Raw genomic sequence first — 144,179 nt, forward strand, 5'->3', positions numbered from 1 at the left:
GGGGGTGCTGATTGACTTGTTTCCCTCCATATCAAACTTCTTGAGCATCTCCTTGATATATTTTGCTTGATTGATGAAGATGCCTCCTTCAGATTGTTTGATTTGAAGCCCGAGGAAGTAGTTCAGCTCTCCCATCATGCTCATCTCAAACTCACTCTGCATCAAATCAGCAAATTCCTCGCAGAGGCGATTGTTAGTAGCACCGAAAATGATGTCATCAACATAAATCTGTACTAATAACATATCCTTATTTTTCTTTTTCAGAAATAATGTTGTATCTACATTTCCCCTAGAGAATTCATGTTCTAATAGGAATTTACTAAGTCTCTCATACCATGCTCTAGGTGCTTGTTTTAGTCCATAAAGTGCTTTGTTCAGTTTATACACATGATTAGGGTATTGATGATTTTCAAAACCAGGAGGTTGTTCTACATACACCTCCTCATTAATAAACCCATTTAGAAAAGCACTCTTTACATCCATTTGATATAGTTTGAAGTCCTTAGAGCATGCATATGCTAATAGAAGTCTAATTGCCTCAAGTCTAGCTACGGGAGCAAAGGTTTCATCAAAATCTATGCCTTCTTCTTGATTATAACCCTTTGCTACTAGTCTAGCCTTATTCCTTATAACAATTCCATTTTCATCTAGCTTATTTTTATATATCCATTTAGTACCTATAATTGGATATTCAGAAGGTCTCTCCACTAGATCCCAAATCTTGTTTCTAGTAAATTGATTTAGTTCTTCTTGCATTGCATTTATCCAATTTACATCATTTTCGGCTTCTTCTATATGTTTGGGCTCAAAGTGTGAAACAAAAGCTAGATGATTATTCAAATTCCTAAAGGATGCTCTAGTCCTAACCGGTTGTGATGGATCATCTAGAATTAGTTCCTTAGGATGCCCGTGAGCATACCTCCAAGCTTTAGCTAGCCCATGATCCACTATAGGCTCTTGGTTTGACGATTCTCCTTCAATCAACTTTTGATTATCATCTTGTAATCCCATCTCATCTATCTTTTCTTCAAGTATTTCAATATCATCATCAAAATTAACCTTCTTACTAGATGAGATGTCACTAGAGTCATCAAAAACAACATGTATAGATTCTTCTATAACTAGGGTTCTTTTATTAAAGATTCTATAGGCTTTACTAGTTGTAGAATAACCTAGGAATATTCCTTCATCAGATTTAGGATCAAATTTCCCTAGATTATCTTTCCCATTATTATGTACAAAACACCTACATCCAAAAACATGAAAATAGTTAACTTTTGGTTTTCTGTTTTTCCACAGTTCATAAGGTGTTTTCTTTATAATGGGTCTTAATAAAACTCTATTTAATATATGGCAAGAAGTATTAATGGCTTCTCCCCAAAAGTACTTAGGGAGGTTACTTTCACATAACATCGTTCTAGCCATTTCCTCTAGAGTTCTATTCTTCCTTTCCACAACTCCATTTTGTTGTGGTGTCCTAGGTGCAGAAAAATTATGGGTTATCCCCTTTTTACTACAAAATTCATCAAATAATTGATTTTCGAATTCGGTACCATGGTCACTTCTAATGGCTATGACTGAAGACTCTCTAGCATTTGTTACTTCCTTATGGAACTTTTTAAATATTGAAAATGCTTGGTCCTTATGTGCTAGAAACATGACCCATGTGTACCTAGAGTAATCATCTACTATGACTAGACCATATTTATTTCCACCTAGGCTTGTTGTTCTAGTTGGACCAAATAGGTCCATGTGTAATAATTCTAGAGGCCTAGAGGTAGAGACACATTTTATGGATTTAAAAGAGTTCCTAGATTGTTTGCCAAATTGACATGCTTCACATATTTTGTTCTTTTCAAATTTTAATTTTGGCAAACCTATCACGGAGTCTCTTTTAACTAATTTAGTTATTGTGTCCATGCTTGCATGACCTAACTTACGGTGCCATAACCAACTAGCATCATTATCTTTAGTTTCATTTACAACTAGACATTGGTTATGTTTTGCAAGATCTTCTAGGTCTACAACATATACATTTCCACGTCTAATCCCTTTAAAAACTAAGCTATTATCATTAGGATTTGTTATAATACATAGTGATAGTTTAAACATAACATCATATCCTTTATCACATAATTGACTGATGCTTAACAAGTTATGCTTAAGACCATCAACATATCTAACATTATCTATAAAAGTAGAAGGGGTGATTTGAACTTTACCAATACCAATGATGTGACCTTGGTTGTTGTCTCCAAACGTCACAGCACCTTCCTTCTTAGCTTCAAGGGTGAAAAATTGGTCTTTATCACCCGTCATGTGCCTTGAGCAGCCACTATCCAAATACCAGCAATTTTTGTTGACCTTGGCTGCAAGACACTCCTACACAAGCAAATCATGTCATCTTAGGTACCCAAGTTTTCTTGGGTCCTTCATGGTTAGTCAAGTTGGTTCCTTTTGGAACCCATACCCTTTTAATTTTTCTTTTAGTTTTACTTTTCCTAAAATTACATACATTTGCTTTATGGCCTACTGTACCACAACAAAAGCAGGTTATTTTCTTAGTTTTTGTTTCCCCAGCTTAAATAAAGAAGTTACTAAGAAGTTTTTGCTTATTTCTTGGTTTATATCCTAAGCCGGCTTTATTAAACACTGCACGTTGACTATTTAGTATCATGTTTAATTTTTCAGAACTATAGGTAAATCTTTCAACTAAGGGTTTGTATTTGTTAAGTTTTTTAGTTAGTGTCTGATTTTCGGCTTTTAGATCATTAAGTTCTTTAGTAAGATCCTTATCTAAGGTTTGTTTATATTTTTTAAGTTCTGAAAATTCCTTAGTTAGTTTTTCATTTTCTTTAGTTAAGGTGTTGGTCTTTTGAGTTAAAAGTTGGTTGCTTGTTTTAAGCTCTATATTTTCTTTGGTGATTAAATCCTTATCCTTAACTAATTTATCGTATTTATGTAGGTATGATTGATTAGTTATTTTCAGTTCTTTATTCTTAAGATTTATAGCCTTATATTCTACCATTAATTCATTAAATGCATCATAAAGTTCATCAAAAGAAAAATCAGGATGCGTGTCGGAAGTTACCTCGTTTTCGTTGGCCATGAAACAGAAATTGGCCTTCTCTTCTTGTTCATCATCTGATGAGGAGGATGATGAGTCGGAGTCCGATAGGGTAGTGACAAGTGCCTTTTTCTTCTTGTACTTACTCCCCTTCTTCAGTAAGGGGCACTCCGCTCTTATGTGACCCGGCTTCTTGTACTCGTAACAACCAATCCCCTCATTTTCCCTTTCCTTACCTTTGTCTTTGCGGTAGGAATTTGAGGGGCCTCTCCTTTGATGATAGGACTTCTTGTGGTTGATGAATTTCTTGAACTTGCGCACAAGAAGAGCCTCACCACCATCTTCCTCATCTTCTTCTTCTTCACTGCTGCTGCTGCAAGACAAGTCCTTGTTAGAAGAAGTAGATTTAAGGGCTATTACCTTTTTCTTATGGGAGGACTCTTCCTCGTTGTGTTGTTTCATGGTGAGCTCGTGCGTCATGAGGGATCCAAGAAGCTCCTCAAGTGGTAGCTTGTTCAAGTCCTTGGCTTCTTGGATTGCTGTCACTTTAGCTTCCCACGACCTCGGTAGACACCGAAGGATTTTCCTGACAAGCTCACTGTTAGTATAGTTCTTGCCAAAGCTTTTTAGACCATTGACAATATCAGTAAACCTAGTGAACATGGATGTGATTGTTTCATTTGAATCCATTTTAAATAGTTCATATTTATGAACCAAGATGTTTATTTTGGATTCCTTGACTTGATTCGTGCCCTCATGGGTCACTTCAAGTCTGTCCCAAATTTCTTTTGCTGAATTACAAGTTGAAATCCTATTGAATTCATTACGGTCTAAGGCACAATAGAAGACATTCATTGCTTTAGAGTTTAATTGTGCCTTCCTCATGTCATGTTCATCCCAGTCCATTTCTAGTTTAGGTACCTTAACACCATCTACGTAAATGGATGGGATGTATGGCCCATTTACTACAATGGACCACATCTCATAGTCTTGGGCTTGGATGAATATTCTCATCCAAGCCTTCCAGTATGAGTAGTCAGATCCATTGAAGAAAGGGGGTCTTTGGGTGGACTGACCCTCAATGTGAGAAGATCCAAATGGGGTTGTCATTTTGATCTTTTAACTCTTGAGTGGAAGAGTTTTTGGCTCTGATACCACTTGTTGCCCAGATAGACAACCCAAGAGGGGGGGGTGAATTGGGATTTTAAAATAATTTGGCTAATTAAAACTTTGTGGATGATTAATTAAAAACTATAGCAAGTTATTTAATTAAAGCCTAGTGCTGTGAGTAATGTGCGGGGAAGAAGATGAGAGACAATGCACTACAAACACAAAGTTTTATAGTGGTTCGGAGCTAACCCTTGCTCCTACGTCCACTCCCCAAGTCTCACTTGGGAATTTCACTATAACCCCCTTGGATTACAGCCGGTTGTTTTGCAAGCTCACAACCAAACTTGTTGTTTTACGAGCTCACAACGAATTCGGTCGGTTTTCCCAGGCTCACCGACTAGAACCAACCCCGATTGTTTTCCCGGGCTCACAATCAAACCCTTACACACGTTAGTTTTAACTTGGCTCACCAACCAACCTTAAACTCCTTGATTCAATCCCCCGATTGAATCAAGTAAATACAAGAGATAGAAGAAAACAGAAAATAGCTTCTCAAAAAGCAGATTTAAAACAATATAATCGTAAAGGAGTTAGAAGCCCTCAAACGCTTTTAAGCTGGTGAAGAGGTATGGCTTCTGGAACTCCGGTCTCCTCTTGAAAGAGTGGTCGACTTGAATGCAGGAGGAGGAAGCTTTGATTGTTGGGAAGAAGTTGTTGGAGCAGTAAATGCAGATCTTCCCTTTTTCGTTTAAGAGCACTTGGAGAGCTTGAAAACTTGAATGCTTGGAGTGGAATGTCTGTTCTCTGCCTTGCTACAGTCCTCTGTGGCTATTTAAGCCAACCCCTACGGAAACTAGCCGTTACTCTGCTTTTTCTGGCCGTTCTGCACACTCTGCGCAGCCTGACAATATGACCGTTGGTGGGTTGGAGTCGACTCGCGCGATCAGGAGTCGACTCGGCTGTAGCGGGAGTCGACTCACGCTTTTCCGGAGTCGACTCGGCAACTGTTCCAAATTTGAATTAAAGTTGCCGTCTTGACTGGGAGTCGACTCGTCTTGACCTGGAGTCGACTCGCCAACTTCTGGAGCTGACCTGGCAATTTTGGAGTCGGCTCATCCACTAAAGTCCGTGGATCCAAGTTTGAATTTTGTCCACTCGAGTCGACTCGACTGTCCTGGGAGTCGACTCGAATCTCAGAGCCCGAACTCCCGATTCTCTGTCTTTTGGCTCATCCAGTCTTGGAGTCGACTCGAACTTCCTTGGAGTCGACTTGGCTCTCAGTTTCCGAAAGTTGGTCTTCTGCCTTTTGACGTGAAGCTTGTCTCGGAGTCGACTCGAGCTGTCTGTGAGTCGACTCGAATCTCAGAGGCAGTAACATGGTCTTCTGTCTGTTGATGGTCGCTCAGTCTCGGAGTCGACTCGCGTACTGCGGGAGTCGACTCGAATCTCAGAGTCCGAAAATCGTTCTCTGACTTTTTTCTTGTGTTCCTCTGAGAGTCGACTCTTACCTTCTTTGGAGTCGACCTGCCAACCATCGGAGTCGACTCGCGTTCCACTGGAGTCGACTCGAATCTCAGACCCGAAAACTGCTCTCTGACTTTTCTTTGTGTTTCTCTTGGAGTCGACTCTTACTACCCTGGAGTCGACTCGTTGAACATTGGAGTCGACTCGCGCACTTCGGGAGTCGACTCGTTGACAGTTTCTGAGTTGAAGCTTTCTGTCCTTCTGTCTGTTCTCAGTCGGAGTCGACTCGTACTGATCTGGAGTCGACTCGAGCTCGTGCCAGTGAACTTGATACGCTTGGAGTCGACTCGTGATACTCGGAAGTCGACTCGAGTCTCAGACTTTGGTTCAGCAGACTTCTTACCTTATCCAAAATACTATGAACCAAATCTAGAGACACTTGGACAGGATTTTCACTGAAACACTCAATTGAATTCATTAGTAATCACAAGATATACTCAAATGCTTTGAGCTCATCAAAATCAAATGGGGTTTTAATCAATCACTCCACATTAGTGATTAAGCATAATCCATTTTTCTTGCCTAAGTCATGAAGATCTACCATATAAATGTTTCCATGCCTATATCCTATAAGTACAATGCTATTATCTTTAGGATTTGTGATTATGCATACTGAGGCTTCAAATGTGACTTTAAGACCTTTATCACAAAATTGACTTATGCTAAATAACTTATGTTTTAGACATTAACTAATAAAATATTTTCTATAAAAGTGGATGGAGTAATATAAATTTTATCCTTTTCAATGATAAGTCCTTTTCTATTGTCTCTATAGGTTACCACTCCACCCTCCTTAGATTCCAAAGTGACAAATTGTTCTATGTTACCTGTCATGTGTCTTGAACAGCCGCTATCTAGATACCATCGTCTATCCCCTTATTAGCTGTAAGACACTTCTACAATCAAAATCAAGAATGTACTTTAGGTACCCAAACTATATTGGGTCCTTTAGGGTTAGTACTTGATGTTCCTTTTGGAACCCAAATTTTCTTGGATTTTAGCTTGCTCTTTCCACTCAATTTGTTATTGCTGAACTTTCTAAAATTACATTCATATGCTTTGTGTCCTATTTTATTGCAGTAATGACAACTTATATTTTCATTTTTCGCTTTCACAAATATGTTCTTTAAGTATTTTTGCTTCCTATTTGTTTTATATCCTAACCCTGCTTTATTATATACAACTTTTTGACTATCAAGAATCATATTTAATTTAGTTGAGCTAAGTGTAAACTTGTCCACTAAGGATTTGTATTTTTCTGCATCTTCTTTTAGCTTGAAATTTTCAGTAATTAGACTTTTAGTTTCATTAGTGAACTTCCTACTTAATATTTCATAGTCATTAGATAGTTTCAGCTTTTCTTTGATAAGAGATTGATTTTTATCTTTTAGAACTTTATTTTTATTGATTAGCTTCTTGTGTTCTTCCATAAGTTCTAAAAATGCATCATGTAATTCTTCTACTGTAAAATCACATTCAAGTTCAGAATCTACCTCATCGTCATTGGCCATGTAGCAGATTTGGGCTGTCTCTTGTTGATCTTCCTCTTCCGAACTTGACTCCTCACTTTCACTCCATTCAGCCATGAAGTTTTTTTTTTAAGCTTTCTTGCCATCCATTTCAATTCCGGGCAATCTATCTTGAAATGCCCGAGCTTGTTACACTAATAGCAAATTGGCATTTCTTTTTCTTTTTCATTGTTATTTTTCTTTTCCTTGCTCGAGCTACCTTTGAGGAAGGGCTTCCTTTTATGAAATTTCTTCTTCCCTCTCATAAATTTTCTGAATTTTCTTGCGAGCATAGCCATTCCTTCTTCATCATATTCTTCCTCATCATCGGACTCCTCTGATTCAATTTTCTATTTTGGAGTCGTAGACTTCAAGGCAATGGTCTTCTTTTTCTTGACCTCCTCTTCTGAGTTTTGCTTTATGGTCAACTCATGGGTCATGTGTGATCCTAGAAGTTCTTCCAATTCTAGTGTATTGAGATCCTTTGCTTCTTGAATTGCAGTTACCTTGGCCTTCCAAACTCTTGGTAGTGACCTAAAAATTTTTCACACTAATTCAGAGTTAGTATAAGACTTTCCTAAACTCTTTAGTCCATTTATGATTTCTGTGAATTAAGTGAACATTTCAGTTATGGACTCTGTGGACTCCATTTTAAACAATTCATATCTATGTACTAATATATTTATTTTTGACTCTTTAACCTGATTAGTTTCTTCATGTGTGACCTCTAGTTTATCCCAAATTTCTTTCGCGGAGATGCAGTAAAGTACATTAATTGCTTTAGCATTTAATTGTACTAGTCTTCTATCACTATCATTTCAATCCATTTCTGGTTTTGGAATGATTGTGCCCTCTATACTAATTGTGGGTGTGTGTGGTCCTCTAGTTATGATATTCCACAAGTCATAATCTAGAGCTTGAATGAATATCCTCATCCTAACTTTCTAATATATGTAATTAGTGCCATTAAATAGAGGAGGTCTATTTATGGATTGCCCCTCTCTCATAGAACATCCTACTTGGGTTGTCATGATCTTTGACTCTTGATCGTGAGATCAACAAATACTAAAAGAGCACCCTGCTCTGATACCACTTGTTGCCCAAGGTGACAAGCCAAAAGGGCGGACGAATTGGTTTTTCTAAATTTTTCAATTCCTTAATTAAATCAATTGATGAGTGAGTGGTTTAGTTAATATTAATTGAGTGCATGTAGTGAAGCTAGAACAATATACAATACAAACACACAAGAAGTATAGTGGTTCAGTGCTCTCCTAAGCACCTACGTCCACTTCCCAAGCGTCCTCATGGAAATTTACTATAATCCAGCAGATTACAGTTGGATTATTTTTTGGGCTCACAATCCAAAAATCTTTACACTTTGATTTTCCGGGATCACCAAAAATCTATGTTGGTTTTACGGGCTCACCAACAACCTACACCGTTGGTTTTACGGATTCACCAACAAACCTTACAAAGTAATTAAGAAGAAAGAATTTGAAACTTCTAGAAGAGCAAATATAACAATTTTACACTAAGAGTTATCGCTTTGAGGATGCTCTTCTCTTCTTTGCCAAGGTTACTTCACTTCACAATGGTTTGGTAGAGCTGTTGAATGCACACTCAGATTGCTCAACCACCTCCTTTTGAGACTTAAAATGAAGAACCTTGATGAAGGATGCTAGGGCTTGCTTTGACTTGAATGAACTGTTGATTTCTTGGCAAAAGATACCTTCCTCTGATGAATAGTGTCACTTTAAATACTTTTCCACCTCTATTGGTCACTCCCCATTAGTTGGATTTGAAAAACTAACCATTACTAGCCGTTAGGAGGTCAAAAAGCACTTCTGCAGAACTAGCCATTATGCCCTTGTCCGTGCTGGGATCGACCCAAACTTTTCTGGGGTCGACTCAACTTACTGTTCATTAGACTTGGGGTCGACCAAACTTCACTGGGGTCAACTCAAACTTCACTTGGGTCAACCTCTGCTACAGTGGGGTCGGCCTTCTTAGGAACCATAGAACCTTACATTTTCAGCTTTTTTCACTAGGGTCGACTCAACCTTTCTTGGGGTCGACCCATGCTACAGTGGGGTCGACTCAAGCTCCATTGGGGTCGACCCTCTCAGGGATTCCAGAGACATAGTTTTTGAGCACATATCCTTGGGGTTGGCTCATGTTCAGTTGGGGTCGGCTGAAGTGTTCCTAAGGTCGGCTCCATCTTGGGTCGGCTCAAGGAAACTTGGGGTCAGCCCTCTTAGTAAATTCCAGAAAGTTGTTTTCTTGAGGTTTGAAGCTGGGGTCGACTCAAGGTTCTTTGGGATCGGCTCCTCTCCTGGGGTCGACTCAAAGATACATGGGGTCGACTCCACTTACTGTTCATCTGTGCCATTTTTGCAGGGGTGTGCCAGATGGTTCCAAGGTGTGCCAGGGTCGACTCCACTTAAGCTGGAATCGACTCAATCCATACTTTACTGCATCTTAAGGTTAGACTAATTCATATAAATAATGAAACATATTTCAAGCAATTTTGAATGTATGCCACGATAGAGCTACATACCCTTAACAATGAAGATTACTATTTTGCCCTTAAGAGTATATTTCACTTGAAACTTTGCTGAATTAGAATTAAGAGTTCTCTATCACTTTTCTATTATAAATTTTATCTCGTTGTTAATCATTAGAAGATGTCTTGATCTCATTCTCTTAGTATATCATGAGTGTATCGAGGGTACCATATTCATTAGTGATGTATCATGTTAAATTGTTTTATTAATTTAATATTTTCTTAATGTTTGTGTTAATCATCGAAATAACACAATCATCCTCAGTATGGTTCTAACATTAGTCTTCACTTACTTCAATTTGAATCTAGAAGGAGAGATCAAGAAGGAATTACTGTACTCAGATGTCTACAATGACAAATCACTGAAGAGAATGGGATTTGTCAAAACTGAGGGCAAATGGATTCATAAAGGGAAAGAAATTCAGGATGAAAGTGGTCAAGACACTCCAACACCACTTAAAGTCAACCTCCACCAATTCAAAGACCATCAAATCCTCCACTAAAACTTGAGAAGTGGCAGTTAAAATTTATTGAAGATAACATCATTAAAGCACTGTTCAATTTTGGAGTCTGCTAGAATTTGGTTATTGATCTCACTGACTTGGTAAAAGAAATAAAAGCTGAACTGCAAGAATTGAGGCAACTGACAGCTAATCAACAGATGAGAATTACTGAAATTGAAAAACACTTGAAAGAACAAGAAAATTCTGTTCAAGGCTCTATACAAGAACTGAAAGAAGAACACACTCAGCTTACTGGCTTTATCTCTGCACTAAACAGCAAGATTGAGAAGCTGATGAAAGAGCAAAAAGAAGATCAGTCTGGATCTTCATCTTCAAAATCTTAAACCTAGACTGAACCTAGACTGAACATAGAATGAACCCCATGCTTTCAAAACATAACTTTGTACTAAGCTATGTTTCATATCTATTTGGCACACTTGTATACTGACTGATACCAATTGATACCAATTGTATCTTTTTTTCTTTATCAAGTGTACTTCATTTATCAATTGCAATGAATATTTATCTTTCTTGAAATATATTTGTTGCTCTGATACATAAAAAATATATTGAGTCTGATACCCTCTCTCCTTAACACAACTATAAATTAATCCTTGATGTTTAAGTTCTCAAAAAAAGGAAAACTGAAATTTTTTTCCTTCCTTTTGGTCATGACAAAAAGGGGGAGAAATGTGAAAAGAATTCTAATCTAAGAAATGAGAAATGTGAAAAGAATTCCAAACTAAGAAATGAGAAATGTGAAAAGAATTTAGAATTCCAATCTCTACACTAAAGATAATATATAGGAAGAGATTTAAATAGTAATATACAAATATGGAATGGTAATGATACAGCACTATCAAGAAAAATCTTAAGAAAAGAAGAAAAAAAAGAAGTCTACATAATTTAAATATTTGTAATTGATGGGGGGAGATTTTTCTTCTTAACTTGTTGAAATAATGCATAGATCTCTGAATGTCATATTTGCTCCGAACTTCATTACAAAATTCTTATAATTGCTCTGAAATTTATTGCAAAATTCGTTTAGACTCAATGGTTTTGTTATCATCAAAAAGGGGGAGATTGTCAACCCTAAAGGATGAATTTTGATGATTACAAAGCACTTAAGATAATGTTGTGTACTAATGATGGTGACTTAATTGTGAAGTTTTATAAGTCAAAAAAAAAATAGAAGAAATGAAGCACTGCAAAATTATAAGTTTTTCGCAAACACTTCATTGGATATGTTCTAAAAAGAAAATGATCTTAATTTAATCCATGGAGATCAAAGATGAAGTCTAACATTTTCTGCTTGGAAAACATGAGTCGACCCCTAAGCAAAAAGGACAAGTTTGAGTTGACTCTAGCATGATTTCTTCAAGTGGCATAGTCAATGAGTCGACCCCTGCAAAACATGAGTCGACCCTTACGTAGTTCAAATTAAATGGAGAGCTTTTACCACTTGAGATAAAGTTTGAAAAGTCGATCCTTGTTCCAAATGAGTCGACCCCCAAAAATGAAGAGTCGACCCTTGCATTTGAAGAGTCGACCCTAGTTCAGTCTCAGCGTCAAACAGAAAAATTATTGGATGAGTCGACCCTTGTGTTTAGAGAGGCGACTCCTGAAGAATATGAGTCGACCCTTGTGTTTAAAGAGGCGATTTCTGAAGAAGATGAGTGAACCCTTAAGGTTAAAGAGTCGACTCTTTGAAGTTATCACAGCAAGAGCCGTCTCAACATCTTGAAGTGCCGACCCAGGATAAACATGAGTTGACCCCTGTACTGCTGGGACCACAACAAGAAGCTTGCAACAACTTTTGTCTTCTTCTGTAACAAAAAAGATTTCCATCAGAACGGAAATAAAGTAATTCAAATTCCGCTGAAGAATTCGTCTATAAATTCAAGAAAACCTTAGAAGGGAAACAATAAGGAAAAGAGAGAAATATTCTGTCAAAGAAGAAAAGTTTTCATAAAAAAAAGGAGAAGAAAAAGCTAAACAGTTCATCATCCTCATCGGCATTCATCTGAAACTTTCTCCTATGAGGAAATCAGTCGAAGCTTCTCATCACATCAAGAAGAGCTGGTGTTTGAGTATTGGGACACTCTTCCACAACCAACCTCTTCATCGGCTTCAGCTTTCATTTTTATTGAAACATTCTATATACTCTGAAGCTTTAAGTTGTCTGCTTACAGCATTCATTTATTTGGATTAACTGTTGCTGTAATAGTTTCATTCATTTGAAACTTGTAAAGGCTTTTTGAAGCCTTGATTGGAAGTTGCTGAATCGAGAGTATTCAACAAGGTATAAAGTTTTTGGTTGGTTTGTCTAAAACCAACTGGGTTGTTTGTGAGTCTGAAAAAACAAACGGTGTAAAGTTTTTGGTTGGTTTGTCTGAAAACCAACGGGGTTGTTTGTGAGCCCAAAAAACAAACGGTTATAGGTTTTCGGTTGGTTGCTTGAAAAAACCAAGTAGATTTTTGATTGTGAGCCCGAAAAACAATCAGGCTGTAATCTGCTGGGTTATAGTGAAATCTCAAGCTAGGCTTGGGGAGTGGATGTAGGTGCTGGGAGTGCACTAAACCACTATAAATTCTGGTGTTTGTGTGTGTGTGATTTATTTCTCTTCTTTCACTGCATATTTCTAACTGCTTTCCTCATCTTATCCACTGCTTTATTTGTGCAACTCTAATTCCGCTGCTAAACTACAAGTTATTGGAAGATAACAGTAACTCATTTTCTTCATACTATTATTTTTTAAAAGACCCAATTCACCCCCCCTCTTGGGCTGCACCTCTAGGCAACAAGATTAATTTAAGTTTGTAAAAAGTTTTAAAAATCCTAATTCACCTCTTCTCTTGGGTTGTCATTTTGGGTAACAATAAGCCAAAGTCATTTCCATTTGTTGTTGTTATTACAAGACGACGTCACCTTGACAGCTGAAGGACTATATAAAATGATTACTAACTTAGATATTAGTAACTCTACAAACTAGATAGATCGGGTGAAGAGGTTGTTGATCGGAGAGTCATTCTCCCTCCAAGCAATGCTCCCCCTGGCTTGAGAGCAGCTTGAGGATGGTTGGATCCTCGTCAACTACATCATCCAAAAAGAGTTCAACCTCCATGTCGCATCACATTCCTTCAGCAAGGAGGTGACCTCAGCCAAGCAGTCCCCTGCGAGGACTCTACGATGCCACGCTCAAGACCGACTGAAGGTTCACACTCAAACACTATGTCAGCCTTCCTCTCTGGCTATATAGACTGATGGCAAGTGATCTGTAGCTCCCTCCCAAGTTCAAAAGCCTAGAACTCCACCTCTTCCACCCAGACTTAGGCTTCTCTTAGCTCAACCTCTATCTCCGCCACCTTCTAATGGGTGTTAGTAGCTTTTAGTCTAAAGATCTTCAGAAGCTCTAATCCCCTACAAGTGGTTGACTACGTCTATTTTTTTAATTTCTTGGTTGAAATATCATTGATAACAAATTGGTTTTTATCAACTTGGGATCAAAGAGGTGATCTTGTGTTCATCTCGTCATCTTCACGGAATTCCTCTTGACAACAACTTCACAACCATTAGGATGCATGATTAGATTCAATTGATCAACAAATAATGAGATGAAAGAGTTGCTTGTAAATCCCATCCGAAGTTGCGATAACAAGCATAATTATAAATAACAGTTGAATTGATCAAGCATTAGGATCGGTTAACTATACAAATTGTCATGATCATGATGATGGTGGCAGCTGTGTTAGAAATTATAATGATACAAGCAGTGACCATGATCATTATGCAATTGATTGTGCGTTGAAAAATATAAACCATAAGTTTATGGTGCACCTGAAATATCATGGAAGATGAAGATGAATGATCCAATCATAGTTGATTTGATAGAAACTAATATAGAGTGAAATTTAACAATCCCAAGTGCCTATTATTGATGATCAATAATCCATAAAATATGAAAGATGTGACCATATTAGTGATTGAAGATGTAATTCTAAAAGATTCAATGATTGAAGAAGTTATGGATATTAGTAAGAATCCAATTATTGAAGGGACAAAGCATATTGAGATGATAATTTTGATTGAATCTCAACAATATGAAAACCACTTATTAGTGATTATATAGATCTAATACTAATTGCCACAAATTAGTTATTTTGAAGTGGTGGTAGTAGCAATAATCACGATGAAGTGCCTCAAGTATCCAATAGTTCCATCTTTGGCCTAGCATACAAAAAGCTACAATGCCATAAGATAGAGGTAAATCATTTTTACAATTAAACCGGGAGGATAAGTTTGATCTGAAAGGTCAGTGAATGATACTGTTCTTAGGGTCAAAGTAAAATCTCACACCAACACTAATTCATATTCTAAACTTTATTTTAGTTTTCCTTTCTATGATTAGGCCATTTTCTTGTTAACCAAGTAGTCGTTCCCTATATATAAATATGTAGGCATTATAGGCCAGATTCAAGTAGTCAATTCAATAAATCTAGACTAAAAATTTCTTATGGATCTCCTTGAAGTGATCGAATATGGTGCGGACACCAGTGCCAGGTCAGCTGGTCACCACAGGATCCAGCCAACTCAGCGGATCCTAGCCGATTCAGCCAGCTTGATTTTATTTTGAATTGATTTTTTTATTTGGGTTTATTTTATATTGATTGAGTTTATTTGCATATTGTCATTTGGGTTTAGTTGCATATTGTCGTTTTAGGGTCTCTTCGGGATTGTTTTATTTATAGAGGTCTATTTGTTATTTTGTGACCCTATATATATGGGTCCACCCTCATGTTTAAGTTTTGGATAAATGATGAATTAAAATTAGCCTCCTTGTCTTCTTCTTCCCCCTCATCTTCTTCCCCCTTTCCTTTTCTTCCTACAATTGTCCTGCATCAGCTTTGGTATCAGAGCAGGCTGGCTTTGCCCCTATTACCAAGGCCACGATCTAGTTCTTTTCCCTTCTCTCTCTCTCAGTTTCCAACAAAAAAAAAGGAAAAAAGCCCCTTCCTCAGATCATCCCACCCGCAGCCATCCTCATCCCGCTCGCCTCCACCACGTTTGCGGCCACCACTTCCACCCTTCACCACCAGAAGCCGCCATCGGCCGCTGCCATGACTAGCCGCCGCCCCTCACTGCGGGCTATGAAGCCCCGCCCCGCAGCCACAGAGGATCCCACCGGCCACTGTGCCCTGTGACACGCCACCGGAAGCCACCGTCTATCAGGGCCGTGATCGTCGTCCGCCACAGCATCGGAGCTCCGCCCGCGACACCAGTCGCCTCCATCTCGCAACGCCGCCAGTTCGCCACCACAGACTGTCGCATCCCCACGGAAGCCGCTGCCCTTAAGTTCCCCATGTCTGACCGGCTTCCAGCCACCGCTGCAGGACACGGACCCGCAGTCGTGACTGCTGCCCTTCGTCCCCGAGCGCCGTTCACCACCGGAGACCGCCGAGCCCTCCCCGTGGCTGAAGCCGCGAAACCTAGAGCGCCCTCCCAAACCCGTCGGGAGGTTAAAGAAATGATTAACGGGTGAGTGATAAAACCCGTTAACCCGAATCCGATAGCCTGGATCCAAAAAAAAGAGAGAAAGAAAAGCTAAGCTACGCATGTGACTTGCACGTGATGAAACCTTAATGGGTTTTCGGAGTGGGTGATGCCCGATAACCCAGATCCTAACAGGTCTGAGTTAAAAAAAAATATAAAATAAAAAAAAGAAGAAAAAAAACCCTTATCTCTGTTCATCTTCTACCTTTGCTCGCCCGCCGTCGCCGCCGCCTGTGAAGTGCCGCTCCACTCTAGCCGCCGCAGCCGTCGCCCCTCCGGCCTCGCCGCCCCAGCCGCCATCGAGATCCATTGCCACTCCACCTCCCGTGCTGAATCGCCCTCGCCGCCTTGCCGTTTCTGCTTCTGCTCGCACACAATGCCGTCGTCGCCGCAACTCTGCCTTGCCGCCGCGACGTACCGCCTCCACGCCGCTTCGCCTTCGCCGACGCCCACCACCTTCCTCCGGCCGCATCTCACCCAAGGCACGCCCGCCATCCTCGCCCCGCCTAAGCACTGCCGCTCGCTTCCTTCCATGGCCGCCCGCCGGCCGCCGCATACCTCACCCTTCATCTCCCTCACCGCCGGCCGCCCCTCCCAAAATCCCTCTCCCACTTCACGCCATCACCTTCTTTTCCCCGCCCCTTCCATTTTCTGTCACGAGCCCTACTGTCTCAGACCTAATCCCTCCACGAGCCCAATCTCGTCTCAAGCCTGATCCCTCCACGGGCCCAAGCCCAATCAGCCGGCCCGTCGTCCACCAAGTTATTGAAGCTGCACTCAAGCCCGCTAGGTTGACTGGATCTGACCCTCACTTCAACAACTGGAGAGTCAATCAGCTGCAACCGCGCACCGATCGTCGCCCCATCTCAGGTCAGACTTCTTCCCTTACTACAAATTTTATTTGTTGGTCTAAATTTAGAATTAATTAACTCTTATGTGCTCTATTGATATTGTTTTTTGAAAATTCAATACATCCACTCCAAACAACACCAAAACCCTAGTAGTGGCCTATCTTTGTTATTAATTGTAGGGCTACCTAATCTTTGAGAGTTCTTTGAGGCTCTGTGCAGCCCTGCAACACACTGAAAACTAGTACTATTTGACTGCAACTACTTGCCTGAATTTATTACGTAATTCAAAGCCAGTTTCAATTGCTAGAGTTAGCTTCCGATTATATTGAGCATATACTTTGCAATTTCGAACTACTTTCATGCATTAGGTCTACTTAGGAACCTCTATAGTTGGTAGGATCATACATATCTTCATTCATTTTATGCATCTACGTAGTGGTCGTGTTGCATCTCATTTTGAGTCCCCATTAGACATGGATTCCAAAATTGAAGCTCTATTTAAAGCTATTCAAGACTATACTACCCATATTCATGACCTAACCACAATGTGCACCCAGGTTAATGCCTGACTTGATTCAATTGAGGCTTCGCTTCAGAGGGTTATTGAACCAAGGAAGCTAGTGCCTCCCATTTATTGGATCTTGAAGGGGACGAAACCCTAGAACATATCCTAGAACAATAAGGCTCTGTTCGGTAGGGCATTAGGATTAAAGCCCCCACTTTTGATAGTCGTCTTGATCCGAAAGTCTTCTCTGATTGGTTACATGAAATGGAGCACTTATTTGAGTGGTACAATTTGTCTGACAACAAGAAGGTCCGGTTTGCCAGAATAAAGCTCATTGGTCGAGCTAAGCTTTTCTTGTCTGACAACAAGAAGGTCTGATTTGCTAGAATGAAGCTCACTGAATAGCTGTTAGCTAGGAGATATCAATATGTAATAACTGATTGGGTAGAGAGAAAGAGAGACTCAAAAAAAAATACCTACTCGATATCTAAAATGATCTCCTTAATCGATGGAACGCTAAATCCACATTTGTAAGGCGTCCTGACACATGGAGCACTTCCACGGGCCCTACTTCCTCAGGGCCCAAACCTTCTATAGGGTCTACTACTCCTAGGCCCCCTCATACTGTCCATGTCCCAAGCCGAGACACTAACGACAAGGGAATTCTTGGTGAGTCTCCCAAACCACATTTCAAAATTCGGTGTTACAAATGCTAAGGTTTTGGTCACGTTGTCTCCCAATGTGCTAATAAATCTTTCGTTATTGCTCAGCAAGAGCTCAAAGGTGATGCAGATGACTTAGAGGAACAAATCTATGATTCAAACTTCGATGATATTCAGGACATTGAGGAAGAGTGTGATGACAAACTTGAAACCCTAGGATGCACCCACACTACGCCTAGCTCGCTTGCACAGTCAGATAGTGAGTCTGACCAGTCCACTATGAGTGTAGTTGGATATGCCCTCACACAACCCATCGAAACTGATGTTAGGATTTCTGAGCCTGCATATGCATTTGCACAACACATTCATAAGTTGCATCAGGAAATCCATAAAAGCATTAATGCATGTACTGTTCAATATATGATGCAAGCTGATTTTCATGCTAAAAAATTTCAAACTTGGGGTTACGTAATGATCTGTCTTAAGGAATTGCAGGCTTTTAGTATTGGACCATTCAGGATGTTGCATAAGGATGGCACTGACGCCTATACCATTGACTTTTCATTTGATTTTGGTCATAGCCTTACTCTTAATATTAAAAATTTGGTTGCAATCCCTGTTGACTCTTTTGCTGCACACTCTCCTGCGCTCGATGTTTATCCTATTATTGATTTCATGCCATCTCCGTTTTCTTTTCTCCTCCATCGAGCACAAAAAGAGTATATTGATTCTATTTTAGCCGAGCAAATAGTTTTTGACAGTGATGGAGGCATCCAGCATTTTCTGATTCGTTGGCGTGGACGACCAAAGTTTGGTTACACTTGGATCCAGCACGAGGAGAGACCGCCGATTGACCCGGACTTGTTGGAGTATTACCGGGGCTTTATCGAGCAGCTTTCGTCGAGGTCAATTTCTTTCCACTCGGGGAGAGTCAGTGCGGACACCAGTGTCAGGTCAGCCAGTCGCCACAGGATCCAGCCAACTCAGCGGGTCCCAGCCGATTCAGCCAGCCTGATTTTATTTTGGATTGATTTATTTTAGTTGTGTTTATTTTATGTTGATTGAGTTTATTTGCATATTGTCATTTGGGTTTAGTTGCATATTGTCGTTTAGGATCTTTTCGGGATTGTTTTATTTGTAGGGGTCTATTTATTATTTTGTGACCCTATATATATGGGTCCACCCTCATATTTAGGTTTTTGATGAATGATGAAAGAAAATTAGTCTCCTTGTCTTCTTCTTCTCTCTCCTCTTCTTCCCCCTTCTCTCTTCTTCCTGTAGTTGTCTTGCATCAGAATATCTTTTTATCTACCTAATTTCTCTATTTTTCTATTTTTCTTGAAGGATCATTAAATAGGAGTTAGGATTAATTTATTTTTTCATTTGGCCCCTATAATGTCAAAATTTATGTTGTATAAGTTGGTCATTTGAGTGCCTAGAAACAGGCTTAATTTCTTCCAACAATTTGTCCCGCTAACTTCTAAACTCCTTATAAAGAGGCAAAACTTCCCTCTCTCCGTCCTTACCATGAATCTTGAAATGGGTGATATTATTGTTGCGGAATACTACTCATTGGCCAGTTTTGGGGCATGTTTGGATATTCCTATAGAAGAACTTGGTCTGTTGGCCACCCAACCCTCATCTTCTAAAGGCCAGCTGAAATCTCAGCTTAAATGCTAGACGGAGCCTATTAGCCTGCAGGAAGGGGAAAAAGACTTATGAGATCATCTTTTTCTTTTCACAGAGGGTATTGAATTATATGGACCATGCTTAAATGGGATGACCAATCCATAAATTCAACAAGATATTCAGCCCAATCTTGCTGGATAACTCAAATGAGATCCTTAGTGTGGATCACCCAAGAACTTAGTGGCCTGGCCCAATCATCCATATAGAGTATGTGTTCCTAGTCTTCGGTGTTTCCAAATGAATGAAAGCTATTTTAATGGAATGCCTACATGCACTTGCCACCACGTTACTTACCAAGATTGTTCTAGGTAGAGCCGTAGTGGCCAGGACGTGGACCAAGAGATTAAGGCTGGAAGACATTGTCCTAAGTGAGACCTTAACACAACAAATTGGTATTACCTCTAAACCTGCAACATTAGAAATAAAATCAATCTCTCAAAGAAGCAAGCGAGTGAAACAAAAACAATTCAAAACCTCGAAGAACAACCAACAGATAAGCATTATATTATGTATGGAATTGTGTCGACAACGTCGAAAACAATGTTTACAACCCATTCTACCCTCTCTTTCCTATGGCTTTCTATCTTATTCTTTTATTTTCCCCGATTTATATTTTCTTTTGAGGATCAGTATTTTTGCCATTTTATATTGAAACCACCAGTTGGCAAAAAGTTAGCACTGATCGTATGCATATGGACCTCCGCCGGCTGAATTACCAAGATGACAACAACATCAAATATTGTCAAGGGCTAAGAGCTACAAATAAATGTCTCTGGCTTTCTTTCTATCAGCCTCTCCGGTTAACACAAGAGTATTAGAGCCCAAGCCTTTTTCAAGCAATATTCAAGGAGAGCTCTAATGGCTTTTAACCTCATGCTTGCATTTGTTGCCATCATCATCAGTGCTCTTCGAACAATTGCTGTGCCAGCAGAATATGTTGTTGGTGATGAAAAGGGTTGGGCTCCTGGAGTAAATTATATGGCCTGGGCCGAGGGCAAGGAATTCAGAGTTGGTGATACACTTGGTAAGCCAGATTATCTTCATGCTTTATTGAATATGTGATCAAAATGCAGCCGACTACTACATGTTATGGGCTTTGTCCATCTTTCTTCTCAAAAGGGAAAGACAAAAAAACTGCAGCCAAATATGATCATAAATTGCATTAATATCATTACTTGCAGTAAAGTGATATTAATATAAACCTCATAGATTTGATATACGAAGATAGATGGCTCCTACTTTTCTCCAAAATTACCGCAACAGTTTAATGAATCTCAGCGGTTTCTGAGTTTTGTTTAACGTATTCTACACTCTCATATTTCCCATATCACTCTTGTAGCGCTCTATCTCAGCCAATAATAGGAAATTGATCGCGTCATAGGAAATTTCATAGAATTCTTTTCTTGAAAAAAGATATTTGTGTACTTCATCAACATGAATGATCTTTAATAAGCGTAATGTGAAGTCCTCTATAGAAAAAAGTGTAAAGTGATAATGTGATAAACCATCAATAAGCTGCTGATATCCTGAACAAAATGGGCAAACTATACTGGAAACCGGGTTGTATCTCTTTCAGATATTCATCACATATTAACATCAGCTGGTATACTCATGACTTTTATGCAGTTTTTGAGTACAATCTGGGAGATCACAATGTCATTGAAGTTAGCAGGGAAGAATTCAAAGCATGCAATGTATCCAGAACACGTACTGCTCTAACATCTGGTCATGATGCGATCACCCTTACAGCTGGTGGAAAGAAATGGTATCTGTGTGGAAAGGAAAATCACTGTAATTTGGGGCAGAAGCTTGTTGTCACCATCCTTCCAAGCATCACTGTCCAACCAGCACAGAGCCCTAATCCTTCAACCCCTCCAGCATCTGGCTTGTCAAAAAAGATCTCAAGCAGGTACAAACTCCTGATGGTTGTGGTTGCTGCAATGATTATGCTCTGAACGAGATTATTCACCTCCATTTGCTGTTTGTCCTTTTTATTTAAAGAAAAAGGAGATGTTTCATTGTATCAAGTAAATGTTCATCTTCTTATCATCTTTTGAATTTGTGTTTGTTATATTTACATATGGAAGACAATGTTTTTTTTTTTTGATGGAATGGGAGGTACAACCTCATGTGAATAGGCTGGCGTAACATTGACTTGTGCTTCGAGATAAAGCAAGTCGCCCGTTATACCAACCTGCGTGGATAAGGCAAATTGTTACAGATGCCGTCTGAGTGCCATTCAGGTTACATCCAGAAATACAGGAGACTTAGCGTGCTAATCATCTAACCTATTTCATCCAAGTCTTTCAGAGTTATCTGAACCTGAGACTTCAGACTTAATCCTTTCTATGACTTCTGCTATTGGTTGCTTCAATTTGCCAGAGTATAAGGAAGTCCAGTTTTCCAACAGAAAGATGCTTTGCTTCAAGATTCTAGATTGAGCGTTTGCCTCAAAGCAAAATTTTCATCCATTTCGATCCAAGCCCATTACCGATACCACGCGGTCCCATGTAGGCTTCACTATTCGATCCTTTGGGTAGTTCTTCCCTCCACATCGTCCATAGTCTCTCCACAGAGTTTGGAACATGGGTTATGTTGCTAATCTGTTGCCATATTTGCTTGGAGTACTTGCATGGCAGCAAGAGATGATAGTGTGCATAGAGAGCAATGCAAGGGAATTTGAATGTTCCTTTTCCATAGGTTGGCTGCGGTAAGGATTTTATTTTGGTGTACGTGCCAATTGAAGATCTCCACTCGCTCTGGCAATGGGAGCTTCCAGTTAACATTCGCAAACGTAGATAAATGCCACCATTGCAAAAGAAATTGTAGGAGTTTCTGACTGAAAAGTTTTGATCAGCTGTGTAACAACCCAGGACCTCACCCAAAATGGCTAGCCGGAAGGTATTGTTTGGGTTCCTTGATCCTGTATAAGTACCCAAGATTTACCCAGCGAATAACACACGCCCGCACGGGTCCTCACATACTCCCCCCGTTCAAGCCCTGACGTCCTCGTCAGGCTAAGGGTTCAAATCCATTCAAATCTAATCACAAACACCACGATCGGTCCATGGTCAACTCCAATGGATCCGTGTTGCAGTGTCCCCTAGTCCACATAAGTTATGGGCCAGGTCCGCTCTGATACCATTTGTAACAACCCAGGACCTCACCCAAAATGGCTAGCCGGAAGGTATTGTTTGGGTTCCTTGATCCTGTATAAGTACCCAAGATTTATCCAGCGAATAACCGATGTGGGACTAAACACACGCCCGCACGGGTCCTCACATATAAAAATACCATTTGCAGTCTACATCTTCTCCTCCATTCAGAAATACAAACGACCCGTGCGGGCGTGTGTTTAGTCCCACATCGGTTATTCGCTGGGTAAATCTTGGGTACTTATACAGGATCAAGGAACCCAAACAATAACTTCCGGCTAGCCATTTTGGGTGAGGTCTTGGGTTGTTACAAATGGTATCAGAGCGGACCCGGCCCATAACCTATGTGGACTAGGGGACACTGTAGCACGGATCCATTGGGGCTGACCACGGGCCGATCGTGGTGTTTGTGATTAGATTTGAATGGATATGAACCCTTAGCCTAACGAGGACGTCAGGGCTTGAACGGGGGGAGTATGTGAGGACCCAGCGGGCGTGTGTTTAGTCCCACATCGGTTATTTGCTGGATAGATCTTGGGTACTTATACAGGATCAAGGAACCCAAATAATAACTTCCGGCTAGCCATTTTGGATGAGGTCTTGGGTTGTTACAAGCTGTCCATTTCCAAACCGGTGTGTCCGTTGAGGATGAAAGATTCACTATGCTGATTAGATCGAGCAGTTGCTGCAGAGATTCTTCCCCTCTTGAACTAAGAGGCGTGTGGAAAATTTGGCTCTTATTTGGAGGGTTAATCTTGAAAATTTGCACTGTTATGAATGGCTTTATTGTTAAAAAGAATATGTTTGGACAGAGACCTTTGACCGGTATTCGAGCAGGCCACGCATCTTGCCCATTTCCGACTTTGAGCCATGGACACTCGGGAAAAAAACGCTTCAAGCCTTCATTACACTTGTGAGAATAGGCCAAAATGGGCTGAAGTTGGCCGGAATAGGCCAAAATGGGCGGCTTAGCCCCAAAACTGGAACAGGGAAAGACCCATGTTCCATCTTCCAAGGAGCAGAGCTGCCGTGGAATCGTGGCCACTCCGCAACAGTTGAACTCTCCAACTCCGTGGGGAGTTAAAACGGCCGCCGGATGCCTCGTGGTGCTTATCCGCCCACGTTCTTTGCGCCCGATGCAACCATCTTTGGGCTTATCTGTTCGGAAGCCCTATAAAACTCTCCCCTCATCTCTCTGAGAGCACCGCAGCCGAGATCTCTCCCTCTCCTCCCTCGCCTTCCTCGTTATCCTCCTTTTTTTTGGTGACCGGTGTGCCCCCCGGCCGAGCGCTATCCGAATCCTTCTTCGCGAGCCTTGCCCAGTTTCGAGGCTCCTTCTATCTGTTTTGAGCTCGACCATCGTCGCCGCAACAAGCCGTCGGACCGAGCCACCCTCAACTGAGACCCCTCCTCTCCACCACCACCGGTAAGCTCCTTTCCCCTCTACTCTTTAACTTTTAGCTGAACCAAGTTGGTGCTCTTCTTCCTCTGTTCCAACGCCAAACCAAGACTATTCTCCGTCTCTTCCTTCTTGCCAGCCGCCGCAGCGGCTACTGGCGGCCCCTACGGTTGGATGGCTATCGACCTCCAGTTACCCAGGCCCGACCACCGCCGAGGCTTCTTTTCCCTCTTCCTTCTTCTTTTTTGTTCTTTCCTGTTCCTGAGTGCGTCGGGAAGAAGAGTGCCCATTGCGGGCCGCATTGGGCCAAGCTTGGGCCCAATTCAAATGTGGGCCCAGTTCAGCCACTTTGGTCTTCGTTGGGCCATGCTTTTTGTGGGCCAAACTTAAGCCCAGTTCTGCCACTTTGGTTCCTGTTGGGCCGTGCCCTTTGCGGCCAAACTTGGACTCAGTTCAGCTACTTTTGGCCCTATTGATCCGTGCCCATTGCGGGCCAAATTTGGGCCCAATTCAGCCACTTTAGGCCCTATTAGGTCATGCCTTTTGTGGGCGAAATTTGGGCCTGTTGGGCCGGCCCATTATGGGCCGAGATCGGGCCCTTTGGATCGTGCCAGTGAAGCCAAGTTCGGGCCTTATTGGGCCGTGTTAATTGCGGGCCGAGTTCGGGCCCTATTGGGCCATATCCAATGTGGGCCAAGTTCGGGCCCATTGGGTCGTGTCCATTGCAGGCCGAGTTCGGGCCCTATTGGGCTGTGTCCAATGTGGGCCAATGCGGGCCTATTGGGCTATGTCCATTGCGGTCCTAGTTCGAGCCCTATTGGGCTATGTCCAATGTGGGCAAATGCGGGCCTATTGGGTCGTGCCAATTATGGGCCAAGTTCGGGCCCTATTGGGCCTTGTCCATTAATGGATCGAGTTTGGGTTTTGTCCATTATGGGCCGAGTTTGGGCCTTATTAGGTTGTGTCCATTGTGGGCCATGCTCGGACCGTGTTCACCCTGTTGGGCCATGCCCATTGTGGGCCATGTTCGAAACTATTTATCCTGTTGGGTCGTGCCTATTGTAGGCCGGGTTTCCGGCCATAATCATCTTGGGTCTGTTCATCAATTACAAGGTCGTGTGTAATAGTATTTTTGGTATTTGAACACTTATTAGAGTAGTTAATTGTTTAGTTGTCTTAAGAATGAAAAAAAAGCTGAAGAAAAAGGGAGACTATTATTAAAAGGATGAAATAGTTAATATAATTATTATGTTTTGAGTAGATCTTCTAAGTTAAGGTAGTCTGGTCTCTTTGTTTCAGATAGTCTAATCGATTTACAAGATCATGAATGTTTGCAATATTTTTCTTATTAAAAGAATTAATTTCAACGTAAAATCATAGAGCTTATATCTTAGTGGAATTTTCTATAAATCTTTGAACCAGATTATTAGGATTTTTTTTGTTAAATATATATATATATATATTATAAATCAAGGTTATGAGTTAATCATAGATTTTGTGTCACCATAGGTGAAATACTAGTGGGGTTTCATGAGAGGCCTAAATGAGTTTAAAAGAACAGAATCTAGGTGGATGAATATGATCTTGAGTAAGTTAATATCAATTTGTATAATGGAATTGTCGAAGGAATCTAACATTGGCTTAGATCAAATTAGATCTAGAATTTGATTACTTGATCATACAATAGTTTAAATATGGTAATTATTTGGAGGGTTAATGTTGATCTAGTATGCTTGGAAAGTAAGGATAAAATTTTTGCTTTGATATTATTAAAAACAAAAAGAGAGAGAATGGTGATCTGGAATCATTAAGAAATTTTGGAGAATATTAATCAGAGTTGTGCAGCAAGAGTATGGAGGATTGAGTCATTTTAACTAGTTAAAAATATTGACTGTGTTTTGTAATATATTATTGATGGGGACATCAGCTAGGCCACCATTTTATTTGCATGTTTATTTTATTATTTTATTTCTGGGTTTATTTGCATTTTAGGGTTCATTTGTGTATTTTGGGTTTATTGGGAATTATTTTGTGTAAGGGGGTTTTATTTTAATTATTCTTATTTAGGCCCTATTTATAGGGGATTTTTATGTTGATTAGGGTTAATGAAGAATTAAGCATTTTCTTTCCCACGTTTTTCACTTCTTTCTTTCCTCTTCTCGTTCTTCCTCTCCTCTTCTGTTCCTTTTCTCTACTGTTTCCCTCCCTTCCTCTCCTCTTGTTCTTCCTCCCTATTCTCTGTTCACTATTTCAGAGACCAACTTATCACCACTGCAGCCATTCCACCTCCTGGTTCGTCATCAACTTGGTATCAGAGCGAAGGCTTTGCCCCTGTTGCCAAAGTCCGATCCAGATCATCAAAGCCTTCCTGTGAAGACCGTGTTGGGCACTTCCTTCTCCTCTTCTTCCGGCTACTTATTCCAAACCGAGAAACAACAGACAAAAAAAAAAAAAACCTTCTGTTGCCCCTTTCTTCTTTCACAGTTCTCGCACAGAAGGCCAAAAGGAGAACACCCCTGCGCCGGATCTTACCCGCTCGTCGTCGCACCTGAGCCTACCACCGCCATCAGTCGTCACCGCTGCCTCCACCACCTGCAGCCACCATCAGCCGGTGTATGGCCGAACGTCGCCGGATCCTTGGATTCTGGTTGGCGCACGAACTCTATGCGGTACCCCGGCCACGGACACCGGAGCATGTCGAAGGGCCACGAGTGGTTCCCGTCACCGGAAAGAAGAAGAACGTCACCGCCCTCCTTGCGGCCTTGTCCCTCGAATCTGACGATACAACCGCCGGCCACCACATCCTTGCAGAATTCATCCGCCCTCGTGTCGGTCGTCGCAAGCCCGCAGCCGCCGCTGCGTCCTCCGCCCCGCCCGCAGCCGCCGCCGTGCCCACCGCCGAGCAACCCGCAACGACCACCGAGCAACCCGGGTTATCCTCCTGCTTCGATCGGGAGGTTGAAGACGAGTGATAACGGGTAAGTTCTACACCCGTTATCCCTAATACCCGTTAGCCCGGATCAAAAGTCCAACAGTTTAAAAAAAAAAATCACGTGATCTACACGTGCTGGGCTTCACAGTTATCGGAGCGGGTTTCAACCGAAATCCGAACCCGATAACCCGAACTCGATAAGGTTCCAAAAAAAAAAAACACTTACCTCTATTTCTGCCGAAAGGAAACCCAAGGGGTTTTGCCGCCATCGCCGTCGCCACCGCCTCCGCCGCCGTCGCCAAGATCTGCCTCTGCCTGCACCGCTGCTGCTGTTGTCGCCCCGCTGCTGCTGTCGTCGCCCCGCCGTCGCTGCCGTGGCCGTCGTTGCTCCTCCGCCGTTGCGCCACCGCCACTCTGCCACTCGGTTCCCACCGCGCCACCCAAGCTCGAGCCTTTCTCGCCAACGAATACCACCGCCGCCGAGCATTCTACCCGAGCTCGCTGCCTGTGCCACTCCGTCGCCGCCGCCTCCATTCGAGCCGCTTCCTGCCGCCGCCGAGATCCGCGATCGCCCGAGACCATCTTCTCCCTCCCCACCGAGCCATGCCGCTACTCCAACGCCGACACATGCCACCGCAGCTCCGCCGCCTCCGTTTGCCGCTACACCAGACCGCCGCCTCCACTTTCTCCTTCCCCCTCCTTCTAACCCTCTCTTCTCTCGAACCGGTTCCCTCTTGTTTCACTTCCGCTTTTCTCTTAGGCTGACACTACCCGTGGACATTCAACAGACCCACAACCCTTCTTCAAGCCCACGGCCTGCATGCTTGTTTACTCTTTCCACTTTTGATCCCAGGCCCACACAGCAGGAGTCTGCCCCTTTCTTAACCCCAAACCCACAAGGCTGCCAGCCCTTTTTTCTCAACTGCGGGTCAGAGTCCAAGCAATCGGCTGCAGGTCCTATTACAGGCCGATCCAACATCTTCTGCAGCCCATTCTAGAAATCCAGAAGGCTCTTGTGCTGAAGATCCAGGTCTATAGCTCCAGCTAGTTCCGCCCGGTGCCAACTTCATGTCCGAGATTCTACAACGGACGCTTCCGGTTGACTGCATTCACCACAGGTAATAGGTTCTTCCTCCTTTGGGCTTGTTTATCTAATTGTGTTCTAGTTCTCTTGCATGACAGCTATAATTGAAAACTTACTTTTCTGTCATCTTTTGCAACCTTGAACATATATTCCCACATCCGTCCTATTCACTCTATAAATCTAGATATTAAATTAGCACACCCTAGCGATAGGATAGTTCTCAACATACATAGATCAGATTACTTTCGGACTTTGAACGACTGTAATACGTGTTTGCAACCTAATTTCTTATAGTGACCAATTTTCTACCTTAATTTTGAAATAACCAAAGTACAAATTAGTAATATTTAATTTTAAGTTATTTTGTGAAAATTTGCTGATTTTCGAATTCATAGTAGATTGCATTAGTAGGTTGTCTTGCATTGCATTTGGTAAGTTAGGGTTCATTAGTAGCATTGCATATCATATCACCAACTAGAGTAGTCCCTGCATGCCAACCTGTAGTGGTAGAGAGTACCTCCTCACTGACTCTCAGACCCCTTTACCCACCATGGACCCCAGAGTTCTACAAGATATTTTGAAACAATTAGCTGCATTACGAGCTGATCAAGACGAATTCAAATGAGAGATCCGTGCTCTAGTGCAACACCCTAGGACTCCTGAACCGTCAACCCCAATCGCAACTTATCCCGAGTTTGGTTTGACCACACCACCTGTAGCTTTTCCCCATCTCCCTAGGAACCAACTTCCTCTTGATCACCTGCGCGATCTTGACGAACGACTACTTCGTACCGTCCGAGTAGATGCTCCCACATTTGCTGGTCAATTAGAGCCGAATGTGTACCTTGATTGGAGAGCAGCCATGGATAACTATTTTGAGTGGTACAAAATGACTGATGATCAAAAAGTACGGTTTGCTAAAATAAAGCTTATTGGGCAAGCTCACTGGTACTAGCATAACGTAGAACATAGGCGTGAGACCCAGAGGCTTCCACGTATCACCATCTGGGAGGATATGAAAGAAAAACTGAATTAGAAGTATCTGCCATTCTCTTACCGAGAACGCCTTATGGATAGGTGGCAGAAATTAACTCAAGGAACTTCAACCGTTGCTGATTACATTGCACGATTTGAGGAGTTTCACATGAGGTGCGGTGTAATCGAAGAAGAGACTGTTACTCTTTCTAGGTTTTGGGCAGGACTCTGCGAGGAGATCCAGAAAGAATTAATCCTCCGAGAGATTACCACCCTTGGCCAAGCATACCAGTTGGCTCAAGATGTGGATAGTTTCTTACGAATCCCTATAGTGAGACATACCGACTTTCGATCCATACCCCCAGGAGCCCGACCTAATCAAAGCTATCTCCCGCAATCCAGACCACTCTCCAACCATCCTATCTAGCCCGGCTCTAGCCAAACACCGACTAGGCCGTTCCCGATGCCTATTCAAAGTACGTCAACTAATAAAGAAAAAGGCATATTAGGGTCCAACCCGCCCTCAAGAAGCCAAACCCAGTGTTTCAGGTGCCAAAAGTTTGGCCATATCGCGTCCCAATGTAATGCCAAGACCTATTTAATGACTGAACTGGAAGCAGGAACCCAGGAGACTGAATGTGTCGAAGAAGTCTATGAACCAAACATCGAGGATTTTGTAGAAGACTTTGGAGACGAACAGACCAGGTTAGAGTTTGTCCAGCCTGCATCCCAATATGAGCCCACTGATCGGAATGACCAAAACCCTAGGCTTCATGTGGTTAGATGTACTCTAGCCCAAACAAAGACCAAACAAGATTGGCGTAGAACCTCCCTATTTTACATGCTTATTAAGATCAATAGTAAAACATGCAAAATCTTATTTGATAGCGGGAGTTGCATCAACGCCATTGCATCTGGAGTTGTTTCTCGCCTTGGCCTGAAATCTACCCCTCATCCTAATCCATATAAAGTAGCCAGGGTAGATAAGACGTCTATTTCAGTATCAGAAAGATGCCTTGTCTCGATTCAATTCCTATCTTATAAAGACGAGATTTGGTGCGACTGCCTTCCGATGGACGTAGGTCAAGTCATTCTAGGAAGACCTTGGTTATACGATAGGAACGTCACACTTCATAGTCGGTCAAATTCGTATAGCTTTATGTTCCAGGATCGGAAAATTATACTGAATTCATTGCCTCCTAGAGAGCCCGGCCTTGAGAAGAAGGGTGCTACACCACGAAAAGATGAGTCACTTCACATCATTACTTCGAAAGAGGTAATAAAAGATATCGAAAGCCAATCACCTGTGTTCACCCTTGAGGATAGGGTTATCAATGTGGAGTCAAATTTCGAGCAACCGCCCGCAGTAGTTCCCCTGTTGGAGGAGTTTCACTCTATTTTCCCTAAGGATCTTTCAGATACACTTTCTCCGATGCGTGATGTCCAGCACGTAATTGACCTCATTCCTAGAGCATCCTTGCCAAATCTTTCCCATCATAGACTCAATCCAAACGAGCACACTGAACTGAAACATCAAGTTAACGAACTCCTCACTCAAGGGTATATTCGTGAGAGTCTGAGTCCATATGCTGTACCTGCACTCCTCACTCCTAAGAAAGATGGCTCTTGGAGGATATGCGTCGATAGCCATGCTATCAATAAAATCATGGTTAAGTACCGTTTTCCTATTCCTAAGCTGGACGACAACTATATGTCTGGTGCTATAGTATTTTTCAAGATTGACCTAAAGAGTGGGTATCACCAGATTCAGATTCGTCCTGGGGATGAATGAAAAACTGCCTTTAAAACTAAATGTGGAGTGATCGATTAAAACCCCGTTTGATTTTGATGAGCTCAAAGCATTGGAGTATATCTTGTGATTACTAATGAATTCAATTGAGTGTTTCAGTGAAAATCCTGTCCAAGTGTCTCTAGACTTGGTTCATAGCATTTTGGATAAGTTAAGAAGTCTGCATGAACCAATGTCTGAGATACGAGTCGACTCCCGAGTTTCACGAGTCGACTCCAAGCGTATCAAGGTCACTGGCACGAGCTCGAGTCGACTCCTGATCAGTACGAGTCGACTCCGACTGAAAACAGACAGAAGGACAGAAGAGCAGTTTTTCAGGTCTGAGATTCGAGTCGACTCCAGTGGAACGCGAGTCGACTCCCAGCGGTACACACAGAAAAAGTCAGAGAGCGTTTTATGGACTCTGAGATTCGAGTCGACTCCCGCAGTACGCGAGTCGACTCCGAGACTGTGCGACCATCGACAGACAGAAGACCATGTTACTGCCTCTGAGATTCGAGTCGACTCCCAGACAGCTCGAGTCGACTCCAAGACAAGCTTCACGTCAAAAGGCAGAAGACCAACTTTCGGAAACTGAGAGCCGAGTCGACTCCAAGGAAGTTCGAGTGGACTCCAAGACTGGATGAGCCAAAAGACAGAGAATCGGGAGTTCGGGCTCTGAGATTCGAGTCGACTCCCAAGACAGTCGAGTCGACTCGAGTGGACAAAATTTAAATTTGGATCTACGGACTACAGAGGATGAGCCGACTCCAAAATTGCCAGGTCAGCGCCAGAAGTTGGCGAGTCGACTCCGGGTCAAGACGAGTCGACTCCCAGTCAAGACGGCAACTTTAATTCAAACTGGGAACAGTTGCCGAGTCGACTCCGGAAAAGCTCGAGTCGACTCCTGCTACAGCCGAGTCGACTCCTGATCGCGCGAGTCGACTCCAACCCACCAACGGTCACATTGTCAGGCTGCGCAGAGTGTGCAGAACGGCCAGAAAAAGCAGAGTAACGGCTAGTTTCCGTGGGGGTTGGCTTAAATAGCCACAGAAGACTGTAGCAAGGTAGAGAACACACATTCCACTCCTAGCATTCAAGTCTTCAAGCTCTCTAAGTGCTCTTCAACGAGAAAAAGGGAAGATCTGCATTTACTGCTCCACCAACATCTTCCCAGCATTCAAAGCTTCCTCCTCCTGCTTTCAAGTCGATCACTCTTTCAAGAGGAGACCGGAGTTCCAGAAGCCACACCTCTTCACCATCTTAAAAGCGTTTGAGGGCTTCTAACTCCTTTACGATTATATTGTTTTAAATCTGCTTTTTGAGAAGCTATTTTCTGTTTTCTTCTATCTCGTGTATTTACTTGATTCAATCGGGGGATTGAATCAAGGGGATTAAGGTTGGTTGGTGAGCCGGTTTAAAACCAACGAGTGTAAGGGTTTGATTGTGAGCCCGAGAAAACAATCGGGGTTGGTTCTAGTCGGTGAGCCTGGAAAAACCGACCGAGTTCGTTGTGAGCTCGTAAAACAACAAGTTCGGTTGTGAGCTTGCAAAACAACCGGCTGTAATCCAAGGGGGTTATAGTGAAATTCCCAAGTGAGACTTGGGGAGTGGACGTAGGAGCAAGGGTTAGCTCCGAACCACTATAAAACCTTGTGTTTGTAGTGCATTGTCTCTCATCTTCTTTCCCACACATTACTCACAGCACTTAGCTTTAATTAAATAACTGGCTATAGTATTTAGTTAATCATCCACAAAGTTTTAATTAGCTAAGTTAATTTAAAAACCCAATTCACCCCCCCCCTCTTGGGTTGTCTATCTGGGCAACAAGTGGTATCAGAGCCAAAAACTCTTCCACTCAAGAGTTGAAAGATCAAAATGACAACCCCATTTGGATCTTCTCACATTGAGGGTCAGTCCACCCAAAGACCTCCTTTCTTCAATGGATCCGACTACTCATACTGGAAGGCTAGGATGAGAATATTCATCCAAGCCCAAGACTATGAGATGTGGACCATTGTAGTGAATGGCCCATACATCCCATCCACATATGTAGAGGGTGTTAAGGTACCCAAACTAGAAACGGATTGGGATGAACATGACATGAGGAAGGCACAACTAAACTCTAAAGCAATGAATGTGTTTTATTGTGCCTTAGACCGTAATGAATTCAATAGAGTTTCAACTTGTAATTCTGCAAAAGAAATTTGGGACAGACTTGAAGCGACCCATGAGGGCACGAATCAAGTCAAGGAATCCAAAATAAACATCTTGGTTCATAAATATGAACTATTTAAAATGGATTCAAATGAAACAATCACAAGCATGTTCACTAGGTTTACTGATATTGTCAATGGCCTAAAAAGCCTTGGCAAGAACTATACTAACAGTGAACTTGTCAGGAAAATCCTTCGGTGTCTACCAAGGTCGTGGGAAGCCAAGGTGACGGCGATCCAAGAAGCTAAAGACTTGAACAAGCTTCAACTTGAAGAGCTCCTTGGATCCCTGATGACGCATGAGCTTACCATGAAACAACACAACGAGGAAGAGTCCTCCCATAAGAAAAAGGTAATAGCTTTAAAATCTACTTCTTCTAACAAGGACCTGTCTTGCAGCAGTAGCAGTGAAGAGGAAGAAGATGAGGAAGATGGTGGTGAGGCACTTCTTGTGCGCAAGTTCAAGAAGTTTATCAACCACAAGAAGACGTATCATCAAAGGAGAGGTCCCTCAAATTCCTACCGCAGAGACAAAGGTAAGGAAAGGGAAAATGAGGGGATTGGGTGTTACGAGTGCAAGAAGCCGGGACACATAAGAGCAGAGTGCCCCTTACTGAAGAAGGGGAGTAAGTACAAGAAGAAGAAGGCACTTGTCACCACCCTATCGGACTCCGACGCATCATCTTCATCATCGGATGAAGAACAAGAAGAGAAGGCCAATTTCTATTTTATGGCCAACAAAAATGAGGTAATTTCCGATACGCATTTTGATTTTACATTTGATGAACTTTATGATGCGTTCAATGAATTAATGATTGAGTATAAGAATATAAATGTTAAAAACAGAGAACTAAAAGTAACTAACCAAAGTTATATTCATAAGCATGATTCATTAATTAAGGATAAAGATAATCTCACCAAAGAAAATCTAGAACTTAAGACAAGCAACCAACTCCTAATTAAGAAGACTAACACCTTAACGAAAGATATTGAGAAACTAACAAAGGAATTTTCAGATCTCAAAAATCATAAACAAGTCTTAAACAAGGATCTAACTAAAGAGCTAAATGATCTAAAAACCGAAAATCAGACATTAACTAAAGAACTAAATAAATACAAACCCTTAGTTGAAAAATTCACATATAGTTCTGAAAAGTTAAACATGATACTTAATAATCAACGAGCCGTATTTAATAAAGCGGGTTTAGGGTATAAACCAAGGAATAAGCAAAAACTTCTTAGTAACTTCTTTGTTAAAGCTGGGGAAACTAAAATTAAGAAAATAACTTGCTTTTGTTGTGGAATAGTAGGACATAAAGCAAATGCATGTAATTTTAGAAAAAGTAAAACTAAAAGAAAAAATAAAAGGGTATGGGTTCCAAAAGGAACCAACTTGACTAACCATGAAGGACCCAAGAAAACTTGGATACCTAAGATGACATGATTTGCTTGTGTAGGAGTGTCTTGCAGCCAAGGTCAACAAAAACTGCTGGTATTTGGATAGTGGCTGTTCAAGGCACATGACGGGTGATAAAGATCATTTTTCACCCTTGAAGCTAAGAAGGGAGGTGCTGTGACTTTTGGAGACAACAACCAAGGTCACATCATTGGTATTGGTAAAGTTCAAATCACCCCTTCTACCTTTATAGATAATGTTAGATATGTTGATGGTCTTAAGCATAACTTGTTAAGCATTAGTCAATTATGTGATAAAGGATATGATGTTATGTTTAAACCATCACTATGTATTATAACAAATCCTAATGATAATAGTTTAGTTTTTAAAGGGATGAGACGTGGAAATGTATATGTGGTAGATCTAGAAGACCTTACAAAACATAACCAATGTTTAGTTGTTAATGAAACTAAAGAAAATGATGCTAGTTGGTTATGGCACCGTAAGTTAGGTCATGCAAGCATGGACACAATAACTAAACTAGTTAAAAGAGACTCCGTGATAGGTTTGCCAAAATTAAAATTTGAAAAGAACAAAATATGTGAAGCATGTCAATTTGGCAAACAATCTAGAAACTCTTTTAAATCCATAAAATGTGTCTCTACTTCTAGGCCTCTAGAATTACTACACATGGACCTATTTGGTCCAACTAGAACAACAAGCCTAGGTGGAAATAAATATGGTCTAGTTATAGTAGATGATTACTCTAGGTACACATGGGTCATGTTTCTAGCGCATAAGGATCAAGCATTCTCTATGTTTAAGAAGTTCCATAAGGAAGTAACAAATGCTAGAGAGTCCTCAGTTATAGCTATTAGAAGTGACCATGGTACCGAATTCGAAAATCAATTATTTGATGAATTTTGTAGTAAAAAGGGGATAACCCATAATTTCTCAGCACCTAGGACACCACAACAAAATGGAGTTGTGGAAAGGAAAAATAGAACCCTAGAGGAAATGGCTAGAACGATGTTATGTGAAAGTAACCTCCCTAAGTACTTTTGGGGAGAAGCCATTAATACTTCTTGCCATGTATTAAATAGAGTTCTATTAAGACCCATCATAAAGAAAACACCATATGAACTGTGGAAAAACAGAAAACCAAAGGTTAACTATTTTCATGTTTTCGGATGTAGGTGTTTTGTACATAATAATGGGAAAGATAATCTAGGGAAATTTGATCCAAAATCTGATGAAGGAATATTCCTAGGTTATTCTACAACTAGTAAAGCCTATAGAATCTTTAATAAAAGAACCCTAGTTATAGAAGAATCTATACATGTTGTTTTTGATGACTCTAGTGACATCTCATCTAGTAAGAAGGTTAATTTTGATGATGATATTGAAATACTTGAAGAAAAGATAGATGAGATGGGATTACAAGATGATAATCAAAAGTTGATTGAAGGAGAATCATCAAACCAAGAGCCTATAGTGGATCATGGGCTAACTAAAGCTTGGAGGTATGCTCATGGGCATCCTAAGGAACTAATTCTAGATGATCCATCCCAACCCGTTAGGACCAGAGCATCCCTTAGAAATTTGAATAACCATCTAGCTTTTGTTTCACACTTTGAGCCCAAACGTATAGAAGAAGCCGAAAATGATGTAAATTGGATAAATGCAATGCAAGAAGAACTAAACCAATTTACTAGAAACAAAGTGTGGGATCTAGTAGAGAGACCTTCTGAATATCCAATTATAGGTACAAAATGGATATATAAAAATAAGCTAGATGAAAATGGAATTGTTATAAGGAATAAGGCTAGACTAGTAGCAAAGGGTTATAATCAAGAAGAAGGTATAGACTTTGATGAAACCTTTGCTCCCGTAGCTAGACTTGAGGCTATTAGACTATTATTAGCATATGCATGCTCTAAGGACTTCAAGCTATATCAAATGGATGTAAAAAGTGCTTTTCTAAATGGGTTTATTAATGAGGAGGTATATGTGGAACAACCTCCTGGTTTTGAAAATCATCAATACCCCAATCATGTGTATAAACTGAACAAAGCACTTTATGGACTAAAACAAGCACCTAGAGCATGGTATGAGAGACTTAGTAAATTTCTATTAGAACATGAATTCTCTAGGGGAAATGTAGATACAACATTATTTCTGAAAAAGAAAAATAAGGATATGTTATTAGTACAGATTTATGTTGATGATATCATTTTCGGTGCTACTAACAATCGCCTCTGCGAGGAATTTGCTGATTTGATGCAGAGTGAGTTTGAGATGAGCATGATGGGAGAGCTGAACTACTTCCTCGGGCTTCAAATCAAACAATCTGAAGGAGGCATCTTCATCAATCAAGCCAAATATATCAAGGAGATGCTCAAGAAGTTTGATATGGAGGGAAACAAGTCAATCAGCACCCCCATGAGCTCATCATGTAAGTTAGACCAAGATGAATCAGGTAAATCTGTAGATCAAAAACTTTATAGAGGTATGATAGGTTCTTTACTGTATCTTACTGCAAGTAGGCCTGATATTATGTTTAGTGTGTGCATGTGTGCTAGATATCAGGCTAATCCTAAAGAATCACACCTAGCTGCAGTTAAGAGAATCTTTAAATACTTAATAGGAGCTAAGAACATAGGGCTGTGGTACTCTAAAGAATCTAGCCTAAACTTAATAGGGTACACAGATTCAGACTTTGCTGGATGTAAGCTTGATAGAAAAAGTACCAGCGGGTCTTGTCAATTTCTAGGAGAAAACCTAATCTCATAGTTTAGCAAGAAACAAAACTCGGTTGCATTATCCACTGCAGAAGCTGAATATGTTGCAGCCGGGAGTTGTTGTGCTCAAATCTTGTGGATTAAACAACAATTAGAAGATTATGGCATTAAACAAGATAAAATCTCCATTAATTGTGATAATACAAGTGCCATAAACCTAACTAAAAATCCAATTCAACACTCAAGAACTAAACACATTGAGATAAGACATCACTTCATAAGAGATCATGTATTGAATGGTGATGTGACTCTCCAATTTGTTTGTACTGATAATCAATTAGCAGATATTTTCACAAAACCCCTAAGTGAAGAGAGGTTCAGTGTACTTAGGAGGGGATTAGGAGTGATTGACCCATCCTAGTGGGAGTTTCCACTAGATTAATTGATTTTGATGGTTAAAATGAGGTTAAAATAGAGTTTCTATTCAATGATCATCAAATCAGATCCCAACTAGGTGATTTTCCCTCATTTGGCACGGTTATAGCATGATTTTTAAGTGCGTGCCAAGGTTAGAAACGACTCGAGTAAGTTTCAGAGCCGGCTCCTAAGGGGGAGTCGACTCGCGCATTTGGGGGAGTCGACTCGCAAAGTTGGCAGCTGAGGGGGAGTCGACTCGCACATTGTCGGGAGTCGACTCGAAGTCTACAGGCGCATAAGGAGAGTCGACTCGCGCATTTTCTGGAGTCGACTCGAGGTCGAGTCGACTCGCGACTCAGGGGAGTCGACTCGCAGTCGGGATCCGACTTTTTAACCCTAGGTTTGTCGTTTCGCAAACACTTTTTCTCAAGCCGCCACTGTTCACAAAGCCCTAGAGCCGACTCCTAAGTCATCCTCGATCGTCTCCAAGCCCTTTTCCCGTCGATTCTTCGCCGGACATTGAGTTTCCGTCCGTTCCTAGGTCTTTTCAGGTCAGTCCCGAGCTTCCTCTATCGATCCTTCTTCGTTCTCTAGGTTTTCATCTCGTTTAGGTCAAGATGCCTCGCAAGGGAGTTGTTAGAAAGAGGTCCCGTCCCGTGGCCGGTCCCGAGCGGCGCTCCAAGGCGCGGCACGATCCCGCGAGGCAACCTCCTCCGGATCGTTCCCCGTCTAGGGTGGTTCATGTTAGGCCGTTGGCCAGGAAGGCCGTCACCTCCGGGAGGTATGTCACTTTCGACTATCTCTCCCGGGAAGGATTCACCATAGGCGATAGGCTTAGAGCCCAGGGTCTAGAGTACTTCCTCACCTTGGACCTTCCCACCTATCCTGGCCTAGTTCAAGAGTTCTACAGTACCGTCCATCGGGGAGATGGAGGTATTGAGGGCACGGTATTAGGTGTCCCATTGCGTGTCACAGAGGACCTCATTGCCCATATCCTCCACCTTCCATTAGTAGGGGTGGCTCCTGCACATCCTGAGGATAGATTTGAGGCCCTTACGATCGTCTTAGGGCATCCACCTCAGTCTCCCCTAGATGAGGTATCTGCTAGCTCACTTCCTATTGAAGTGAGAATCCTTTTGAGCATTTTGTCCAGGTCCATCTTCCCTAAGACAGGGAGATTTGATTTTGTGAATGAGAGGGACCTAGCTATTATGTCTTACATTCTTCAGGACACCCCGGTCAACTTCCCCAAGCTCATTTATAGGTATATGTGTGAGCCCCTGGATAGACCTAGGCTCTCCCTCCCATACGGAATGTTATTCACTCTTCTCTTTAGGCAGTACGAAATTTCCATTCCTGAGAAGGAACCCTCTCGTGCCTTGCGATGGACTGATCGCTTGGGTACGGAGACCATGCACAGGATGGGATTTCGGAAGAGAGAAGGGATCTGGGTTAGGAAGTCCACTCTCACCGCTCAGACCACCAGACCATCACCCAGTCCTGAGCCAGATTCTGACTACCCAGAGTCCCCAGACCATCCAGACCTTCCATCCACTCCTCCTGCTCCTACCACCTCTGCCGGACCTTCCTCCTCAGCTCCACCATCTATGGAGGTCCGTATTGATCCAGAGCAGCTCCGGGAGCTGCGGCAGGAGATCGTCCGAGATTTGAGGGACGAGCTGCTCCGGGAGCTCCGAGGTTCCGTGCCAGCTCCCACTCCTGCACCCACTCCATCCTCAGCATTGGTCCCATCCTTGACAGCCGTGACAGACATGACGGCTGAGGTGCGGCAGGAGATCTACAACATTAGGACCCTGGTGCAGGCCCAGTTCCACAGCATGAGCAAGGTCACGAGCACCACGAGGAGGATGCGGGATGACATCCGCCGTGACATGCACACCACCACCGAGGGGGCCGAGCGCTTGTCGAATGTGCTCATCGACAAGCTGGACGCACTTCAGACCTCGGTGACTGGGCTTCAGACGTCGGTGACTGAGCTCTCCACTACACATAGCAGAGCCACCACGTCTATTATCACGCAGCTGGGCCATGTTACAGAGGCAGTCGCCCTCCTCATGGAGCAGAGCCGATTGAGAGGAGGAGTCACATCCTCGAGAGGAGGAGCTACATCCTCCAGAGGAGGAGATGTATCCTCGAGAGGGGGAGCCACATCCTCCAGAGGAGGAGATGTATCCTCGAGAGGGGGAGCCACATCCTCGAGGAGGTCATAGATGATTTTGAGTTGTGTTTTGTCTTCTTTTGTATTGTTCTTGCTTTACCTATTGTATGCTCAAATGTATTCACCTTCATATCAATACAATGAGTAGACATCTTATCTTCATTTCTGTGCCATTTGATGATTGACTGTGCCATGTGTGCCATTGATTGTGTGTGATTACCTCCTTTTTGGTATGATGACAAAAAGGGGGAGAAATGTATAAGTATAAAATATGTAAAAGGGGAGAAATATTAAAAAAATATGTAAAAGAAATCAATGGAAATAAATAAAACGATAAACTCTTAAAAACACACATAAATTTGTTCTAAGTGGATTCGGTACCTCGAGGCTCATTATCTCTCTTTTGGGGCTCCTAATGGAGTAATCTCCAGAATCTATTTAAGGGATATTCGGAGATTAGCTGAATCCTACTCAAGAACAAATTGACAGATTTTTCCTCTAAAAACAAAAATTTTAGTTCAAAAATTTCAAAGCATTAAAAGGAAATTCAGAAAATCAAAACATAGTTGAATGCATATGTTGAGGGGGAGAATCTGAATTTTAATCAAGCTAAATCATTAATGTCATATAAGCCAAACAATTGATTGCAGAATATGAAGGCTTATATAATTCCAAATGAAAGGGGGAACTTTAACTCCGAAATTTAATGTTTCACTCCTTTCAAACTTGGATAAATCAAATTATCAGACATTTGAATTCATTTATGGAGTTTATTTCATTATTTACTGAGCAACTCATTTTACATATACTCAAAGTTTTGTCATCATCAAAAAGGGGGAGATTGTGGAGTGATCGATTAAAACCCCGTTTGATTTTGATGAGCTCAAAGCATTGGAGTATATCTTGTGATTACTAATGAATTCAATTGAGTGTTTCAGTGAAAATCCTGTCCAAGTGTCTCTAGACTTGGTTCATAGCATTTTGGATAAGTTAAGAAGTCTGCATGAACCAATGTCTGAGATACGAGTCGACTCCCGAGTTTCACGAGTCGACTCCAAGCGTATCAAGGTCACTGGCACGAGCTCGAGTCGACTCCTGATCAGTACGAGTCGACTCCGACTGAAAACAGACAGAAGGACAGAAGAGCAGTTTTTCAGGTCTGAGATTCGAGTCGACTCCAGTGGAACGCGAGTCGACTCCCAGCGGTACACACAGAAAAAGTCAGAGAGCGTTTTATGGACTCTGAGATTCGAGTCGACTCCCGCAGTACGCGAGTCGACTCCGAGACTGTGCGACCATCGACAGACAGAAGACCATGTTACTGCCTCTGAGATTCGAGTCGACTCCCAGACAGCTCGAGTCGACTCCAAGACAAGCTTCACGTCAAAAGGCAGAAGACCAACTTTCGGAAACTGAGAGCCGAGTCGACTCCAAGGAAGTTCGAGTCGACTCCAAGACTGGATGAGCCAAAAGACAGAGAATCGGGAGTTCGGGCTCTGAGATTCGAGTCGACTCCCAGGACAGTCGAGTCGACTCGAGTGGACAAAATTCAAATTTAGATCCACGGACTACAGAGGATGAGCCGACTCCAAAATTGCCAGGTCAGCGCCAGAAGTTGGCGAGTCGACTCCGGGTCAAGACGAGTCGACTCCCAGTCAAGACGGCAACTTTAATTCAAACTGGGAACAGTTGCCGAGTCGACTCCGGAAAAGCTCGAGTCGACTCCTGCTACAGCCGAGTCGACTCCTGATCGCGCGAGTCGACTCCAACCCACCAACGGTCACATTGTCAGGCTGCGCAGAGTGTGCAGAACGGCCAGAAAAAGCAGAGTAACGGCTAGTTTCCGTAGGGGTTGGCTTAAATAGCCACAGAAGACTGTAGCAAGGTAGAGAACACACATTCCACTCCTAGCATTCAAGTCTTCAAGCTCTCTAAGTGCTCTTCAACGAGAAAAAGGGAAGATCTGCATTTACTGCTCCACCAACATCTTTCCAGCATTCAAAGCTTCCTCCTCCTGCTTTCAAGTCGATCACTCTTTCAAGAGGAGACCGGAGTTCCAGAAGCCACACCTCTTCACCATCTTAAAAGCGTTTGAGGGCTTCTAACTCCTTTACGATTATATTGTTTTAAATCTGCTTTTTGAGAAGCTATTTTCTGTTTTCTTCTATCTCGTGTATTTACTTGATTCAATCGGGGGATTGAATCAAGGGGGTTAAGGTTGGTTGGTGAGCCGGTTTAAAACCAACGAGTGTAAGGGTTTGATTGTGAGCCCGGGAAAACAATCGGGGTTGGTTCTAGTCGGTGAGCCTGGAAAAACCGACCGAGTTCGTTGTGAGCTCGTAAAACAACAAGTTCGGTTGTGAGCTTGCAAAACAACCGGCTGTAATCCAAGGGGGTTATAGTGAAATTCCCAAGTGAGACTTGGGAAGTGGACGTAGGAGCAAGGGTTAGCTCCGAACCACTATAAAACCTTGTGTTTGTAGTGCATTGTCTCTCATCTTCTTTCCCACACATTACTCACAGCACTTAGCTTTAATTAAATAACTGGCTATAGTATTTAGTTAATCATCCACAAAGTTTTAATTAGCTAAGTTAATTTAAAAACCCAATTCACCCCTCCCTCTTGGGTTGTCTATCTGGGCAACACTAAAGATAGACTCTACGAATGGTTAGTAATGCCTTTCGGATTAACAAATGCCCTAAGTACTTTTATGAGGGTGATGACACAGATCTTTCGACCTTTCTTGAATAAATTTGTTGTTGTATATTTTGATGACATCCTCATCTATAGTCAAACTCAAGAGCTCCATCTCTCACACTTTTGGCAGGTTTGTGATGTCCTGCGAAGAGAAAGCTTCTTTGCAAATCCTAAGAAGTATGCTTTTCTGACTGATCACGTCACTTTCTTGAGGTTCATAGTATCTTCCAAGGGTGTCTCTGCGGATCTGAAAAAAGTACGCGCGATAGTCGATTGGCCTGAGCCTAAGTCCTTAGCAGAAGTACGTAATTTTCATGGCCTGGCTACTTTCTATCGTCGCTTTATTAGAAATTTTAGTTCAATAATGTCTCCCATTACAGATTGCATGAAGAAACGAGACTTTATCTGGACTAAGTCGGCATCCCAAGCATTTAGAGGAATTAAGAAAAGGATGACCGAAGCGCCTGTCTTGCGCCTCCCCGATTTTACTAAGGTATTCGAGGTCGCATGTGATGCCTCTGGCATTGGCATAGGTGGCGTATTAAGTCAAGAAGGTCACCCTATCGCATTCTTTAGCGAAAAAATTAAACGATGGCAGGTTGCATTATTTTACCTATGATAAGGAATTTTATGCGGTAGTACAAACTTTGCGACATTGGCGACACTATTTGCTACCGCAAGAATTTGTCCTATATTCAGACCATGAGGCGTTAAAGTATCTCAATTTTCAAAAGAAACTGAACCTTCGACACGGCCGATAGATCAAGTTTCTGCAAGCCTATACTTTTGTACTGAAACATAAAGCTGGAGTTGAGAACAGGGCTGCTGATGCGCTCAGTCGATGGATCTTCCTCCTATCCGTGATGAGCACTGAAGTAATTGGTTTTGAAAGGATCAGGGAGCAATATACCACCTGTCCCGATTTTAGTGATTTATATCTGACCCTGCGAGATGGAGTAGAGAGAGAACAAGATGATTTCTTTTTACACAATGATTATCTCTTTCTGAGGATGATCGTGTTATTTTGATGATTAACACAACCATTGAGGGAATATCTAATTAAATACTACAAGTTAACATGATACATCATTACTGAGTTCGTCACTCTCGGTACATTAGAAGAATAAGATCAAGATGTATTTCAATGATTAATAATGAGATAAAATTTGCGATAGAAAAGGGATAGTGAATTCTAAATTCTAATTCGGCAAAGTTTCAAGTGAAACGTACTATTAAGGGAAAAATAGTAATTTTCATTGTTAAGAGTATGTAGCACTACCATGGCATACATTCAAAATTGCTTGAAGTATATTTCATTGATTATATGGATGAATCTAACCTTAAGTTGCAGCAAAGTGTGGAATGAGTCGACCTCAAGATTGGTGTTGTCGATCCCGACACATCATGGAACCATCAGGTACACTTCTGCGAAAATAGCATGGATGAATAGTAGTGGAGTCGACCCCAAGCTTGCTTGAGTCGACCCCGTCTTCAAGCCTCAAGAAAACAAGTCTCTGAAATTTACTGAGAGGGCCGACCCCAACCTTCCTTGAGTCGATCCCAGATGGAGTCGACCCCGGGAATGCTTGAGTCGACCCCAATGGAGTCGACCCCAACTGAACATGAGTCGACCCCAAGGTTGTGCCGTTCAATACTGTCTCTTTGGAATCCCTGAGAGGGTCGACCCCAATGGAACTTGAGTCGACCCCACTGTATCTTGAGTCGACCCCAAAAAGTGTTGAGTCGACCCCAGTGAAAAATGGCTGAAATGTAAGGTTCTGTGTTTTCTGAGAGGGTCGACCCCAGTGAAGCAGGAGTCGACCCTAGTGAAAGTTGGGTCGACTCCAGTAAAAGTTGAGTCGACCCCAAGTCTGATGAACAGTGGTTTGAGTCGACCCCAGAAAAGTTTGGGTCGACCCCAGCACGGGAAGAAGCATAACAACTAGTTCTGCAGAAGTATTTTTTGTCCTTCCAACAGTAAGTAACGGCTAGTTTTTGAAATCTAACCAATGGGGGGTGTCCAATGGATGAGAAAAACTATTGAAAGTGACGCTATTTGTGGAGTGATTGATTAAAACCCCATTTGATTTTGATGAGCTCAAAGTATTTGAGTATATCTTGTGATTACTAATGAATTCAATTGAGTGTTTCAGTGAAAATCCTGTCCAAGTGTCTCTAGATTTTGGTTCATAGTATTTTGGATAAGTTAAGAAGTCTGCTGAACCAAAGTCTGAGACTCGAGTCGACTCCCGAGTATCACGAGTCGACTCCAAGCGTATCAAGTTCACTGGCACGAGCTCGAGTCGACTCCAGACTAGTACGAGTCGACTCCGACTGAGAACAGAAAGAAGAACAGAAAGCCTCATCTCAGAACCTGTCAACGAGTCGACTCCTGAAGTGCGCGAGTCGACTCCAATGTTCAACGAGTCGACTCCAGGGTAGTAAGAGTCGACTCCAAGAGGTACACAAAGAAAAGTCAGAGAGCAGTTTTTCGGGTCTGAGATTCGAGTCGACTCCAGTGGAACGCGAGTCGACTCCGATGGTTGGCAGGTCGACTCCAAAGAAAGCATGAGTCGACTCTCAGCGGAACACAAGGAAAAAGTCAGAGAGCATTTTTGGGACTCTGAGATTCGAGTCGACTCCCGCATTACGCGAGTCGACTCCAAGACACCGCGACCCCAAGACAGACAGAAAAACCAAGTTACTGCCTCTAAGATTCGAGTCGACTCCCAGACAGTTCGAGTCGACTCCAAGACTGGATGAGCCAAAAGACAGAGAATCGGGAGTTCGGGCTCTGAGATTCGAGTCGACTCCAAGGACAGTCGAGTCGACTCGAGTGGACAAAATTCAAAATTGGATCCACGGACTTCAGTGGATGAGCCGACTCCAAAATTGCCAGGTCAGCTCCAGAAGTTGGCGAGTCGACTCCAGGTCAAGACGAGTCGACTCCCAGTCGTGACGGCAACTTTAATTCAAATTTGGAACAGTTGCCGAGTCGACTCCGGAAAAGCTTGAGTCGACTCCCGCTACAGCCGAGTCGACTCCTGATCGCGCGAGTCGACTCCAACCCACCAACGGTTATATTGTCAGGCTGCGCAGAGTGTGCAGAACGGGCAGAAAAAGCAGTGTAACGGCTAGTTTCCATGGGGGTTGGCTTAAATAGCCACAGAAGACTGTAGCAAGGTAGAGAACAGTCATTCCACTCCAACTAATCAAGGATTCAAGCTCTGCAACGTGCTCTTCAACGAAAAAGGGAAGATCTGCATTTACTGCTCCACCTACATCTTCCCAGCAATTAAAGCCTTCTCCTCCAGCATTCAAGTCGACTACACATTCAAGAGGAGACCGGAGTTCAAGAAGCCTTACCTCTTCTCCAGCTTAAAAGCGTTTGAGGGCTTCTAAACTCCTCTTTGATTATATTGTTTTAAATCTGCTTTTGAGAAGCTTATTTTCTGTTTTCTTTCTGTAACTTGTATTTACTTGGTTCAATCGGGGGATTGAATCAAGGGGATTAAGGTTGGTTGGTGAGCCAAGTTAAAAACCAACGTGTGTAAGGGTTTGATTGTGAGCCCGAAAAAACAATCGGGGTTGGTTCTAGTCGGTGAGCCTGGGAAAATCGACCGAGTTCGTTGTGAGCTCGTAAAACAACAAGTTTGGTTGTGAGCTTGCAAAACAACCGGCTGTAATCCAAGGGGGTTATAGTGAATTCCCAAGAGAGACTTGGGGAGTGGACGTAGGAGCAAGGGGTAGCTCCGAACCACTATAAAACTCTGTGTTTGCATTGGATTGTCTCTCTTCTTCTTCCCCTCACATCACTCACAGCACTTAGCATTAATTAAATAACTTGCAATAGTTTTTAATTAATCAACCACATCGTTTTAATCATCTAAATTATTTTAAAACCCAATTCACCCCCCCTCTTGGGTTGTCTATCTGGGCAACAAGTGGTATCAGAGCCAAAAACTCTTCCACTCAAGAGTTAAAAGATCAAAATGACAACCCCATTTGGATCTTCTCACATTGAGGGTCAGTCCACCCAAAGACCCCCTTTCTTCAATGGATTCGACTACTCATACTGGAAGGCTAGGATGAGAATATTCATCCAAGCCCAAGACTATGAGATGTGGACCATTGTAGTGAATGGCCCATACATCCCATCCATATATGTAGATGGTGTCAAGGTACCCAAACTAGAAACGGATTGGGATGAACATGACATGAGGAAGGCACAATTAAACTCTAAAGCTATGAATGTGTTTTATTGTGCCTTAGACCGTAATGAATTCAATAGGGTTTCAACTTGTAATTCTGCAAAAGAAATTTGGGACAGACTTGAAGTGACCCATGAGGGCACGAATCAAGTCAAGGAATCCAAAATAAACATCTTGGTTCATAAATATGAACTATTTAAAATGGATTCAAATGAAATAATCACATGCATGTTCACTAGGTTTACTGATATTGTCAATGCCCTAAAAAGCCTTGGCAAGAACTATACTAATAGTGAGCTTGCCAGAAAAATCCTTCGGGGTCTACCAAGGTCGTGGGAAGCTAAAGTGACGGCAATCCAAGAAGCCAAGGACTTGAACAAGCTACCACTTGAGGAGCTTCTTGGATCCCTTATGACGCACGAGCTCACCATGAAACAACACAACGAGGAAGAGTCCTCCCATAAGAAAAAGGTAATAGCTTTAAAATCTACTTCATCTAACAAAGATTTATCTTGCAGTAGCAGTAGTGAAGAAGAAGAAGATGAGGAAGATGGTGGTGAGGCACTTCTTGTGCGCAAGTTCAAGAAATTTATCAACCACAAGAAGTCCTATCATCAAAGGAGAGGCCCCTCAAATTCCTACCGCAAGGACAAAGGTAAGGAAAGAGAAAATGAGGGGATTGGGTGCTATGAGTGCAAAAAGCCGGGACACATCAGAGCTGAGTGTCCCTTACTAAAGAAGGGCAGCAAGTACAAGAAGAAGAAGAAAGCCCTTGTCACCACCCTATCGGACTCCGACGCATCATCTTCATCATCGGATGAAGAACAAGAAGAGAAGGCCAATGTCTGCTTCATGGCCAACGAAAACGAGGTAACTTCCGATACGCATTTTGATTTTACATTTGATGAACTTTATGATGCGTTTAATGAATTAATGATTGAATATAAGAATATAAATGTTAAAAACAGAGAACTAAAAGTAACTAACCAAACTTACATTCATAAGCATGATTCATTAATTAAGGATAAAGATAATCTTACCAAAGAAAATCTAGAACTTAAGACAAGCAACCAACTCTTAATTAAGAAGACTAACAACTTAACGAAAGATAATGAAAAACTAACTAAGGAACTTTCAGAACTTAAAAACCATAAACAAATCTTAAACAAGGATCTCACAAAAGAACTAAATGATTTAAAAGCAGAAAATCAAATATTAACTAAAGAACTTGGAAAATACAAACCTTTAGTTGAAAAGTTTACGTATAGTTCTGAAAAGTTAAATATGATACTTAATAATCAACGAGCCGTATTTAATAAAGCGGGTTTAGGATATAAACCAAGAAATAAACAAAAACTTCTTAGTAACTTCTTTGTTAAAGCTGGAGAAACTAAAATTAAGAAAATAACTTGCTTTTGTTGTGGTACAGTAGGTCATAAAGCAAATGTGTTTAATTTTAGGAAAAGTAAAACTAAAAGAAAAATTAAAAAGGTATGGGTTCCAAAAGGAACCAACTTGACTAACCATGAAGGACCCAAGAAAACTTGGGTACCTAAGATGACATGATTTGCTTGTGTAGGAGTGTCTTGCAGCCAAAGTCAACAAAAACTGCTGGTATTTGGATAGTGGCTGCTCAAGGCACATGACGGGTGATAAAGATCAGTTTTTCACCCTTGAAGCTAAGAAGGGAGGTGCTGTGACGTTTGGAGACAACAACCAAGGTCACATCATTGGTATTGGTAAAGTTCAAATCACCCCTTCTACTTTTGTAGATAATGTTAGATATGTTGATGGTCTTAAGCATAACTTGTTAAGCATTAGTCAATTATGTGATAAAGGATATGATGTTATGTTTAAACCATCACTATGCATTATAACAAATCCTAATGATAATAGTTTAGTTTTTAAAGGAATTAGACGTGGAAATGTATATGTTGTAGACCTAGAAGATCTTGCAAAACATAACCAATGTCTAGTTGTAAATGAAACTAAAGATCATGATGCTAGTTAGTTATGGCACCGTAAGTTAGGTCATGCAAGCATGGACACAATAACTAAACTAGTTAAAAGAGACTCCGTGATAGGTTTGCCAAAATTAAAATTTGAAAAGAACAAAATATGTGAAGCATGTCAATTTGGCAAACAATCTAGGAACTCTTTTAAATCCATAAAATGTGTCTCTACTTCTAGGCCTCTAGAATTACTACACATGGACCTATTTGGTCCAACTAGAACAACAAGCCTAGGTGGAAATAAATATGGTCTAGTTATAGTAGATGATTACTCTAGGTACACATGGGTCATGTTTCTAGCGCATAAGGATCAAGCATTTTCTATGTTTAAGAAGTTCCATAAGGAAGTAACAAATGCTAGAGAGTCTTCAGTCATAGCCATTAGAAGTGACCATGGTACCGAATTCGAAAATCAATTATTTGACGAATTTTGTAGTAAAAAGGGGATAACCCATAATTTTTCTGCACCTAGGACACCACAACAAAATGGAGTTGTGGAAAGGAAGAATAGAACACTAGAGGAAATGGCTAGGACTATGTTATGTGAAAGTAACCTCCCTAAGTACTTTTGGGGAGAAGCCATTAATACCTCTTGTCACATATTAAATAGAGTTTTATTAAGACCCATTATAAAGAAAACACCTTATGAACTTTGGAAAAACAGAAAACCAAAAGTTAATTACTTTCATGTCTTTGGATGTAGGTGTTTTGTACATAATAATGGGAAAGATAATCTAGGAAAATTTGATCCTAAATCTGATGAAGGAATATTCTTAGGTTATTCTACAACTAGTAAAGCCTATAGAGTCTTTAATAAAAGAACCCTAGTTATAGAAGAATCTATACATGTTGTTTTTGATGACTCTAGTGACATCTCATCTAGTAAGAAGGTTAATTTTGATGATGATGTTGAAATACTTGAAGAAAAGATAGATGAGATGGGATTACAAGATGATAATCAAAAATTGATTGAAGAAGCATCATCAAGCCAAGAGCCTATTGTGGATCATGGGCTAACAAAAGCTTGGAGGTATGCTCACGGGCATCCTAAGGAACTCATTCTAGATGATCCATCTCAACCGGTTAGGACTAGAGCTTCACTTAGAAATTTGAATAACCATCTAGCTTTTGTTTCACACTTTGAGCCCAAACATATAGAAGAAGCCGAAAATGATGTAAATTGGATAAATGCAATGCAAGAAGAACTAAACCAATTTACTAGAAACAAAGTGTGGGATCTAGTAGAGAGGACTTCTGAATATCCAATTATAGGTACAAAATGGATATATAAAAATAAGCTAGATGAAAATGGAATTGTTATAAGGAATAAGGCTAGACTAGTGGCAAAGGGTTATAATCAAGAAGAAGGCATAGATTTTGATGAAACCTTTGCTCCCGTAGCTAGACTTGAGGCTATTAGACTATTATTAGCATATGCATGCTCTAAGGATTTCAAACTATTTCAAATGGATGTAAAAAATATATTTTTAAATGGGTATATTAATGAGGAAGTGTATGTAGAACAACCTCCTGGTTTTGAAAATCATCAATACCCTAATCATGTGTATAAACTGAACAAAGCACTTTATGGATTAAAACAAGCACCTAGAGCATGGTATGAGAGACTTAGTAAATTCCTATTAGAACATGAATTCTCTAAGGGAAATGTAGACACAACATTATTTCTGAAAAAGCAAAATAAGGAGATGCTATTAGTACAGATTTATGTTGATGATATCATTTTCGGTGCTACTAACAATCGCCTCTGCGAAGAGTTTGCTGATTTGATGCAGAGTGAGTTTGAGATGAGCATGATGGGAGAGCTGAACTCTTCCTAGGGCTTCAAATCAAACAATCTGAAGGAGGAATCTTCATCAATCAAGCAAAATATATCAAGGAGATGCTCAAGAAGTTTGATATGGAGGGAAACAAGTCAATCAGCACCCCCATGAGCTCATCATGCAAATTAGATCAAGATGAATCAGGTAAATCTGTAGATCAAAAACTTTATAGAGGTATGATAGGATCTTTACTGTATCTTACTGCAAGTAGACCTGATATTATGTTTAGTGTCTGCATGTGTGCTAGATATCAGGCTAATCCTAAAGAATCACACCTAGCTGCAGTTAAGAGAATTTTTAAATACTTAATAGGAACTAAGAACATAGGGCTATGGTACTCTAAAGAATCTAGCCTAAACTTAATAGGGTACACAGATTCAGACTTCGCTGGATGTAAGCTTGATAGAAAAAGTACCAGCGGGTCGTGTCAGTTTCTAGGAGAAAACCTAATCTCATGGTTTAGCAAGAAACAAAACTCGGTTGCATTATCCACTGCAGAAGCTGAATATGTGGCAGCCGGGAGTTGTTGTGCTCAAATCTTGTGGATTAAACAACAATTAGAAGATTATGGGATTAAACAAGATAAAATCTCCATTAATTGTGATAATACAAGTGCCATAAATCTAACTAAAAATCCAATTCAACATTCAAGAACTAAACATATTGAGATAAGACATCACTTCATAAGAGATCATGTATTGAATGGTGATGTGTCACTCCAATTTGTTTGTACTGATAATCAATTAGCAGATATTTTTACAAAACCCCTAAGTGAAGAGAGGTTTAGCGTGCTTAGGAGGGGATTAGGAGTGATTGATCCATCCTAGTGGGAGGTTCCACTAGATTAATTGATTTTGATGATTAGAATGCGGTTAAAATAGAGTTTCTATTCAATGATCATCAAATCAGATCCCAATTAGGTGATTTTCCCTCATTTGGCACGGTTATAGCATGACTTTTAGGTGCGTGCCAAGGTTAGAGACGACTCGAGTAAGTTTCAGAGCCGGCTCCTAAGGGGGAGTCGACTCGCGCATTTGCGGGAGTCGACTCGCACATTGTCGGGAGTCGACTCGAAGTCTACAGGCGCATAAGGACAGTCGACTCGCGCATATTCTGGAATCGACTCGAGGTCGAGTCGACTCGCGACTCAGGGAAGTCGACTCGCAGTCGGGATCCGACTTTTTAACCCTAGTGAAAGAGTAGATGCCCTACAAGCCAATCGCAATATGTATTGCGAAAGGTTTTTTCTTTTGATTTGTCCAAATCATGTACATGACATTTAAATATGAATAAAGGCGTTATGTTTTATCATATGCTGTTGATTATATTTATGATAAACTCCTTAATTAGGGCAATGGTTTTAAGACTATGATGAGATCATACTAGTGAGACTTAAAATCCTAAAATCCTAATCTTAAATATTCCCAGTCATTGGTACATTGAGTCGGGGATCAATGATTACTGAAAAGACTGGCATGTCTTATGTATGCTCGATGCAGAGGATGATTGATCTCACAATCATTTGTGTGGAGACACTAATACAAAGATGTGGGTGCTCATTAGAGGAATGAGTTCACTGAATTGACCTACAAAGAGAAATCTTATGAAGTCTTACTTACATGTCAAAAGATGATTCTCTTAGTGGGAGTTGTGCAACTGATCCTATAACCTGAGATCACCATGGTATCTTGTGCACATGAACCCATATTTTGGTTTACACTCATTCATGACAATAAGTTATGTACGAGGTCTTCTGGATATGGTGAATTGTGTACGAAGATTATGAGTAGGTCAACAAGGAATTAATCACTTCTAGTAAGAGAAGATAGCATCCTATTTATTCTAATCATATGATAATTCAGGAAACCTTTGATCAAAGTAGAATGAAAATTAGAAAGAGTTTCTAATGTTTCATTATTTGAATTATCATTAAAAGATTGAGAAAAATATGAATATGAAATTGAGTTTGACATATATTCATACTCATATGCATTTTTGGGATGCAGTTTGATTAAAGGATTGAATTGCATGGTAACTTGCCACTGAAGGGTATTTTTGGTATTTCCACCAAATTCCATATTTTTCGGGTAGACATGACACGTTGCTAGATGTCAATCTTGTTTTATAGGTTTGATCAAATTAAAGAGTTAATTCGATCACCAATTAGAAAGGATTCTAATTGTTAAGTTTGGGTTCGCGCAGTTTGGACTTAAATCGATTAGAAGAGTTCTAATCAAGTTGGGTCAACTCGCACTCACACCTATTGCTGGCTAAGTATGGAACCCAATGGGTCACACACAAGAAAACTTATCAAGGGTCTAATTGGATTAGATCATGTTTGCAAGATAAACATCCTAGCAGGTGTTGCAAATCTTAGCTCCTAATTCGAATTGGATTCGAATCTGATTCGAATTGGATTCGAATCTGATTCTTAATTGATCTAATTTCATTAGATCATATTCTAATATGGGTTAGCCAAGAGTTGGCACCTAATTGGCTTGGTTTGAGTCTAATTGGATTAGATTTAATAAATCATTCAATCTAGACCGTTAGATCTTGATCTACCGTTGGATGAAGACATAATGGAGAGTTGGTTTAATCCAATTGGATTGGGTTAGAGGATGGCTACCATAATTGACCATTGGATCTTAATCCCACCATTGGATGAAGACATAATGGGTCAAGTGAATGGCGCCTTGCATTGGAGCCCTTGGATCATCATCATGAAAGATCAAGAGGTGAGGCGTGATGGACATGTGATTAGCATGTGATGTTGACTTGGTCAAAATATGGCACCACATGAAAGGACATATCATTTGATACATCTCCTCACTTGATCTGCACCTCCTCTTATTTGATATGGCCCTTTAGATGATGCCCTTTCATGAGAGGATGTGTGGATGGGATGCATCCTTTGGAGATGCATCCCTACACCTATTATAAATAGGTTAGCACTCCATGGGTTTCATCATTCCAATTCCACCCCACTCCTCTTTTCTTTCTTTCTTACATTAGTTTCTTTCTTTCTAGCATTGCTTCTAGTGTGTCCTAAGCCAAGACAAGGTGGTCTTCTTTAGGACAAAAGGATTAGAAGTGATTTTAGAAGGCTAAAGGAAAATAGAAAGGAAGGAAAGCAAGCCATTAGAGTTCTTTAGAAGAATTCTGCATTAAGGATCAAAAGTCTTTGGAGCTAAAGTCTTGATCAAGTTTTCGTGTGGATCACCATTGGAGGGCGGACACTTGGACGCCTCGTGGAGATTGTACACTTTGGATTAGCGTTTGAGGTATTCTACTAATTCTGTATTTATTTTATATCATTTGATTGTAATCATTAAGGTGATCTAGGCTTAAAAGGGTTTCATGCATAGGGATTTTATTAAGAAATTTTTAAAATCCCTAGCTTCCGCTGCGCATTATAACATGCTAAAACCCTACAGTGGTATCAGAGCCATCCTTAATTGGTTCAATCAAATAATTATGTATGATGTATGATTATTAATTTACTATGAGATAGTAATGTCATATGCTTAGAGAAATGCAGAAATGTATGATTAATATATGATATGTTATGTAATAAAATATCATGATATGAAATTTTCCATATGAAAATATGTTGAAGCATGTTAATTAATTGCTTATGATTTATACATGCTATGAGATAGCCATGATGCATAATAGTTTATTTTAGACATGTTAAATGTATGTTACAATTAAAGAATGTGCTAGAGACTAGTAAGCCCTCAATAAAAATTATATTAAGTCATAGTGTTGAAAAACTTTGAGCTAACCCATTCTAGAACAATTAATCTAATTGGTGTCTAAGGAAAGCACTAAAGGTGGTTACTTAATTAGGACCTTACTCTCTGAGTAAGGGGAGCCTCCCACCTGCTTACCTGGCCAATTGTTTGATTGCCTATTATGGATAAGCTTAATATTGATATAACACTATTGATAGCCTTCCTTCATGCCTCGATATTATTATGTCAAGATCCATGCTAGTTTGTTGTGCTAATACAAGACTTGCAATGGGGACTGATGTTATACTGTCTTGGTGCATTAAGATGCTTATGGCATATTTTAATATATTGCCTTGTTGTGCAATCACAAGGGCAATATTATTCGAATATGACTATATGGAAATGAAGGGTTTGACTTAACTAAAATATTATTGTTTGTTGTGCTAACACAAGGCAATAAGTATTTTAAGAGGACAAGATAAAGTTGAGAATTGCATGAGATGCAATTGGAAAGAGTTTACTACCTTTGAACTCATAAGAGTTTGTTGTGTAAACACAAGGCTTTTTATGATGAATTAGGATCTCAACCCTACTAAGAAAAATTATATTTTCACGTTTATCATAGGGGAGGGCTATGATATTCGATAAAAATAGTAGGAGACAAATTAGATTAAAGTCCTTATCTAGTTGCAAACATGTCATCATGATTGGTCTGCTTATATTAGTTTTGTTCTTGCATATGTAGAATTATTAAATGGCTTCTTCACTTTCACTAAGAGGCATCTTAGATGCCAACAAGTTGACCGGACCAAACTATGTGGACTGGTTGAGGAATTTAAAGATAGTACTCACTCAGGAGAAAATTTCCTATATACTTGAAACCCCTGATCTTGGAGATCTAGGGGATGATGCTACAGAAGAGGAGGTTGCCACACATAAGATGTGGAAAAATGACAGTGTGACTGTCAAATGTATCATACTTGCCTCTATGAACAATGAATTACAGAGGCAACATGAAGGCATGGACACTCAATCCATACTTCTCAATTTAAAAGAGTTGTATGGAGAACAAAGCAGGACTGCTAGGTATGAGATATCTAAGTAGTTGTTTCGTGCTAGAATGAATGAAGGAACTCCAGTGCAAAACCATGTTCTTATGGTTATAGACTTGATCACCAGATTAAGTCAATTAGGTTTTGCTATGGATAGTGAGCTCAGTCAGGATTTGATCCTGCAATCACTGCCTGATTCATTCTCTCAGTTTGTTGTGAACTTTCACATGAACAAGCTGAACACCTCCCTGCCCGAGCTGTTAAATATGCTCAAAACAGCTGAAGGGCATATTAAGAAGGATAAATGTCCACTCCTTCTTATAAATAGCACCTCTATGAGGAAATCGGGAAATAAGGGTTCTAAGAAATGATTGAACCCCAAGAGTAGCATCAAAAAGAAAAAAGGAAAGAAAAACTCCGGATCAAGTACCTGTTTTCATTGCGGCAAAGCTGGCCACTGGAAAAGGAATTGCAAGAGTTTTCTTGCAAGTATGAAGACCGATGCAAGAGTTGCATCAAAAGGTATGTTTATGTTACATGCCAACTTGTCATTAAGTTCTTCAAATTCAAATTCATGGGTATTGGATACCGGCTGTGGTTTTCACATTTGCAAATCTTTGCATGGACTACAGAAAATTAAAATTTTGAAGAAAGGTGACTTCGAGCTGTATGGCGCTGGAGGAGAGTCCATCCAGGCTGAAGCTGTTGGAACCTACAACTTGGAATTGCCTTCGAGAAAGCTCCTACAATTAGAAGATTGTTATTATATGCCCAAAATTATTAGAAATGTAATTTCCATTCCTTTGTTGTTAAAGAAAGGTTTTGAAATTAATGGAAAGGGCAATGGTTGCTCTATTTATTTTTCTAATAAGCATCTTTGCAATGGCATTATGGAAAATGGTCTTCTAGTTTTATTACTTAATGACAATGTCTTTCATATTAATAAAAGCAATAAAAGAAAGAGAGAGGAAGTGAATAATACCCTCCTTTGGCATTGCCGACTTGGTCACATAAGCAAATCAAGAATTAACAAGTTATACAAAGAAGAGTTCTTTGATCCTTATGATTATGAATCATTAGGAACTTGTGAATCTTGTCTTATGGGAAAAATGACCAAGTCTCCATTCACTGGACATGGAGAAAGGGCAAGTGAGTTATTAGGACTTATACATACAGATGTATGTGGTCCTATGACAACTCCAGCTAGAGGTGGATACTCTTACTTCATCACATTCACTGATGATTTATCAAGGTTCGGATTTGTGTATCTTATGAAACATAAATACGAAGCCTTTGATAAGTTTAAAGAGTATCAAAGTATGGTTGAAAAACAAACCGGAAAGTGTATTAAAATCCTTCGATCTGATCGAGGAGGTGAATACCTTTCTAGTGAATTTTTAAATCATCTTAAAGAAAAGGGCATTCTCTCTGAATGGACACCTCCGTATACGCCACAACTAAATGGTGTAGCTGAATGGAGGAATCGTACTCTATTAGATATGGTAAGGTCCATGATGTGCTTTACAGATCTTCCTATTTCCTTCTGGGGTTATGCCTTAGAAAGTGCAACATATGTGCTAAACAGGATACCTTCAAAATCTGTATCTAGTACTCCATATGAGATATGGAGAGGTAGAAAGCCCAATCTTAAATATTTTAAAATATGGGGCTGCCAAGCATATGTCAAAAGAAATTTTGGACATAAGCTAAGTGCTAGATCAGATAAATGTACATTTATAGGTTATTCCAAAGAAAGTATTGGATATCTCTTCTATCACCCTACCGAACAAAAGGTATTTGTTAGTAGGCATGCCACTTTCTTAGAAAAAGAGTTTATCTTAGAAAAGGGCAGTGAAAGAAGAATTGAACTTAATGAAGTTCAAGACCTACAAATAGAAACACAAGAAATTCTTCAACCAGATGTACCCATTGATGAAGTACAACCACAACACACATCTCCTCTCCAAAGGTCAGATAGAGTGCGAAATGCACCTAAGAGGTATGGGTTTATCATTGAGAATGATGAAGCCCACATCATCGAAAATGATGATCCTCTGACCTATTCGGAAGCTATCATGAGTAATGACTCTAACAAATGGTTAGAAGCTATGAAATCCGAAATAGACTCTATGTATACCAACCAAGTATGGACTTTGGTTGATGCACCAGAAGGTGTTAACCCTATAGGTTGCAAATGGATCTATAAGAAGAAGATTGGAGCAGATGGCCAAGTAGAAACCTACAAGGCTAGATTGGTGGCAAAAGGTTTCAGGCAAAAGTAAGGAATTGACTATGATGAAACTTTTCACCAGTTGCCATGCTTAAATCTATTCGGATTTTGCTTGCAATAGCTGCATACTATGATTATGAAATTTGGCAGATGGATGTCAAAACTGCCTTCCTTAATGGTTATCTTGAGGAAGAGGTTTACATGACACAGCCAGAAGGATTTGTCTCAAGTGGGAGAGCAAATCAAGTATGCAAGCTTAAGAGATCCATTTATGGATTAAAGCAAGCATCGAGGAGTTGGAACATCCGTTTTGATACAACAGTCAAAGAGTTTGGTTTTATCAAAAATGTGGATGAACCATGTGTGTACAAGAAGACTAGTGGGAGTGCCGTTGTCTTCTTAATATTGTATGTAGATGACATACTAATCATTGGAAATGATATTCTAATGTTACAATCGGTCAAGACTTGGCTATCAAAAAGCTTTTCCATGAAAGACTTGGGAGAAGCATCCTATATACTTGGTATAAAGATCTATAGGGATAGATCTAAAAGGATGCTAGGCTTGTCCCAGTCTAAGTACATAGATCGTGTGCTAAAAAGATTCAGCATGGAAGGAAGTAAAAGAGGTTACTTACCTATGAGTCATGGCATACGTCTCTCTAAGAAGATGTCTCCTAAGACATCTGAAGAGAGGAATAGAATGAATTCTATTCCCTATGCTTCGGCAGTAGGATCAATTATGTATACTATGCTATGTACTAGGCCTGATGTTGCTTATGCCTTAGGCATAACAAGCAGATTCCAGGCTGATCCAGGAGAAAATCATTGGATAGCTGTGAAAAATATTCTTAAGTACTTAAGAAGGACTAAAGATATTTTTCTAGTTTATGGAGGATCTGAGTTGAAACTAGAAGGATTTTCTGATTCTAGTTTTCAATCAGATCCAGATGATAGCAAGTCCACTTCAGGGTATGTCTTTACCCTAAATGGTGGTGCAGTGAGCTGGAAGAGTTCCAAGCAGCAAACTGTAGCTGACTCAACTACTGAGGCAGAATACATCGCTGTAAGTGAAGCCGCTAAGGAAGCTGTCTGGATGAAGAAGTTCATCGCTGAGTTGGGAGTAGTTCCTGAGATTGCTGGACCAGTTTCAGTTTATTGTGACAACACTGGAGCTGTTGCTCAAGCAAAGGAACCAAGATCTCATCACAAATCCAAGCACATTCTAAGACGCTTCCACCTCGTTCGAGAGATCGTCGAGAGACAAGACATAGTCATTGAACGAGTAGACACAAAGAACAACTTAGCAGACCCGTTCACTAAAGCTCTACCACAACAGCAGTTCGATCGCCACCTCGATTGTATGGGGATAAAATATAAGAGCGATTGGCTTTAGTGCAAGTGGGAGATTGAAAGAGTAGATGCCCTACAAGCCAATCGCAATATGTATTGCGAAAGGTTTTTTCTTTTGATTTGTCCAAATCATGTACATGACATTTAAATATGAATAAAGGCGTTATGTTTTATCATATGCTGTTGATTATATTTATGATAAACTCCTTAGATTAGGGCAATGGTTTTAAGACTATGATGAGATCATACTAGTGAGACTTAAAATCCTAAAATCCTAATCTTAAATATTCCCAGTCATTGGTACATTGAGTCGGGAATCAATGATTACTGGAAAGACTGGCATGTCTTATGTATGCTCGATGCAGAGGATGATTGATCTCACAATCATTTGTGTGGAGACACTAATACAAAGATGTGGGTGCTCATTAGAGGAATGAGTTCACTGAATTGACCTACAAAGAGAAATCTTATGAAGTCTTACTTACATGTCAAAAGATGATTCTCTTAGTGGGAGTTGTGCAACTGATCCTATGACCTGAGATCACCATGGTATCTTGTGCACATGAACCCATATTTTGGTTTACACTCATTCATGACAATAAGTTATGTACGAGGTCTTCTGGATATGGTGAATTGTGTACGAAGATTATGAGTAGGTCAACAAGGAATTAATCACTTCTAGTAAGAGAAGATAGCATCCTATTTATTCTAATCATATGATAATTCAGGAAACCTTTGATCAAAGTAGAATGAAAATTAGAAAGAGTTTCTAATGTTTCATTATTTGAATTATCATTAAAAGATTGAGAAAAATATGAATATGAAATTGAGTTTGACATATATTCATACTCATATGCATTTTTGGGATGCAGTTTGATTAAAGGATTGAATTGCATGGTAACTTGCCACTGAAGGGTATTTTTGGTATTTCCACCAAATTCCATATTTTTCGGATAGACATGACACGTTGCTAGACGTCAATCTTGTTTTATAGGTTTGATCAAATTAAAGAGTTAATTCGATCACCAATTAGAAAGGATTCTAATTGTTAAGTTTGGGTTCGCGCAGTTTGGACTTAAATCGATTAGAAGAGTTCTAATCAAGTTGGGTCAACTCGCACTCACACCTATTGCTGGCTAAGTATGGAACCCAATGGGTCACACACAAGAAAACTTATCAAGGGTCTAATTGGATTAGATCATGTTTGCAAGATAAACATCCTAGCAGGTGTTGCAAATCTTAGCTCCTAATTCGAATTGGATTCGAATCTGATTCGAATTGGATTCGAATCTGATTCGAATTGGATTCGAATCTGATTCTTAATTGATCTAATTTCATTAGATCATATTCTAATATGGGTTAGCCAAGAGTTGCCACCTAATTGGCTTGGTTTGAGTCTAATTGGATTAGATTTAATAAATCATTCAATCTAGACCGTTAGATCTTGATCTACCGTTGGATGAAGACATAATGGAGAGTTGGTTTAATCCAATTGGATTGGGTTAGAGGATGGCTACCATAATTGACCATTGGATCTTAATCCCACCATTGGATGAAGACATAATGGGTCAAGTGAATGGCGCCTTGCATTGGAGCCCTTGGATCATCATCATGAAAGATCAAGAGGTGAGGCGTGACGGACATGTGATTAGCATGTGATGTTGACTTGGTCAAAATATGGCACCACATGAAAGGACATATCATTTGATACATCTCCTCACTTGATCTGCACCTCCTCTTATTTGATATGGCCCTTTAGATGATGCCCTTTCATGAGAGGATGTGTGGATGGGATGCATCCCTTGGAGATGCATCCCTACACCTATTATAAATAGGTTAGCACTCCATGGGTTTCATCATTCCAATTCCACCCCACTCCTCTTTTCTTTCTTTCTTACATTAGTTTCTTTCTTTCTAGCATTGCTTCTAGTGTGTCCTAAGCCAAGACAAGGTGGTCTTCTTTAGGACAAAAGGATTAGAAGTGATTTTAGAAGGCTAAAGGAAAATAGAAAGGAAGGAAAGCAAGCTATTAGAGTTCTTTAGAAGAATTCTGCATTAAGGATCAAAAGTCTTTGGAGCTAAAGTCTTGATCAAGTTTTCGTGTGGATCACCATTGGAGGGCGGACACTTGGACGCCTCGTGGAGATTGTACACTTTGGATTAGCGTTTGAGGTATTCTACTAATTCTGCATTTATTTTATATCATTTGATTGTAATCATTAAGGTGATCTAGGCTTAAAAGGGTTTCATGCATAGGGACTTTATTAAGAAATTTTTAAAATCCCTAGCTTCCGCTGCGCATTATAACATGCTAAAACCCTACACCTTGGTTTGTCGTTTCGCAAACACTTTTCTTTCAAGCCGCCACTGTTCAAAAAGCCCTAGAGCCGACTCCTAGGTCGTCCCCGATCGTCTCCAACCTCTGTTCGATCGATTTTTCACCGGTTCTTAGGGTTTTCGTCCGTTCCTAGGTCGTCTCCGGTCCGTCCCGAGTCTCCTCCGTCGACCTTTCTCGGTCCTTTAGGTGTTTCTTCCCGTTTAGGTCAAGATGCCTCGTAAGACCGTGGTTAGGAAGAGGTCCCGTCTCGAGGCCGGTCCCGAGCGGCGCTCCAAGGCGCGGCACGATCCCGCGAGGCAACCACCTCCGGCTCGTTCCCCGCCTAGGACGGTTCCCGCAAGGCCGTTGGCCGGGAAGGCCGTCACCACCGGGAGGTATGTCGACTTTGACTATCTCTCCCGGGAAGGGTTCACCATAGGTGATAGGCTTAGAGCCCAGGGCCTAGAGTACTTCCTCACTTTGGACCTTCCCACTTACCCTGGCCTTGTTCAAGAGTTTTATAGTACCGTCCATCGGGGAGATGGAGGTATCGAGGGCACAGTAGTAGGTGTCCCTGTGCGTGTCACGGAGGATCTCATTGCCCACATCCTCCACCTTCCATTAGTAGGGGTGGCTCCCGCACACCCTGAGGATAGAGTTGAGGCCCTTACGGTCGTCTTAGGGCATCCACCTCAGTCCCCCCTAGACGAGGTATCTGCTAGCTCACTTCCTATTGAAGTGAGAATCCTTTTGAGTATTCTGTCCAGGTCCATCTTCCCTAAGACAGGAAGATTTGATTTTGTAAATGAGAGGGACCTAGCTATTATGTCTTACATTCTTCAGGACACCCCGGTCAACTTCCCCAAACTCATCTATAGGTATATGTGTGAGCCCCTAGATAGACCTAGGCTCACCCTCCCATACGGCATGATTTTTACTCTTCTCTTTAGGGAGTACGAGATTCCCATTCCTGAGAGGGAACCCTCTCGTGCATTGCGATGGACAGATCGCTTGTGTACGGGGACCATGCACAGGTTGGGGTTTCGGAAGAGAGAAGGGATCTGGGTTAGGAAGTCGTCCCTCACCGCTCAGACCACCAAACCTTCACCTAGTCCTGAGCCCGATTCAGACTACCCAGACCTTCCAGACCATCCAGACCTCCCATCCACTCCTCCTGCTCCTACCACCTTCGCCGGACCTTCCTCCTCGGCACCACCCTCTATGGCGGTCCGGATTGATCCTGAGCAGCTCCGGGAGCTGCGACAGGAGATAGTCAGAGAGGTGAGGGATGAGCTGCTTCGGAAGCTCCGAGGTGTGGTGTCTGCTCCCACTCCTGCACCCGTATCTTCTCAGTTGGTCCCTTCCTTGACAGCCGTGACTGACATGACGGCTCATGTACGGGAAGAGATCTACAATGTCCGGAGTTTGGTCCAGGCCCAGTTCCACAGCATGAGTGAGGTCACGAGCTCCACTCGACAGATGCGAGAGGAGATAGGTCGTGACATGCACACCACCACCGAGGGGGCCGAGCGCTTGTCGAATGTACTCATCGACAAGCTGGACGCACTTCAGACATCGGTGACTGGGCTTCAGGCGTCGGTGACAGAGCTCTCCACTACACATAGCAGAGCCACCACGTCTATCATCACACAGCTTGGCCATGTCACAGATGCAGTCACCCTCCTCATGGAGCAGAGCCGATTGAGAGGAGGAGCACCATCCTCGAGAGGAGGAGCCACATCCTCGAGAGGAGGAGCCACATCCTCCAGAGGAGGAGATGCATCCTCGAAAGGGGGAGCTTCATCCTCGAGGAGGACATAGATGTGTTTGAGTTTTGTTTTGTATTGTTTTACTTTACTTATTGTATGCTCAAATCTACTTCAATTCATATCAATACAATGAGTAGACATCTTATCTTCAATTATGTGCCATTTGATGATTGGTTGTACCATTGATTGTGGTTGATTACCTCCTTTTTGGTATGATGACAAAAAGGGGGAGAAATATGTATAAAATGTGTAAAAGGGGAGAAATATGAAAAAAAAATATGTAAAAGAAATCAATGGAAATAAATAAAAAGATAAACTCTTAAAAACACACACAAATTTGTTCTAAGTGGATTCGGTACCTCGAGGCTCATTATCTCTCTTTTGGGGCTCCTAATGGAGTAATCTCCAGAATCTATTCAAGGGATATTCGGAGATTAGCTGAATCCTACTCAAGAACAAATTGACAGATTTTCCCTCTAAAAACAAAAAATTCAGTTCAAAAACTTCAAAGCATTAAAAGAAAATTCAGAGAATCAAAACATAGTTGAATGCATATGTTGAGGGGGAGAATCTGAATTTTAATCAAGCTAAATCATTAATGACATATAAGCCAAACAATTGATTGCATAATATGAAGGCTTATATAATTCCAAATGAAAGGGGGAGCTTTAACTCCGAAATTTGTTGTTTCACTCCTTTCAAACTTGGATAAATTAAATTATCAGACATTTGAATTCATTTATGGATTTTATTTCATTATTTATTGAGCAAGTCATTTTACATATACTCAAAGTTTTGTCATCATCAAAAAGGGGGAGATTGTGGAGTGATTGATTAAAACCCCATTTGATTTTGATGAGCTCAAAGCATTTGAGTATATCTTGTGATTACTAATGAATTCAATTGAGTGTTTGAGTGAAAATCCTGTCCAAGTGTCTCTAGATTTTGGTTCATAGTATTTTGGATAAGTTAAGAAGTCTGCTGAACCAAAGTCTGAGACTCGAGTCGACTCCCGAGTATCACGAGTCGACTCCAAGCGTATCAAGTTCACTGGCACGAGCTCGAGTCGACTCCAGACTAGTACGAGTCGACTCCGACTGAGAACAGAAAGAAGAACAGAAAGCCTCATCTCAGAACCTGTCAACGAGTCGACTCCTGAAGTGCGCGAGTCGACTCCAATGTTCAACGAGTCGACTCCAGGGTAGTAAGAGTCGACTCCAAGAGGTACACAAAGAAAAGTCAGAGAGCAGTTTTTCGGGTCTGAGATTCGAGTCGACTCCAGTGGAACGCGAGTCGACTCCGATGGTTGGCAAGTCGACTCCAAAGAAAGCATGAGTCGACTCTCAGCGGAACACAAGGAAAAAGTCAGAGAGCATTTTTGGGACTCTGAGATTCGAGTCGACTCCCGCATTACGCGAGTCGACTCCAAGACACCGCGACCCCAAGACAGACAGAAAAACCAAGTTACTGCCTCTGAGATTCGAGTCGACTCCCAGACAGTTCGAGTCGACTCCAAGACTGGATGAGCCAAAAGACAGAGAATCGGGAGTTCGGGCTCTGAGATTCGAGTCGACTCCAAGGACAGTCGAGTCGACTCGAGTGGACAAAATTCAAAATTGGATCCACGGACTTCAGTGGATGAGCCGACTCCAAAATTGCCAGGTCAGCTCCAGAAGTTGGCGAGTCGACTCCAGGTCAAGACGAGTCGACTCCCAGTCGTGACGGCAACTTTAATTCAAATTTGGAACAGTTGCCGAGTCGACTCCGGAAAAGCTTGTGTCGACTCTCGCTACAGCCGAGTCGACTCCTGATCGCGCGAGTCGACTCCAACCCACCAACGGTCATATTGTCAGGCTGCGCAGAGTGTGCAGAACGGGCAGAAAAAGCAGTGTAACGGCTAGTTTCCGTGGGGGTTGGCTTAAATAGCCACAGAAGACTGTAGCAAGGTAGAGAACAGTCATTCCACTCCAACTAATCAAGGATTCAAGCTCTGCAACGTGCTCTTCAACGAAAAAGGGAAGATCTGCATTTACTGCTCCACCTACATCTTCCCAGCAATTAAAGCCTTCTCCTCCAGCATTCAAGTCGACTACACATTCAAGAGGAGACCGGAGTTCAAGAAGCCTTACCTCTTCTCCAGCTTAAAAGCGTTTGAGGGCTTCTAAACTCCTCTTTGATTATATTGTTTTAAATCTGCTTTTGAGAAGCTTATTTTCTGTTTTCTTTCTGTAACTTGTATTTACTTGGTTCAATCGGGGGATTGAATCAAGGGGATTAAGGTTGGTTGGCGAGCCAAGTTAAAAACCAACGTGTGTAAGGGTTTGATTGTGAGCCCGGAAAAACAATCGGGGTTGGTTCTAGTCGGTGAGCCTGGGAAAACCGACCGAGTTCGTTGTGAGCTCGTAAAACAACAAGTTTGGTTGTGAGCTTGCAAAACAACCGGCTGTAATCCAAGGGGGTTATAGTGAATTCCCAAGAGAGACTTGGGGAGTGGACGTAGGAGCAAGGGGTAGCTCCGAACCACTATAAAACTCTGTGTTTGCATTGGATTGTCTCTCTTCTTCTTCTCCTCACATCACTCACAGCACTTAGCATTAATTAAATAACTTGCAATAGTTTTTAATTAATCAACCACATCGTTTTAATCATCTAAATTATTTTAAAACCCAATTCACCCCTCCTCTTGGGTTGTCTATCTGGGCAACACTATTCATCAGAGAAAACATCCTTTTGCAAAATATCAAAGCTTACACAAGAAAGACAAGAGCCCTAATTTTCTTCATCCAAGTGCTTCACTCAAAGAGTCAAAAGGAAGTGGTTGAGCAGATTCTAAGAGACGTTAAGAGCTCCATCAACCCTTGAAGAGTGAAGCAATCTTGACAAAGAAGAGAGAAGTCTCATCAAGCGATAACTATATTCTAAACTCTTCTTTGTAGCTTATAATCGTTATATTTGCTCATCTAGGAGTTTCAACTTTCTTCTTCTTTTTAATCACCTTGTAAAAGATTTGTTGGTGAGCCCATAAAACCAACGGTGTAGGTTTGTTGGCGAACCCGTAAAACCAATTGTGAAGGTTTTTTGGTGAGCCCGTAAAACCAACATAGGTTCTTGGTGATCTCGGAACACCAAAGTGTAAAGATTTTTGGATTGTGAGCTCGGAAAACAATCCAACTGTAATCCGCGGTATTATAGTGAATTTCTAAGGGGTCGCTTGGAGAGTGGACGTAGGTGCTTAGAAGAGCACCGAACCACTATACTTCTTGTGTGTTTGCATTGTGTATTATTTTAATTTCACTCACTCATCAATTGACTCAATTAAGATAGTAAAAATTTAGAGAAACCAATTCATCCCCTTCTCTTGGCTTGTCACCTTGGGCAACAAGTGGTATCAGAGCAAGATGCTCATATAGTTTGTTGATCTCACAATCAAGAGACAAAAATCATGACAACCCAAGTAGGATGTTCTATGAGCGAGGGGCAATCCATAAATAGACCTCCTATGTTTAATGGCACTAATTACACATACTGGAAAGATAGGATGAGGATATTCATTCAAGTTTTAGATTATGAATTGTGGAATATCATAATTAGAGAACCACATACACCCATAATTAGTATAGAGGGCACAATCATTCCCAAATCAGAAATGGTTTGGAATGAGAGTGATAGAAGACTAGCACAACTAAATGCTAAAGCAATTAATGTACTTTATTGTTTACTAGATGTAAGTGAATTTAATAGAATATCTACATGCATCTCCGCGAAAAAAATTTGGGATAAACTGGAGGTCACACATGAAGGAACTAATTAAGTCAAGGAGTCAAAAATAAATATATTAGTACATAACTATGAGTTGTTTAAAATGGAATCTACTGAGTCCATAACTGAAATGTTTACTCGATTCACGGAAATTATAAATGAGCTAAAGAGCTTAGAAAAGTCTTATACTAACTCTGAACTAGTGCAAAAAATTTTCAGATCTCTACCAAGAGTTTGGAAGGCCAGGGTAACAACAATTCAAGAAGCAAATGACCTCAATACACTGCAATTGGAAGAACTTCTAGGATCACTCATGACCCATGAGTTGACCATGAGGCAAAATTAAGAAGATGAGGTCATGAAAAGAAAGACCATTGCCTTGAAGTCTACCACTCCAAAACAGAAAACTGAATCAGAAGAATCTGATGATGAGGAGGAATATGATGAAGAAAAAATGGCTATGCTTGCAAGAAAATTCAGAAAGTTCATGAGAGGAAAGAAGAAATTTCATAAAAGGAAGCCCTTCCTCAAAGGTAGCTTAAGCAAGGAAAAGGGTAAGGACAAAGAAAAGGAAAAGAAAACACCAATTTGCTATGAGTGTAACAAGCCCGGACATTTCAAGATAGATTGTCCGGAATTGAAATGGATGGCAAGAAAACTTAAGAAGAGGAACTTCATGGCTGAATGGAGTGAAAGTGAGGAGTCAAGTTCGGAAGAGGAAGATCAATAAGAGACGGCCCAAATCTGCTACATAGCCAATGACGATGAGGTAGATTCTGAACTTGAATATGATTTTACAATAGAAGAGTTACATGATGCATTTTTAGAACTCATGGAAGAACACAAGAAATTAATCAACAAAAATAAAGTTCTAAAAGATGAAAATCAATCTCTTATAAAAAAAAAGCTAAAATTATCTAATGACTATGAAACATTAAGTAGGAGATTCACCAATGAAACCAAAAGTCAAATTGCTGAAAATGTCAAGTTAAAAGAAGATGCTGAAAAATACAAATCCTTAGTGGACAAGTTTACACTTAGCTCAACTAAATTAAATATGATTCTTGATAGTCAAAAAACTGTATATGATAAAGCTAGTTTAGGTTATAAAACAAATAGGAAACAAAAATACTTAAAGAACATATTTGTGAAAGCCAAAAATGAAAGTATAACTTGTCATTGCTGCAATAAATTAGGACATAAAGCATATGAATGTAATTATAGAAAGTCTAGCTACAACAAATTGAGTAATAATTATAAGCAAAAATCCAAGAAAATTTGGGTTCCAAAAGGAACATCAAGTACTAACCCTAAAGGACCCAACATAGTTTGGGTACCTAAAGTATATTCTTGATCTTAATTGCAGGGGTGTCTTGCAGCTAATAAGGTAGATAAACGATGGTATCTAGATAGCGGCTGCTCAAGACACATGACAGGTGACGTAGAACAATTTGTCATCTTGGAATCTAAGAAGGGTGGAGTGGTAACCTATGGAGACAATGGAAAATGATTTATCATTGGAAAGGATAAAATTTACATTACTCCATCCACCTTTATAGAAAATGTTTTATTAGTTAATGGTCTGAAACATAACCTACTTAGCATAAGTCAATTTTGTGATAAAGGTCTTAAAGTCACATTTGAAGCTTCAGTATACATAATCACAAATCCTAAAGATAATAGCATTGTACTTATAGGACAAAGGCTGAGAAATATTTACATGGTAGATCTTCATAAGTTAGGCAAGAAAAATGGATTATGTTTAATTACTAATGAAGAAAGAAAAAATGAAACAAGTTGGCTTTGGCATTGTAGACTAGGACATGCTAGTATGGACTTAATATCAAAACTAGTCAAGAAGGATTTGATAAAAGATGTGTCAAAATTGATCTTTGAAAAGGACAAAATCTATGGATCATGCTCATTAGGAAAGCAAACAAAATCATCCTTCAAATCAAAGAATATAGTATCAACCACTAGGCCTTTTGAACTCATACACATGGATCTATTTGGACCCACTAGAACCGCCAGTCTAGGAGGGAAGAAGTATGGACTAGTTATAGTAGATGATTTTTCAAGATATATATGGGTTTCATTTCTTGCACATAAGAATGAAGCATTTTCAGCATTCTTGAAATATTATAAAAATATCATAACTGAAAAGAAGCTTACCTTAATAGCAATTCGAAGTGATTATGGAATTGAATTTGAAAATCAACACTTTGAAGAATTTTGTAATGAAAATGGTATCTCACATCAATTTTCAGCACCTAGAACGCCTCAACAAAATGGGGTTGGTGAAAGAAAAAGTAGGACCTTGGCAGAAATGGCCACAATGTTGTGCGAGTCAAATCTTCCAAAGTACTTTTGGGCTGAAGCTATAAGTACTGCTTGCCATATTCTAAATCGGATTTTAATACGACCTATAACCAAGAAAACTCCTTACGAACTTTGAAAGAATAAGAAACCAACTGCTAAATATCTTAGAGTATTTTGATGTAGATGTTTCATTTTAAACAATGGCAAGAAGAATCTAAGTAAATTTGATGCTAAGTCAGATGAAGGTATCTTCTTAGGATACTCTACATCTAGTAGGGCATACAGAGTATTCAATAAAAGAACTCTTGTAGTTGAAGAGTCAATTAATATCATTTTTGATGAGTCTGATAGTGAGTCTCGTAGGAGAGAAAATACTCTTGATGATGATGCAGAAATTATTGACTTTGAAAAATTGAATCTTGATGATGTGCCAAATCAAGAAAAGAAAAATGATCGCGTGCCACCACAATCTCAAAACTTGCCAAAGGAATGGAGGTATGCACATGGATACCCTAAAGACTTAATCATTGGTGATCCATCTCAAGGGGTAAGAACTCGATCTCTCTTAGAAATTTAAATGACTATCTTGCTTTTGTTTCACAATTAGAACCTAAGACTTATGAAGAAGCTGAAAAAGACATAAATTGGATAAATGCTATGCAAGAAGAATTAAATCAATTCAAAAGAAGTAATGTATGGACATTAACTAAGAGACCAAAGCATAACCCTGTAATTGGAACAAAATGAATCTTTAGAAATAAATTAGATGAAAATGGGGTAGTCATAAGAAATAAAGCTAGACTTATAGCTAAGGGATACAATCGAAAAGAAGGAATAGATTTTGAGGAAACATTTGCTCCCGTGGTTAGATTAGAAGCTATTAGATTACTTCTAGCTTTTGCATGCTTCATAGATTTCAAATTGTATCAAATGGATGTAAAAAGTACCTTCTTAAACGGTTTTATAGAGGAAGAAGTATATATGGAGCAACCTCCTGGTTTTGAGAATCATGAATTGCCAAATCATGTGTTTAGATTACATAAGGCATTATATGGATTGAAACAAGCACCTAGGGCTTGGTATGATCGAGTAAGCAAATTTCTACTGAATAATAATTTCAGTAGAGGAAATGTAGATAAAATACTTTTTCTCAAAAGAAAAGACAAAAACCTGCTAGTAGTATAAATATATATAGATAACATAATCTTTGGTGCCACTAATAATAATCTTTGCAAAGAGTTTGCTAAAATAATGCAAGGAGAATTCGAGATGAGTATGATGGGAGAACTAAATTTCTTTCTTGGATTACAAATCAAGCAAACTAAGGAAGGTATCTTTATTCATCAAACTAAGTACACAAAGGAAATATTAAAGAAGTTTGGAAATAAAAATCACAAGGGAATAGGGACCCCAATGAATTCCACTAGTAAGCTAGATAAAGATGAAAAAGAAAAAAGTATAGATATAAAGCTTTATAGAGGATTAATTGGATCTTTGCTTTACCTTACTGCTAGTAGGCCAGACATAGTGTTTAGTGTGGGAATATGTGCTAGATACCAATCAGATCCTAAGGAGTCACATCTAAGTGATGTCAAAAGAATCCTTAGATATTTGAGAGCAACCACAAACATAGGTTTATGGTACTCTAGAGACTCCTATCTAGATTTACTTGCAGATTCTGATGCAGATTTTGCTGGTTGCAAATTAGATAGGAAGAGCACTAGTGGAACATGTCAATTTTTAGGAAAAAGCAGAATTCGGTAGCATTATCAACGGTTGAGGCCAAATATATAGCTGCCGGAAGTTGCTGTGCTCAAGTACTATGGCTCAAGCAATAACTAGAGGACTATGGAATTAAACTAGACAACATTCCTATAAAGTGTGATAACACTAGTGCCATTAACCTTACTAAAAATCCGGTTCAGCACTCTAAAGCCAAACACATTAAAATAAGATATCATTTCATTAGAGATCATGTGCAAAATGGAAACATATGTATTGAGCATGTATGTACTGAGAAACAATTAGCTGATATATTTACAAAACCTTTAAGTGAAGATAGATTTTGCATGCTTAGGAGGAAATTAGACATATGTGATCCTTTTGATTGAGGAGATATAAAAGGAACAAGTTGTCTCATGATACTCTCCTCCTATTTTAAAAAACCCATAAAACATTAGTCAAACTAGTCATCTATCGATTTCTTACTCATGTATCATTATCCCATAAAGAATTTGTAAGGATTGGAGGAAAGGAAGAATTTTTAAAAAGAAAGAAAGAGAGAGAAAATTTTCTGAACTGGGGCCGACCCGAGCCAGAATGGGGTCGACCCCACGTTGAGTTGACCCAAGAAAAATCTGGGGTCGACCCAACGGCGGGATCCTGTTTTTAAAGAAGGACTCGTGAGCTATTCTAGGGCATTGTTTCATCTTGTCCTCTTCCTAAAATCCTACTTCCCACTTTTCAATCTCTTCCAATCATCTCCAAACAGTGCTAGATTGCTTCTCTAAGCCGTTAGATCAAGACCTAAGGAAAGATTTGGTGAAAATGGAACCCAAGCGAGCCGTTGCTAAGAGATCCAGAAGAGTCTCACGCCCAACCATTGTAGATAGACATGCTAGAGATTCATCTACAGTTCCCCCACAAGGTGAGACACGTGTTGAGCCTCCTCCACCTCCTTCCCCTTCAGTTCAACTTGCTAAATATGCGGGGAGACCGGTAACCACGGAAAGAAGGATTCACTCCGAATTTTTGGATCAAGAAGGGTTCCGGTTGGGGGATTGGATCCGAAGGCAAGGATGGGAGTATCTTTGCTCCCTAGATTTGGTGACCTACCCGGGCTTGGTCATGAGTTCTATGCCTTCCTAAAAGTTGGAATGGGAGGGCTTGTGTCTGAGGTCCGAGGTGTACGGGTTAGGATTTCAGAAGAAAGTTTGAGTGAGTTGCTCCATCTCCCCTGCGAAGGTGCAACTCCAGAAAGGCCGGAAAGCAAGTTGAGAGCTCTACAATTGATCTTTGAGAATGATGATTTTGACTATTCCAAGAATGTGATAGCGAGCTCCCTATCAGCTGAGATGAGGTTGTTGCACAACTTCATAGGTCGGATTTTGTTTCCGAAAAGTGGAAGATTTGATCATATATCTGAGAGAGATTTGGTCACTATGGAGCACGTTATTCAGGGCATTCTCCTGAACCTCCCAGCTATGATGATCAGGCAGATGAGAGAGGCTATATGCAAGTCGAGAGTCTCCCTGCCCTATGGTATGATACTCACCCTGGTCTTCCGACAGCTTGACATATCAGTGGAGGGAGAGATCTTCGGGCATCTATTATTTACCGACACTTACACTGCACGGTCTCTAGTTCGCATGGGTTATAAGAAGGTAAACGGGCAGTAGGTGCATGGAGGAGCAGGGATACATGCACTAGAGGGTGATGCACCAGAGGTTGGAGACCCCATCCCTGAGACTGAGGTACCTGAGGATCATCCTACGGCACCTTTAGAGGCTGGCCCATCGTCATCCGTACCCACGGGTGCACAGAGGAGTTTTGGAGTAGGATGACTGAGCTTGTGTCAGCTCAGGTGAGGACTCTCTCTGTCGGATTGACGGGCAGGATGGACATTATGACTACTGAGATTAGCGATCTCAGAGAGCAGGTAGGAGCATTACGGAGAGAGAGAGAGGCTCATGGTCCATCTGTGCCCCGAGCAGCTGAGTCGGAGGTTTCGGCCAGAGTCATCCAGCTCAGCGAGGTCCATGCCAGACTCAGTCCCATCAGGCTCGACTCCCCTCGCCACTTATGCTAGGAGGATGAGGACTAAATCACAGCCCTTAGATACCCCCTAGGCTGATGGTAGCATTATGATTAGTGCCTAGGAATTATCTAGCTCTCATATGTATTTTGCTTTGTTCATGTACTTTGCACTTTGATTGAAGAACATTGTATTTTTGGCATTAATGTACAACAATGTTCCATTTTGATCAATAAAACTTGACTGTTTATTATTTACTGTGTCTACTTATCTATAGCCATGCACCTATTTGATGATAACAAAAAGGGGGAGAAGTAAGGAAAAAAAGAAGTTGCAATAAGTTGACAAATAAGGTTGAAAATTATAAATAGGAAATAATATACACTTAAGGGGGAGCGATATGTAACAATGAAAATGTTAAAGTCTAAACTTTTAATCAATTTCAGAATTTGGCACATACCTCTCACACCTCAATACATAACCTGAAACTCTTGCTTTATCTCAAATTTTTGAAGTTTCATCCTTAACCAAATATAAAAGAAAGGGGGAGAAAATCAAAAGTTCAAATTGGCAATATTTGGATGAAAAAGGGGGAGACTTCACTCTCAAATTTGAAAAGCTGAAATTCAGCAACTTGAGCTCTTCTAAAAACAAATTTTCTAATTTTAAGATAAATATCAATCTGCTCATACTCAAAATTTTGTAATCATCAAAAAGGGAGAGATTGAGGATGATAATGTTATTTTGATGATTAACACAACCATCGAGGGAATATCTAATTAAATACTACAAGTTAACATGATACATCATTACTGAGTTCGTCACTCTCGGTACATTAGAAGAATAAGATCAAGATGTATTTCAATGATTAATAATGAAATAAAATTTGCGATAGAAAAGAGATAGTGAATTCTAAATTCTAACTCGGCAAAGTTTCAAGTGAAACGTATTATTAAGGGGACAATAGTAATTTTCATTGTTAAGAGTATGTAGCACTACCATGGCATACATTCAAAATTGCTTGAAGTATATTCCATTGATTATATGGATGAATCTAACCTTAAGTTGTAGCAAAGTGTGGAATGAGTCGACCCTAAGATTGGTGGAGTCGACCCCGACACATCATGGAACCATCAGGCACACTTCTGCGAAAATGGCACGGATGAACAGTAGTAGAGTCGACCCCAAGCTTGCTTGAGTCGACCCCGTCTTCAAGCCTCAAGAAAACAAGTCTCTGAAATTTACTGAGAGGGCCGACCCCAACCTTCCTTGAGTCGACACCAGATGGAGTCGATCCTAGGAATGCTTGAATTGACCCCAATGGAGTCGACCCAACTGAACATGAATCGACCCCAAGGTTGTGCCGTTCAATACTGTCTCTCTGGAATCCCTGAGAGGGTTGACCCCAATGGAACTTGAGTCGACCCCACTGTACCTTGAGTCGACCCCAAAAAGTGTTGAGTCGACCCCTGTGAAAAACGGCTGAAATGTAAGGTTCTGTGTTTCCTAAGAGGGTCGACCCCAATGAAGCAGGAGTCGACCCCAGTGAAAGTTGAGTCGACCCAAAGTCTGATGAACAGTGGTTTGAGTCGACCCCAAGAAAGTTTGGGTCGACCCCAGTACGGGCAGAAGTATAACAGCTAGTTCTGCAGAAGTACTTTTTGTCCTTCCTGTTAGATGTATGCCCTAAAAGCCAATTTTGGCTGACACATTATTAATTCTGGGACATAATTTGTACTTGACTTTATTATTATTGAATAAATGAAAGGCATCTTGTTGCCCAAGTTGACAAGCCAAGAGGGGGGGGGGGGTGAATTGGTTTCTCTTAATTTTAACTATCTTACTTATGTTAATTGATGAGTTAGTGGAATTAAACAAATCACAATACAAACAACAAGAAGTATAGTGGTTCGGTGCTCTCCTAAGCACCTACGTCCACTCCCCAAGCGACCCTTTGGGAATTCACTATAATCCCGCGGATTACAGTTGGATTGTTTTCCGGGCTCACAATCCAAAAACCTTTACACTTTGGTTTTCCGGATTTACCAACGAACCTATGTTGGTTTTACGGGCTCACCAACGAACCTATGTTGGTTTTCCAGGCTCACCAACGAACCTTTACAATTGGTTTTACGGGTTCACCAATCAACCTATTCCGTTGGTTTTGCGGGCTAACCAACTAACCTTTACAAGGAGTTTAATAAACAAGGTAAGAAGATTTAAGCTCCTAGATGAGCAAATATAACAATATAATCTACAAAGAAGAGTTTAGAGAATAGTTATCGCTTGATGTGACTTCTCTCTTCTTTGTCAAGGATGCTTCACTCTTCAAGGGTGGATGGAGCTCTTAATGACTCTTGGAATCTGCTCAACTACTTTCTTTTGACTCTTGAATGAAGCACTTGGATGAAGAAGATTAGGGCACTTTGTCTTTCTTGTGTACTCTTTGATATTCTTGTAAAAGGATGTTCTCTCTGATGAATAGTGTCACTTTAAATAGTTTTCTTCATCCATTGGACAAGCCCCAATGGTTAGAATTCAAAAACTAGCCGTTACTCACTGTTGGAATGACAAAAAGTACTTCTGCAGAACTAGTCGTTATGCTTCTATCCGTGTTTGGGTCGGCTCAACTTGTCCTTGGGTCGACCCAACTTTCACTTGGGTCGACTCAACCTTTCCTTGGGTCGACCCTCTCAGAACCACAGAAACTTGCAATTCAGCCTTCCTTCATTTGGGTCGACTCAAGGTTCAGTTGGACGACTCAACTTCCACTTGGGTCGACCCTCTCAGGGTTTCCAGAGAACCTTTTCTGTCATGTATTCTGTCATTGTCTTTGGGTCGACCCTCTCAGTGTTTGGGTCGACTCAAGCTTGGGTCGACTCAACTTCCTCTTGGGTCGACCCTCTCAGTGTTTCCAGAGAACCATTTTTCTGAGTCTTTGAGAAGCTTGAAGTTTGGGTCGACTCATGCTTTCCTTGGGTCGACCCAACTTACTGTTCATCTGTGCCTTTTTGCAGAAGTGTGCCAAATGCTTTCTTGATGTGCCGGGGTCGACCCAATCATCCTTGGGGTCGACTCAATCCACACTTTGCTGCAACTCAAGGTTAGATTCATTCATATAAACAATGAAATGCATATTTATCTTGTTATACAAATATACTGAGAGTAACAGACTTATAAATGAAGTATCGAATTAACTTATAACATACTCTCGATTATTGCTTGTTAATCATCAAAATAGCACTATCATCCTCAATCTCCCTCTTTTTGATGATTACAAAATATAGAGTATGAGCCTATTGATACTTATCTTAAAATCAGTTTTAAAAGGGCTCAAATTGCTGAATTTCAGCTTTTCAAATATGAGAGTGAAGTCTCCCCCTATTTCATCCAAATGTTTCCAATTTGACTTTTTAAATTGCTCCCCCTTTCATTTATATTTCATTAAAGATGAAACTTCAAAAATTTGAGATAAAGCATAAGTTTCAGATTATGTATCGAGGTGTGAAAGGTATGTGCCAAATTCTGAAATTCTATGTGCCAAATTCTGAAATTTAATAGAAATTTTAGATTTGATCATTTTCATTGTTACAAATTGCTCCCCCTTAAATGTATATGCTTTCCTATTATAATTTTCAACTTATTTGACAACTTATTACTCTTTTCTTACACAACTTATTTCTCTTTCTCTACTTCTCCCTCTTTTTGTTATCATCAAATAGGTGCATGGGAACAGACACAATAAATAACAAACATTTAAACTTCATTGATCAAAATAGGAACATTTTAGTACAATAATGCCAAAAACAAAAGCAAATACAATGTTCCTCAATCAAAGTTCAAAATACATGATCAACACAAAATACATATGAGAACTAGATACCTATCCTAGGCTCTAAACAGAAATACTAATATCAGCCTAGGGAGTATCTAATGGCTGGGATCTAGTCCTCATCCTCCTGGTATAAGTGGTGAGGGGAGGTCGAGCCTGGTAAGACTGAGTCTGTCGTGGAGCACGATGAGCTGGATGACTCTGTGCCGAGATCTCTGACTCAGCAGCCTGTGGCACAGATGGTCCATGAGTCTCTCTCTCTCTCCGTAGAGCTCCTATCTGCTCCCTCAGATCACTGATCTTAGCAGACATGATATCTAATCTGCTCGTCAGCCCATCAGTGATAGTCCTCGCCTGAGCTGACATAAGCTCAGTCATCCTACTCCAGAACTCATCTGTGTCTCCCGCAGGAACAGATGACGATGGTCCAGCCTCTGAAGGTGCAGTAGGATGATCCATATGCTCCTCATCCTCAGGGATAGGGTCTCCAATATCTGGTGCATCACCCTCTGGTGTATCACCTTGAATCCCTGCTCCAGTATGAACCCACTGCTCATTCACTTTCTCATAGCCCATGCGAATAAGTGATCGTGCAGTGTATGTATCAGTAAAAAGTAGATGCCTGGATACCTCCCCTTCGACAAATATGTCGTGCTGTCGGAAGATCAAGGTGAGTATCATACCATAAGGCAGGGATACTCTGGAGTTACAGATCACCTTCCTCATCTGCCTCAGTATTATGGCCGGGAGATTCAGGGGAATACCCTGAATAATATGCTCCATCACTGCTAGATCTCGCTCTGTAATGAGATCAAATCTTCCGCTCTTCGGAAATAGAATCCTATTTATGATGCTGAGCAACAACCTCATTTCTGCAGAAAGAGAGCTCGCTATTACCTTCTCCGAAAAGTCGAAGTCTTCATTCTCAAGTATCAATTGCAGGGCTCTCATCTTGTTTTCTGGCTTTTCTGGAGTTGCTCCTTCGCAAGGAAGATGAAGCAACTCACTCAAACTCTCCTCGGAAACTCGAACCCTAACTCCTCGAACTTCCGAAGTGAGCCCTCCCATCCTAGTTTTGAGGAAGGCATAGAACTCCCGAACTAGTCCGGGGTAGATCACCACATCTAGGGAGCAAAGATACTCCCAACCTTGCCTTCGGATCCATTCCCCCAAACGGAACCCTTCTTGATCAAAGAACTCGGAATGGATCCTTCTCCCCGTTGTAACCGGTCTCCCTGCAAACTTTGCAAGTTGTACTGAGGGGGAAGGAGGAGGAGGTGGCTCTGCACGTGCCTCACGTTGTGGAGACATTGTAGATGGCTCCGTAGCTTCTCTTTCCTCACGTTGGATCCGTGAGACTCTCCCGGATCTCTTGGCTACGGCTCTTTTGGGTCCCATTTCTCCAAGATCTTAAAGTAATCTAGCATTTGGAGTTGATTGGAGGAGTTTGGAGAGTGGGGAATAGAGTTTTCAGAAGAGGACAAGGGCAAACAGTGCCCTAAAAAAGCTCACGGGTCCCTTTTTTAACAGTGGGGTCCCGATGTTGGGTCGACTCAAGAATTTTCTTGGGTCGACTCAACGTTGGGTCGACCCTATTCTGGGGGGTCGACTCAACGTTGGGTCGACCCTATTCTGGGTTGGGTCAACCCAAGTTCAGAATTTTTTTTCTTTCTCTTCCTTTTTGCTTCTAAAAATTTTCCTTGCTTCCAATCCTTACAAATTCTATCCGGGACAATGATACATGAGTAAGGAATCTATATATGACAATTTTGACTCATGTTTCATGGGTTTTTAGAAATGGGAGGAATGTATCATGAGACTGCTTGCTCCCTTTTATATCTCTTCAATAGAAAGGATCACATATGCCTAATTCCCTCCTTAGCGTGCAGAATCTATCTTCACTCAAGGGTTTTGTGAATATGTCGGCTAATTATTTTTCAGTGCATATATGCTCAATACATATGTTTCCATTTTGCACATGATCCCTAATAAAATGATATCTTATTTCTATGTGTTTGGCTTTAGAATGCTGAACCGGATTTTTAGTAAGGTTGATGGCACTAGTATTATCACACTTAATAGGAATATTATCTAGCTTAACTCCATAGTCCTCTAATTGTTGCTTAAGCCATAGTACTTGAGCACAACAACTGCCAGCATCTATATATTCAGCTTCAGCTGTTGACAATGCCACTGAATTCTGCTTTTTGCTAAACCATGATACTAAGTTGTTTCCTAAGAATTGACATGTTCCACTAGTGCTCTTCCTATCTAATTTGCATCCAGCAAAATCAGCATCTGAGTATGCAAGCAAATCTAGACAGGAGTCTCTTGAGTACCATAATCCTATGTTCGTAGTTCCTCTTAAATATCTAAGGATTCTTTTAACAGCACTTAAATGTGACTCCTTAGGATCTGATTGGTATCTAGCATATATTCCTACACTAAATACGATGTCTGGTCTACTAGCAGTAAGGTAGAGCAAGGATCCAATTAGTCCTCTATAAAGCTTAATATCAATACTCTTTCCTTTCTCATCTTTGTCTAGCTTGCTAGTAGGATTCATTGGAGTGCCTACTCCCTTATGATTTTCATCCCCAAACTTCTTTAGTATTTCCTTTGTATACTTAGTTTGATGAATGAAAATACCTTCTTTAGTTTGTTTGATTTGTAATCCTAGAAAGAAACTTAGTTCTCCCATCAAACTCATTTCGAATTCTCCATGCATTAAATCAGCAAATTCTTTGCAAAGTATCATTTATGGCACCAAAGATTATGTCATCTACATATATTTGTACCACTAATAGATTTTCGTCCTTTCTTTTGAGAAACAGTGTTTTATCTACATTTCCTCTACTAAAGTCATTATTAAGCAGAAATTTGCTTAATCGATCATACCAAGCCCTAGGTGCTTGCTTCAATCCATATAATGCCTTATGTAATCTAAACACATGATTTGGCAATTCATGATTCTCAAAACCAGGAGGTTGCTCTACATATACTTCTTCCTCTATAAAACCATTTAAGAACGCACTTTTTACATCCATTTGATACAATTTGAAATCCATGAAACATGTAAATGCTAGAAGTAATCTAATAGCCTCTAATCTAGCTACAGGAGCAAATGTTTCATCAAAATCTATCCCTTCTTCTTGATTGTATCCCTTAGCTACAAGTCTAGCTTTATTTCTTGTAACTAACCCATTTTCATCTAATTTATTTCTAAAGATCCATTTTGTTCCAATTACAGAGTTATGCTTTGATCTTTCAGTTAATGTCCATACATTACTTCTTTTGAATTAATTTAATTCTTCTTACATGGCATTTATCCAATTAGTATCTTTTTCAGCTTCTTCATAAGTCTTAGGTTCTAATTGTGAAACAAAAACAAGATAATCATTTAAATTTCTAAGAGAGGATCGAGTTCTTACCCCTTGAGATGGATCACCAATGATTAAGTCTTTAGGGTGTCCAGATGCATACCTCCATTCCTTTGGCAAGTTTTGAGATTGTGGTGGCATGCAATCATCTCCCTTATCTTGAATTGGCACGTCATCAATATTCAACTTTTCAAAGTTAATAATTCCAGTATCATCATCAAGAATATTTTCTTTCCTAGCAGACTCACTATCAGACTCATCAAATATGATATTAACTGACTCTTCGACTACAAGGGTTCTTTTATTGAATACTCTGTATGCCCTGCTAGATGTGGAGTATCCTAAGAAGATACCTTCATCTGACTTGGCATCAAATTTACTTAGATACTTCTTGCCATTGTTTAAAATGAAACATCTACATCCAAATACTCTAAGATATTTAGCAGTTAGTTTCTTATTTTTCCAAAGTTCATAAGGAGTTTTCTTGGTTATTGATCGTATTAAAATCCGATTTAGAATATGGCAAGCAGTGCTTATAGCTTCAGCCCAAAAGTACTTTGAAAGATTTGACTCGCACAATATTGTGCGTGCCATTTCTGCCAATGTGCTGTTTTTTCTTTCAACAACTCCATTTTGTTGAGGCGTTCTAGGTGCTGAAAATTGATGTGAAATACCATTTTTATTACAAAATTCTTCAAAGTGTTGATTTTCAAATTCAGTGCCATGATCACTTCGAATTGCTACTAAGGTGAGCTTCTTTTCATTTATGATATTATTATAAAGTTTCAAGAATTCTAAAAATGCTTCATTCTTATGTGCCAAAAATGAAACCCATGTATATCTTGAAAAATCATCTACAATAACTAGTCCATACTTCTTCCCTCCTAGACTCGCAGTTTTAGTGGGTCCAAATAGATCCATGTGTATGAGTTCAAAAGGCCTCGTTGTTGATACTATATTCTTTGATTTGAAGGATGATTTAGTTTGTTTTCCTAATGAGCATGGTCCACAAATTTTGTCCTTTTCAAAAATCAATTTTGGCACATCTTTTATTAATTTCTTATTGACTAGTTTTGATATTAATTCCATACTAGCATGTCCTAGTCTACGATGCCAAAGCCAACTTGTTTTATTTTTCTTTTCTTCATTAGTAATTAAGCATAATCCATTTTTCTTGCCTAAATCATGAAGATCTACCATGTAAATATTTCTTTGCCTTTGTCCTACAAGTACAATACTATTATCTTTAGGATTTGTGATTATACATACTGATGCTTCAAATGTGACTTTAAATTCTTTATCACAAAATTGACTTATGCTAAGTAGGTTATGTTTCAAACCCTTAACTAATAAGACATTTTCTATGAAAATAGATGGAGTAATAAAAATTTTACCCTTTCCAATGATATACCCTTTACCATTGTCTCCATAGGTTACTACTCCACCCTTCTTAGATTCCAAGGTGACAAATTGGTCTACGTTACCGGTCATGTGTCTTGAACAGCCGCTATCTAGATACCATCATTTTTCCTCTTTATTAGCTGCAAGACACCCCTGCAATAAAGATCAAGAAAGAGCTTTAGGTACCCAAACTATGTTGGGTCTTTTAGGGTTAGTACTTGATGTTCCTTTTGGAACCCAAACTTCCTTGAATTTGATCTTATGATTATTACTCAATTTGTTTTGACTGGACTTTCTATAATTACATTCATATGCTTTATGTCCTAATTTATTGCAGCAATGATAAGTAATATTTTCATTTTTAGCTTTTACAAAAATGTTCTTTAAATATTTTTGTTTTCTATTTGTTTTATATCCTAATCCAGCCTTATCATATACAGCTTTTTGACTATCAAGAATCATATTTAATTTGGTAGAACTAAGTGTAAACTTATCTACTAAGGATTTATATTTTTCAGCATCTTCTTTTAACTTGATATTTTCAGCAATTAGATTCTTAGTTTTATTTGTAAGTTTCCTACTTAATGTTTCATAGTTATGAGATAGTTTTAACTTATCTTTGACAAGAGACTGATTTTCTTCTATTAGAACTTTATTTTTATTGATTAGTTTTCTATGTTCTTCCATGAGTTCTAAGAATGCATCATGTAATTCATCAACAGTAAAATCACATTCAAGTTCAGAATCTACCTCATCGTCATTGGCCATATGACACATTTGGGCCGTCTCTTGATGATCTTCCTCTTCTGAACTTGACTCCTCACTTTCACTCCATCCAACCATGAAGTTCTTCTTTTTCAGTTTTCTTGCCATCCATTTCAATTCTGAGCAATCTATCTTATAATGCCCGGGTTTGTTACACTCATAATAAATAGGAGTTTCTTTTTCCTTTTCTTTGTCCTTACCCTTTTCTTTACTTGAGCTACCTTTGAAGAAGGATTTCTTTTTATAAAATCTATTCTTACCTCTCATAAACTTTCTGAATTTTCTTCCAAGCATAGCCATTCCTTCTTTATCAAATTCATCATCATCATCTGAATCTTCCGACTCAGTTTGTTGTTTAGGGGTGGTAGACTTTAGGGCAATGGGCTTTCTTCTCTTGACCTCATCTTCTGAATTTTGCCTCATGGTCAACTCATGGGTCATGAGTGATCCTAGAAGTTCTTCTAATTGCAGTGTGTTGAGGTCCTTAGCTTCCTGAATTGCAGTTACCTTGGCCTTCCAAACTCTTGGTAAAGACCTGAGAATTTTTCGCACCAATTCAGAGTTAGTATAAGACTTTTCTAAACTCTTAAGCCCATTTATAATTTCAGTAAAACGAGTAAACATATCAGTTATGGACTCAGTGGATTTCATTTTAAACAATTCATACTTGTGTACTAATATGTTTATTTTTGACTCCTTAACTTGATTAGTCCCTTCATGAGTGACCTCAAGTTTGTCCCAAATTTCTTTTGTAGAGATGCAAGTAGATATTCTATTAAATTCACTTACATCTAATGAACAGTAAAGTACATTAATTGCTTTTGCATTTAACTGTGCTAATCTTCTATCACTTTCATTCCAATCCATTTCTGGTTTGGATATGATAGTGCCCTCTATATTAAGTGTGGGTGTGTGAGGTCCTCTAGTAATAATGTACCATAATTCATAGTCTAAAGCTTGAATGAATATTCTCATCCTAACTTTTCAGTATGTGTAGTTTGTGCCATTAAATAGAGGAGGTCTATTTGTGGATTGCCCCTCACTCATAGAACATCCCACTTGGGTTGTCATGATCTTTAACTCTTAATTGTGAGATCAATAAGTACTATTGGAGCATCTTGCTCTGATACCACTTGTTGCCCAAGGTGACAAGCCAAGAGGGGGGGGTGAATTGGTTTTTCTTAACTTTAACTATCTTACTTATGTTAATTGATGAGTTAGTGGAATTAAACAAATCATAATACAAACAACAAGAAGTATAGTGGTTCGGTGCTCTCCTAAGCACCTACGTCCACTCCCCAAGCGACCCCTTGGAAATTCACTATAATCCCGCGGATTACAGTTGGATTGTTTCCGGGCTCACAATCCAAAAATCTTTACACTTTGGTTTTCCGGGTTCACCAAAAACCTATGTTGGTTTTACGGGCTCACCAACGAACCTATGTTGGTTTTTCGGGCTCACCAACGAACCTTTACAATTGGTTTTACGGGTTCACCAATCAACCTATTCCGTTGGTTTTGCGGGCTAACCAACTAACCTTTACAAGGAGTTTAATAAACAAGGTAAGAAGATTTAAGCTCCTAGATGAGCAAATATAACAATATAATCTATAAAGAAGAGTTTAGAGAATAGGTATCGCTTGATGTGACTTCTCTCTTCTTTGTCAAGGATGCTTCACTCTTCAAGGGTGGATGGAGCTCTTAATGACTCTTGGAATCTGCTCAACCACTTTCTTTTGACTCTTGAATGAAGCACTTGGATGAAGAAGATTAGGGCACTTTGTCTTTCTTGTGTACTCTTTGATATTCTTGCAAAAGAATGTTCTCTCTGATGAATAGTGCCACTTTAAATAGTTTCCTTCATCCATTGGACAAGCCCCAATGGTTAGAATTCAAAAACTAGCCGTTACTCACTGTTGGAAGGACAAAAAGTACTTCTGCAGAACTAGCTATTATGCTTCTGCCCATGTTTGGGTCGGCTCAACCTATCCTTGGGTCGACCCAACTTTCACTTGGGTCGACTCAACCTTTCCTTGGGTCGACCCTCTCAGAACCACAGAAACTTGCAATTCAGCCTTCCTTCACTTGGGTCCACTCAACATTTCTTTGGGTCGACTCAAGGTTCAGTTGGGTCGACTCAACTTCCACTTGGGTCGACCCTCTCAGGATTTCCAGAGAACCTTTTCTGTCATGTATTCTGTCATTGTCTTTGGGTCGACCCTCTCAGTGTTTGGGTCGACTCAAGCTTGGGTCGACTCAACTTCCTCTTGGGTCGACCCTCTCAGTGTTTCCAGAGAACCATTTTCCTGAGTCTTTGAGAAGCTTGAAGTTTGGGTCGACTCATGCTTTCCTTGGGTCGACCCAACTTACTGTTCATCTGTGCCATTTTTGCAGAAGTGTGCCAAATGCTTTCTTGATGTGCCGGGGTCGATCCAATCATCCTTGGGGTCGACTCAATCCACACTTTGCTGCAACTCAAGGTTAGATTCATTCATATAAACAATGAAATGCATATTTATCTTGTTATACAAATATACTGAGAGTAACAGACTTATAAATGAAGTATCAAATTAACTTATAACATACTCTCGATTATTGCTTGTTAATCATCAAAATAACACTATCATCCTCCCATCTTTTTCATTCATATTGTTATTGTGTCTATGAATCGTCCGAGAAATTAATAAGATGATGATGCATATTCTCAAGAGTTATGAATTTGAGCCATGTATCATAGGTAATTAATTTCTAAACGCTCCTGATCGATGGATCATCACGAGGACGGTGATTGATCCGATGAGATCAGTGCACACATTACTTTCCCTATGGATGGACGAGACTCGAGTCCACGGTATGGAGACACTGAAGTAATAGTGCAGGTGCTTGTTAGAGAACAAGGGTACTGAGCGTGATCAAGACAAGAAGTCACTTGGATGTCTATCCACTCGTCAGTGACTTGCTTGATGTTGTAGTAGTGTGACTGGTCCTTTGACCTGCGGTGCTTCGGCCACTCACAGTAAGGTTATTGTAGTTTGACTGCACACATGCATGGTCTCTAGCCATATGGTTCCATGCAGTGTAGATTGGCTGCAGTAGGTTTACTGTAGGAGTAGGGTATGCACCTATAAGGAATCTATCGACCTTGATAGATAAGGAGAGATCCTATGTGATTTATAAGACTGAGTTCGTAAGACCTCGGCCTGGGCAGTATGCACAGTGGAGAAAGAGTTTTTCACTCTCGAACTTAAATCGAATAAATCTTCACATACGACAGACGATGGGGTTTGACGAGTTGTCCATGACCTCCATCCTGTAGGGATCCACGATAGTAGGACTGTATCACATAATAACTGCACCTAGAGGTTCATCATTCCATTCTGCTGGATAGCCACTACATGCTGCTAGGTGTCACTGGTGGATGGTGAGACTCACAGGGATTATCTTGATGATCGATAAACCCTAATGAGTAGAGTTGGAATCGTTCCAACCCATTGAAAGGAGTTTTCAATGATATTGAGATAGAGATCACAATATATCTCACTACCAGTCAGAATAGAACCTATGGGGTCACACACACTAGAAGTATTGACCGATCTGATGGTTGAAATGTGATTATGAATCACGAGTAATCAATTCGATTGATAATCAGTTGAAGAAGGAACAATGGAATTAATTAAATGGACTTAAACACAAATCCTATTTTGAGTCCTAATTGGATTAGGACTTGGAATGCTATTTGGAGTAGGACTGGGATTCCTACTTGGAGTAGGATTCCTACAATCCTAATTAGATTAAGAGTTTTGAATTAAATTTGAATTCCTACTTAGAGTAGGATTTCCAGAGTCCTAATCGGATTAGGACTTCGGATTCAAATTAGAGTCCTAATTGGATTAGAACTAAAATTAAATAAGTCCTAATTGGATTAGAGTTTCTTAAGTCCTAATTAATTATTAATCTAATGAATCAACATGACTCCTAATTGGGTTAGGATTGAAGAGATCAATTGAGTCATGATTCATTCAAGTTCTAATTGGATTAGGACTAGCATAGATTGAACCCGATTGATTCATGATTTGGTTAAACCCTAATTGGATTAGGGCTAAACCAAATAGGGGCATCCTAATCCTCCTTAGAGGAGGATTAGGGCAAGACAAGAGGAGGGCCATACGCGCCCTCCTCCTTCTCTTCTTTGGTGTGGCAACACAAGAGGGGCCGGCGCCCCTCTTGGAAAGTGATCAAGGGCTCCTAATTTGTAGGAGCCCTTCATGCTTTAAAAAGGGGTGTGGGCGGCACCCTAGGGCTTGGATTGAAGCCCTCTCCCCTCCAAGCCGTGGCCTCCCTCTCCTCTTCCTTGGTTCAGCCGCAAGCAAGGAAAAAGAAAAGAAAGGTGTTGGCGGCATCCCTCTTCTCCCTCTCTTGGTTTCCAACGCAACCAAGGAAAAGGGCTGCAAGCAAGCATTGGATCTTCATCCATCTTCATCCTTCTTCTTCCTCTTCCCAAGCACAATCAAGAGTTGATTAAAAAGGAAAGAAATCAGCCATCAAAAGGAGTCTCTGCAAGGGAGCTAGCACCCCGGGGAGACAAGAAAACTTTGATCGGATCTCTACTTCGTGTGGATACCCGTAGAGGCCGGACGCGTGAACGGCTTCAAGCGAGCCTTCTTCCAAAACCACGAACTTCAGTTTGCGGTGATCATCTACCCGCACAAGGTGAAGATTTGATCTTCCTAATGTTTTTTAGTAGTTTTTAATCCTTATGTAACTACGAACGATTTTTGAACAACGTTCATGCGATGAACGGTTGATCCCGCGCATACCTCTTCCGCTGCATCTGATTTTTTTGAAATTTTTCTGCGGCATGGGCAGGTTCTAATAGTGGTATCAGAGCCTAGGTATCGTAGATTAAGGTAAGGATTAATTATCTAAAGGCATCTTAGATCTGAAATTTAAAAGGTTATGCATGCTGAAAATTTTCTGCATGCAGATTTTTCAAGGGTGCTGATTTTTGCATGCTGATTTTTATGTGATAGAATGATGATTCTAATTGCATTGTTAATGAGATTATAAGGTTTATAATCATGATTAGCATGATCATCAACCTATGTCATAACATAATCAATTAAGTTTCAGATCTGAAAAGTGTAATTGTTGCATGTGGTGATGATCATAGGATTCAAACCCTTTTGGTATCAAATGTAATGACCTGCGATATGATCTGTAATGTCATGTAATTTTTCAGATGCTTGCATGCATCTTATTTGATGTTTTGAGGGGCCTGCATGCCTTCTAAAAGGGATGTAATATATATTTTTATTTTATATATATCTGGTTGTATTTCTGTGATGTGATATACGTCAATGATCAAGTCGAAGAAAGTACATGAGATGAACGGCGATCTGAGCGGTTGATGGCGATAGGATCAAGAGTTGATCAAGGATCGAATCAAGGAGGCTTGGAACCAATTCAAGAGTTGAAGATCAGTTGATCGATTGACATGCATGTGCTTATAATATGACCTAATTCGAATCCATGATCATCACCTATTTAAAGTTTAGCTTTACTTAATGCTGCGATTATAATTACCTGCAATGTGCCGTTTGCATGTGATGTGAATGAGAACGGGGTAGATAGGTTTTGTGGAGTGATTGATTAAAACCCCATTTGATTTTGATGAGCTCAAAGCATTTGAGTATATCTTGTGATTACTAATGAATTCAATTGAGTGTTTCAGTGAAAATTCTGTCCAAGTGTTTCTAGACTTGGTTCATAGTATTTTGGATAAGTTAAGAAGTCTGCATGAACCAATGTCTGAGACTCGAGTCGACTCCCGAGTATCACGAGTCGACTCCAAGCGTATCAAGTTCACTAGCACGAGCTCGAGTCGACTCCAGATCAGTATGAGTCGACTCCGACTGAGAACAGACAGAAGGACAGAAAGCTTCAACTCAGAAACTGTCAACGAGTCGACTCCCGAAGTGCGCGAGTCGACTCCAATGTTCAACGAGTCGACTCCAGGGTAGTAAGAGTCGACTCCAAGAGAAACACAAAGAAAAGTCAGAGAGCAGTTTTCGGGTCTGAGATTCGAGTCGACTCCAGTGGAACGCGAGTCGACTCCGATGGTTGGCAGATCGACTCCAAAGAAGGTAAGAGTCGACTCTCAGAGGAACACAAAGAAAAAGTCAGAGAATGATTTTCGGACTCTGAGATTCGAGTCGACTCCCGCAGTACGCGAGTCGACTCCGAGACTGAGCGACCATCAACAGACAGAAGACCATGTTACTGCCTCTGAGATTCGAGTCGACTCACAGACAGCTCGAGTCGACTCCGAGACAAGCTTCACGTCAAAAGGCAGAAGACCAACTTTCGGAAACTGAGAGCCGAGTCGACTCCAAGGAAGTTCGAGTCGACTCCAAGACTGGATGAGCCAAAAGACAGAGAATCGGGAGTTCGGGCTCTGAGATTCGAGTCGACTCCCAGGACAGTCAAGTCGACTCGAGTGGACAAAATTCAAATTTGGATCCACGGACTTCAGTGGATGAGCCGACTCCAAAATTGCCACGTCAGCTCCAGAAGTTGGCGAGTCAACTCCAGGTCAAGACGAGTCGACTCCCAGTCAAGACGGCAACTTTAATTCAAATTTGGAACAGTTGCCGAGTCGACTCCGGAAAAGCGTGAGTCGACTCCTGCTACAGCCGAGTCGACTCCTGATCGCGCGAGTCGACTCCAACCCACCAACGGTCATATTGTCAGGCTGCGCAGAGTGTGCAGAACGGCCAGAAAAAGCAGAGTAACGGCTAGTTTCCGTGGGGGTTGGCTTAAATAGCCACAGAGGACTGTAGCAAGGCAGAGAATAGACATTCCACTCCAAGCATTCAAGTTTTCAAGCTCTCCAAGTGCTCTTAAACGAAAAAGGAGAGATCTGCATTTACTGCTCCAACAACTTCTTCCCAACAATCAAAGCTTCCTCCTCCTGCATTCAAGTTGACCACTCTTTCAAGAGGAGACCGGAGTTCCAGAAGCCATACCTCTTCACCAGCTTAAAAGCGTTTGAGGGCTTCTAACTCCTTTACGATTATATTGTTTTAAATCTGCTTTTTGAGAAGCTATTTTCTGTTTTCTTCTATCTCTTGTATTTACTTGATTCAATCAGGGGATTGAATCAAGGGGTTTAAGGTTAGTTGGTGAGCCAAGTTAAAACCAACGTGTGTAAGGGTTTGATTGTGAGCCCGGGAAAACAATCGGGGTTTGGTTCTAGTCGGTGTGCCTGGGAAAACCGACCGAGTTCGTTGTGAGCTCGTAAAACAACAAGTTTGGTTGTGAGCTTGCAAAACAACCGGCTGTAATCCAAGGGGGTTATAGTGAAATTCCCAAGTGACACTTGGGGAGTGGACGTAGGAGCAAGGGTTAGCTCCGAACCACTATAAAACTTTGTGTTTGTAGTGCATTGTCTCTCATCTTCTTCCCCGGACACTACTCACAGCACTTAGCTTTAATTAAACAACTTGCTATAGTTTTAAATTAATCATCCACAAAGTTTTAAATATTCAAGTTAATTTAAAAACCCAATTCACCCCCCCCTCTTGGGTTGTCTATCTGGGCAACAAGTGGTATCAGAGCCAAAACTCTTCCACTCAAGAGTTAAAAGATCAAAATGACAACCCCATTTGGATCTTCTCACATTGAGGGTCAGTCCACCCAAAGACCCCCTTTCTTCAATGGATCTGACTACTCATACTGGAAGGCTAGGATGAGAATATTCATCCAAGCCCAAGACTATGAGATGTGGTCCATTGTAGTAAATGGGCCCTACATCCCATCCATATACGTAGATGGTGTTAAGGTACCTAAACTAGAAATGGACTGAGATGAACATGACATGAGGAAGGCACAATTAAACTCTAAAGCAATAAATATCTTCTATTGTGCCTTAGACCGTAATGAATTCAATAGGGTCTCTACTTGCAATTCTGCAAAAGAGATTTGGGACAGACTTGAAGTGACCCATGAGGGCACGAATCAAGTGAAAGAGTCCAAAATAAATATTTTGGTTCATAAATATGAACTATTTAAAATGGACTCTAACGAAACAATTACATGCATGTTCACTAGGTTTACTGATATTGTCAATGGCCTAAAAAGCCTTGGCAAGAACTATACTAACAGTGAACTTGTCAGGAAAATTCTTCGGTGTCTACCAAGGTCGTGGGAAGCTAAAGTGACGGCAATCCAAGAAGCTAAAGACTTGAACAAGCTTCCACTTGAAGAGCTCCTTGGATCCCTTATGACGCATGAGCTTACCATGAAACAACACAACGAGGACTCTCTTACCATGAAACAACACAACGAGGAAGAGTCCTCCCATAAGAAAAAGGTAATAGCTTTAAAATCTACTTCTTCTAACAAGGACTTGTCTTGTAGCAGCAGCAGTGAAGAAGAAGAAGATGAGGAAGATGGTGGTGAGGCTCTTCTTGTGCGCAAGTTCAAGAAATTCATCAACCACAAGAAGTCCTATCATCAAAGGAGAGGCCCCTCAAATTCCTACCGCAAGGACAAAGGTAAGGAAAGGGAAAGTGAGGGGATCGGGTGCTATGAGTGCAAAAAGCCGGGACACATCCGAGCTGAGTGTCCCTTACTAAAGAAGAGCAGCAAGTACAAGAAGAAGAAGAAAGCCCTTGTCACCACCCTATCGGACTCCGACGCATCATCCTCATCATCGGATGAAGAACAAGAAGAGAAGGCCAATTTTTGTTTCATGGCCAACGAAAATGAGGTAACTTCTGATACGCACTATGATTTTTCATTTGATGAACTTTATGATGCGTTTAACGAACTAATGATTGAATATAAGGATGTTAATGTTAAAAACAGGGAACTAAAAGTAACTAACCAAACTTATATCCGTAAGTATGATTCTTTAATTAAGGATAAAGATGCTATTACCAAAGAAAATCTAGAACTTAAGACAAGCAACCAATTCTTAATTAAGAAAACTAATACCTTAACTAAAGATAATGAAAAACTAACTAAGGAACTTTCAGAACTCAAAAACCATAAACAAGTCTTAAACAAGGATCTAACAAAAGAACTAAATGATCTAAAAGCCGAAAATCAAACATTAACTAAAGAACTTAACAAATACAAACCCTTAGTTGAAAAATTCACATATAGTTCTGAAAAGTTAAACGTGATACTTAACAGTCAACGAGCCGTATTTAATAAAGCGGGTTTAGGGTATAAACCGAAAAATAAACAAAAACTTCTTAGTAACTTCTTTGTCAAAGCTGGAAAAAATAAAACTAAGAAAATAATCTGTTTTTGTTGTGGAAATATAGGACATAAGGCAAATGCATGTGACTATAGGAAAAGGAAAACTAAAAAAAAGATTAAAAGGGTATGGGTTCCAAAAGGAACCAACTTGACTAACCATGAAGGACCCAAGAAAACTTGGGTACCTAAGATGACATGATTTGCTTGTGTAGGAGTGTCTTGCAGCCAAGGTCAACAAAACTTGCTGGTATTTGGATAGTGGCTGCTCAAGGCACATGACGGGTGATAAAGACCAATTTTTCACCCTTGAAATTAAGAAGGGAGGTGCTGTGACGTTTGGAGACAACAACCAAGGTCACATCATTGGTATTGGTAAAGTTCAAATCAACCCTTCTACTTTTATAGATAATGTCAGATATGTTGATGGTCTTAAGCATAACTTGTTAAGCATCAGTCAATTATGTGATAAAGGATATGATGTTATGTTTAAACCATCACTATGTATTATAACAAATCCTAATGATAATAGCTTAGTTTTTAAAGGGATTAGACGTGGAAATGTATATGTTGTAGACCTAGAAGATCTTGCAAAACATAACCAATGTCTAGTTGTAAATGAAACTAAAGATAATGATGCTAGTTGGTTATGGCACCGTAAGTTAGGTCATGCAAGCATGGACACAATAACTAAATTAGTTAAAAGAGACTCCGTGATAGGTTTGCCAAAATTAAAATTTGAAAAGAACAAAATATGTGAAGCATGTCAATTTGGCAAACAATCTAGGAACTCCTTTAAATCCATAAAATGTGTCTCTACCTCTAGGTCTCTGGAATTATTACACATGGACCTATTTGGTCCAACTAGAACAACAAGTCTAGGTGGAAATAAATATGGTCTTGTTATAGTAGATGATTACTCTAGGTACACATGGGTCATGTTCCTAGCACATAAGGATCAAGCATTTTCTATGTTTAAAAAATTCCATAAGGAAGTAACAAATGCTAGAGAGTCTTCAGTCATAGCCATTAGAAGTGACCATGGTACCGAATTCGAAAATCAATTATTTGACGAATTTTGCAGTAAAAAGGGGATAACCCATAATTTTTCTGCACCTAGGACACCACAACAAAATGGAGTTGTGGAAAGGAAGAATAGAACTCTAGAGAAAATGGCTAGAACGATGTTATGTGAAAGTAACCTCCCTAAGTACTTTTGGGGAGAAGCCATTAATACTTCTTGCCATATATTAAATAGAGTTTTATTAAGACCCATTATAAAGAAAACACCTTATGAACTGTGGAAAAACAGAAAACCAAAAGTTAACTATTTTCATGTTTCTGGATGTAGGTGTTTTGTACATAATAATGGGAAAGATAATCTAGGGAAATTTGATCATAAATCTGATGAAGGAATATTCCTAGGTTATTCTACAACTAGTAAAGCCTATAGAATCTTTAATAAAAGAACCCTAGTTATTGAAGAATCTATACATATTGTTTTTGATGACTCTAGTGACATCTCATCTAGTAAGAAGGTTAATTTTGATGATGATATTGAAATACTTGAAGAAAAGATAGATGAGATGGGATTACAAGATGATAATCAAAAGTTGATTGAAGGAGAATCGTCAAACCAAGAGCCTATAGTGGATCATGGGCTAGCTAAAGCTTGGAGGTATGCTCACGGGTATCTTAAGGAACTAATTCTAGATGATCCATCACAACCGGTTAGGACTAGAGCATCCCTTAGGAATTTGAATAATCATCTAGCTTTTGTTTCACACTTTGAGCCCAAACATATAGAAGAAGCCAAAAATGATGTAAATTGGATAAATGCAATGCAAGAAGAACTAAATCAATTTACTAGAAACAAGGTTTGGGATCTAGTGGAGAGACCTTCTGAATATCCAATTATAGGTACTAAATGGATATATAAAAATAAGCTAGATGAAAATGGAATTGTTATAAGGAATAAGGCTAGACTAGTAGCAAAGGGTTATAATCAAGAAGAAGGCATAGATTTTGATGAAACCTTTGCTCCCGTAGCTAGACTTGAGGCAATTAGACTTCTATTAGCATATGCATGCTCTAAGGACTTCAAACTATATCAAATGGATGTAAAGAGTGCTTTTCTGAATGGGTTTATTAATGAGGAGGTGTATGTAGAACAACCTCCTGGTTTTGAAAATCATCAATACCCTAATCATGTGTATAAACTGAACAAAGCACTTTATGGACTAAAACAAGCACCTAGAGCATGGTATGAGAGACTTAGTAAATTCCTATTAGAACATGAATTCTCTAGGGGAAATGTAGATACAACATTATTTCTGAAAAAGAAAAATAAGGATATGTTATTAGTACAGATTTATGTTGATGATATCATTTTCGGTGCTACTAACAATCACCTCTGCGAGGAATTTGCTGATTTGATGCAGAGTGAGTTTGAGATGAGCATGATGGGAGAGCTGAACTACTTCCTCGGGCTTCAAATCAAACAATCTGAAGGAGGCATCTTCATCAATCAAGCAAAATATATCAAGGAGATGCTCAAGAAGTTTGATATGGAGGGAAACAAGTCAATCAGCACCCCCATGAGCTCATCATGCAAGTTAGACCAAGATGAATCAGGTAAATCTGTAGATCAAAAACTTTATAGAGGTATGATAGGTTCTTTACTGTATCTTACTGCAAGTAGGCCTGATATTATGTTTAGTGTGTGCATATGTGCTAGATATCAGGCTAATCCTAAAGAATCACACCTAGCTGCAGTTAAGAGAATCTTTAAATACTTAATTGGAACTAAGAACATAGGGCTGTGGTACTCTAAAGAATCTAGCCTAAACTTAATAGGGTACACAGATTCAGACTTCGCTGGATGTAAGCTGGATAGAAAAAGTACCAGCGGGTCCTGTCAATTTCTAGGAGAAAACCTAATCTCATGGCTTAGCAAGAAACAAAACTCGGTTGCATTATCCACTGCAGAAGCTGAATATGTTGCAGCCGGGAGTTGTTGTGCTCAAATCTTATGGATTAAACAACAATTAGAAGATTATGGCATTAAATAAGATAAAATCCCCATTAATTGTGATAACACAAGTGCCATAAATCTCACTAAAAATCCAATTCAACACTCAAGAACTAAACACATTGAGATAAGACATCACTTCATAAGAGATCATGTATTGAATGGTGATGTGTCACTCCAATTTGTGTGTACTGATAATCAATTAGCAGACATTTTTACAAAACCCCTAAGTGAAGAGAGGTTTAGTGTGCTTAGAAGGGGATTAGGAGTGATTGATCTTTCCTAGTGGGAGTTTTTTTACTAGATTAATTGATTTTGATGATTAGAATGAGGTTAAAATAGAGTTTCTATACAGTGATCATCAAATCAGTCCTTAATTAGCTGATTTTCCCTCATTTTGCACGATTATGGCATGGTTTTAAAAACCTAATTTCTATATATTTATGCAAGAATGATAAACACACAAGGTATATAAAATCTAAAAAGCCCAATGACTAGTCGGAAGTAATACAAATTTAAGTTCTTTTCATTAAGTCTCTCTTAGGGAGTTGTAAGCTAATTAATACTTCGGAATTTCACTACACACTGGCCGAAACTTCTAAGGTCTAGGCTCGACATTATGTTGATAGTATAGTAGCAACCTTGGACCCTGATGAATCATACTTATCTAATCAAAAAAAAATCATCAATAATAATGGATTTAGTCAGGAACATCGAAAAGGGCAACCTATTGTCAAAGGTCAAGTGGGCTTGTGATGAGAACTCCGAGCATAAGTCCGTAGGGGAGTCTTGATGCCTGACACCTCGTGCCAACTGGTGTGAAAGTTGTCGACTGATTGCTGTTGGGAACCCGCCCATGCCGCTGATATTTCAAAATTTTTTCAGATGGCAGCGGAATCGGCATGCACGGGTTCGACGTTCATCGCATGAACGTTGTTTCGAGACCTTTCGTAATTAGGTAAGAATTAAAACTTTTAAAACTATTAGGAAGATCAAATCTTCACCTTGCGCGGGTAGATGATCACTGCAAATCTGAATTCGTGGTTTTGGAAGAGGGTTCGCTTGAAGCCGTTCAAACGTCCGGCCTCTACGGGTATCCACACGAAGCAGGATCCGATCCAAGCTCTCTATCTCACCGGGGTGCTAGCTCCCTTGCAAAGATAGCTTTGATGGCTGATGTCTTCTCTCTCAATCAACTCTTGATTATGCTTGGAAGGAGGAAGAAGAAGGATGAAGACTAGGAAGAAGAAGAATCCCTGCAGCCTTCTTCTCTTTTCATGCGTTGGAGCCAAGGAAGAAGACCAAGAGGAGGGAGACGCCTCCTCTTCTTTTCCCTTTGCTGATGGCGGCTGAACCAAGAGGAGGAGAGGGGCTTCCACGGCTTGAAGAGGAGGAAAAGAGATACTCTAGGGCGCCGGCCCTAGTCCTCCTTTAATAAGGATGAAGGGCTCCTACAAGTTAGGATCCCTTGACAACTTTCCAAGAGGGGGCGCCGGCCCCCTCTCTCTTCATGTCGCACCTAATCAAGTGGAGAGGGGCTGATGCCCCTCTTACTTGGTTAGCCTAATCCTCTTCCAAAGAGGATTAGGTCCCTCTTTCATGGTTTAATCCTAATCTAATTAGGATTGGCCAAATTGGGTTCAATCTATGCTAGTCCTAATCCAATTAGGACTTGAATGAACTATGACTCAATTGAACTCTTCAATCCTAATCTAATTAGGAGTCATGTTGATTCATTAGATTAATAATTAATTTAGACTTAAGGAATCCTAATCCAATTAGGATGTATTTAATTTTAGTCCTAATCCAATTAGGACTCTATTTGAATCCGAAGTCCTAATCCAATTAGGATTTCTAGGAATCCTACTCCAAGTAGGAATCCAATTTTAATTCAAAATTCCTAATCTCATTAGGATTGTAGGAATCCTATTCCAAGTAGGAATCCCAGTCCTACTCCAACTAGGATTCCCAGTCCTAATCCAATTAGGACTCTAGGAATCCTACCCGAAGTAGGACTCTTGTTTCAAGTCCAATTAATTAATTTCATTTGTTCCTTTCTTCAACTTCTTATCAATCAAATTGATTACTTGTGATTCCTAATCACGATTTCAACCATCGGATCGGTCAATACTTCTAGTGTGTGTGACCCCATAGGTTCTATTCTGACTGGTAGTGAGATATATTGTGATCTCTATCTCAATATCATTGAAAACTCCTTTCAATGGGTTGGAACGATTCCAACTCAACTCATTAGGGTTTATCGATCATCGAGATAATCCCTGTGAGTCCCACCATCCACCAGTGACACCCAGCAGCATGTAGTGGCTACCCAGCAGAATGGAATGATGAACCTCTAGGTGCAGTTAACATGTGATACAGTCCTACTATCGTGGATCCCTACAGGACGGAGGTCATGGACAACTTGTCAAACCCCATCGTCTGTCATATGTCAAGATTTATTCGACTTGAGTTCGATAGTGGAAAACTCTTTTTCCACTTTATATTACTGCCCTGGCCAAGGTCTTAGAACTCAGTCTAATAAATCACATAGGATCACTCCTCTTCTATCAAGGTCGATAGATTCCTTATAGGTGCATACCCTACTCCTACAGTGAACCTACTGCAGCCAATCTACACTGCATGGACCCATATGGCTAGAGACCATGTATGTGTGCAGTCAAACTACAATAACCTCACTGTGAGTAGCCGAAGCACCGCAGGTCAAAGGACCAGTCACACTACTGCAACATCAAGCAAGTCACTGACGAGTGGATAGACATCCAAGTGACTTCTTGTCTTGGTCACGCTCAGTACCCTTGTTCTCTAACAAGCACCTGCACTATCACTTCAGTGTCCCTACACTGTGGACTCAAGTCTCGTCCATCCAGAAGGAAAGTGATCTGTGCACTGATCGGATCGATCACCGTCCTCGTGATGATTCATTGATCAGGAGCATTTAGAAATTAATCACCAATGATACATGGCTCAAATTCTCAACTCTTGAGAATATGTATCATCATCTTATTAATTCCTTGGACGATTCATAGACACATAAACAATATGAATGAGAAGATGCCTTTTATTTATTCAATAATAAATAGTCAAGTACAAAATTATGTCCCTAGAATCAACAATGTGTCAGCCAAATTGGCTTCTAGGGCATACATCTAACAATCTCCCACTTGCACTAAAGCCAATTGGTCATATATCTTAGGCCCATCTTCTCAAGGTGGGCTTCAGTCTTTTGCTGACTCAGCTGCTTAGTGAACGGGTCTGCCACGTTATCCGCGGAGTCTACTCTCTGCACCTCTACATCATAGTCGCGTATGAAATGGAAGCGCCGCTCTATGTGCTTGGACTTCTGATGAGACCATGGCTCCATAGCTAGTGCTATGGTGCCAATGTTATCGCAGTAAAGTGTTATGGCATCTTATGACATTACACCTAACTCTGCAATTAACTTTTAATCAGAAGGTTTCTACTGCACCCTTAGATACGGCTTAACATTCAGCTTCTAAGGTAGAATCTATAATGATCGGTTATTTGGAACTCTTCCAATTTACTGAATCACAATTGCACATATTCTGATGTAGACTTTCTATCATCAATATGTGTGCATCCTTCTACCTTCAACTCTGATCTTCTCCCAAAGATCAAGAACATGTCCTTAGTTCTTCTCAAGTACTTAAGACTGTTCTTCACAGCTATCCAGTGCTTCTTGCCTGGATCCGACTGATATCTGCTTGTGACACTCACAGCAAGAGCTATATCAGGTCGTGTACACAGCATGGCATACATGAGGCTTCCTATTGCCGATGCATAGGGAATCTTGCTCATGCGTTGAATCTCTTCAGATGTGTTGGGGCACATCTTCTTGGAGAGATGAATTCCATGCCTTAGGGGTAAGAGACCCCTCTTGGAGTTTTCCATGCTGAACCTTTTCAGCACCTCCTCTATGTACATATTCTGTGAAAGGCCAAGCATCCTTTTAGATCTATCTCTATAGATCTTTATTCCCAAAATTTAGGATGCTTCCCTAAGGTATTTCATGGAGAATTCTTTTGACAACCAGACCTTGACCGAGGTTAGCATGGGAATATCATTCCCAATCAGGAGAATGTCATCTACATACAATACGAGAAAAACGACAGCACTCCCACTAACCTTTTTGTAAACACACGATTCCTCTTCGTTTTTGATGAAATCAAACGTTTTGATTGTATCATCGAAACGAGTGTTCCAACTCCGAGATGCTTGCTTTAGTCCATAGATGGACCTTTGCAGCTTGCAGACCTTGTGATCTCCATCACTGGAAGTGAAACCCAAAGGCTGTTCCATATAGATATCTTCATCAAGATATCCATTCAGGAAAGCAATTTTCACATCCATCTGCCAGATTTCATAATCATGAAATGCTGCAATGGCAAGCAGTGTTCGGATGGATTTCAGCATGGCTACAGGTGAAAAGGTCTCCTGATAGTCAATGCCTTCGCGTTGACTATACCCTTTCGCCACCAGCCTTGCCTTAAAGGTCTCTACCTTTCCATCCGAACCTATTTTCCTTTTGTAGATCCATGTACATCCAATAGGTACAATACCTTCTGGTGGATCTACTAAGGTCCAGACTTGGTTGGAATGCATGGAGTCTAACTCTGACTTCATGGCTTCCAGCCATTTTTCGGAATCGATATCAGATATCGCCTCGTTGTAGGTTTTGGGATCCTGTATGTGATCCCTATCTCCCACTAGGAACATTTCCTCGGTATCCTCTTCTAGTATACCTAAGTATCTATCGGGAGGATGGGAGACCCTACTAGATCTACGAGGTGGTTGAGGGACATCGTGTACTGGCTCTTTATGAATGGGTTCTATAGGATCCATGACTCGTTGCTTTTCAGAGACTTTCTCTTCAAGCTCAATTTTCCTCCCACTGTCTCTATCAAGGATAAACTGATTTTCCAAGAAGATGGCATGACGGCTCACAAACACATTGTGATCCTCTGAGATGTAGAAATTGTATCCTAATGACTTTTTAGGATATCCTATAAAACGAGCACTTATGGTCCTAGCCTCTAACTTGTCCGCCTGTAGTCTCTTGACATGGGCCGGACATCCCCAAATCTTGAGATGACCCAGACTTGGTTTCTTACCATGCCATATCTCATACGGTGTGGTAGGAACGGATTTAGAGGGAACTCTATTCAATAAATAAATCGCTGTGAGTAAGGCATCTCCCCAAAGGAACATAGGTAAATCAGTGAAGCTCATCATGGACCTGACCATATCCAATAGGGTCCGATTCCTCCTCTCTGACACCCCGTTGAGTTGAGGTGTACCCGGAGGTGTCCATTATGAGACTATGCCGTTTTCTTTGAGATAGTCCCGGAATTCCCCACTAGGGTATTCTCCTCCTCGATCTGATCGAAGAGCCTTAAGAGGTTTTCCAGTTTGTTTTTCTACTTCATTCTTGAACTCTTTGAACTTTTCAAAAGATTCAGACTTGTGTCTCATAAGATACACATACCCATACCGTGAATAATCATCGGTAAAGGTAATGAAGTAAGAATGACGTCCCCTGGCTAGCACATCGAATGGGCCACATACATCTGTATGTATTAGGGTAAGTATTTCAGTGGTCCTCTCCCCATGTCCTACAAAGGGCAGTCTAGCCATTTTTTCTTGAAGACAGGACTCGCAAACTGGATATGACTCGGAAGTCAATGAGCCGAGAAGCCCATCTTTATCCATTTTGTTCATCCTATCCTCTCCAATATGGCCAAGTCTGAGGTGCCACAAATATCTTTGGTTTATCTCATCTCTGGATCTTTTGGATCCTTTGGCACTCACATCTTGCTCGGTAACATTCACAGATACATCCATATGTAAATGATAGAGACTGTCAATCATGAAACCACGTGCGACTATTTTATTTCTCAAATAAATAGAACAGCAGTCTTTGTCAAATGTAAAAACATGACCTTCCTGTGCTAGACATGAAACAGAAATCAAATTTCTGCTAGCAACAGGTACATAATAGCAGTCTCTAAGTATTAAACTAAATTCAGACGGTAGTCGCAGATGGTAGGTGCCCACAGCCACAGCAGCAACTTTTGCCCCGTTGCCAATCCGAAGGGTTACCGCACCTTCCGCCAGCCTTCTACTTTCCTTTAGACCCTGCATGGTAGTGCACAAATGAGCACTAGAACCAGAATCTATACCCAACTAGAAGTAGAAGAAACCGTTAGATTAGTTTCAATTATGAGCAAGTCTATACCTTCTGAAGGTGTGTCACCTTTCTTGTTCTTCAGGCTCTCGAGGTATGAAGGACAGTTTCTCTTCCAGTGGCCTTCGACATTGCAGTGGAAACATTTTCCTTTGTCGTTAGCCTTTTTCTTTTGAACTTCCTTCTTTGGCTTCTTGTCTTTCTTCTGCTTCTTAGCAGGCTTCTTTTTCTTCCAAGTAGACTTTCTCTTGAAACCAGAAGTCAACTCAGCAGCAAGCACATTGCCCCTTGAACCTTTCAAGGCTCCCTCAGCAGTTACCAACATGTTGATTAGTTCAGTCTTAGTGCATTCAATCTTATTCATGTGGTAGTTTACTATAAACTGACCAAATGAATCAGGAAGTGACTGTAGGATCAAATCCACTTGTAATTCCTTGTGCATGTCCATACTGAGCTTCTCAAGCTCCTCTAGGTCCTTGATCATGGTCAGACCGTGATCATGGACAGACTGCCCCTCGCGCATCTTCGCTTTGAAGAGCCTCTTGGACACTTCAAAACGAGCTGTGCGACTCTGCTCACCATACAACTCTTGCAGGTGTGCCAGTATGTCCCTAGCAGTCTTTATATTTTCATGCTGGCATTGGAGTTCATTAGACATGGATGCCATCATATAGCATTTTACTCTAATGTCATCATCCAACCACTTTTTATGCATTTCACGCTGAACATCAGTAGGACGTGCTGGTAGTGTGGGGATATCTGAATCGAGTATGTAGCCTATCTTCTCACAGTCCAAAACTATTTTGAGATTTCTAAGCCAGTCTTTGTAATTGGTTCCGGTCAGTCGGTTGGTCTCAAGAATACGGGTCAAAGGGTTTGAAGCTGACATTGTATCTGCAGAGAGTAAAGATTCTAGTTAGACTTTTGTACTTGATCCTAATCTGTTCTAAGGTCTTTTAGAACAAATGTAACTCCCACTATTTTCTCGAATTCCTCACACTCCCCTGGTAGGAAAACGGAAATCCCACACGACTAGGGTTTCTAGTGGGTACTGCGGTCCCAGCGATTTACATGCCACCTCACCTAACAGTTATTGGTGACACATAGATGGATGAGTGTACAACTTTTGTACAATACTTCTCAAGCATGTTGCAGTGTAACTTGGTCTCTAAGCCATGAAGACCTCACCTAACAGTTATTGGTCCCATTTCTTAGTTAAGTCAGGCCCACCGTATAACCGTAGGAAAAAAGTCGTCATTGGGTCCTCACCTAACAGTTATTGGTGCCCAACCCCACCTTTACCCTACAACATCTCATGTCTATAGAGAGGTCCAGCCCCCCGATGCAACTTGACCACTGTGTCCAGCCGAGACAAATCAACATCAGAAAGGCCTTAGCAGCTCTACTACAGTGGAAGACCTATTGACTTAATATTGGTTAATCAGGTCTTAGTGTTTGCAACTTGAGCCCTTCATAAGAGGTAATCGAACAATTGGCCAGGTAAGCAGGTGGGAGGCTTTCCTTACTCAGAGAGTAAGGTCCTAATTAAGTAACCACCTTTCATGCTTTCCTAGACACCAATTAGATCAATTAATCTAATATGACTTGCTCATGTCGGTTCACTCTCGACTTGATTGAGGAGGTTTTGATTTAGGTCTCAATTGGGTTTGCTACATCATATGTAAACCTATCTACCCGACTCGCATTCACATCACATGCAAACGGCTCATCACAGGCTGTTATAATCGCAGCATCAAATTAAAGCTAAACTTTAACTAGGTGATGATCCTGGATTCTAATTAGGTCGTATTACAAGCACATGCACATCAATCGATCAAGTGGTCTTCAACTCTTGAATTGGTTCCAAGCCTCCTTGATTCGATCCTTGATCAACTCTTGATCCCATCGCCATCAACCGCTTAGATCACCTTTCATCTCATGCCTTTGCTTCAACTTGACCGTTGATGTACATCACATCACAGAAATACAACCAGATGTAAAATAAAAATAAAAATAAATTACATCTCCTTTTAGGAGGCACGCAGGCCTCTCAAAACATCAAATAAGATGCATGCAAGCATCTGAAAAATTACATGACATCGCAGATCACATCGCAGGTCATTACATTTGATACCAAAAGGGTTTGAATCCTATGATCATCACCGTATGGAACAATTATAATTTTTAGATCTGAAAACTAACTGATTATATCATGACATAGGTCGCTGATCATGCTAATCATGATTCTAAACTTTGTAATCCCATTAACAATGCAATTAGAATCATCTTTTTATCACATAAAAATCAGCATGTAAAAAATCAGCACCCCTGAAAAATCTGCATGCAGAATTTTTCAGCATGCATGATCATTCAATTTTCAGATCTAATAAGCCTTTAGATATTTAATTCTTACCTTAATCTACGAAGCCTAGGCTCTGATACCACTGTTGGGAACCCGCCCATGCCGCTGATATTTCAAAAATTTTTCAGATGGCAGCGGAATCGGCATGCATGGGTTCGACGTTCATCGCATGAACGTTGTTTCGAGACCTTTCGTAATTAGGTAAGAATTAAAACTTTTAAAACTATTAGGAAGATCAAATCTTCACCTTGCGCGGGTAGATGATCACCGCAAATCTGAATTCGTGGTTTTGGAAGAGGGTTCGCTTGAAGCCGTTCAAACGTCCGGCCTCTACGGGTATCCACACGAAGCAGGATCCGATCCAAGCTCTCTATCTCACCGGGGTGCTAGCTCCCTTGCAAAGATAGCTTTGATGGCTGATGTCCTCCCTCTCAATCAACTCTTGATTATGCTTGAGAGGAGGAAGAAGAAGGATGAAGAAGAGGAAGAAGATCAAATCCCTTCGCAGCTTCTTCTCTTCACACGCGTTGGAGCCAAGGAAGAAGACCAAGAGGAGGGAGACGCCTCCTCTTCTTTTCCCTTGCTGATGGCGGCTGAACCAAGGAGAGATGGAGAGGGGGCTGGCCACGTGATGAAGAGGAGAAAGGGTACTCTAGGGCGCCGGCCCTAGTCCTCCTTTAATAAGGATGAAGGGCTCCTACAAGTTAGGAGCCCTTGACAACTTTCCAAGAGGGGGCGCCGGCCCCCTCTCTCTTCATGTCGCACCTAATCAAGTGGAGAGGGGCTGATGCCCCTCTTACTTGGTTAGCCTTAGTCCTCTTCCAAAGAGGATTAGGTCCCTCTTTCATGGTTTAATCCTAATCTAATTAGGATTGGCCAAATTGGGTTCAATCTATGCTAGTCCTAATCCAATTAGGACTTGAATGAACTATGACTCAATTGAACTCTTCAATCCTAATCTAATTAGGAGTCATGTTGATTCATTAGATTAATAATTAATTTAGACTTAAGGAATCCTAATCCAATTAGGATGTATTTAATTTTAGTCCTAATCCAATTAGGACTCTATTTGAATCCGAAGTCCTAATCCAATTAGGATTTCTAGGAATCCTACTCCAAGTAGGAATCCAATTTTAATTCAAAATTTCTAATCTCATTAGGATTGTAGGAATCCTATTCCAAGTAGGAATCCCAGTCCTACTCCAACTAGGATTCCCAGTCCTAATCCAATTAGGACTCTAGGAATCCTACCCGAAGTAGGACTCTTGTTTCAAGTCCAATTAATTAATTTCCTTTGTTCCTTTCTTCAACTTCTTATCAATCAAATTGATTACTTGTGATTCCTAATCACGATTTCAACCATCGGATCGGTCAATACTTCTAGTGTGTGTGATCCCATAGGTTCTATTCTGACTGGTAGTGAGATATATTGTGATCTCTATCTCAATATCATTGAAAACTCCTTTCAATGGGTTGGAACGATTCCAACTCAACTCATTAGGGTTTATCGATCATCGAGATAATCCCTGTGAGTCCCACCATCCACCAGTGACACCTAGCAGCATGTAGTGGCTACCCAACAGAATGGAATGATGAACCTCTAGGTGCAGTTAACATATGATACAGTCCTACTATCGTGGATCCCTACAGGACGGAGGTCATGGACAACTCGTCAAACCCCATCGTCTGTCATATGTCAAGATTTATTCGATTTGAGTTCGATAGTGGAAAACTCTTTTTCCACTTTATATTACTGCCCTGGCCAAGGTCTTAGAACTCAGTCTAATAAATCACATAGGATCACTCCTCTTCTATCAAGGTCGATAGATTCCTTATAGGTGCATACCCTACTCCTACAGTGAACCTACTGCAGCCAATCTACACTGCATGGACCCATATGGCTAGAGACCATGTATGTGTGCAGTCAAACTACAATAACCTCACTGTGAGTAGCCGAAGCACCGCAGGTCAAAGGACCAGTCACACTACTGCAACATCAAGCAAGTCACTGACGAGTGGATAGACATCCAAGTGACTTCTTGTCTTGGTCACGCTCAGTACCCTTGTTCTCTAACAAGCACCTGCACTATCACTTCAGTGTCCCTACACTGTGGACTCAAGTCTCGTCCATCCAGAAGGAAAGTGATCTGTGCACTGATCGGATCGATCACCGTCCTCGTGATGATTCATTGATCAGGAGCATTTAGAAATTAATCACCAATGATACATGGCTCAAATTCTCAACTCTTGAGAATATGTATCATCATCTTATTAATTCCTTGGACGATTCATAGACACATAAACAATATGAATGAAAAGATGCCTTTTATTTATTCAATAATAAATAGTCAAGTACAAAATTATGTCCCTAGAATCAACAATGTGTCAGCCAAATTGGCTTCTAGGGCATACATCTAACAATTGCTCGTTACATGGAGAAATCACCACAAGAGTAAAAGTGCATAATTTATATGTCTTTATTATAAAAAAAAACTCTGTATTGACCTTGAAAAAGACAATAGTGTGAAAGCCGTCGTTGTAAAAATTCGAGTAAACTGGAATATTACAGATAAAGCCCGTGAGGTACTAAAGTAAACATCCACAACTCTCGAAATCCTGCAGATAAGATGATTTTGAATCAGTGAGCAGGTTCTTTCGACTAATCCTTGGAAACTACTGGTATTAGCAATATTTTGGAGATCCAAATTCTTAGCTTGTGAACGGTCCAGATTTCACCGAGCACTCCAGTATAAATGAGTCTTACAACTTTCTAAACGGAAACTTAATGACTTTAACTTAGATTGCATACTAACCTAGAATTTGGGCTGACTTAGTAAATAAAACCGTGTGTGTTTTATCATTTATGCATCTTAAATTAGATTTTAATAAAAAAAAGAGTTTTTGAAATTATTTACTAGTATGCATTTGGAATTCAATTTTCACTTCATAGATCAATTGGGTTCTAGTGCCCACTAAAGAATTAAGAGTAATTTTTCGAATTGGAGGTAGAGGCTACCAATTTGTATAAAATAGTGGGAGTACCTTTAGAGTAAAGTCCAAGTCTAATGTGTTTAGTCAATTCATATACTAATAGCCAAAAAAATTTTATACAGAAATGGCCACTAATTTGTCACTTCGCTCATTATTGGATAATGACAAGTTGATTGGTCCCAACTTCAATAATTAGTATAGGAAACTGAAAATTGTACTAGAGCATGAATGGATCCTTTATGTGATAACAGATCGGGCACCGCCCGCTGCTAATGCACGGGGTACAGTCAGAGACACTTATCAAAAGTGGCTCAGTGATCATATCACTGTCCATTGCATTATGCTTGCTGCAATGAATGATGAGTTTAGTAGGCATTTTGAGAATGCGCAGCCGGAAGACATCATTCTGTTAGATGTATGCCCTAGATGTTAGATGTATGCCCTATAAGCCAATTTGGCTGACACATTGTTGATTCTAGGGACATAATTTTATACTTGACTATTTATTATTAAATAAATAAAAGGCATCTTTTCATTCATATTGTTTATGTGTCTATGAATCATCCAAGAAATTAATAAGATGATGATACATATTCTCAAGAGTTGAGAATTTAAGCCATGTATCATTGGTGATTAATTTCTAAATGCTCCTGATCAATGGATCATCACGAGGACGGTGATTGATCCGATCAGTGCACAGATCACTTTCCTTCTGGATGGACGAGACTTGAGTCCACAGTGTAGGGACACTGAAGTGATAGTGCAGGTGCTTGTTAGAGAACAAGGGTACTGAGCGTGACCAAGACAAGAAGTCACTTGGATGTCTATCCACTCGTCAGTGACTTGCTTGATGTTGCAGTAGTGTGACTGGTCCTTTGACCTGCGGTGCTTCGGCTACTCACAGTGAGGTTATTGTAGTTTGACTGCACACATACATGGTCTCTAGCCATATGGGTCCATGCAGTGTAGATTGGCTGCAGTAAGTTCACTGTAGGAGTAGGGTATGCACCTATAAGGAATCTATCGACCTTGATAGAAGAGGAGTGATCCTATGTGATTTGTTAGACTGAGTTCTAAGACCTTGGCCAGGGCAGTAATATAAAGTGGAAAAAGAGTTTTCCACTATCGAACTCGAGTCGAATAAATCTTGACATATGACAGACGATGGGGTTTGACGAGTTGTCCATGACCTCCGTCCTGCAGGGATCCACGATAGTAGGACTGTATCACATGTTAACTGCACCTAGAGGTTCATCATTCCATTCTGCTGGGTAGCCACTACATGCTGCTAGGTGTCACTGGTGGATGGTGGGACTCATAGGGATTATCTTGATGATCGATAAACCCTAATGAGTTGAGTTGGAATCGTTCCAACCCATTGAAAGGAGTTTTCAATGATATAGTGATAGGGATCACAATATATCTCACTACCAGTCAGAATAGAACCTATGGGGTCACACACACTAGAAGTATTGACCGATCCGATGGTTGAAATCGTGATTAGGAATCACAAGAAATCAATTTGATTGATAAAAGTTGAAGAAGGAACAAAGGGAATTAATTAATTAGACTTAAATACAAATCCTACTTCGGATAGGATTTCTAGAGTCCTAATTGGATTAGGGCTGGGAATCCTAGTTGGAGTAGGACTGGAATTCCTACTTGGAATAGGATTCCTACAATCCTAATGAGATTAGGAATTTTGAATTAAAATAGGATTCCTACTTGGAGTAGGATTCCTAGAAATCCTAATTGGATTAGGACTTCGGATTCAAATAGAGTCCTAATTGGATTAGGACTAAAATTAAATACATCCTAATTAGATTAGGATTCCTTAAGTCTAAATTAATTATTAATCTAATGAATCAACATGACTCCTAATTGGATTAGGATTGAAGAGTTCAATTGAGTCATGGTTCATTCAAGTCCTAATTGGATTAGGACTAGCATAGATTAAACCCAATTTGGCCAATCCTAATTAGATTAGGATTAAACCATGAAAGAGGGACCTAATCCTCTTTGGAAGAGGATTAGGCTAACCAAGTAAGAGGGGCATCAGCCCCTCTCCACTTGATTAGGTGCGACAAGAAGAGAGAGGGGGCCGGCGCCCCCTCTTGGAAAGTTGTCAAGGCTCCTAACTTGTAGGAGCCCTTCATCCTTATTAAAGGAGGACTAGGGCCGGCGCCCTAGATGACCCTTTCTCCTCTTCATCACGTGGCCACCCCCTCTCCATCTCTCCTTGGTTCAGCCGCCATCAGCAAGGGGAAAAGAAGAGGAGGCGTCTCCCTCCTCTTGGTCTTCTTCCTTGGCTTCAGCGCGTGTGAAGAGAAGAAAGCTGCGAAGGGATTTGATCTTCTTCCTCTTCTTCATCCTTCTTCTTCCTCCTCTCAAGTGCAATCAAGAGTTGATTGAAAGAGAGGACATCAGCCATCAAAGCTATCTCTGCAAGGGAGCTAGCACCCCGGTGAGATAGAGAGCTTGGATCGGATCCTGCTTCGTGTGGATACCCGTAGAGGCCGGACGTTTGAACGGCTTCAAGCGAACCCTCTTCCAAAACCACGAATTCAGATTTGCGGTGATCATCTACCCGCGCAAGGTGAAGATTTGATCTTCCTAATAATTTTAAAAGTTTTAATTCCTACCTAATTACGAAAGGTCTCGAAACAACGTTCATGCGATGAACGTCGAACCCGTGCATGCCGATTCCGCTGCCATCTGAAAAATTTTTGAAATATCAGCGGCATGGGCGGGTTCCCAACAGTGGTATCAGAGCCTAGGCTTCGTAGATTAAGATAAGAATTAAATATCTAAAGGCATATTAGATCTGAAAATTGAATGATCATGTATGCTGAAAAATTCTGCATGCAGATTTTTCAGGGGTGCTGATTTTTTTGCATGCTGATTTTTATGTGATAAAAAGATGATTCTAAATGCATTGTTAATGGGATTACAAAGTTTAGAATCATGATTAGCATGATCAGCGACCTATGTCATGATATAATCAGTTAGTTTTCCGATCTGAAAATTATAATTGTTGCATACGGTGATGATTATAGGATTCAAACCCTTTTGGTATCAAATGTAATGACCTGCGATGTGATCTGCGATGTCATGTAATTTTTTAGATGCTTGCATGCATCTTATTTGATGTTTTGAGAGGCCTGCGTGCCTCCTAAAAGGAGATGTAAATTATTTTTATTTTTATTTTACATCTGGTTGTATTTCTGTGATGTGATGTACATCAACGATCAAGCTGAAGCAAAGGCATGAGATGAAAGGTGATCTAAGCGGTTGATGGCGATGGGATCAAGAGTTGATCAAGGATCGAATCAAGGAGGCTTGGAACAAATTCAAGAGTTGAAGACCACTTGATCGATTGATGTGCATGTGCTTGTAATATGACCTAATTAGAATCCATGATCATCACCTAGTTAAAGTTTAGCTTTATTAGATGCTGCGATTATAACTGCCTGTGATGTGCCGTTTACATGTGATGTGAATGCGAGTCGGGTAGATAGGTTTACATGTGATGTAGCAAACCCAAATTGAGACCTAAATCAAAACCTCCTCAATCAAGTCGAGAGTGAACCGACATGAGCAAGTTATATTAGATTAATTGATCTAATTGGTGTCTAGGAAAGCATGAAAGGTGGTTACTTAATTAGGACCTTACTCTCTGAGTAAGGAGAGCCTCCCACCTGCTTACCTGGCCAATTGTTCGATTACCTCTTATGAAGGGCTCAAGTTGCAAACACTAAGACCTGATTAACCAATATTAAGTCAATAGGTCTTCCACTGTAGTAGAGCTGCTAAGGCCTTTCTGATGTTGATTTGTCTCGGCTGGACACAGTGGTCAAGTTGCATCGGGGGGCTGGACCTCTCTATAGACATGAGATGTTGTAGGGTAAAGGTGGGGTTGGGCACCAATAACTGTTAGGTGAGGACCCAATGACGACTTTATTCCTACGGTTATACGGTGGGTCTGACTTAACTAAGAAATGGGACCAATAACTGTTAGGTGAGGTCTTCATGGCTTAGAGACCAAGTTACACTGCAACATGCTTGAGAAGCATTGTACAAGAGTTGTACACTCATCCATCTATGTGTCACCAATAACTGTTAGGTGAGGTGGCATGTAAATCGGTGGGACCGCAGTACCCACTAGAAACCCTAGTCGTGTGGGATTTCCGTTTTCCTACCAGGGGAGTGTGAGGAATTCGAAAAAATAGTGGGAGTCACATTTGTTCTAAAAGACCTTAGGACAGATTAGGATCAAGTACAAAAGTCTAACTAGAATCTTTACTCTCTGCAGATACAATGTCGGCTTCAAACCCTTTGACCCGTATTCTTGAGACCAACCGACTGACCGGAACCAATTATAAGGACTGGCTTAGAAATCTCAAAATAGTTTTGGACTGTGAGAAGATAGGCTACATACTCGATTCAGATATCCCCACATTACCAACATGTCCTACTGATGTTCAGCGTGAGTTGCATAAAAAGTGGTTGGATGATGACATTAGAGTAAAATGCTATATGATGGCATCCATGTCTAATGAACTCCAATGCCAGCATGAAAGTATGAAGACTGCTAGGGAAATACTGGCACACCTGCAAGAGTTGTATGGTGAGCAGAGTCGCACAGCTCGTTTTGAAGTGTCCAAGAGGCTTTTCAAAGCGAAGATGCGCGAAGGGCAGTCTGTCCATGATCACGGTCTGACCATGATCAAGGACCTAGAGGAGCTTGAGAAGCTCGGTATGGACATGCACAAGGAATTGCAAGTGGATTTGATCTTACAGTCACTTCCTGATTCATTTGGTCAGTTTATAGTAAACTACCACATGAATAAGATTGAATGCACTAAGACTGAACTAATCAACATGTTGGTAACTGCTGAGGGAGCCTTGAAAGGTTCAAGGGGCAATGTCCTTGCTGCTGAGTTGACTTCTGGTTCCAAGAGAAAGTCTACTTGGAAGAAAAAGAAGCCTGCAAAGAAGCAGAAGAAAGACAAAAAGCCAAAGAAGGAAGTTCAAAAGAAAAAGGCTAACGACAAAGGAAAATGTTTCCACTGCAATGTCGAAGGCCACTGGAAGAGAAACTGTCCTTCATACCTCGAGAGCCTAAAGAACAAGAAAGGTGACACACCTTCGGAAGGTATAGACTTGCTCATAATTGAAACTAATCTAACGGTTTCTTCTACTTCTAGTTGGGTTATAGATTCTGGTTCTAGTGCTCATTTGTGCACTACCATGCAGGGTCTAAAGGAAAGTAGAAGGCTGGCGGAAGGTGCGGTAACCCTTCGGATTGGCAACGGGGCAAAAGTTGCTGCTGTGGCTGTAGGCACCTACCATCTGCGACTACCGTCTGGATTTAGTTTAATACTTAGAGACTGCTATTATGTACCTGTTGCTAGCAGAAATTTGATTTCTGTTTCATGTCTAGCACAGGAAGGTCATGTTTTTACATTTGACAAAGACTGCTGTTCTATTTATTTAAGAAATAAAATAGTCGCACGTGGTTTCATGATTGACAGTCTCTATTATTTACATATGGATGTATCTGTGAATGTTACCGAGCAAGAAGTGAGTGCCAAAGGATCCAAAAGATCCAGAGATGAGATAAACCAAAGATATTTGTGGCACCTCAGGCTTGGCCATATTGGAGAGGACAGAATGAACAAAATAGATAAAGATGGGCTTTTAGGCTCATTGACTTCCGAGTCATATCCAGTTTGCGAGACCTGTCTTCAAGAAAAAATGGCTAGACTGCCCTTTGTAGGACATGGGGAGAGGACCACTGAAATACTTACCCTAATACATACAGATGTATGTGGCCCATTCGATGTGCTAGCCAGGGGACGTTATTCTTACTTCATTACCTTTACTGATGATTATTCATGGTATGGGTATGTGTATCTTATGAGACACAAGTCTGATTCTTTTGAAAAGTTCAAAGAGTTCAAGAATGAAGTAGAAAAACAAACTGGAAAACCTCTTAAGGCTCTTCGATCAGATCGGGGAGGAGAATACCTTAGTGGGAAATTCCGGGACTATCTCAAAGAAAACGGCATAGTCTCACAATGGACATCTCCGGGTACACCTCAACTCAACGGAGTGTCAGAGAGGAGAAATCAGACCCTATTGGATATGGTCAGGTCCATGATGAGCTTCACTGATTTACCTATGTTCCTTTGGGGAGATGCCTTACTCACAGCGATTTATTTATTGAATAGAGTTCCCTCTAAATCCGTTCCTACCACACCGTATGAGATATGGCATGGTAAGAAACCAAGTCTGGGTCATCTCAAGATTTGGGGATGTCCGGCCCACGTCAAGCGACTACAGGCGGACAAGTTAGAGGCTAGGACCATAAGTGCTCGTTTTGTAGGATATCCTAAAGAGTCATTAGGATACAATTTTTACGTCTCAGAGGATCACAATGTGTTTGTGAGCCGTCATGCCATCTTCTTGGAAAATCAGTTTATCCTTGATAGAGGCAGTGGGAGGAAAATTGAGCTTGAAGAGAAAGTCTCTGAAAAACAACGAGTCATGGATCCTATCGAACCCATTAATACAGAGCCAGTACACGATGTCCCTCAACCACCTCGTAGATCAAGTAGGGTCTCCCATCCTCCCGATAGATACTTAGGTATACTAGAAGAGGATACCGAGGAAATGTTCCTAGTGGGAGATAGGGATCACATACAGGATCCCAAAACCTACAACGAGGCGATATCTGATATCGAATCCGAGAAATGGCTGGAAGCTATGAAGTCAGAGTTAGACTCCATGCATTCCAACCAAGTCTGGACCTTAGTAGATCCACCAGAAGGTATTGTACCTATTGGATGCAAATGGATCTACAAAAGGAAGATAGGTTCGGATGGAGAGGTAGAGACCTATAAGGCAAGGCTTGTGGCAAAAGGGTATAGTCAGCGCGAAGGCATTGACTATCAGGAGACCTTTTCACCTGTAGCCATGCTAAAATCCATCCGAACATTGCTTGCCATTGCAGCATTTCATGATTATGAAATCTGGCAGATGGATGTGAAAACTGCTTTCCTGAATGGATATCTTGATGAAGATATCTATATGGAACAGCCTTTGGGTTTCACTTCCAGTGATGGAGATCACAAGGTCTGCAAGCTGCAAAGGTCCATCTATGGACTAAAGCAAGCATCTCGGAGTTGGAACACTCGTTTCGATGACGCAATCAAAACGTTTGATTTCATCAAAAATGAAGAGGAACCGTGTGTTTACAAAAGGGTTAGTGGGAGTGCTGTCATTTTTCTCGTACTGTACGTAGATGACATTCTCCTGATTGGGAATGATATTCCCATGCTAACCTCGGTCAAAGTCTGGTTGTCAAAAGAATTCACCATGAAAGACCTTGGGGAAGCATCCTATATTTTGGGAATAAAGGTCTATAGAGATAGATCTAAAAGGATGCTTGGCCTTTCACAGAAAATGTACATAGAGGAGGTGCTGAAGAGGTTCAGCATGGAAAACTCCAAGAGGGGTCTCTTACCCCTAAGACATGGAATTCATCTCTCCAAGAAGATGTGCCCCAACACATCTGAAGAGATTCAACGCATGAGCAAGATTCCCTATGCATCGGCAATAGGAAGCCTCATGTATGCCATGCTGTGTACACGACCTGATATAGCTCTTACTGTGACTGTCACAAGCAGATATCAGTCGGATCCAGGCAAGAAGCACTGGATAGGTGTGAAGAACAGTCTTAAGTACTTGAGAAGAACTAAGGACATGTTCTTGGTCTTTGGGAGAAGATCAGAGTTGAAGGTAGAAGGATGCACACATATTGATGATAGAAAGTCTACATCAGAATATGTGCAATTGTGGTTCAGTAAATTGGAAGAGTTCCAAACAACCGATCATTATAGATTCTACCTTAGAAGCTGAATATTAAGCCGTATCTAAGGGTGCAGTGGAAACCTTCTGATTAAAAGTTAATTGCAGAGTTAGGTGTAATGTCATTAGATGCCATAACACTTTACTGCGATAACATTGGCACCATAGCACTAGCTATGGAGCCATGGTCTCATCAGAAGTCCAAGCACATAGAGCGGCGCTTCCATTTCATACGCGACTATGATGTAGAGGTGCAGAGAGTAGACTCCACGGATAACGTGGCAGACCCGTTCACTAAGCAGCTGAGTCAGCAAAAGACTGAAGTCCACCTTGAGAAGATGGGCCTAAGATATATGACCAATTGGCTTTAGTGCAAGTGGGAGATTGTTAGATGTATGCCCTAGAAGCCAATTTGGCTGACACATTGTTGATTCTAGGGACATAATTTTATACTTGACTATTTATTATTAAATAAATAAAAGGCATCTTTTCATTCATATTGTTTATGTGTCTATGAATCGTCCAAGAAATTAATAAGATGATAATACATATTCTCAAGAGTTGAGAATTTAAGCCATGTATCATTGGTGATTAATTTCTAAATGCTCCTGATCAATGGATCATCACGAGGACGGTGATTGATCCGATCAGTGCACAGATCACTTTCCTTCTGGATGGACGAGACTTGAGTCCACAGTGTAGGGACACTGAAGTGATAGTGCAGGTGCTTGTTAGAGAACAAGGGTACTGAGCGTGACCAAGACAAGAAGTCACTTGGATGTCTATCCACTCGTCAGTGACTTGCTTGATGTTGCAGTAGTGTGACTGGTCCTTTGACCTGCGGTGCTTCGGCTACTCACAGTGAGGTTATTGTAGTTTGACTGCACACATACATGGTCTCTAGCCATATGGGTCCATGCAGTGTAGATTGGCTGCAGTAAGTTCACTGTAGGAGTAGGGTATGCACCTATAAGGAATCTATCGACCTTGATAGAAGAGGAGTGATCCTATGTGATTTGTTAGACTGAGTTCTAAGACCTTGGCCAGGGCAGTAATATAAAGTGGAAAAAGAGTTTTTCACTATCGAACTCGAGTCGAATAAATCTTGACATATGACAGACGATGGGGTTTGACGAGTTGTCCATGACCTCCGTCCTGTAGGGATCCACGATAGTAGGACTGTATCACATGTTAACTGCACCTAGAGGTTCATCATTCCATTCTGCTGGGTAGCCACTACATGCTGCTAGGTGTCACTGGTGGATGGTGGGACTCATAGGGATTATCTTGATGATCGATAAACCCTAATGAGTTGAGTTGGAATCGTTCCAACCCATTGAAAGGAGTTTTCAATGATATAGTGATAGAGATCACAATATATCTCACTACCAGTCAGAATAGAACCTATGGGGTCACACACACTAGAAGTATTGACCGATCCGATGGTTGAAATCGTGATTAGGAATCACAAGAAATCAATTTGATTGATAAAAGTTGAAGAAGGTACAAAGGGAATTAATTAATTAGACTTAAACACAAATCCTACTTCGGGTAGGATTCCTAGAGTCCTAATTGGATTAGGGCTGGGAATCCTAGTTGGAGTAGGACTGGAATTCCTACTTGGAATAGGATTCCTACAATCCTAATGAGATTAGGAATTTTGAATTAAAATAGGATTCCTACTTGGAGTAGGATTCCTAGAAATCCTAATTGGATTAGGACTTCGGATTCAAATAGAGTCCTAATTGGATTAGGACTAAAATTAAATACATCCTAATTAGATTAGGATTCCTTAAGTCTAAATTAATTATTAATCTAATGAATCAACATGACTCCTAATTGGATTAGGATTGAAGAGTTCAATTGAGTCATGGTTCATTCAAGTCCTAATTGGATTAGGACTAGCATAGATTAAACCCAATTTGGCCAATCCTAATTAGATTAGGATTAAACCATGAAAGAGGGACCTAATCCTCTTTGGAAGAGGATTAGGCTAACCAAGTAAGAGGGGCATCAGCCCCTCTCCACTTGATTAGGTGCGACATGAAGAGAGAGGGGGCCGGCGCCCCCTCTTGGAAAGTTGTCAAGGCTCCTAACTTGTAGGAGCCCTTCATCCTTATTAAAGGAGGACTAGGGCCGGCGCCCTAGATGACCCTTTCTCCTCTTCATCACGTGGCCACCCCCTCTCCATCTCTCCTTGGTTCAGCCGCCATCAGCAAGGGGAAAAGAAGAGGAGGCGTCTCCCTCCTCTTGGTCTTCTTTCTTGGCTTCAGCGCGTGTGAAGAGAAGAAAGCTGCGAAGGGATTTGATCTTCTTCCTCTTCTTCATCCTTCTTCTTCCTCCTCTCAAGTGCAATCAAGAGTTGATTGAAAGAGAGGACATCAGCCATCAAAGCTATCTCTGCAAGGGAGCTAGCACCCCGGTGAGATAGAGAGCTTGGATCGGATCCTGCTTCGTGTGGATACCCGGAGAGGCCGGACGTTTGAACGGCTTCAAGCGAACCCTCTTCCAAAACCACGAATTCAGATTTGCGGTGATCATCTACCCGCGCAAGGTGAAGATTTGATCTTCCTAATAATTTTAAAAGTTTTAATTCCTACCTAATTACGAAAGGTCTCGAAACAACGTTCATGCGATGAACGTCGAACCCGTGCATGCCGATTCCGCTGCCATCTGAAAAATTTTTGAAATATCAGCGGCATGGGCGGGTTCCCAACACTAGAAGCCAATTTGGCTGACACATTGTTGATTCTAGGGACATAATTTTGTACTTGACTATTTATTATTGAATAAATAAAAGGCATCTTTTCATTCATATTGTTTATGTGTCTATGAATCGTCCAAGAAATTAATAAGATGATGATACATATTCTCAAGAGTTGAGAATTTGAGCCATGTATCATTGGTGATTAATTTCTAAATGCTCCTGATCAATGGATTATCACGAGGACGGTGATCAATCCGATCAGTGCACAGATCACTTTCCTTCTGGATGGACGAGACTTGAGTCCACAGTGTAGGGACACTGAAGTGATAGTGCAGGTGCTTGTTAGAGAACAAGGGTACTGAGCGTGACCAAGACAAGAAGTCACTTGGATGTCTATCCACTCGTCAGTGACTTGCTTGATGTTGCAGTAGTGTGACTGGTCCTTTGACCTGCGGTGCTTCGGCTACTCACAGTGAGGTTATTGTAGTTTGACTGCACACATACATGGTCTCTAGCCATATGGGTCCATGCAGTGTAGATTGGCTGCAGTAGGTTCACTGTAGGAGTAGGGTATGCACCTATAAGGAATCTATCGACCTTGATAGAAGAGGAGTGATCCTATGTGATTTGTTAGACTGAGTTCTAAGACCTTGGCCAGGGCAGTAATATAAAGTGGAAAAAGAGTTTTTCCACTATCGAACTCAAGTCGAACAAATCTTGACATATGACAGACGATGGGGTTTGACGAGTTGTCCATGACCTCCGTCCTGTAGGGATCCACGATAGTAGGACTGTATCACACGTTAACTGCACCTAGAGGTTCATCATTCCATTCTGCTGGGTAGCCACTACATGCTGCTAGGTGTCACTGGTGGATGGTGGGACTCACAGGGATTATCTCGATGATCGATAAACCCTAATGAGTTGAGTTGGAATCGTTCCAACCCATTGAAAGGAGTTTTCAATGATATTGAGATAGAGATCACAATATATCCCACTACCAGTCAGAATAGAACCTATGGGGTCACACACAATAGAAGTATTGACCGATCCGATGGTTGAAATCGTGATTAGGAATCACAAGAAATCAATTTGATTGATAAGAAGTTGAAGAAGGAACAAAGGGAATTAATTAATTGGACTTAAACACAAATCCTACTTCGGGTAGGATTCCTAGAGTCCTAATTGGATTCGGGCTGGGAATCCTAGTTGGAGTAGGACTGGAATTCCTACTTGGAATAGGATTCCTACAATCCTAATGAGATTAGGAATTTTGAATTAAATTGGATTCCTACTTGGAGTAGGATTCCTAGAAATCCTAATTGGACTAGGACTTCGGATTCAAATAGAGTCCTAATTGGATTAGGACTAAAATTAAATACATCCTAATTAGATTAGGATTCCTTAAGTCTAAATTAATTATTAATCCAATGAATCAACATGACTTCTAATTGGATTAGGATTGAAGAGTTCAATTGAGTCATGGTTCATTCATGTCCTAATTGGATTAGGACTAGCATAGATTGAACCCAAAATTGGCTAATCCTAATTAGATTAGGATTAAACCATGAGAGAGGCACCTAATTCTCTTTGGAAGAGGATTAGGTTAACCAAGTAAGAGGGGCATCAGCCCCTCTCCACTTGGCTAGGGCGACATGAAGAGAGGGGGCCGGCGCCCCCTCTTTGGCAAGTTGTCTTGGAGCTCCTAATTGTTAGGAGCTCCACTCCCTTTAAAAGGAGGCTAGGGCCGGCACCCTAAAGAGATCCATCCCTCTCCTTGCAGCCGTGGCCTCCTCCTCTTCCTCCTTGGTCTTCAACCGAAAGCAAGGGAGCAAGAAAGATCTCTTGGCGGTCCTCTTCTTCCTCCTTCGTTTGGGATTCGAAGCAAGGGAAAGCAAAGGTTGCATCTAGCCTTCTTGTTCTTCTTCAAGATCCCTTCTTCTTCCTCCTCCACTCAAGCACAATCAAGGGTTGATTGAAAGAGAGGAGATCAGCCATCAAAGCTATCTCTGCAAGGGAGCTAGCACCCCGGTGAGATAGAAAGCTTGGATCGGATCCTGCTTCGTGTGGATACCCGTAGAGGCCGGACGTTTGAACGGCTTCAAGCGAACCCTCTTCCAAAACCACGAATTCAGATTTGCGGTGATCATCTACCCGCGCAAGGTGAAGATTTGATCTTCCTAATAGTTTTAAAAGTTTTAATTCTTATCTAATTACGAAAGGTCTCGAAACAACGTTCATGCGATGAACGTCGAACCCGTGCATGCCGATTCCGCTGCCATCTGAAAAATTTTTTGAAATATCAGCGGCATGGGCGGGTTCCCAACAGTGGTATCAGAGCCTAGGCTTCGTAGATTAAGGTAAGAATTAAATATCTAAAGGCATATTAGATCTGAAAATTGAATGATCATGCATGCTGAAAAATTCTGCATGCAGATTTTTCAGGGGTGCTGATTTTTTGCATGCTGATTTTTATGGGATAAAATGATGATTCTAATTGCGTTGTTAATGAGATTACAAAGTTTAGAATCATGATTAGCATGATCAGCGACCTATGTCATGATATAATCAGTTAGTTTTCAGATCTGAAAATTATAATTGTTGCATACGGTGATGATCATAGGATTCAAACCCTTTTGGTATCAAATGTAATGACCTGCGATGTGATCTGCGATGTCATGTAATTTTTCAGATGCTTGCATGCATCTTGTTTGATGTTTTGAGAGGCCTGCGTGCCTCCTAAAAGGAGATGTAATTTATTTTTATTATTATTTTACATCTGGTTGTATTTCTGTGATGTGATGTACATCAACGATCAAGTTGAAGCAAAGGCATGAGATGAAAGGTGATCTAAGCGGTTGATGGCGATGGGATCAAGAGTTGATCAAGGATCGAATCAAGGAGGCTTGGAACCAATTCAAGAGTTGAAGACCACTTGATCGATTGATGTGCATGTGCTTGTAATACGACCTAATTAGAATCCATGATCATCACCTGTTTAAAGTTTAGCTTTAATTTGATGCTGCGATTATAACTGCCTGTGATGTGCCGTTTGCATGTGATGTAAATGCGAGTCGGGTAGATAGGTTTACATGTGATGTAGCAAACCCAATTGAGACCTAAATCAAAACCTCCTCAATCAAGTCGAGAGTGAACCGACATGAGCAAGTCATATTAGATTAATTGATCTAATTGGTGTCTAGGAAAGCATGAAAGGTGGTTACTTAATTAGGACCTTACTCTCTGAGTAAGAGGAGCCTCCCACCTGCTTACCTGGCCAATTGTTCGATTACCTCTTATGAAGGGCTCAAGTTGCAAACACTAAGACCTGATTAACCAATATTAAGTCAATAGGTCTTCCACTGTAGTAGAGCTGCTAAGGCCTTTCTGATGTTGATTTGTCTCGGCTGGACACAGTGGTCAAGTTGCATCGGGGGGCTGGACCTCTCTATAGACATGAGATGTTGTAGGGTAAAGGTGGGGTTGGGCACCAATAACTGTTAGGTGAGGACCCAATGACGACTTTATTCCTACGGTTATATGGTGGGTCTGACTTAACTAAGAAATGGGACCAATAACTGTTAGGTGAGGTCTTCATGGCTTAGAGACCAAGTTACACTGCAACATGCTTGAGAAGCATTGTACAAGAGTTGTACACTCATCCATCTATGTGTCACCAATAACTGTTAGGTGAGGTGGCATGTAAATCGGTGGGACCGCAGTACCCACTAGAAACCCTAGTCGTGTGGGATTTCCGTTTCCCTACCAGGGGAGTGTGAGGGATTCGAGAAAATAGTGGGAGTTACATTTGTTCTGAAAGACCTTAGAACAGATTAGGATCAGGTACAAAAGTCTAACTAGAATCTTTACTCTCTGCAAATACAATGTCGGCTTCAAACCCTTTGACCCGTATTCTTGAGACCAACCGACTGACCGGAACCAATTACAAAGACTGGCTTAGAAATCTCAAAATTGTTTTGGACTGTGAGAAAATAGGCTATATACTCGATTCAGATATCCCCACACTACCAGCACGTCCTACTGATGTTCAGCGTGAGATGCATAAAAAGTGGTTGGATGATGACATTAGAGTAAAATGCTATATGATGGCATCCATGTCTAATGAACTCCAATGCCAGCATGAAAATATAAAGACTGCTAGGGAGATACTGGCACACCTGCAAGAGTTGTATGGTGAGCAGAGTCGCACAGCTCGTTTTGAAGTGTCCAAGAGGCTTGTCAAAGCAAAGATGCGCGAAGGGCAGTCTGTCCATGATCACGGTCTGACCATGATCAAGGACCTAGAGGAGCTTGAGAAGCTCGGTATGGACATGCACAAGGAATTACAAGTGGATTTGATCCTACAGTCACTTCCTGATTCATTTGGTCAGTTTATAGTAAACTACCACATGAATAAAATTGAATGCACTAAGACTGAACTAATCAACATGTTGGTAACTGCTGAGGGAGCCGTGAAAGGTTCAAGGGGCAATGTCCTTGCTGCTGAGTTGACTTCTGGTTCCAAGAGAAAGTCTACTTGGAGGAAAAAGAAGCCTGCTAAGAAGCAGAAGAAAGACAAGAAGCCAAAGAAGGAAGTTCAAAAGAAAAGTGCTAACGACAAAGGAAAATGTTTCCACTGCAATGTCGAAGGCCACTGGAAGAGAAACTGTCCTTCATACCTCGAGAGCCTGAAGAACAAGAAAGGTGACACACCTTCAGAAGGTATAGACTTGCTCATAATTGAAACTAATCTAACGGTTTCTTCTACTTCTAGTTGGGTTATAGATTCTGGTTCTAGTGCTCATTTGTGCACTACCATGCAGGGTCTAAAGGAAAGTAGAAGGCTGGTGGAAGGTGCGGTAACCCTTAGGGTTGGCAATGGGGCAAAAGTTGCTGCTGTGGCTGTGGGCACCTACCATCTGCGACTACCGTCTGGATTTAGTTTAATACTTAGAGACTGCTATTATGTACCTGTTGCTAGCAGAAATTTGATTTCTGTTTCATGTCTAGCATAGGAAGGTCATGTTTTTACATTTGACAAAGACTGCTGTTCTATTTATTTAAGAAATAAAATAGTCGCACGCGGTTTCATGATTGACAGTCTCTATCATTTACATATGGATGTATCTGTGAATGTTACCGAGCAAGAAGTGAGTGCCAAAGGATCCAAAAGATCCAGAGATGAGATAAACCAAAGATATTTGTGGCACCTCAGACTTGGCCATATTGGAGAGGATAGGATGAACAAAATGGATAAAGATGGGCTTCTCGGCTCATTGACTTCCGAGTCATATCCAGTTTGCGAGTCCTGTCTTCAAGGAAAAATGGCTAGACTGCCCTTTGTAGGACATGGGGAGAGGACCACTGAAATACTTACCCTAATACATACAGATGTATGTGGCCCATTCGATGTACTAGCCAGGGGACGTTATTCTTACTTCATTACCTTTACCGATGATTATTCACGGTATGGGTAAGTGTATCTTATGAGACACAAGTCTGGATCCTTTGAAAAGTTCAAAGAGTTCAAGAATGAAGTAGAAAAACAAACTGGAAAACCTCTTAAGGCTCTTCGATCAGATCGAGGAGGAGAATACCTTAGTGGGGAATTCCGGGACTATCTCAAAGAAAACGGCATAGTCTCACAATGGACACCTTCGGGTACACCTCAACTCAACGGGGTGTCAGAGAGGAGGAATCGGACCCTATTGGACATGGTCAGGTCCATGATGAGCTTCACTGATTTACCTATGTTCCTTTGGGGAGATGCCTTACTCACAGCGATTTATTTATTGAATAGAGTTCCCTCTAAATCCGTTCCTACCACACCGTATGAGATATGGCATGGTAAGAAACCAAGTCTGGGTCATCTCAAGATTTGGGGATGTCCGGCCCACGTCAAGCGACTACAGGCGGACAAGTTAGAGGCTAGGACCATAAGTGCTCGTTTTATAGGATATCCTAAAGAGTCATTAGGATACAATTTTTACGTCTCAGAGGATCACAATGTGTTTGTGAGCCGACATGCCATCTTCTTGGAAAATCAGTTTATCCTTGATAGAAGCAGTGGGAAGAAAATTGAGCTTGAAGAGAAAGTCTCTGAAAAGCAACGAGTCATGGATCCTATTGAACCCATTCATACAGAGCCAGTACACGATGTCCCTCGACCACCTCGTAGATCTAGTAGGGTCTCCCATCCTCCCGATAGATACTTAGGTATACTAGAAGAGGATACCGAGGAAATGTTTCTAGTGGGAGATAGGGATCACATACAGGATCCCAAAACCTACAACGAGGCGATATCTGATATCGATTCCGAGAAATGGCTGGAAGCTATGAAGTCAGAGTTAGACTCCATGCATTCCAACCAAGTCTGGACCTTAGTAGATCCACCAGAAGGTATTGTACCTATTGGATGCAAATGGATCTACAAAAGGAAGATAGGTTCGGATGGAGAGGTAGAGACCTATAAGACAAGGCTTGTGGCGAAAGGGTATAGTCAGCGCGAAGGCATTGACTATCAGGAGATCTTTTCACCTGTAGCCATGCTAAAATCCATCCGAACATTGCTTGCCATTGCAGCATTTCATGATTATGAAATCTGGCAGATGGATGTAAAAACTGCTTTCCTGAATGGACATCTTGATGAAGATATCTATATGGAACAGCCTTTGGGTTTCACTTCCAATGATGGAGATCACAAGGTCTGCAAGCTGCAAAGGTCCATCTATGGACTAAAGCAAGCCTCTCGAAGTTGGAACACTCGTTTCGATGATGCAATCAAAACGTTTGATTTCATCAAAAACGAAGAGGAACCATGTGTTTACAAAAAGGTTAGTGGGAGTGCTGTAGTTTTTCTCGTACTGTACGTAGATGACATTCTCCTGATTGGGAATGATATTCCCATGCTAACCTCGGTCAAGGTCTGGTTGTCAAAAAGAATTCTCAATGAAAGACCTTAGGGAAGCATCCTATATTTTGGAAATAAAGGTCTATAGAGATAGATCTAAAAGAATGCTTGGCTTTTCACAGAAGATGTACATAGAGGAGGTGCTGAAGAGATTCAACACATGAGCAAGATTCCCTATGCATCGGCAATGGGAAGCCTCATATATGCCATGCTGTGTACACAACCTGATATAGCTCTTGCTGTGAGTGTCACAAGCAGATATCAGTCGGATCCAGGCAAAAAGCACTGGATAGCTGTGAAAGAACAGTCTTAAGTACTTGAGAAGAACTAAGGACATGTTCTTGGTCTTTGGGAGAAGATCAGAGTTGAAGGTAGAAGGATGCACACATATTGATGATAGAAAGTCTACATCAGAATATGTGCAATTGTGGTTCAGTAAATTGGAAGAGTTCCAAACAACCGATCATTATAGATTCTACCTTAGAAGCTGAATGTTAAGCCGTATCTAAGGGTGCAGTGGAAACCTTCTGCTTAAAAGTTAATTGCAGAGTTAGGTGTAATGTCATTAGACGCCATAACACTTTACTGCGATAACATTGGCACCATAGCACAAGCTATGGAGCCATGGTCTCATCAGAAATCCAAGCACATAGAGCGGCGCTTCCATTTCATACGCGACTATGATGTAGAGGTGCAGAGAGTAGACTCCGTGGATAACGTGGCAGACCCGTTCACTAAGCAGCTGAGTCAGCAAAAGACTGAAGCCCACCTTGAGAAGATGGGCCTAAGATATATGACCAATTGGCTTTAGTGCAAGTGGGAGATTGTTAGATGTATGCCCTAGAAGCCAATTTGGCTGACACATTGTTGATTCTAGGGACATAATTTTCTACTTGACTATTTATTATTGAATAAATAAAAGGCATTTTTTCATTCATATTGTTTATGTGTCTATGAATCGTCCAAGAAATTAATAAGATGATGATACATATTCTCAAGAGTTGAGAATTTGAGCCATGTATCATTGGTGATTAATTTCTAAATGCTCCTGATCAATGGATCATCACGAGGACGGTGATCAATCCGATCAGTGCACAGATCACTTTCCTTCTGGATGGACGAGACTTGAGTCCACAGTGTAGGGACACTGAAGTGATAGTGCAGGTGCTTGTTAGAGAACAAGGGTACTGAGCGTGACCAAGACAAGAAGTCACTTGGATGTCTATCCACTCGTCAGTGACTTGCTTGATGTTGCAGTAGTGTGACTGGTCCTTTGACCTGCGGTGCTTCGGCTACTCACAGTGAGGTTATTGTAGTTTGACTGCACACATACATGGTCTCTAGCCGTATGGGTCCATGCAGTGTAGATTGGCTGCAGTAGGTTCACTGTAGGAGTAGGGTATGCACCTATAAGGAATCTATCGACCTTGATAGAAGAGGAGTGATCCTATGTGATTTGTTAGACTGAGTTCTAAGACCTTGGCCAGGGCAGTAATGTAAAGTGGAAAAAGAGTTTTTCCACTATCGAACTCAAGTCGAACAAATCTTGACATATGACAGACGATGGGGTTTGACGAGTTGTCCATAACCTCCGTCCTGTAGGGATCCACGATAGTAGGACTGTATCACACGTTAACTGCACCTAGAGGTTCATCATTCCATTCTGCTGGGTAGCCACTACATGCTGCTAGGTGTCACTGGTGGATGGTGGGACTCACAGGGATTATCTCGATGATCGATAAACCCTAATGAGTTGAGTTGGAATCGTTCCAACCCATTGAAAGGAGTTTTCAATGATATTGAGATAGAGATCACAATATATCCCACTACCAGTCAGAATAGAACCTATGGGGTCACACACAATAGAAGTATTGACCGATCCGATGGTTGAAATCGTGATTAGGAATCACAAGAAATCAATTTGATTGATACGAAGTTGAAGAAGGAACAAAGGAAATTAATTAATTGGACTTAAACACAAATCCTACTTCGGGTAGGATTCCTAGAGTCCTAATTGGATTTGGGCTGGGAATCCTAGTTGGAGTAGGACTGGAATTCCTACTTGGAATAGGATTCCTACAATCCTAATGAGATTAGGAATTTTGAATTAAATTGGATTCCTACTTGGAGTAGGATTCCTAGAAATCCTAATTGGACTAGGACTTCGGATTCAAATAGAGTCCTAATTGGATTAGGACTAAAATTAAATACATCCTAATTAGATTAGGATTCCTTAAGTCTAAATTAATTATTAATCCAATGAATCAACATGACTTCTAATTGGATTAGGATTGAAGAGTTCAATTGAGTCATGGTTCATTCAAGTCCTAATTGGATTAGGACTAGCATAGATTGAACCCAAAATTGTCTAATCCTAATTAGATTAGGATTAAACCATGAGAGAGGCACCTAATTCTCTTTGGAAGAGGATTAGGTTAACCAAGTAAGAGGGGCATCAGCCCCTCTCCACTTGGCTAGGGCGACATGAAGAGATGGGGCCGGCGCCCCCTCTTTGGCAAGTTGTCTTGGAGCTCCTAATTGTTAGGAGCTCCACTCCCTTTAAAAGGAGGCTAGGGCCGGCACCCTAAAGAGATCCATCCCTCTCCTTGCAGCCGTGGCCTCCTCCTCTTCCTCCTTGGTCTTCAACCGAAAGCAAGGGAGCAAGAAAGATCTCTTGGCGGTCCTCTTCTTCCTCCTTCGTTTGGGATTCGAAGCAAGGGAAAGCAAAGGTTGCATCTAGCCTTCTTGTTCTTCTTCAAGATCCCTTCTTCTTCCTCTTCCACTCAAGCACAATCAAGGGTTGATTGAAAGAGAGGAGATCAGCCATCAAAGCTATCTCTGCAAGGGAGCTAGCACCCCGGTGAGATAGAAAGCTTGGATCGGATCCTGCTTCGTGTGGATACCCGTAGAGGCCGGACGTTTGAACGGCTTCAAGCGAACCCTCTTCCAAAACCACGAATTCAGATTTGCGGTGATCATCTACCCGCGCAAGGTGAAGATTTGATCTTCCTAATAGTTTTAAAAGTTTTAATTCTTATCTAATTACGAAAGGTCTCGAAACAACGTTCATGCGATGAACGTCGAACCCGTGCATGCCGATTCCGCTGCCATCTGAAAAAAATTTTGAAATATCAGCGGCATGGGCGGGTTCCCAACACATTCAAGTGTTGAATGAATCTTTCGGTATTCCTGATGATGTTGAAAGGTACAAGACTAGTTGTGCTATTTTTAGCGCACGTATGAAGGATGGGGCTTCGGTGACCGATCATGTATTGTGCATGATTGAGTTAATCGAGCGCCTAGGCACTTTCAGATCTCTCCTATATGATCAATTGGGAAGGATGCTATACTGAATTCTCTTTCTGGTTCGTACTGCCCATTTCTCACCAATTTTCATATGACGAAACTGGTAGTAAATTATCACCAATTGTTGGATTTACTACAAACTTTTGAGAAGGATCACCAACTCCTAAAAGGGTCGGTGAATTTAGTAGGAGGTTCGTCCAGGGTTCGTGGTACCTTTAAGAAAGAAAAGAAGAAAAATAAGAATCAAAAGAAAAAGGTGCAACGTGCTAAGCCAAGTCAGACCAAAAAGATTAAAGATGACCAAAGTCAGGCAGAATGCTTCTATTGTAAGAAGCAGGGGCATTGGAAGATGAATTATCCTTAGTAACTTACCTCACTTGACCCGAACAGGCCAAGCAAGAGAAAAGGGCAATCAATTGCTGATTAAGGTATTTATATGATAACACCTTATAATTTCTCTATATGTGATAATTCGACCTGGGTATTAGATACTGGAAGTTCGTTTAATATATGCAATTCATTGCAAGGACTTTAGGTCAATGAGAGATTTGAAAACAGCAAGAGATTCCTGAATGTTGGAGATGAAAGATCTGTTCCAGCTCTAACTTTAGAAAATCTCAAACTTGTTTTCAATTCTCATGTAGTTGTCTTGAGTGATTGTCACTATTGTCCTACGTTCTTATTGAATGTAATTTCCGTAGGCCTTTTAGCCATGAATGGTTATGAAATTTCAATAAAGAAATATTCTTGTGATATCATTATGAATGGTATTACTGTAATGAATGGACGATTGAGCAATGGCATCTACTTGTTATCACAACCTGTTAATGTAATGTACACGTCAAGTAAGCATCCTGGAATAGATAATATCACGGATGTCTACCTTTAGCATCATAGGCTAGGTCATATTAACAAGAACAGGATGAACAGGTTAAGTAAAGAGGGAATCCTCAATGTTAATGATTGTGAATCATTAACAACTTGTGAATCATGCCTTCTTGGTAAAATGACTAAATCACCTTTTACTGAAAAAGATGAACGAGCCAGTGACTTATTGACCCTTGTACATTCTGATGTATGTGGGCTAATGAGCACAGATGCTAAAGGTGAGTATCCATATTTCATTACATTTACAAACGACCTTTCGAGGTATGGTTATGTCTATTTAATGAGACATAAATCTGAATCATTTGAAATGTTCAAATTATATCGTAATGAAGTAGAAAAACAAACTGGAAAGAGTATTAAAACTCTTCGATCAGATCGAGGAGGTGAATACCTCCCCAGTGAGTTTTTGATATATCTAGGAGAAAATGGGATTCTTTCCTAATGGACTCCTCCTGGTACACCACAGTATAACGGTGTAACAGAAAGGAGAAATCAAACTCTGTTAGACATGGTTCGATCCATGATGGGGTATGCTGATCTGCCCATATCCTTTTGGGGATATGCTCTTGAGTCAGCCTGCTATATTCTAAATAAGGTTCCAAGTAAGTCTGTAAATAAAACACCACATGAGATGTGGACTGGATGTAAGCCAATGCTCTCTCACCTTAGGGTTTAGGGGTGTCCGGCGTACGTCAAATGTTTGAAAACAGATAAACTTGAACCCAAGTCTGACAAATGTTTCTTTGTCGGTTACCCTAAAGTGACTAAAAGATATTATTTCTACCTTGCTGAAGAACAAAAGTTGTTCGTAAGCAATAGAGCTGTATTCTTAGAGAAGGAATTCCTTGGAGAAGGAAGTAGAAGCTCTAATGTTGAGCTTAGGAAAGTTCAACATTTAGAAGATCCGACACCATCCACTGAATCAATTAAGTTGGATTTGATTAGATCAGATCCAGAACCCATCTTAGATGCACCATTAAGACGATCAGGTAGAGTACCATGTCAGCCGGATAGATATTACGATTTCTTGGTCCGGGACAAAGATCCTATCGAATTTGATGAAAACGATGAGGATCCGATCACATATATGGATGCAATGCAGAGGTATGACTCTGATAAATGGCTTGGAGCCATGCAATCCGAAATGGAATTCATGAAGGTCAATGATGTATGGACATTAGTTGACCCACCTGAAGGGATTAAACCCATAGGGTGTAAGTGGATATTCAAAAGAAAACGAGACACAGACGGAAAGGTAGAGACCTATAAAGCCCATCTGGTTGCCAAGGGATATCGTCAACGTTATGGTATTGACTATAACGAGACATTTTCTCCTATGGCAATGCTCAAGTCCATTCGGATTGTGCTTGCGATAGCAGCACATTTAGACTATGAAATCTGGCAAATGGATGTAAAGACCGCATTTCTAAATGGAGATTTAGAAGAGGGGGTATATATGATATAACCTGAAGGTTTTACATCTATAGATGAGTCTAAGGTGTGCAAGCTACAAAAGTCCATTTATGTATTAAAGCAAGCTTCATGGAGTTGGAATATACGTTTTGATAAGGTAATCAAAATATATGGCTTCATTAAGAATGAAGAGAAACCTTGCATTTATAAATAGGTGTTGCCCAAGGTGACAAGCCAAGAGGGGGGGGTTGAATTGGTTTCTCTTAATTTTAACTATCTTACTTATGTTAATTGATGAGTTAGTGAAATAAACAAATCACAATACAAACAATAAGAAGTATAGTGGTTCGATGCTCTCCTTAGCACCTACGTCCACTCCCCAAGCGACCCCTTGGAAATTCACTATAATTCCGCGGATTACAGTTGGATTGTTTTCCGGGCTCACAATCCAAAAACCTTTACACTTTGGTTTTTCGGGTTCACCAAAAACCTATGTTGGTTTTACGGGCTCACCAACGAACCTTTACAATTGGTTTTACGGGTTCACCAATCAACCTATTCCGTTGGTTTTGCGGGCTTACCAACTAACCTTTACAAGGAGTTTAATAAACAAAGAAAGAAGATTTAAGCTCCTAGATGAGCAAATATAACAATATGATCTACAAAGAAGAGTTTAGAGAATAGTTATCGCTTGATGTGACTTCTCTCTTCTTTGTCAAGGATGCTTTACTCTTCAAGGGTGGATGGAGCTCTTAATGACTCTTTGAATCTGCTCAACCACTTTCTTTTGACTCTTGAATGAAGCACTTGGATGAAGAAGATTAGGGCACTTTCTCTTTCTTGTGTACACTTTGATATTCTTTAGAAAGGATGTTCTCTCTGATGAATAGTGCCACTTTAAATAGCTTCCTTCATCCATTGGACAAGCCCCAATAGTTAGAATTCAAAAACTAGCCGTTACTCACTGTTGGAAGGACAAAAAGTACTTCTGCAGAACTAGCCGTTATGCTTCTGCCCGTGTTTGGGTCGGCTCAACCTGTCCTTGGGTCGACCCAACTTTCACTTGGGTCGACTCAACCTTTCCTTGGGTCGACCCTCTCAGAACCACAGAAACTTGCAATTCAGCCTTTCTTCACTTGGGTCGGCCAAACATTTCTTTGGGTTGACTCAAGGTTTAGTTGGGTCGACTCAACTTCTTCTTGGGTCGACCCTCTCAGGGTTTCCAGAGAACCTTTTCTGTCATCTGTTCTGTCTTGCCTTTGGGTCGACCCTCTCAGGGTTTGGGTCGACTCAAGCTTGGGTCGACTCAACTTCATCTTGGGTCGACTCTCTCAGTATTTCCAGAGAACCATTTTCTGAGTTGTTGAGAAGCTTGAAGTTTGGGTCGACTCATGCTTTCCTTGGGTCGACCCAACTTACTGTTCATCCGTGCCATTTTTGCAGAAGTGTGCCAAATGCTTTCTTGATGTGCCGGGGTCGGCCCAATCAACCCTGGGGTCGACTCAATCCACACTTTGCTGCAACTCAAGGTTAGATTCATCCAAGTAAACAATGAAATGCATCTTTAACTTGTTATACAAGTATACTGAGAGTAACAGACTTATAAATGAAGTATCAAATTAACTTATAACATACTCTCGATTATTGCTTGTTAATCATCAAAATAACACTATCATCCTCAATCTCCCCCTTTTTGATGATTACAAAATATAGAGTATGAGTCTATTGATACTTGTCTTATAATCAGTTTTAAACGGGCTCAAATTGCTGAATTTCAGCTTTCAAATATGAGAGTGAAGTCTCCCCCTATATCATTCAAATATTTCCAATTTCACTTTTTGAATTGCTCCCCCTTTCATTTATATTTCATTAAAGATGAAACTCCAAAAATTTGAGATAAAGTATGAGTTTCAGGTTATGTATCGAGGTGTGAAAGGTGCGTGCCAAATTCTGAAATTCTATGTGCCAAATTCTGAAATTTGATAGAAATTTTTGATTTGATCATTTTCATTGTTACAAATTGCTTCCCCTTAAATGTATATGCTTTCCTATTATAATTTTCAATTTGTTTTACAAGTTATTTCTCTTTTCTTACACAACTTATTTCTCTTTCTTTACTTCTTCCCCTTTTTGTTATCATCAAATAGGTGCATGGGAATAGACACAATAAATAACAAACATTCAAACTTCATTGATCAAAATAGAAACATTTTAGTACAATCATGCCAAAAACAAAAGCAAATACAATGTTCCTTAATCAAAGTTCAAAATACATGATAAAACAAAATATATATGAGAACTAGATACCTATCCTAGGCTCTAAACAGAAATACTAATATCAGCCTAGAGAGTATCTAATGGCTGGGATCTAGTCCTCATCCTCCTAGTGTACGTGGCGAGGGGAGGTCGAGCCTGATGAGATTGAGTCTGGCGTGGAGCACGGTGAGCTGGATGACTCTGTGCCGAAATCTCTGACTCAGCAGCCTATGACACAGATGGTCCATGAGTCTCTCTCTCTCTCCGTAGAGCTCCTATCTGCTCCCTCAGATCACTGATCTCAGCAGACATGATATCTAGTCGGCTCGTCAGCCCATCAGTGATAGTCCTCGCCTGAGCTGACATAAGCTCAGTCATCCTACTCCAGAAATCATCTGTATGTCCCGCAGGAACAGATGACGATGGTCCAGCCTCAGAAGGTGCAGTAGGATGATCTATATGCTCCTCATCCTCAGGGATAGGGTCTCCAATATCTGGTGCATCACCCTCTGGTGCATCACCCTGAATCCCTGCTCCAGTATGAACCCGTTCACTTTCTCATAGCCCATGCGTATAAGTGATCGTGCAGTGTATGTATCAGTATGAAGTAGCTGCCTGGAGATCTCTCCCTTGACAGATATGTCGTGCTGTCGGAAGATCAAGGTGAGTATCATACCATAAGGCAGGGATACTCTGGAGTTACAGATCACCTTCCTCATCTGCCTCAGGATCATGGCCGGGAGATTCAGAGGAATACCCTGAATAATATGCTCCATCACTACTAGATCTCGCTCTGGGATGAGATCGAATCTCCCGCTCTTCGGAAATAAAATCCTATTTATGATGCTGAGCAATAACCTCATTTCTGCAGAAAGAGAGCTTGCTATTACCTTCTCCGAAAAGTCGAAGTCTTCATTCTCCATTATCAACTGCAGGGCTCTCATCTTGTTTTCAGGCTTTTCTGGAGTGGCTCCTTCGCAGGGGAGATGAAGCAACTCACTCAAACTCTCCTCGGAAACTCGAACCCTAACTCCTCGAACTTCCGAAATAAGCCCTCCCATCCCAGTTTTGAGGAAGGCATAGAACTTCCGAACTAGTCCGGGGTAGATCATCACATCTAGGGAGCAAAGATACTCCCAACCTTGCCTTTGGATCCATTCCCTCAAACGGAACCCTTCTTGATCAAAGAACTCGGAATGGATCCTTCTCCCCGTTGTAACCGGTCTCCCCGCAAACCTTGCAAGTTGTACTGAGGGGGAAGGAGGAGGAGGTGGCTCTGCACGTGCCTCACGTTGTGGAGACACTGTAAATGGCTCCGTAGCTTCTCTTTCCTCACGTTGGATCCGTGAGACTCTCCCGGATCTCTTGGCTACGGCTCTTTTGGGTCTCATTTCTCCAAGATCTTGAAGTAATCTAGCGTTTGGAGTTGATTGGAGGAGTTTGGAGTGTGGGAAATAGAGTTTTTAGAAGAGGACAAGGGCAAACAGTGCCCTAAAGAAGCTCTCGGGTCCCCCTTTTAACAGTAGGGTCCCGACGTTGGGTCGACTCAAGAATTTGCTTGGGTCGACTCAACGTTGGGTCGACCCTATTCTGGGTTGGGTCGACCCAAGTTCAGAATTTTTTTTTCTTTTTTTTTGCTTCTAAAAATTTCCCTTACTTCCAATCCTTATGAATTATTTCTGGGACAATGATACATGAGTTGGGAATCTATAGATGACAAGTTTGACTCATGTTTCATGGGTTTTTAGAAATGGGAGGAATGTATCATGAGACTGCTTGCTCTCTTTTATGTCTCTTCAATAAAAAGGATCACATATGCCTAATTCCCTCCTTAGCATGCAGAATCTATCTTCACTCAAGGGTTTTGTGAATATGTCGGCTAATTGTTTTTCAGTGCATATATGCTCAATACATATGTTTCCATTTTGCACATGATCCCTAATAAAATGATATCTTATTTCTATGTGTTTGGCTTTAGAATGCTGAACCGGATTTTTAGTAAGATTGATGGCACTAGTATTATCACACTTAATAGGAATATTATCTAGCTTAACTCCATAGTCCTCTAGTTGTTGCTTAAGCCATAGTATTTGAGCACAACAACTACCAGCAGCTATATATTCAGCTTCAGCTGTTGACAGTGCCACTGAATTCTGCTTTTTGCTAAACCAAGATACTAAGTTGTTTCCTAAGAATTGACATGTTCCACTAATGCTCTTCCTATCTAATTTGCATCCAACAAAATCAGCATCTGAGTATGCAAGCAAATCTAGACAGGAGTCTCTTGAGTACCATAATCCTATGTTCGTAGTTCCTCTTAAATATCTAAGGATTCTTTTAACAGCACTTAAATGTGACTCCTTAGGATCTGATTGGTATCTAGCACATATTCCTACACTAAATACGATGTCTGGTCTACTAGCAGTAAGGTAGAGCAAGGATCCAATTAGTCCTCTATAAAGCTTAATATCAATACTCTTCCCTTTTTCATCTTTGTCTAGCTTACTAGTAGGATTCATTGGAGTGCCTACTCCCTTATGATTTTCATTCCCAAACTTCTTTAGTATTTCCTTTGTATACTTAGTTTGATGAATGAAAATACCTTCTTTAGTTTGTTTGATTTGTAATCCTAGAAAAAAACTTAGTTCTCCCATCAAACTTATTTCGAATTCTCCATGCATTAGATCAACAAATTCTTTGCAAAGAGTATCATTTGTGGCACCAAAGATTATGTCATCTACATATATTTGTACCACTAATAGATTTTCATCCTTTCTTTTGAGAAACAGTGTTTTATCTACATTTCCTCTACTAAAGTCATTATTAAGCAGAAATTTGCTTAATCGATCATACCAAGCCCTAGGTGCTTGCTTCAATCCATATAATGCCTTATGTAATCTAAACACATGATTTGGCAATTCATGATTCTCAAAACCAGGAGGTTGCTCTACATATACTTCTTCCTTTATAAACCCATTTAAGAATGCACTTTTTACATCCATTTGATACAATTTGAAATCCATGAAACATGCAAATGCCAGAAGTAATCTAATAGCCTCTAATCTAGCTACAGGAGCAAATGTTTCATCAAAATCTATCCCTTCTTCTTGATTGTATCCCTTAGCTACAAGTCTAGCTTTATTTCTTATAACTAACCCATTTTCATCTAATTTATTTCTAAAGATCCATTTTGTTCCAATTATAGAGTTATGCTTTGGTCTTTCAGTTAATGTCCATACATTACTTCTTTTGAATTGATTTAATTCTTCTTGCATGGCATTTATCCAATTAGTATCTTTTTCAGCTTCTTCATAAGTCTTAGGTTCTAATTATGAAACAAAAGCAAGATAATCATTTAAATTTCTAAGAGAGGATCAAGTTCTTACCCCTTGAGATGGGTCACCACTGATTAAGTCTTTAGAGTGTCCATATGCATACCTCCATTTCTTTGGCAAGTTTTGAGATTGTGGTGGCACGCAATCATCTCCCTTATCTTGAATTGGCACGTCATCAATATTTAACTTTTCAAAGTTAATAATTCCTGTATCATCATCAAGAATATTTTCTTTCCTAGCAGACTCACTATCAGACTCATCAAATATGATATTAACTGACTCTTCGACTACAAGGGTTCTTTTATTGAATACTCTATATGCCCTGCTAGATGTGGAGTATCCTAAGAAGATACCTTCATCTGACTTGGCATCAAATTTATTTAAATCCTCCTTGCCATTGTTTAAAATGAAACATCTACATCCAAATACTCTAAGATATTTAGCAGTTGGTTTCTTATTTTTCCAAAGTTCATAAGGAGTTTTCTTGGTTATTGGTCGTATTAAAATCCGATTTAGAATATGGCAAGCAGTGCTTATAGCTTCAGCCCAAAAGTACTTTGGAAGATTTGACTCGCACAACATTGGGCATGCCATTTCTGCCAATGTTTTGTTTTTCGTTTCAACAACCCCATTTTGTTGAGGCGTTCTAGGTGCTGAAAATTAATGTGAAATACCATTTTTATTACAAAATTCTTCAAAGTGTTGATTTTCAAATTCAGTGCCATGATCACTTCGAATTGCTATTAAGGTGAGCTTCTTTTCATTTATGTTATTATTATAAAGTTTCAAGAATTCTGAAAATGCATCATTCTTATGTGACAAAAATGAAACCAATGTATATCTTGAAAAATCATCTACAATAACTAGTCCATACTTCTTCCCTCCTAGACTCGCAGTTCTAGTGGGTCCAAATAGATCCATGTGTATGAGTTCAAAAGGCCTAGTTGTTGATACTATATTCTTTGATTTGAATGATGATTTAGTTTGTTTTCCTAATGAGCATGGTCTACAGATTTTGTCCTTTTCAAAAATCAATTTTGGCATATCTTTTATTAATTCCTTATTGACTAGTTTTGATATTAATTCCATACTAGCATGTCCTAGTCTACGATGCCAAAGCCAACTTGTTTCATTTTTCTTTTCTTCATTAGTAATTAAGCATAATCCATTTTTCTTGCTTAAATCATGAAGATCTACCATGTAAATATTTCTTTGCCTTTGTCCTACAAGTACAATGCTATTGTCTTTAAAATTTATGATTATGCATACTGATGCTTCAAATGTGACATTAAATCCTTTATCACAAAATTGACTTATGCTAAGTAGATTATGTTTCAAACCCTTAACTAATAAGACATTTTCTATGAAAATAGATGGAGTAATGAAGATTTTACCCTTTCCAATGATATACCCTTTACCATTGTCTCCATAGGTTACTACTCCACCCTTCTTAGATTCCAAGGTGACAAATTGGTCTACGTCACCGGTCATGTGTCTTGAACAGCCGCTATCTAGATACCATCGTTTTTTCTCTTTATTAGCTGCAAGACACCCCTGCAATAAAGATCAAGAAAGAGCTTTAGGTACCCAAACTATGTTGGGTCCTTTAGGGTTAGTACTTGATGTTCCTTTTGGAACCCAAACTTTCTTGAATTTAATCTTATGATTATTACTCAATTTGTTTTGACTGGACTTTCTATAGTTACATTCATATGCTTTATGTCCTAATTTATTGCAGCAATGACAAGTAATATTTTCATTTTTAGCTTTAACAAAAATGTTCTTTAAGTATTTTTGTTTTCTATTTGTTTTATAACCTAATCCAGCCTTATCATATACAGCTTTTTGACTATCAAGAATCATATTTAATTTGGTTGAACTAAGTGTAAACTTATCTACTAAGGATTTATATTTTTCAGCATCTTCTTTTAACTTGACATTTTCAGCAATTAGATTGTTGGTTTCATTTGTGAGTTTCCTACTTAATGTTTCATAGTTATGAGATAGTTTTAACTTATCTTTGATAAGAGATTGATTTTTTTCTTTTAGAACTTTATTTTATTGATTAGTTTTTTATGTTCTTCCATTAGTTCTAAAAATGCATCATGTAATTCATCAACAGTAAAATTACATTCAAGTTCAGAATCTACCTCATCGTCATTGGCTATATGACACATTTAGGCCGTCTCTTGATGATCTTCCTCTTCTGAACTTGACTCCTCACTTTCACTCCATTCAGCCATGAAGTTCTTCTTTTTCAGTTTTCTTGCCATCCATTTCAATTCTGGGCAATCTATCTTATAATGTCCGGGTTTGTTACACTCATAACAAATAGGAGTTTCTTTTTCCTTTTCTTTGTCCTTACCCTTTTCTTTGCTTGAGCTACCTTTGAAGAAGGGTTTCTTTTTATGAAATCTATTTTTACCTCTCATAAACTTTCTGAATTTTCTTCCAAGCATAGCCATTCCTTCTTCATCCAATTCATCATCATCTGAATCTTCCGACTCAGTTTGTTGTTTAGGGGTGGTAGACTTTAGGGCAATGGGCTTTCTTCTCTTGATCTCATCTTCTGAATTTTGCCTCATGGTCAACTCATGGGTCATGAGTGATCCTAGAAGTTTCTCTAATTGCAGTGTGTTGAGGTCCTTAGCTTCCTGAATTGCAGTTACCTTGGCCTTCCAAACTCTTGGTAGAGACCTGAGAATTTTTCGCACCAATTCAGAGTTAGTATAAGACTTTCCTAAACTCTTAAGCCCATTTATAATTTCTGTAAAACGAGTAAATATATCAGTTATGGACTCAGTGGATTCCATTTTAAACAATTCATACTTGTGTACTAATATATTTATTTTTGACTCCTTAACTTGATTAGTCCCTTCATGAGTGACCTCAAGTTTGTCCCAAATTTCTTTTGCAGAGACGCAAGTAGATATTCTATTAAATTCACTTACATCTAATGAACAGTAAAGTACATTAATTGCTTTTGCATTTAACTATGCTAATCTTCTATCACTTTCATTCCAATCCATTTCTGGTTTGGGTATGATAGTGCCCTCTATATTAAGTGTGGGTGTTTGAGGTCCTCTAGTAATAATGTACCATAATTCATAGTCTAAAGCTTGAATGAATATCCTCATCCTAGCTTTCCAGTATGTGTAGTTTGTGCCATTAAATAGAGGAGGTCTATTTGTGGATTGCCCCTCACTCATAGAACATCCCACTTGGGTTGTCATGATCTTTAACTCTTGATTGTAAGATCAATAAGTACTATTGGAGCACCTTGCTCTGATACCACTTGTTGCCCAAGGTGACAAGCCAAGAGGGGAGGGTGAATTGGTTTTTCTTAATTTTAACTATCTTACTTATGTTAATTGATGAGTTAGTGAAATAAACAAATCACAATACAAACAATAAGAAGTATAGTGGTTCGGTGCTCTCCTTAGCACCTACGTCCACTCCCCATGCGACCCCTTGGAAATTCACTATAATCCCGCGGATTACAGTTGGATTATTTTCCGGGCTCACAATCCAAAAACCTTTACACTTTGGTTTTTCGGGTTCACCAAAAACCTATGTTGGTTTTACGGGCTCACCAACGAACCTATGTTGGTTTTACGGGCTCACCAACGAACCTTTACAATTGGTTTTACGGGTTCACCAATCAACCTATTCCGTTGGTTTTGCGGGCTTACCAACTAATCTTTACAAGGAGTTTAATAAACAAAGAAAGAAGATTTAAGCTCCTAGATGAGCAAATATAACAATATAATCTACAAAGAAGAGTTTAGAGAATAGTTATCGCTTGATGTGACTTCTCTCTTCTTTGTCAAGGATGCTTCACTCTTCAAGGGTGGATGGAGCTCTTAATTACTCTTTGAATCTGCTCAACCACTTTCTTTTGACTCTTGAATGAAGCACTTGGATGAAGAAGATTAGGGCACTTTCTCTTTCTTGTGTACACTTTGATATTCTTTGGAAAGGATGTTCTCTCTGATGAATAGTGCCACTTTAAATAGTTTCCTTCATCCATTGGACAAGCCCCAATGGTTAGAATTTAAAAACTAGCCGTTACTCACTGTTGGAAGGACAAAAAGTACTTCTGCAGAACTAGCCGTTATGCTTCTGCCCGTGTTTGGGTCGGCTCAACCTGTCCTTGGGTCGACCCAACTTTCACTTGGGTCGACTCAACCTTTCCTTAGGTCGACCCTCTCAGAACCACAGAAACTTGCAATTCAGCCTTCCTTCACTTGGGTCGACCCAACATTTCTTTGGGTCGACTCAAGGTTCAGTTGGGTCGACTCAACTTCTTCTTGGGTCGACCCTCTCAGGGTTTCCAGAGAACCTTTTCTGTCATCTGTTCTGTCTTGCCTTTAGGTCGACCCTCTCAGGGTTTGGGTCGACTCAAGCTTGGGTCGACTCAACTTCATCTTGGGTCGACCCTCTCAGTATTTCCAGAGAACCATTTTCTGAGTTGTTGAGAAGCTTGAAGTTTGGGTCGACTCATGCTTTCCTTGGGTCGACCCAACTTACTGTTCATCTGTGCCATTTTTGCAGAAGTGTGCCAAATGCTTTCTTGATGTGCCGGGGTCGACCCAATCAACCTTGGGGTCGACTCAATCCACACTTTACTGCAACTCAAGGTTAGATTCATCCAAGTAAACAATGAAATGCATCTTTAACTTGTTATACAAATATACTGAGAGTAACAGACTTATAAATGAAGTATCGAATTAACTTATAACATACTCTCGATTATTGCTTGTTAATCATCAAAATAACACTATCATCCTCAATAGGCAAATGGTTCAGTTATTATATTTCTTATTTTGTATGTGGATGACATTCTTTTAATCGGAAATGACATTCCTACATTACAAGGAATAAAGGTATGGCTATCATCTCAATTTGTCATGATGAATTTGGGAGAAGCATCTTACATCCTAGGGATGAAGATCTATAGAGATAGATCTAGAAGATTGCTTGGATTATTCCAATCCACATGTTAGATGTATGCCCTAGAAGCCAATCTGGCTGACACATTATTAATTCTAGGGACATAATTTTGTACTTGACTATTTATTATTAAATAAATAAAAGGCATCTTTTCATTCATATTGTTTATGTGTCTATGAATCGTCCAAGAAATTAATAAGATGATGATACATATTCTCAAGAGTTGAGAATTTGAGCCATGTATCGTTGGTGATTAATTTCTAAATGCTCCTGATCAATGGATCATCACGAGGATGGTAATCGATCCGATCAGTGCACAGATCACTTTCCTTCTGGATGGATGAGACTTGAGTCCACAGTGTAGGGACACTGAAGTGATAGTGCAGGTGCTTGTTAGAGAACAAGGGTACTGAGCGTGACCAACACAAGAAGTCACTTGGATGTCTATCCACTCGTCAGTGACTTGCTTGATGTTGCAGTAGTGTGACTGGTCTTTTGACCTGCGGTGCTTCGGCTACTCACAGTGAGGTTATTGTAGTTTGACTGCACACATACATGGTCTCTAGCCATATGGGTCCATGCAGTGTAGATTGGCTGCAGTAAGTTCACTGTAGGAGTAGGGTATGCATCTACAAGGAATCTATCGACCTTGATAGATAAGGAGAGATCCTATGTGATTTATGAGACTGAGTTCGTAAGACCTCGGCCGGGGCGGATTGCATAGTGGAGAAAGAGTTTTCCACTCTCGAACTTAAGTCGAATAAATTTTGACATATGACAGACGAAGGGGTTTGACGTGTTATTCACGACCTCCGTCTTGTAGGGATCCACGATAGAAGGACTGTAACACATGACAACTGCACCTAGAGGTTCATCATTCTATTCTGCTGGGTAGCCACTACATGCTGCTAGGTGTCACTGGTGGATGGTGGGACTCATAGGGATTATCTTGATGATCGATAAACCCTAATGAGTTGAGTTGGAATCGTTCCAACCCATTGAAAGGAGTTTCAATGATACTGAGATGGAGATCTCAATATGTCTCATTACCAGTCAGATTAGAACCTATGAGGTCACACACATTAGAGGTTCTGATTATTAGGATTGTCGATTTGTGATTTGGAATCACAATGTCAATTGTCAATAAGATTGATGTACAAAATAACCCACTAAGAGTTAGTGAGTTAAATGGAAGAATTAAATAATTATAATTAGATTATAATTGAGTCTTTTATTGCTGATTAATTGAGTCAAATTATGTTGGATCTGATCCAAAGAAATTTGACTCAAATCCTAGTCAAGAGTTGGCTAGATCGAGTCCCAAAAATTCTACCTAAATTCAGCCTTTTTCCTTATATGAAGCCTCCCTCTTAATGCCCTATTTTGAGGAGTCAAAATAGGTAAGAGGGGGCAGCCAAGAGGGCAAGGAAGAACGTGGCCCCCTCTCCTTCTTTGCTGGGAGCCAGCGCCCCTTGATTCAAGGAATCAAGGGGCCCGCCAATGCAAAAAAAAGGGGGAGGCGCCAAGGAATCCTAGTGGGACTAGGACCCTTGGCGCCTAGGGTTTTGAACCATATAAAAGGGAGCCCCACGTCCCAGATTTTAGAGTAGAACTTCTCCCAGCCGTGGGGCAGCAAGAGGGATTTTTGGGGATTTTTTAAATCAGCAAATAGGGAGAGAAAAGAATAAAAAGGTGAAGGGTTTTCTTCTTCCTTTTGAAGGCTGCACAAGGTGGGATCCTTGTGATTTCTTCTTCCTTCTTCTTCGACATCCAAGAGAGGCTTTTGTAAGGAGCTAGCACCCCGGTGAAGCCCCATCTCTGATCTTCAGCAACCTCGTGTGAATACTTGTAGAGGCCGGACGTTTGTGCGGCTACAAGGAACCAAACCACGATCATCGGTTGCGGTGTTCTTCTACCCGCACAAAGGTGAAGATGAGATCTTCATTTGAAATTTTATATTTCTGATTTTCTAGTAGTTTAACAATTCATAATTAATTATTAGATCTTAGTTTAGTCCCCATCTTAATTCAAAAGAATTCTGAATCGTTTTGATTCAGAAAAATTTTGAAATCTACCCGATCCTGTTCCGGCGTATGCGATGCACCGGGCCCGGCATGCGGATTCCGCCGCGAACGTCGCGCCGCTGTGGGGCAATCCAATAGTGGTATCAGAGCCATGGTTTTGGGGATCCAATTAAGATAATAGTTAATTAATTATGAATTAGTTCTGATTTTTTAATTATTATGCATGCTGAAAAATTCTGCGTGCTGAAATTTCGTGTTGCTGAAAATTTTCAGCATGCTGATTTTGTTAGATCGATCATGCGATGTTAGTTTTAAAATTATGATATGATTATGATGTTTAAAATTAAGGTATTGCATGATCTGGATCTCAGATGGTTGCATAATAAAATTAAAATCAGATTAGATAAAATCATGCATGAGATGCATGTGGTGATGATCATAGGATTCAAACCCTTTTGGTATCGAATGTAATGACCTGCGATGTGATCTGTAATGTCATGTAATTTTGCAGATGCTTGCATGCATCTTATTTAATATTTTGAGAGGCCTGCGTGCCTCCTAAAAGGGAGATGTAATTTATTTTTATTTTTATTTTATATCTGGTTGTATTTCTGTGATGTGATGTACGTCAACGATCAAATCAAAGATGATGCATGACATGAGCAGGGGTCTAAGCGGTTGATGGCGATTGGATCAAGAGTTGGTCAAGGATCGAATCAAGGAGGCTTGGAACCAATTCAAGAGTTGAAGACCAGTTGATCGATTGACGTGCATGTGCTTGTAATACGACCTAACTAGAATCCATGATCATCACCTATTTAAAGTTTAGCTTTAATTATTGCTGCGATCATAACTGCCTGCAATGTGCCGTTTGCATGTGATGTGAATGAGAGTCGGGTAGATAGGTTTACATGTGATGTAGCAAACCCAATTGAGACCCAAATTAAAACCTCCTCAATCAAGTCGAGAGTGAACCGACATGAGCAAGTCATATTAGATTAATTGATCTAATTGGTGTCTAGGAAAGCATTAAAGGTGGTTACTTAATTAGGACCTTACTCTCTGAGTAAGAGGAGCCTCCCACCTGCTTACCTGGCCAATTGTTCGATTACCTCTTATGAAGAGCTCAAGTTGCAAACACTAAAGACCTGATTAACCAATATTAAGTCAATAGGTCTTCCACTGTGGTAGAGCTGCTAAGGCCTTTCTGATGTTGATTTGTCTCGGCTGGACACAGTGGTCAAGTTGCATCGGGGGGCTGGACCTCTCTATAGACATGAGATGTTGTAGGGTAAAGGTGGGGTTGGGCACCAATAACTGTTAGGTGAGGACCCAATGACGACTTTATTCCTACGGTTATACGGTGGGTCTGACTTAACTAAGAAATGGGACCAATAACTGTTAGGTGAGGTTTTCATGGCTTAGAGACCAAGTTACACTGCAACATGCTTCAGAAGCATTGTACAAGAGTTGTACATTCATCAATCTATGTGTCACCAATAACTGTTAGGTGAGGTGGCATGTAAATTGATGGGACCGCAGTACCCACTAGAAACCCTAGTCGTGTGGGATTTCCGTTTCCCTACCAGGGGAGTGTGAGGGATTCGAGAAAATAGTGGGAATTACATTTGTTCTAAAAGACCTTAGAACAGATTAGGATCAAGTATAAAAGTCTAACTAGAATCTTTACTCTCTGCAGATACAATGTCAGCTTCAAACCCTTTGACCCGTATTCTTGAGACCAACCGACTGACCGGAACCAATTACAAGGACTGGCTTAGAAATCTCAAAATTGTTTTGGACTGTGAGAAAATAGGCTACATACTCGATTCAGATATCCCCACACTACCAACACGTCCTACTGATGTTCAGCGTGAGATGCATAAAAAGTGGTTGGATGATGACATTAGAGTAAAATGCTATATGATGGCATCCATGTCAAATGAACTCCAATGCCAGCATGAAAATATGAAGACTGCTAGGGACATACTGGCACACCTGCAAGAGTTGTATGGTGAGCAGAGTCGCACAGCTCGTTTTGAAGTGTCCAAGAGGCTTTTCAAAGCGAAGATGCGCGAGGGGCAGTCTGTCCATGATCACGGTCTGACTATGATCAAGGATCTAGAGGAGCTTGAGAAGCTCGATATGGACATGCACAAGGAATTACAAGTGGATTTGATCCTACAGTCACTTCCTGATTCATTTGGTCAGTTTATAGTAAACTACCACATGAATAAGATTGAATGCACTAAGACTGAACTGATAAACATGTTGGTAACTGCTGAGGGAGCCTTGAAAGGTTCAAGGGGCAATGTCCTTGCTGCTGAGTTGACTTCTGGTTCCAAGAGAAAGTCTACTTGGAAGAAAAAGAAGCCTGCTAAGAAGCAGAAGAAAGACAA

At 40.5% G+C, this 144,179-nt stretch overlaps 1 protein-coding gene across 5 annotated transcripts; it reads left to right on the forward strand.

The window, feature by feature from the left end:
• The first annotated feature begins 23,636 nt into the window (after positions 1–23,636).
• On the forward strand, positions 23,637–56,162 carry LOC149752853 (uncharacterized). Of its 5 annotated transcripts, XM_089925331.1 has the most exons (5): positions 23,650–24,114; positions 27,873–28,137; positions 33,270–33,293; positions 47,055–47,595; positions 48,305–56,162. In XM_089925331.1, the coding sequence occupies exons 2-5, from the start codon at positions 28,088–28,090 to the stop codon at positions 48,734–48,736; spliced, it is 1,047 nt and encodes a 348-aa protein (XP_089781457.1). In that variant the 5' UTR covers positions 23,650–24,114; positions 27,873–28,087; the 3' UTR covers positions 48,737–56,162. The 5 variants fall into 5 exon arrangements, with proteins under 5 accessions (XP_089781455.1, XP_089781456.1, XP_089781454.1 ...); XM_089925328.1 differs by lacking the exon at positions 33,270–33,293 and having other exon boundaries at positions 23,643–24,114; positions 42,645–47,595; positions 48,305–56,160; XM_089925327.1 differs by lacking the exon at positions 33,270–33,293 and having other exon boundaries at positions 23,645–24,114; positions 27,873–30,892; positions 42,469–47,595; positions 48,305–56,160.
• Positions 56,163–144,179: the final 88,017 nt, after the last annotated feature.

Source organism: Phoenix dactylifera, chromosome 9 (assembly GCF_051530095.1).
Source record: "Phoenix dactylifera cultivar Ajwa chromosome 9, Ajwa_hap1_PhDact_Kaust_v1.1, whole genome shotgun sequence".
NCBI classification, from domain to species: Eukaryota; Viridiplantae; Streptophyta; class Magnoliopsida; order Arecales; family Arecaceae; genus Phoenix; species Phoenix dactylifera.

What these genes read in the sequence shown, in the direction of transcription:
- LOC149752853 (XM_089925328.1), top strand. Translation starts at nt 46,507, where the DNA reads ATGACAACCCCATTTGGATCTTCTCACATTGAGGGTCAGTCCACCCAA. An exon ending in TCATGGCCAACGAAAACGAG is followed by an intron (nt 47,596 to 48,304) that starts GTAACTTCCGAT and finishes TTGCTTGTGTAG; the next exon opens with GAGTGTCTTGCAGCCAAAGT.